The sequence below is a fragment of the Ammodytes marinus genome (assembly GCF_949987685.1).
Source record: "Ammodytes marinus genome assembly, chromosome: 5".
In the NCBI taxonomy this organism is placed as follows: Eukaryota; Metazoa; Chordata; class Actinopteri; order Uranoscopiformes; family Ammodytidae; genus Ammodytes; species Ammodytes marinus.
Genome location: NC_137234.1, coordinates 21,734,969 through 21,857,132, shown reverse-complemented (window position 1 = coordinate 21,857,132; position 122,164 = coordinate 21,734,969). Strand labels below are relative to the sequence as shown.

The following is a 122,164-nucleotide window of genomic DNA, read 5'->3' as shown; positions in this document are numbered from 1 at the left end:
AAGTGAATACATAAAAACGAATGTTCTCTTGGTGATCGTTAATGCGCATTTTGAGGGGGGTTGTGATGTGGGTGATAGTAAACAACTCATGTCCATTAAGAGCTTTAGCTCTGATGGGTCTAGCTAAAGGTTCTATGTTAAGATCCAGTCTTTTAGCTAATTCCCAGTCCATCAAGCTTTCATCAGCCCCTGAGTCTATAAGTGCCTTGAGTTCAGTGGTGGCGTGGTGTGTTACCTGCACTGTGGTGAGAATACGTGAAGGGGTGTCTGTAGTCTTGAATTCACTCACCATCGTGGTCCTTTTAGCCGGGCAGGTGGAGACGAGATGCCCGGGTTCACCGCAGTAAAAACAGCGACCCTCCTGTAGTCGCCTCTGTCTTTCCTCCGGTGATAGCCTGGCTCTCCCCAGCTGCATAGGCTCTTCCTCTCCTTCCTCTCCTTCTAGGCGAGGATAAGGAGGCTGTTCTGGTGGAGGTCGCCGGGTGGTCGACCAGCCAGGTGTCTGCATGCGTGATGGTCTCAAGGTGCGCTGCTGTCTGAGTTGACGAGCTCGGTTATCCGTCCGGATCGCGAGGGCGATGAGCGAGTCAAGGTCCGGGGGAAGATCCAGAGGAACCAGAAGATCCTGAATAGGAGCCGCCAATCCCTTTAAGAACACGTCGTATAGAGCCGTAGTATTCCAGCCAATCTCGGCCGACAATGTGCGAAATTGGATGGCATAGTCACACACAGAGTTGTTACCCTGTTTCAGTCCGCTCAGCTCCCGAGCCTTTTCCCGGTTGGTAGTTACTGGGTCGAAGATCTTTCGCAGCGCCGTCTCAAATCCGGTGAGTGATCTGCAAACAGGAGAATCTTGGGCCCACTCTGCTGAGGCCCAGGCTTTGGCTCTGCCGGCAAGGTGGGAAATCATGAAGGCAATCTTTGATCGGTCAGTGGAAAAAGCGTGGGGATTTAGCTCATAGTGTATGGAGCAGTCTATGAGGAAAGCTTTACATAAGCCCAGTTCACCAGAGAATCGTGTAGGTGAAGCCAACTTACATGTAGCTCCCATGATGGTCATAGTAGTAACGGGATTTACTGGTAGAGTGGCGGCCACTGCCGGAGGCGCGGGTGCTGTATCCGTCTGCACTAGATGATCGTGCAGGCCCTGGAGTTGAGAGGAAAGAAGCCCCATCTGGGAGGCCATGGCGGTCTGGAACTCCTCCTGACGAGAGAGTCGGGCTTCTTGGGTTCGCAGGGCATCAGTGAGTTGATCTATCCCTGCTGAGTCCATACTGGCTGAAGTGTAATGTCAGGCCAGGACCAAAAGAGGACTCAGATGCAAGGAAAAATGATATCAAACTCACTTTATTGAGTTCTAAATCTCTTCTTACAAGAAGTGTTTAAATAGACAGGCTAAAAAGTACTGTCTCTCTGAAAATCTGACTAAGAACAGAATTCAAGAATATCACAACAAGGGCTTAGGAGAATGAACAAACGAAACACTTCAGCACAGGACAAAGGGAAGACGCCGACTAAATACACATGAGGATAATGGGGAACAGGTGGAAACAATTAGGGATCAGGTGAGACAATCAGACCGGTGACACATGAGGAAGGGCAAGTGACCTGAAACGAGAGGAGAGTTAGATCTTCAAAATAAAACAGGAAGTAACGAGACCAAGAACCCAAGACGAGACAACCTCACCGCGGTGTGACAGAGGGATCCCTTACTTTGTCGACTCTCCCTGAGATTTCTTCAAATTTTGTAATCCCGGTAAAGGGTTTTTTACTGGGAGTTTCTTCTAAGCCGAGCTAAGGGTGTAAGGGCAGGGTGTCATATTGTATGGAATGTAAAGCCCACTGAGGCAAATGTCTATTTGTGATTTTGGGCTAAACAAATAAAACTGATTTGATTTGATTTGATTTAACTTCATGTCCAATTCCACCTGTAGAATTTTCATTTTCATGTCATACTTCCTTCAGATGTTGCATTTTCTGTTCTTGGAATTCTCAGGCTAACTTTCATGCAATGTCATCTTTTTTGTCCTTTGTTGAAAGGTTGTGGCAAGCTCTTCTTTAAAGCGAGATTCTGGTTTTTCTACAGAGTCTTATCAGTGCAGATATCATTATATATAATGTCAAAATTATAAATGAGAAAGATGTGAAGTACCGATAATCATGAAGATAACCTGAAGTTAGTGTATTGTTCTATTAGTAACATTTTCATTGGTATTGAATTTGTTGCAAATTGTGGCCCAACTATTTATTTGCTCAGTCCCAGCAGTATGGCTTTTAGATTCAATAACCTGATGGTTTCAAACTATTTTTTTAAGAGATTTTTTTCAAATTCATTAAAGTTTATTGAAGGGATTTTTTTAGCCTCTGCCATTGTTTTTTCTCACAAGCAATGGTGTTTCTGCTCCACTCCAGGTTTTTATGATCACCGTTGGACCAGCAGCATGTGCTCATGGGCAGGTGTTAACAATCAGGCTTACTTACCTTACTCCAGGACTTCATAGTCTAAGACTAACTAAGCCAAACTTAAGCCATATCCATGAAAATGACTTAAACGTCCCAGTTTAACTATTCCACATTAAGGCGTACTCCTGGCTTAATATAGGCCCTGTCTGTGAAACCGGCCCCTAATGTCTGTCTGTCAGACAAAAGTTCAGCTTTGTGTCCTGTTAGAAGAGACTGTGAGCCCAGCTGTAGAGATAAAGTCTCATCTCCCTATAGTTGCCATGGTTGTATTGTTCTTTGTTTGGCACAGACCCAAAGCATTGACATGCTTGGCGCCCAAGTCTGGTGTCCTTAGAGAATGCAGAGAGTGTGTTCTGAGGACAGACACGCTGATATGCAGTTGGATGCAGTAAGTGTCATAAAATATTATGTGCAGACGCAAGTCAGGAACTGTGAACTGGCATACACTGTGGTGACTGGTTCTTTATTCCAGAGGAGCCTCAACCATTTCGTAACAAAGATCTTGAATTCTTGTCTTCAGGTTTTTACCTTGTGCCTTTTTGTTTCTCTTAAGCCCAGTTCAGACCAAAGATTCGCCTTGCAACGAGACGCAACTGCTCGCAACGAGCTGGCCTGGACGTTCTAAAACTGGACCTTACGATTTGACATGTTGAATCTTCTGTGACTCCTTGCAACACGCTGCAACAAGCAGTTCACACTGCTGCGATTTCTCCACCGCAGCGTTCTAAAACCGTCTAGTCGCAAGCAGTTGCAAGGCGAATCTTTGGTCTGAACTGGGCTTTAGATAGAGTGAATTCTGTTAATCAACACATTTGATCAGCTTTAGGGAATGACACAGGAATAAACCAGATAGCATTTTCACCAATTGGTAAGTAAAGAGAATGAGGCAGACATCTGGAAACTAGATTCCCACCGTTCCCACCTGCCTCCTCACAAGCCCTAGCCACAAAGACCCCTCACCCTCTTCCCCACAGCTTCTTCTCTTTCAAAACCCTCAGGGGATCATGAAGTGCAGGCCAGGAGGTGGTTGGAGCTGCCAGTACACAGGGGAACTGTCGAAGGGCAAGTGGGAACAGGTGTTAAGATTGAAGGCAGGTGCTGGAAAAAGGGAAGTGGCCAAAAGTATTGAACCAACCATGACAAAAGTGTGCAGGAGAAATAAAAGGGAAGTCAGAGAGAATTATAATTGTGTTGGATGCTGCCAGAATATTTTAGGTATGCAAAAAGATAGATAGATAGATAGATAGATAGATAGATAGATAGATAGATAGATAGATAGATAGATACATACATACTTTATTGATCCCGAACACACACACACACACACACACACACACGCACGCACACACACACACACACACACACACACACACACACACACACACACACACACACACACACACACACACACACACACACACACACAAACACCCTTGAAATAAAAAACTAAGTGTAAAAGAGTAAGAAACATTTTTAATTAAACCTTGCAAAAATATAAATAAAAACTAAGCATGAAAATAATAAAATTTAACATTGAATTTAAATGTAAGTTCAAAAGAAAACAGCTTGAAGTAAACCTTGCAGAAACAGAAATGAAAAAATTAAATATTAAACAGAAAATAATTAAACCTTGTTAAAATAGGACAGTAAAGGGATGATTATTTTTATTTGAAAAACAGTTTTAGAAGTTAGACTTGATATCCAGCAGACGGCGCTAATGCAACGATTAGGATGCCAACCGCCATAAAACAACAGAGAAGAAGAAGAAGCAAGGAAATAGAATGCTTTCTATTGCGCATGTGCATAGATTGCTGTGACTTCATTCAAAGCATAAGAAGCGAATGACACATCAAAGGCACGGAATATGTCAGGTATTGATTGTTCTGAAATGGAGCATGTTTTTTTTTAAATTGGTATATATTCCAACAACAAATAAACACCTAATTCAAATTTCTTGGAGACTGAAGGACAGCTGATAGTAGAAAACATGTAAATGACCAGTTTTTATCGTAGCGAGATTGGTTAATAAGTTATCTTGTTTGAGGAGTTGTGAACAACTTGATTCCTAAAGTAAGTATGTCTCAATATAATTTTGACACCACTCTGTGTGATTCAAAGATAATAAAGGAATCACGCAAACTTGTATCAGAGGAGGCAGAAATACCCAAACCTAGGGGGCATCTACGAAGAGTTCCTGAGCTCATTAGCAACAGCAGAACCTATCGGGAGCAAAACTCTAAGCTCAAACCAGAAGTAAGGGCGCTTAAGTTGGAGTTCAAAGATGTTCATAAACTCCAGGAGCACAACTTTAAACTCAGATCAAAAGTTAAAGCGCTTCAGTGGGAGTTAAAAGATGTTCATAGGCTGCAGGATCACAACTCTAAACTCGAATCAAAAGTAAGGGCGCTTAAGTCGGAGTTAAAAGATGTTCCTATACTGCATGGGGAATGGAAGGAGTTCAGCTCCCAGGTGAAGGTTAAGATATCTGAGTTACAAAATCGTAAATCTGTGATACTGACCGATAAAACCACATCACAACAAGCACTTGAATTGCAGTTAACTGAAAAGTGTGCTGAGGTAACCAGGTTGCAGTTGTTGCTCGATTCACATGTAAGTAAACAAGCCGGTGAGGAAAATTATGTTTACAGAGGAAAGCTGATAGAGGAGAAAATGGGCTTGAGAAAGGAAAATGAAAATAAGGCTGCTGAGCTGGTCCTACTCGGATCTCTGAGAGAGGAACTTAGTGCTGAAAATCTAGGTCTGCAGGCAACAGTGAAAGATCTGCTGGAAACTGAAAAGATATTCAGTACCAACCTCACTGCTGAACAGGCCCAACTAAAACGTCTGACAGGGACAAAACAGGCGGAGGTTGATCAGCTGAGGGCATCGTTGCATATTCTTCAGGACAATGGGAAGATTCTGATTGAGAATAATGAGAAGTTCACTGCTGAAGTGGCACACCTTAAATCCATAAATGAGACAAAACAAACAGAAACTGAACAGTTTAGGGCAGCGTTTCAGAGTCTTCAGGACAAAGAGAAGAATCTGAATATGCAGAACGAGAATCTCACTGCTGAGGTTGCCCACCTGGAATCAAAAAATAAGACAGAACAAGCGGAAATTGAACAGTTGAGGGCAGCATTGTATAATTTAGAACATTGTGTAGAGGAGTCTCAACATGACCACAAAGAGAAGGTGGCTAAATATGAACAGCTTCAAAAGAAAATGCAGGCAGAAAACAAAAACCTGTTGGCAGCAGTGGAGGATCTGCAGGAACGTGAGATCTCTCTCAGCAAGCTCAATAAGACGATCAGCAATGAACTGGCCCTGCTTAAATCTCATTCAGAAAAAAAGCAGGCTGAAAATGAAAATCTGTTGGCAGAAATTCATGATCTGCAAGAAAATGACAAAATGATAACTGAGAGGAACAAGTCCCTCACCTGTAAGGTGGCATGCCTTGAATTGCTCAAGGACAGAACACAAGCAGAGATTGAAAGTCTGAAAGCAGCATTGCAGACTCATCAGGACAATGACAATATTCTGAAAGTGAAGAACGAGAACCTCACCACTGAGGTGGCCGACTTTGAGTCAATGAATGAGGCAAAACAAGAACAAACTAAACGGTTAAGGGCAGGAGTCTTTGATTTTAAACCTTGTGTGGAAGAATCTCAACATGATCACAAAGATGGACTGGTAGAGAAGGTTGATGAACTAGAACACCTGAAAAAGAAAATGGTGGATCTGCAGGAAAGCGATCTCTCTCTCAGCAAGCTCAATAAGACGATCAGCATTGAACTGGCCCTGCTTAAATCTCATGCAGAAAAAAAGCAGGCTGAGAATGAAAATAACTTTGCAAAAATTCATGATTTGCAAGAAAATGACAAAATTATAACTGAGAAGAACCAGTCCCTCACCTGTAAGGTGGCATGCCTTGAATTGCTCAAGGACAGAACACAAGCAGAGATTGAAAGTCTGAAAGCAGCATTGCAGACTCATCAGGACAATGACAATATTCTGAAAGAGAAGAACGAGAACCTCACCACTGAGGTGGCCAACTTTGAGTCAATGAATGAGGCAAAACAAGAACAAACTAAACGGTTAAGGGCAGGAGTCTTTGATTTTAAACCTTGTGTGGAAGAATCTCAACATGAACACAAAGATGGACTGGTAGAGAAGGTTGCTGAACTAGAACACCTGAAAAAGAAAATGGTGGATCTGCAGGAAAGCGATCTCTCTCTCAGCAAGCTCAATAAGACGATCAGCATTGAACTGGCCCTGCTTAAATCTCATGCAGAAAAAAAGCAGGCTGAAAATGAAAATAACTTGGCAAAAATTCATGATTTGCAAGAAAATGACAAAATTATAACTGAGAAGAACCAGTCCCTCACCTGTAAGGTGGCATGCCTTGAATTGCTCAAAGACAGAACACAAGCAGAGATTGAAAGTCTGAAAGCAGCATTGCAGACTCATCAGGACAATGACAATATTCTGAAAGAGAAGAACGACAACCTCACCACTGGGGTGTCCGACTTTGAGTCAATGAATGAGACAAAACAAGAACAAACTAAACGATTAAGGGCAGGAGTCTTTGATTTTAAACCTTGTGTGGAAGAATCTCAACATGAACACAAAGATGGACTGGCAGAGAAGGTTGCTGAACTAGAACACCTGAAAAAGAAAATGGTGGATCTGCAGGAAAGCGAACTCTCTCTCAGCAAGCTCAATAAGACGATCAGCATTGAACTGGCCCTGCTTAAATCTCATGCAGAAGAAAAGCAGGCAGAGATTGAAAATAACTGGGCAAAAATTCATGATTTGCAAGAAAATGACAAAATGATAACTGAGTATAACCAGTCCCTCACTGATGGGGTGGCATACCTTGAATTGCTAGTGGAGAAAAAGCAAGGAGAGATTGAAAGTCTGAGGGCAGCAGCATGTGATCTTCAATGTAAAATCAAAGAAGCTGAGAGAATCATTGCGGCTAAAGATGAGGTAATCCAGAATTTCTCCCATGTTGAATCTGTGATGGAGAAAAAACAGGCAGAGATTGAAAAGTTGAGGCTAGCACTGCATGAACTTCAGGAAAAAGAAGACTTTCTGAATAAGCAGAATACGAGCTTCATTGATGAACTGGCTCAACTTAAGTCTCTGACAGAGAAGAAAAATGAAGAAAATAAACACCTGAAGTCAGCTGCGCAAGATCTTCAGTGCCAAGTGGACAATGCTGAGCAAATCATCTGGAATTATGATGAGCTAATAACAAAGCAAGACAGGGAAATTGCTCATATGCAGGAACTGATAAAGGAGCTTAACATTCTTAAAACCAATTTGAAAGAATCAATTTACGATCTTAAAGACCAGCTGGAAATGAAACATGAGGATGAGATACTCGCTGGTGTTGAGAATTTCAAGGAAGAATATAGACATTTGGCTGATTATAAAGAACAAGATAAGACAACGCATGAGGAAGATAGAAATGAGAGCCTGCTGCAGACCACACCTGAGGAACATAGCAATGAGAGCTTCCTGGAGATGACTTTTGCGGAACATACAGAGGAGAGCCTCTTGGAGACGACCGCTGAGGAACATGGAGATGACAGCTTTCTGGAGATGACTTTTGAGGAACATAGCAATGAGAACCTCTGGGAGACAACACCTGATGAACATAGAGAGGAGAGCCTCCAGGAGAAGACTCGTGAGGAGCAGAGAGATGCTTCAGAACCTCAAGCTGTTGAGGTTGAGACAGGAAGTGTGTTGCATCGCCGTCTTACATGTCTAATAGGAGTTGCTTTGCCCTTTGGCCTTATCATACTTATTCTCATGGGAGTCCTTGCCAACACACTGATTACCAACTATAGTGCAGACACTAACTGCTGTCCGTCAGACTGTGCCTACAATCTGCTTGAGTCCTACTTCAACCTTCACCACACAGGCCCGACGCCCTTCTAAGGCAGGCAATTTCAACACTAGTTAATAAAATAATAAAAAATTAAGCAAAAGAAAATAATATTTGGAAGTGGTATGACATCTTTAAAGGTGCACTATGCAGTTGCAAGAGAGAGGGATCTGTACATTGGCAGCGATTGCAGTAAGTAAACTGTGACTATTGTGCTGTGAGTAAAGTAAGGTAGAGAACAGGAGTCTCAGAGCCTGAGGAAAGAATAAGTGGATTCACTAAGATGCACTGATGCTTGCTTCATTTAAGCACGACAGATCAAATTCTATAAACTTTTTTTTGTTTAGGTGTGAATACGTTTCTCTGATTTATGACAGAATGCAATTATTTTATTCAAAGGAATTTGACAGTTTTAAAGACAACAATCTAATATTATTAGATTAATATTAATATTATTTACCCTTGAATAAGAACCTGTTCAGGGCGTAGTACTTTACAAAGTTTCAGGAATTTACGGGGCTGGACCGCAGTTTTGAAGAATTCTGATTGGTTGAGTACTCGCAGCGTTTTATTATTTTATTTTATTTTACTCGCCTGTGGTAACAGATAAGAGCAGCCACACAGCGTGCGTCATCTCAATCCCCGTCTATGGTTGGCACCATGGCCAACACTTTAGTTAAGGAGTCTTTTCTTCTTTCTTTTTCTTTTATCGGACACACGCATTTTTCTGCTAAAATAGATTGAGAAATAATCTCATATGAACATCATACCAGCAACATATAGTTTAAAAAATTCTGACAAAACAAAACCTTCCACAAGTGTATATACGAGAATTTTATTTTTATATATAAAGAATTTTTGTCAAAACTCAACATTGAGTTAATGTATTATATGATGAGATTTTACTGCTTTTCTATACGTCATCATCCTGATTTGCATAACCTTCCTGGGACTTCAGACTTTAGACATTGCACTACATGAACCTTTTAATTCCTTGAAGAGGAGTTCCTGGAACCATACATTCTTGGTACTTTTGATGGAAAAGCAGCTCATGGGGTACTGTCAATAGAAAGATGAGATACACCAGACCCAACAATATGGACGAACTGAAGGCTGCTATCAAAGCAACCTGGGCTTTCATATTACCTCAGACAAGGCACACAGGCTGATCACCTCCATGCTGGCCGCATTAATGCAATCATTTGTGCAAAATGAGCCCCGACCAAGTAGTGAGTGCATAAACAAACATTATTTTGAGAAGGTTGACATATATGCATGTCTTATGTTATATTCTAATATTTTCGAGATGCTGGATTTTTTTTTGTGAGCTGTAAACTGTCATCAACAAAACTAGACTAAACTTTACCCCAGCTGTGGGGTAAACTGATCCACTTACTTTTTCCACTCTGAAACCATACCATAACAACACATATTGTAACATAACATAACATATGTAACATATTGTCCTGAAAGCTAGCCACACATTCCAGAACTAATGTCGGACTAGTAAAAGAATGATGGGGTTTGGTCAATTAAGCAAAGCAAATTTTCTAAACACTTGAAAGTAACTCTGAACAAAATCAAATATAACATATTATAATTCAAAAGGTTTTAATAAGATTCAAATGAAAGATAGAACCAGTTAGATTAGAACACAGTCTGGGGGTCAGAACACAGGACCCTTAGAGCCAGCTTGTGTCTGGGGGTCAAAGCATAGGAAAATCAGAACCAGCTTGAACAGCCTGGGACTCAGAACACAGGAGAAGATCCAACTGGATTATAACATCAGCCTGTCATACTCTACAACTAGGCCTACTCTACATTCCAGCCCTGAAGGTTACAGGGAAAGATGAGAAGGTGCTCTTTCCGTGTGGTTGCCCCAGGTCGTCTTCCTGGTGTATTTCCTTGGCATGATGGCTTTTCTACAATGTGTATGCCATTAAAATAAAACATGTCATGTAATATAAAATTACATTAAAATATGTTTAAGACTAAACTAAACGTATGCCTCATGGTGGGGGAAAGTGAGACAGTGGCTCACTTTCCCCCACAGCATTTGGCTCACTTTCCCCACCACTACAACTTGAGAAAAAACTACCTCTCTTAGCATTCCAGGCTAATCTTTAGCTAATATCATCACATGGTTTTTATATGTTGGTAGTTCATCAACACGTATGATAGAAGTTTTTCTACGTGAATACATTTGCTTTGGCACAACAGTTGATTAAGTTGACAGCAATACAATTTACTTTTACACGCAAAATACCTATTTTGGTGAAAAAAACATGCTTACCACAGCACCATGAGGTCCTCTCTTTCAGGGCCATGGGGAAATGAGAGGGGCTTGAAAACATATATCTCACATGACCACAAATGTTTTCCGTTGCCTAGATACAGGGGGTGGCTCACATTACCCGATGCCTCAGATTCCACCATTCTCCCCTATGTGAAGGTTTCTCTTGTGAATTAAATTACAGTAAAATATGAACTTTTCCATAATATTGTAATTGTTTTAAATGCACCTGTATATTATACAGATTATTTATATTCTTTAAAATTACACATTATTGTAACAATAGAGTAGTAATTTCAGTTAAATTATAGGGGAAAAAAAATGCAACACTGCCATCTTGTGGTGTAGCTGTGGCATGGGAAATGCACATATCTACAAGGATTTCAATGTGGTGGGTAAAACATTTAATTCTGGATGGCCTGGTAAAATGTTCATCATATTTCATATTTTACCGTGTAATGTACTTATGTTTGGTTTGATATGATATGATTTATGTGGATGGTTTAAACATAGACTATGATTTGTAAGCTTGAAAAAATATATTTGAGGGACCAAGTAAACTCGATATTATCAGAGGTAAACTAGCTTTGGTGTTGCACTTGTGTTGTGTTGGTGTGTTTAATAGCCTATATTAACTCATTGTGAATGCTTTCATGAGACTGGATATTTCCACTCGTCATTCCACTGGCATTCTGTGTTACAGGTTGTTGAATATGGAGATTACATGTAAGGTCAGATATTTTTTGTCAATGTGGCTCCAGGTGGACAGGTGGAAGTCCCCTTGATTATAATGATGGTTGTTTTACCTCTTTTATCCAATAAGATATTAAAAATCATTGACCAGCTCAAACCATCAACAGCAGGCCATGACGAAATTAGAGCTAGTCTTGAAAGAAACAACATCTTATATCACTAAGCCTCGTTTTAATTTCTTGTTCCCAGTGACCTAAAGATTGCAAACGTTATTTCTGTATTCAAATCAGATGATTCAAGTGCTTTTACCAATTATCGCCCTATATTCCCATGTTTTTCAAAGACTCTTGACAAACTTGTGTGGGTGCACAAGACTCCTCAAACATATTCATTTCGATAAAATCTATACTGCATTAGACTTTGGAATTTTTAAAAAGCATTTGACACTGTGGACCATGATATATTACTATCCAAGCTTTAAAGATATGGTCTACAAGGAAATTTTTACAACTAGTATAAGAGTTAAGTTGTCGACTGACAGCAATATGTCCATGTTGATAACTGTGTGTCTGACAGAGCTGTATTGTCTTGTGTCATGGTGTCTTTCTCAAAATGGTTTCAACCAAACAAACGGTCACTATATATATATATATATGCTTTTACATCAAAAGTATATATATACTGTATGTATATGTATAAATACAGTATATATACTGTATATAAAATATATTCTGGAAGGTAATAATTTTACATGAAGCCAAGGTCACTGTCGCAGGCAATTTAATTAATATAGTGACTTCCACTCGCTTCTTGTTGGTAATTGTTGACCAAAGATGTTTTTGGAAAGAACATACTGATTATGTGTTCAAAAAAATCTCTGTTGGAATGTTTTGGAAAATCGGTACATTTTTTAATATATTCTGCTTATTAACATTGTATTACAGTTATGGGCCAGTACCTATCCCACTTATTAATACAAACGTCATATAATTCAAAACAATTAGTTAGGATGGTCAAATTTAAAGCCCAGGGATCCATCCTTTCCTTTTTTCTCTAACTTAAAATACTAACTACCTACCTATAACATAAACATCCTGCATACATGTATTTTTATCTTCAAGGATAAATATTGGGGCCACATTCTACCAGACCATTTCCAACAATATTTTCATAGCAATGCAATTGCACACTCTAGCTATGTCAACTAAAGTAGGTCTATGAGACAAATAAGCCTGCTGCACGTTCCTCCTTCTTGTACCACCAGAGGGCAGCACTTTATAACGTTTTAAACATACTAGTTTCTCTTTAAACTTTGAAAATTGTAAACCTTGTATTTTTTACAGTCTATTCTAGTAGGCAGCTCATCCTCCTTACCTGTATGTGGAAGGAAACTAAAAGAAACCTGTGCTCGGTGGATAAATAGCCTAATTGATGGCAGTTATTGAAACAACTTTTATTCTTTTTCTGCTTTTTTAAATATAAATATTTTAAATATGTTGAGTGCTGAGGGATCATAAAACACTGCAAGCGCATGCAAAAGCCTCGTTTGAGAAGGAGCCGTCTTGCTCAGACCTGCTTGCTGAGCGCACAGCAAAAATGCTGCAAAAATGCTGTGCGCTCAGCAAGACGCGTGTCATAATTGCGCAGGTCTGAGCAAGACGGCTCCTATTGCCGTGACGTCGTCGCTGATCAAAGGAGCGGGTGACACATCAAAGGCACGGAAGCCGTTACGTTTAGATTTGTTCTGGAATGGAAGACTTTTTTTATTTAACAAACGGACTATAAGGATTTCTTGAATACATGTGGAAAGCGGTAAGGGAGAACAGCTAAATAACATTTTTTTTTATTATCTTAGCTCGATTGGTTGATACATTCTCCCATTTGAGGAGCTGTGAATAATTTATTTCCTAAAGTGGGCTAAGTATGTCTCAAGATCATTTTGACACCGCTCCATGCTGTTCAGAGATAGTAAAGGAATCACGCAGACTTTATGTATCGGAGGCAGATGTAGGCCTACCTGAGCCTAGGGGGCTTGTACAAAGAGATCATGAGCTGGAAATCAGCTGCAGAACAGGAGTGAGGAATCAGGAGCTCAACTCTGAACTCAAATCAGAAGTAAGTGTGCTAAACTTAGAGTTAAAAGATGTTAGTCAACTACAGGAGCACAATTCTGAACTACAATCAGAAGTAATGGGGCTTAAGTTGGAGTTAAAAGATGTTCATAAACTGCAGAAGCAAAACTCTAAACTCAAATCAAAAGTAAGGGCGCTTGAGTTGGAGTTAAAAGATGTTCATAAATTGCATGGCCAGGAGAAAGACTTGAGCTGCCAGTTGGAGGTAAAGATATTTGAGTTAGACAACGAGAATGCTCTGAACATTGCTGAAAAAACCAGACTACAGTTATCACACAACTCCGAAGTAAGAGCACTTGAGTTGCAAATAACAGATGGGAATGCTGAGGTAAAAAAGCTGCAGTTCTTGCTAGATTCACATGTAAATGCACATGAGTTGGAGTTAACAGATCTCAAGGCTGAGATTAACAGGCTACAGTTGTTAAGTGAAAACACAGACAGTAACAAAGATCTAGCTCGTGTCTCCAACCTTCTGTTAAAAGAGGAACATGTCAGGGAAAAAAATGACATTTACATAAGAAAGCTGGAAGAGGAGACGTTGGGTTTGAGAAAGGAATATGAGAGTATGACTGATGAACTTGTCCAGCTCGAATCTCTGAGAGACGAACTAAGCACTGGAAATGAAGATCTGCAGGCAACCGTGCAACATCTACTGGAAAGTGAGAAGATCCTCCATGACAACCTCACTGCTGAACAGGATCAACTAAAATCTCTGAGAGAGACAAAACAGGCAGAGGTTGAACAGTTGAGGGCAGCATTGCATAGTCATCAGGACAATGAGAAGATTCTGAAGGAGATGAGCGGGAATCTCACTGTTGAGGTTGCCCAGTTGAAGGCAGCAGTCAATGAGTATGAGCATTGTGTAGAGGAGGGTCAACATGATCAGAAAAATGTGCTGTTAGAAAAGAGGGTTGAACTTGAACACCAAGAAAAGGAAATGCATGCAGAGAAAAAAACCCTGTTGGCAGCAGTTCAGGATCTGCAGGAAAGCAAAATCTGTCTCAGCAAGCTCAATGAGACAATCAGCACTGAACTGGACTTGTTTAAATGTCATGCAGAAAAAAAGCAGGCTGAAATTGAACATTTGTCGGCAGAAATTCATGATCTGCAGGAAAATGGCAAAATGTTAACTGAGCAGAACAAGTCCCTCACTGGCCAAGTGGCATGCCTTGAATCATTGAAGGAGAAAAAACATGGAGAGATTGAAAGTCTGAGGGCAGTGTTACAGAGTCATCAGGAGGAAAACAAGAGGATTCTGAATGAGAATAATGAGAATCATACTGGTAAGGTGGCCCACCTTGAATCAATAAATGAGAAAAAACAATCAGAAATTGAACAGTTGAGGGCAGCAGTGTATGATTTTGAGAATTGTATAGATGAGTCTCAACATGACCACAGAGATGAGCTGTTAGAGAAGGTGGCTGAACATGAACAGCTAAAAAAGAAAATGGAGGAACTGCAGGAAAGCTCTCTCTCTCTCAACAAGCTCAATGAGAATATTAGCAGCAAACTTGAGACCATCAGCGCTGAACTGGCCCTGCTAAAATCTCATGTAGAAAAAAAGCAGACAGAGATAGAAAATCTGCATGCAGAAATTAATGATCTGCTAGAAAATGGCAAAATGATAACTGAAAAAAACCAGTTCCTCACTGATGAGGTGGCATGCCTCAAATCAATGAGTAAGTCAGCGTTGCAGAGTTATCAGGACAATGAGAAGATTCTGAATGAGAAGAACGAGAATCTCACTGCTGAGGTGGTCCACCTTGAATCAATTAACAAGACAAAACAAACAGAAAATGAACAACTGAGGGCAGCAGTGTATGATTTTGAGCATTCTGTAAAAGAGTCTCAACGTGACCACAAAGATGAGATGTTAGAGAAGGTGGCTGAACTTGAACACCTAAAAAAGAAAATGGAGGATCTGCAAGAAAGCAATCTTTCTCTCAGCCAGCTCAATGAGACGATCAGCGCTGAACTTGCCTTGCTTAAATGTCATGCAGAAAAAAAGCAGGCAGAGATTCAAAGTCTGTGGGCAACAGTTCCTGTTCTGGAAGAAAATAGCAAAATGATGACTGAAAAGAACCAGTCCCTCACTGATGAGGTGGCATGCCTTGAATCACCTGAGGAGAACAAGCAAGGAGAGATTGAAAGTCTAACAGCAGCATTGCAGAGTTATCAGGACAATGAAAAGATTCTGAATGAGAAGAATGAGAATCTAACTGCTGAGGTGGTCCACCTTGAATCAATTAACAAGACCAAACAAGCAGAAAATGAACAGCTGAGGGCAGTAGTGTATGATTTTGAGCATTCTGTAAAAGAGTCTCAACATGACCACAAAGATGAACTACTTGAGAAGGTGGCCGAACTTGAACACCTTAAAAAGAAAATGGAGGATCTTCAGGAAAGCGAGGTCTCTCTCAACAAGCTCAATGAGACAATCAGCACTGAACTTGCCTTGCTTGAATCTCATGCAGAAAAAAAGCAGGCAGAGATTATAAGTATGTCGGCAGAGATTCATGATCTTCAAGAAAATCGCAAAATGATAACTGAGAAGAACAAGTACCTCACTGATGAGGTGGCATGCCTTGGATCAATGAATGAGACAAAACAAGCAGAAAATGAACAGCTGAGGGCAGTAGTGTATGATTTTGAGCATTCTGTAAAAGAGTCTCAACATGACCACAAAGATGAGATGTTAGAGAAGGTGACTGAACTTGAACACCTAAAAAAGAAAATGGAGGATCTGCAAGAAAGCAATCTTTCTCTCAGCCAGCTCAATGAGACGATCAGCGCTGAACTTGCCTTGCTTGAATCTCATGCAGAACAAAAGCAGGCAGAGATTCAAAATCTGTGGGCAGAAATTCATGATCTGCAAGAAAATGGCAAAATGGTAACTGAAAAGAACCAGTCCCTCACTAATGAAGTGGCATGCCTTGAATCGCTTGAGGAGAAAAAGCAAGGAGAGATTGAAAGTCTGACAGCATTGTTGCAGAGTTATCAGGACAATGGGAAGATTCTGAATGAGAAAAATGTGAATCTTACTACTGAGGTGGCACACCTTGAATCAATAAATAAGACAAAACAATTAGAAATTGAACAGCTTAGAACATCAGTGTATGATTTTGAGCATCGTGTAGACGAGGCTCAACATGGCCACAAGGATGAGCTGTTAGATAAGGTGACTGAACTTGAACATCAAAAACAGAAAATGCAGGCAGAGAACAAAAACCTGTTGGCAGCAGTGAAGGATCTGCAGGAAGGTGAGATCTCTCTCATCAACCTCAATGAGAAAATCAGTGCTGAACTGGACTTGCTTAAATGTCATGCAGAAAAAAAGCAGGTAGAGATTCAAAGTCTGTGGGCAGAAGTTCCTGATCTGCAAGAAAATGTCAAAATGATGACTGAAAAGAACCAGTCCCTCACTGATGAGGTGGCATGCCTTGAATCAATTGAGGAGAAAAAGCAAGGAGATATTGAAAGTCTGACAGCAGCATTGCAGAGTTATCAGGACAATGAAAATATTCTGAATGAGAAGAACGAGAATCTCACTGCTGAGGTGGTCCACCTTGAATCAATTAACAAGACAAAACAGGCAGAAAATGAACAGCTGAGGGCAGTAGTGTATGATTTTGAGCATTCTGTAAAAGAGTCTCAACGTGACCACAAAGATGAGATGTTAGAGAAGGTGGCTGAACTTGAACACCTAAAAAAGAAAATGGAGGATCTGCAAGAAAGCAATCTTTCTCTCAGCCAGCTCAATGAGACGATCAGCACTGAACTTGCCTTGCTTGAATCTCATGCAGAACAAAAGCAGGCAGAGATTCAAAGTCTGTTGGGAGAAATTCATGATCTGCAAGAAAATGGTAAAATAGTAACTGAAAAGAACCAGTCCCTCACTAATGAGGTGGCATGCCTTGAATCACCTGAGGAGAAAAGGCAAGGAGATATTGAAAGTCTGACAGCAGCATTGCAGAGTTATCAGGACAATGAAAAGATTCTGAATGAGAAGAACGAGAATCTAACTGCTGAGGTGGCACACCTTGAATCAATAAATAAGACAAAACAATTAGAAATTGAACAGCTTAGAACATCAGTGTATGATTTTGAGCATCGTGTAGACGAGGCTCAACATGGCCACAAGGATGAGCTGTTAGATAAGGTGACTGAACTTGAACATCAAAAACAGAAAATGCAGGCAGAGAACAAAAACCTGTTGGCAGCAGTGAAGGATCTGCAGGAAGGTGAGATCTCTCTCATCAACCTCAATGAGAAAATCAGTGCTGAACTGGACTTGCTTAAATGTCATGCAGAAAAAAAGCAGGTAGAGATGCAAAGTCTGTGGGCAGAAGTTCCTGATCTGCAAGAAAATGTCAAAATGATGACTGAAAAGAACCAGTCCCTCACTGATGAGGTGGCATGCCTTGAATCAATTGAGGAGAAAAAGCAAGGAGATATTGAAAGTCTGACAGCAGCATTGCAGAGTTATCAGGACAATGAAAAGATTCTGAATGAGAAGAACGAGAATCTCACTGCTGAGGTGGTCCACCTTGAATCAATTAACAAGACAAAACAGGCAGAAAATGAACAGCTGAGGGCAGTAGTGTATGATTTTGAGCATTCTGTAAAAGAGTCTCAACGTGACCACAAAGATGAGATGTTAGAGAAGGTGGCTGAACTTGAACACCTAAAAAAGAAAATGGAGGATCTGCAAGAAAGCAATCTTTCTCTCAGCCAGCTCAATGAGACGATCAGCACTGAACTTGCTTTGCTTGAATCTCATGCAGAACAAAAGCAAGCAGAGATTCAAAGTCTGTTGGGAGAAATTCATGATCTGCAAGAAAATGGTAAAATGGTAACTGAAAAGAACCAGTCCCTCACTAATGAGGTGGCATGCCTTGAATCACCTGAGGAGAAAAGGCAAGGAGATATTGAAAGTCTGACAGCAGCATTGCAGAGTTATCAGGACAATGAAAAGATTCTGAATGAGAAGAACGAGAATCTCACTGCTGAGGTGGTCCACCTTGAATCAATTAACAAGACAAAACAAGCAGAAAATGAACAGCTGAGGGCAGTAGTGTATGATTTTGAGCATTCTGTAAAAGAGTCTCAACGTGACCACAAAGATGAGATGTTAGAGAAGGTGGCTGAACTTGAACACCTAAAAAAGAAAATGGAGGATCTGCAAGAAAGCAGTCTTTCTCTCAGCCAGCTCAATGAGACGATCAACGCTGAACTGACCTTGCCAGAATCTCATCCAGAAAAAAAGCAGGCAGAGATTCAAAGTCTGTGGGCAACAGTTCCTGTTCTGGAAGAAAATGGCAAAATGATGACTGAAAAGAACCAGTCCCTCACTGATGAGGTGGCATGCCTTGAATCACCTGAGGAGAACAAGCAAGGAGAGATTGAAAGTCTGAGAGCAGCATTGCAGAGTTATCAGGACAATGAAAAGATTCTGAATGAGAAGAACGAGAATCTCACTGCTGAGGTGGTCCACCTTGAATCAATTAACAAGACAAAACAAACAGAAAATGAACAGCTGAGGGCAGTAGTGTATGATTTTGAGCATTCTGTAAAAGAGTCTCAACGTGACCACAAAGATGAGATGTTAGAGAAGGTGGCTGAACTTGAACACCTAAAAAAGAAAATGGAGGATCTGCAAGAAAGCAATCTTTCTCTCAGCCAGCTCAATGAGACGATCAGCGCTGAACTTGCCTTGCTTAAATGTCATGAAGAAAAAAAGCAGGCAGAGATTCAAAGTCTGTGGGCAACAGTTCCTGTTCTGGAAGAAAATAGCAAAATGATGACTGAAAAGAACCAGTCCCTCACTGATGAGGTGGCATGCCTTGAATCACCTGAGGAGAACAAGCAAGGAGAGATTGAAAGTCTAACAGCAGCATTGCAGAGTTATCAGGACAATGAAAAGATTCTGAATGAGAAGAATGAGAATCTAACTGCTGAGGTGGTCCACCTTGAATCAATTAACAAGACCAAACAAGCAGAAAATGAACAGCTGAGGGCAGTAGTGTATGATTTTGAGCATTCTGTAAAAGAGTCTCAACATGACCACAAAGATGAACTACTTGAGAAGGTGGCCGAACTTGAACACCTTAAAAAGAAAATGGAGGATCTTCAGGAAAGCGAGGTCTCTCTCAACAAGCTCAATGAGACAATCAGCACTGAACTTGCCTTGCTTGAATCTCATGCAGAAAAAAAGCAGGCAGAGATTATAAGTATGTCGGCAGAGATTCATGATCTTCAAGAAAATCGCAAAATGATAACTGAGAAGAACAAGTACCTCACTGATGAGGTGGCATGCCTTGGATCAATGAATGAGACAAACCAAGCAGAAATTGAACAGCTCAGGGCAGCAGTTTATGGTTTTGAGCACCATGATAAGGAGTCTCAACAAGGCCACAACAATGAGCTGTTAGAGAAGGTGGCTGAACTTGAAAACCTAAAAACGAAAATGGAGGATCTGCAGAAAAGCTCTCTCTCTCTCAGCAAGCTCAATGAGATGATCAGTGCTGAACTGGCCCTGCTCGAATCTCATGCAGAAAAAAAGCAAGCCAAGATTGAAAATCTGCAGGCAGAAATTCATGAGCTGCAAGAAAATGCCAAAATGATATCTGAGAAGAACCAGTTCCTCACTGATGAGGTGGCATGCCTTGAATCGCTGAAGGAGAAAATACAAGGAGATATTAAAAGTCTGAGGGAAGTGTTGCAGAGTCATCAAGACAATGAACAAAGTCTGAATGAGAAGAACCAGTCCCTCACTGCTGAGGTGACCAACTTTGTATCAATTGTAAAGACAAAACAAGCAGAAATTGAACAGTTGAGGGCAGCGTTGCAGAGTCATCAAGACAATGACAAGATTTTGAATGAGAGGAACAAGTCCCTCACTGCTGAAGTGACCCACTTTGTATCAATTATTAAGACAAAACAAGTAGAAACTGAACAGTTGAAGGCAGCATTGGAGAGTCATCAAGACAATGACAAGATCCTGAATGAGAGGAACGAGAATCTCATAGCCGAGATGGCCCACTTTGAATCAATGAATAAGACAAAACAAGCAGAAATTGATCAGCTGAAGGCAGCAGTTTATGATTTTGACCAGTGTGTAGAGGAGTATCAACATGGCCACAAAGATGAGCTATTAGAGAGGGTGGCTGAACTTGAACACCAAAAAAATAGAATGCAGGCAGAAAATAAAAACCTGTTGGCAGACTGTCAGGATCTGCAGGAAAACGAGATCTCTCTCCGCAAGCTCAATGACACAATCAGAGCTGAACTGGCTATGTTCAAATCGCAAGCAGAAAAAGAGCAGACAGAGAAAGAAAACATGTGGGCAGAAATTCATGATTTGAAAGAAAATGACAAAACGATAACTGCGAAGAACCAGTCCCTTGCTGATGAGGTGGCCTACCTTGAATTGCTGAAGGACAACAATCAGGCAGCGATTGAAAGGCTGAGGCTAGAACTACGTGACTTTCAGGAAAAAGACGACTTTCTGAATAAGAAGAATAAGAGCTTCATCGATGAGCAGACTCGAGAAAAAGATAAACAAAATGAAGAAAATAAACACCTGAAGAAAGCTACGCAAGATCTTCAGTACCAATTGGACAAGGCTGAGCAACTAATTTGGAATAACAATGAGCTTATAACAAAGCTAGACGGGGACATTTATCAAAAGCAGGAACTGATAGAGGAGCTTTACATCGTCCAAACCAATTTTAAACAATCAATTTCTGATCTTAAAGACCAGCTGGAGATGAAACAGAAGAAGGAGATATTTGCTGGCGTTGAAAATTTCAGAGAAGAATGTAGAAATGTGGCTGAAAATACAGAACAAGATGAGACGACTCATCAGGAAAATAGAGAGGATAGCCTCCTGGAGACGACTCTTGATGAACATAGAGAGGAGAACCTCTTGGAGATGACTCTTGATGAACATAGAGAGGAGAGCCTCCTGGAGATGACATCCGAGGAGCAGAATGATGCTGTGGAACCTCAAGCTTTTGAGGTTGAGAACAGAGGTTTGTTGCGTCGCTCTTCAAAGGGTATTCTGAGAGTTGCTTTGAATGTTGGCCTTACCATAGTGGGTATACTAATTTCCATTGGTATCCTGGCCACCACACTGGCTACTAACTGTAGTGCAGACCCTAACGGCTGCCCGTCAGACTGTGTTTACCACCTGCTAGAGCCCTTCTGCCTCCGACGCACAGCTCATCGGCCCTTCTAAATCAAGGCAATTTTAACACTAGCTAATAATAATAAAGATTGAAGCAAATAAAAAAATATTGTTTGGAAGTGGTATTTAATCCTTAAAATAAGAAATAATGACAGGTACTTGAGTATCATAATATTGACAAAGTTGGCAAAAAAATACCAGTTAACACAATATTCAAGTTTTAGAAAGATATTGCTTGCAAGCAAGAGTCATCAACCACATTCACAAGGGGACTGCAGAAATAACTGGTCATAGTATTCAGGATAAATACACAAACATTATAGTGTCTACTTGTCTAGATATCTCAATCATAACATGCATACTGTAACGCAATCTTAGTCTAAATATCTGATATCTCAATCATAACAACCTTGCTTTGTCTTACACAAACAAAGGTCCGACCTTATTGACAATTAGATTACTTCTATATAGTTTCACAATGACATCTATGGCAATATTACAAATAAACTTGAAAGACACACACCAGGAAATGGTAAAACTACAGCGAAAGCTGCTAGTATGAAGTCAATATGACTTTCAACAGAGTATTCCTCTTTCATTTAAAGCAGAGAGACCTGAGAGAGATGCGCATCCCTTAAAAAATATGGGCGCGCCTCCTGAGGTGAAGTGGTGCGCCGCCTCCAACAGCTGTCAGCAGTGCGTCAGTGGTTGGATGTGTGGCTGCTGTACTGTAGTGTGGTAACATTGTCGCAGAGAAAAAAGGGCAAACGCAGATGCGTAGTACCCGCAGGATGTGTGTCCCAGAATATTTGTTTACGCGTGTGCCAACACCCACAAGTCTGTTACCGATAGATTAAAACACCTTTTAAGTGTCCGAAATTAACTCAGATAAAATCAGACCCAGAAGTCTCTGTAGTCGTGAAGGTATAGCAAAATCCATATCATGGCAAGACGTGGATGCAGAAGGAGTGATACAGGCTGGCAGTCAATGTCACAGGACCAGTGGAGGGGTATAAAGTAGGGTTGCTGAAATTTCCCGAAATGGCCCCTTTTCAAATCCCGGGATTTCAGAGCTCCTCACGGGATTTCCCGGGATTTCCCGTTGAAACCATTATTGCCCTTTAATACTACTTTAATGGGACTAAATCAATGCCAATAGATAAATAAATGCAGCAGAACAACGCTATATTACATCACGTTTTATTTCTACTTAAATAACGTGAAGAAAAGCCATTCAAATTAGGCAAAATATTTTCCAGAAGTTAAATAGGCCTATTGAAAACGGTGTTTTTATGAAGAAAATACGAAAAATGTTTCACAGAGGTTCAATATCAAAACATGGCCAAAAAACGGTGTTTGGCGAACAAATGTATTTCAAACAATCTATTTTTATTTCTATGAACGAAATCAGTTTAAATTGAATATTTTCCAAAGGATAGGCAAATAACAAAAAATGCACTACCGATTGCTCTTAACGTGTGAAATAAGACATGACAGAACTAACAGCCTATTCAAACTGACACGCTAAGCAAGATTACTTTCCAGCTTTCCTTTCTTTTATTTTCATGAAGTGTGACTTCAAGAAACACTGCTCAGCCTGTTTCTGAGCTTTGTCACGAACTGACCGCACACCGAGAACGCTCTTTCTTCCACGGACGTCGGCTGTATGGTGGAAAGTGCAGAGTAGAGCTGCTGCAGGTGTTTGGGTCGCTCTTGGTTGCCTCGAAGAGCGCAAACTCGTTTAAAATTATTTTGTGGAGGTCATTCCCATACCTCTGGTCTGGCTCGGGACATTGCATGCAGTCATTAGCCTCGTTCGACTTGGAGCCGTCTTGCTCAGACCTGCGCAACTATGAAGCCCGTCTTGCTGAGCGCACAACAAAAATGCTGTGCGCTCAGCAAGCCGAGCGTCATAATTGCGCAGGTCTGAGCAAGACGGCGACATCTCTAACGAGGCTAATGACTGCCTGCTGCAGATGTGCAGTAAGGCTCTGGGTCATCGTCTGCTCGATTGGCTCTGGCTGATACGCATATTCTTGGGTATCATCAGACTCTTCCTCGGACACAGCACTTTCAGTATTGTAGAGGCGCTGGTATTTCGTATGCCTGCCTGTCTAAATAATATTTAAAAATATATCCCCCCTCAAAAAAAACGAAAAAAACAAAACAAAACGGGAGGACGGGTCCCGCGGCCAATTTCCGGTACTCCCGGACTGACTCGTTTCACGGGAATCCCGAAATCCCGGGACCCGTCCAGCAACCCTAGTATAAAGAGACACTGTGGCTATGGTTGCTGGTACAGGAAGATGGGTTTTAATAAAGACAATAATGATTGGCTGATGAGCAGTGGGAATATGTAATGTCTTAGGCTGCGTTAACATCAAATCAAGCAGATGGTTAAGTTTCACTTAACATACCCTTTGTGTGTCGACAGTCGGCCCCTGGGGAGACGCTCCCATATTACTATGCTGTGATTGGCTTCTGCAGCGTGCCGAGGGCTGCGTTAATCCAAAAGTTGAGCAGGCTTCTACTTGTAAGTGGCTTTGTCTTTTTCGGGGAGTGCCACAGCCAAAACAGATTGGCCTCATTCAAATGAATGAGAAAACCAACCACACCGCCGGATTTGGAGAGAATGCAGCCTTATACTGTATTTGATTTCCAGAACCAAAGCCTTGTTCAAAAGAAGATAAGGGGAAACAATTTAGGCAAACATACAGGTGAAACTCGAAAAATTAGAATATCATGCAAAAGTTCATTTATTTCAGTACTTCAACTTAAAAGGTGAAAATAATATATTATATAGACTAATTACATAGTGAGATATCTCAAGCCTTTATTTGTTATACTTTTGATTATTATAGCTAACAGTTTATGAAAACCCCAAATTCAAAATCTCAGAAAATTTGAATATTACATGAAATCAATAAAGAAGGGATTTTGAATACAGAAATGTCGGCCCTCTATAAAGTATAATCATCCATGTACTCAGTACTTGGTTTGGGCCCCTTTTGAATGATTTCTTGCCTCAATTCCAATTAATTTTCCATGATATTCTAATAATACGAGTATCACCTGTATGTGGATAACATATATTAAACAGCCAATGTGGAATAAATTATAAAGAGGATTTTAATTCACCCATTTGTTAAATAACCAACTATTGTTATTATAAATGAATAATTAACATTGGATTCATTAGCATCCCAGCTCAGGATCAGACCTGATTGAATGCTGTTTTGCTCCCCTCTGCACCTGGCTCTGGGTATGGCCCAGACAGAGCTGACATTAGAGCCAGAGCTTGGCCTTTTTGTACTGGATTAATGTTCAGTTTTTGTTGAAACTGTTTGAGAGAGGTGTTGATTTAACTTTTTAATTTTAAATTTTAAATTTTGATTAGAATTTTATGAAGCACGTGTTAAAAAGAACTACAATTATACACTTTAGATACACACAGATACAAATCAAACCCAGAAAACCTCAACCCATGTTGTGTTCCCTATACAATTAGTCGACAATACATAACATGTAGAGATAATTAAAAAAAACATGTAGTCTTAGAAAAAGGGACAGGAGAAACGATGAATCAAAAGAGGAGAGAAAACAAAATGTGAAGAGAAAAGTGTCATAAAAATTACTTAATTAGGTGGGGCTATTGATATAGTAAACTATTTTTCACAGAATTTTTTAATGATAAAGGAGAAAGTTTCTGTTGGCTTTTCGGGTGGGATCATTGTGAAATTGATTGTAAGAGATAAAGAGATTGCAGAAAAATGGACGTGGTGTTTTGTTTAAGGATCCATGAACAAATTGAGCAACTTGAAGTTTGATAAATGTTTAGAATGCCAAGTTTGCTTAGTAGCACTTACCTTAACCAGCAATTATGGTTACTTCTAAGCCTGCATTTTGGTTGTTTTTTAAACTAAAATGTGTTATACATACAGCACAATATTTATTCACCAGGGGACCCAAAGTCCTAAGATAGTTTTAGTGCAACAAAACTGGCTGCACTGGGTATATGTCAGTATTATTAGGTGTATTGATTGCCTATGTCTCGCTGCAGAATGAAACATTGTACACTTCCTCTTTCCGAACACCAGATGGTAGGCATGTCTTACTTAGAAATAAAAAATATTAAGGGACAGTTTAACATACTTGGATTCCCATTTAGATATTATATTCAGAAAAAAACAAGTCCATAAACCACTTTACTTATTAAATTGCTGTGGTTTTGGCTAATTTTACAAAATTAGTCGAACAAAAAGAATACTGCCAAGATGATCATGTTCAGTTGAGACTGAGAGTTATATCTGAAAGTGTTTGTTTACACCTTTTCTAGCTTCTGTTTGCCATTGTAAGGGATGCATGTGTCTTTTTGCGACATTGCAATGTAATTTAAGTCAATACATTTGCATATCAGCTTGAAATAAAGTCATCATCAATATGCTGGGAGTGTTGCTGGTTGAATTTTATTATTTTGTTTATCTCAAAGACTAACACCGTTATTTAGAGGAACCTAAACATACATTTTACTTAAATCCAATTTTGAAGTAGTATCTGATTTAAATCCTGTGGAGTACCTACAAAAACCAGAAGGCCGTTCCATTAATGCGTGTCCACTGGGGGTTGAGTCCATAAACAGCTGCATACCAGCACCACACTAGGCAGTTGCTTTGCAACAGTCCATCGTTAAGACAGACTCAGACTTAGGGCTCAGGCAGGCCCATACCATCTGGACAAGTACATTTTATATAAAAATTTCAAATAAAAAAAAAATCCTGCATATTTGTTTATCCAGAAAGGAAAATCACTCTAAAAAAAGAAGAAAATACCTGTTGTGGTGGATTGTGAACTGTCGTGTTTGCTGGCGACAGAAATGCCTCGCTTTTCGCCGTAGAAGCTCCATGTAAAAAATGTTTTCACTCTAAAAAAAGAAGAAAAGAAAAATAGCAGGGAAATGCTTATCAGTTTCATCCATGAACAATACAGGTTTTTGGCAGCAGTTATGATTTATGTCACTCTCTAAATGCAGAACCTGTAAATAGCAGGTATGGAAAAGCAGTAGTGTAAACCAGGGACTTGATGGCTTTGTCATATGTTTACCTGCTCCCAGTTTACACCACAGCAGTCCAGCTACTCCTGTAACTCCTCATTGCAACTTGTCAACCTCATGCATATTTAATTGTTCGTCCACTGGGCTGCTACATGCTATCAGATGATAGGCTGGGGTTTGAGAACCAGCCACACCTGCCCCTCCTCACCAGGAATGGATCAGTCATGAGATGAAGAGGAGATGTAAGCGGTCCATTTAGTTCAGCTGCAGTCAAAAGGGGGCTCACAATGATTAGAGACTAAAACCTGGATTCTACACTTTAATTTGCTCTCGTCCTTATTCATCAGTTGTTTCTCAAGCTGGATCTTTTGGAGATGAGGCAAGTACCACAGACTCTGAATGCGTGGTGCTTAAAACATTGAGGAATACTTTGATATCTTCCTGCCTTCCACTTCTCCACGGACTTGCTGAGGTTACCCGTGGCACCACTGAGAGGGAGAGCCAATCTCCGGTGCCACAAACTCGAGAAGGATGATGAACAGCTTCTAGTAATTACATTATTATTATAATTTTTTTTACCTTCCTCAGAACAAAGTGTGATAGTGAGACATCAGGACACCATTTTGAGATAAAGAGTGATAGAAATAAAGACGCAGAGAACAATGCCTTTTGGTGGGTTAGCGGGTTCGAAGGAACAGGTGCCTAAGCCTGGGAAGGAAGAAGTGAAGAGCACAGTCGGGGACTCTCTAGGAAAACTGCAAAGGTGAGAGGGTTTGAAGGGAGAGTGGTGGGTATTAGACATAAAGACTGTATGTGTGCAGTGTGTTTGAACCATACTTAGCAGCTTTTTTAAATGTTGTATTGCATTGAATGAGTATTGAACTTATACCATGGTTTGTATTCACAGTGTAGATGCATTTTTAAAGTAACTGTATGCATTACCAAATTATAGATCTGAAACTTCTCCTGTCAGATGCATGCAGGATGGTCTGAAAGTGATCACATTATGCCCATCGTGTTCTCAGAGAGCCTAACAATAAATAATGATTTGATTCTTGTGCTTGCGATGCCAGTGATGTAATCACAGATTATAATTTAACACATTAATACATATTTCGTACCTGATACATATTTCAAATACATATGTATTTGGTTGATGGTGGAGACATATCAATGGAAGACTCGTCATTTTAAGAGATACAACTCTTAAGTAGGAAATTTCCTGTAAATGCATTTTGTGTGTGTGTCTTTAATGTGTATACACCTTTGTCATGTATAATAAGAACCCATTGACGTATAATACAAACAAATGGAATATGGGATTTTTTTCTCCTTTGTTCATTAATAGTGATATATGATCAAAGATAGATTTTCTTGACTAAGTTTTTTTTTGGGGATAATATTTTCCAATAATCCCAAATAGAGCAGGACAAACCAGATGTAACAACTGTAATTACACTTCTTTTATATTCTTCAAATACTGAGCTAATTTAAAGAGCTGATTTAAATGTTTATCAAACACTGATTGCAGTTTCTCTTTCTGGAGGAGAAATGGTGTAAACAGAAAATGAATAACAGGATCAGGGGGGACAAACAGTATCAGAGCTGGATCTTGGGTAATGGAACATATGTGGATAGTTATGTTTTACTTGTGTGTCTTGGCTTCACCTCCGGCCCAGTAAGACAGCAGACATACTCTTGTTATTATGCTAGTTTTGTTTCGTGTTAATACATTTAAACAAAAATTATAGGACATAAAAATGGGATAGGATGCATGCATGTGTGATTTTCAACCCAAAAAAACGTAAATGGGATACTGAAATAAAGAAAAGGAGTAAAGACAAATATTTTTCCTTCAAGTTGAACAGGTAAAAACTGACAAGTACGACTGACGAACACATGCTCCTGCACGCATGTTGTCTTTCCTTGGTATTTGCCTTTTAGGAAAATTGATGGTAGCAATGTAGAAGAGGACAACATTGAACTGACGGAAGATGGGCGCCCTGTGGCATATGAAAAGCATCCTGCCCCTCTGCTGGACTGCAGCTGTGGGGGTCTGCCCAAGCGATACATCATCGCCATCCTCAGCGGCCTGGGCTTCTGCATCTCATTTGGGATCCGTTGCAACCTTGGTGTGGCCATTGTGGAGATGGTGAACAACAACACCGTCTATATCAATGGGACTCCAGTGCTTCAGGTATCTGGATCGTTCAGACAAGATCCATGGGTTATTGACTTCTAGGACTTTGTACACTGTGTGTAATTTTTCTTTTGAGACCAACTCAACAGACTGAAGTCTGTTGAAAATGGGGGTGTTTCCATATTTTAAAGTGCCTCTTTCTTTTTTTCTCCTTTTCCAGAGAGCTCAGTTTAACTGGGACCCAGAGACAGTAGGGCTGATCCACGGGTCTTTCTTCTGGGGCTACATCGTTACTCAAATCCCAGGTGGTTTCATCTCCAACAAGCTGTTTGCCAACAGGTGACATGGTCTTCATTACTTAAAAAATGTCAGTCGCTCCACTGCAACACTGTTAATAGGGGTTTGGGTTTTGATTTCAAAAGCATTTAATGACGATGCCTTTGACCCTCTCTACGTGTCTTTAAGGGACATTTTTATTTTTACCTTTCTCTTGTGACATTCGTAAACGGATACATTTAAGGATTAATCATTAATGAAAATAAGTATTAGTTGCAGCCCTAAAGACACATTGCAGACACAACTGATGCTGCTGCTCATCGTTAGATGTTATATGAGAGGTGTGTGTGGGGATTCTGCTTTTTGGCGATATGTTACCATGAGTTGAGGATGAGGATGAGCTCTGTTAACGTATGTATAGAAAGGACTAAAAAGAGATAAAGGTTTGCGGGTGGGGGGTGTTTTCACAGGCTGTGTGGCTAAAGGGTTAAAGCTGTACGGTGAGGTGAGCGGTGCTGATTGAGCAGATAGCAGTCCTGTAATAAAAGCTTCACAGGAAAAGAGGACACGCCGCTGACAGAGTTAATAATGAAAGATCCTGCCTCTGATTTCTCTCTGAAACACCAGCCACTGGAATATTACAAGTGTCACTTAAACACTGTTTTGGAAAAAGAGAAGGAAAGGGGGAGGGGGGGGGGGCAGGAGAAAAGAGAAGGAAGTGGCACCGCGGTGATGAAGTAGAAACTTGTGGATTGAATGGGATGTCTTTATCTCAGTGCATGAAAGGCAGAGGCGTGAGATGTGTATGATTTATAAGGCTGGCTGAGATCCTTTGGCTGTGTGATATTTTATGATATAATTCCTGCCAGTATCAGACATCTACACCAGCTTTCAAACTCAGTGAGGTTTTTACCTGTTGCAGACAGATGAGACGAATATGGCATTTTAAGTCAAGGTTTTAATTTTCTAATTTTGTTTAGGAATAAATGAAAAGTGTGATGGGCCTAAAACGCTTTTTTTCTTCTTCTCTATAATCAATATAACATTATTTAGGTTTTTTAGGCTTTAAGACTGTAATATGAGTTATTCAGATGGACATTGATGTTATCACCTAAGCTTTCATCCACGCACACAATATGCTGAAATACCAGTGTTTCTGCAGGGTGTTTGGTGCTGCCATTTTCCTGACGTCCATGCTCAATATGTTCATCCCGTCAGCTGCAAGGGTGCACTACAGTTGTGTCATGTTTGTTCGAATCCTGCAGGGCTTAGTAGAGGTAAGAAAAAATAATGGTGGTAAAAACAATGACTGATATACGGCATTTAGGGAAAATACTTTTTTCTTTTCACTATCTTGCCAAGAGTGGCAGATCAACCCTCATCTCTGTACGATAAAAATGAACCTAACACCAGCAGTCATTAATGTTCAGTAATTTTGTATTCCATACAAAAACTCAAGTTATAAAACAACAAATGATGTTGTATATACAGTACAGTATATGCAGGACAATTACACAGCTAACGGCCTCTGTTCAATGACTTCATATGTATCGCACAAATATAAGAGAGGTATCAATCTTTTATTCAAGTGTAATTTCCCAAAATGTCGAATGCATGAATCAAAAGTTTTCAATCAGGTTTATCTTTGGTCTTTGACATCTTTCACCCCATGTCCATGCTAGGGTGTCACCTACCCTGCATGCCACGGGATGTGGTCCAAGTGGGCGCCCCCTCTTGAGCGGAGTCGACTGGCCACAACTTCGTTCTGTGGTGAGTGATGCCTCTGATTAGCCTTTTAAAATGCTCCAAACTTATCGCAACACCAAGATTCATCCATATAAGTCACACTGATAAGGCTGGCCAGTAAATGGACGTGAGGCAGCTTATTTTGATTTTCAGATTCATCCACCCTTGTCTCTACTGAAATTAAAATAACTGTGTTGCACTGTGTTGCACTTTATTCTGGTACCATGACAACCCGTGCATCAAAACCCACTTGACATTGTCTGCAAATGAACACAGCTCACCTGCATACTCTGAAAGGGCTTCTCCCGCTATTCACCTAAATGAAGTGTCACATTGCTACTGTCCCAAAGCACTCTCATGCCGTCCGTTCTATTCAGAATAACAGTGTTCATGAATCAGTCCAATAATAGGAAACACATTAAAACACCTTCTCTGTCTCAACCTTGCCAATGACACATTTTGTTCCAATTAGACTAATGTGTTTCTATGTCTTTGTATTTTTTAGGATGTTATACACTGTTGCTGTTTTGTGCAACATAAGCACTGTAACTAAGTAATTTCAAATTCGTCAGAAATAAAAATGTATGTTGTATATAAATCTTGTATGCTTAGCGTTATTTTAGTTACAGTAACTATCAGATCTGATCTTACTGCCGATACAATATTCACCTATAATATTCACCTTGACATTGAAATCTGAAAACAACTATTCACAGGATCTTATGCAGGAGCGGTGATCGCCATGCCTTTGGCTGGTGTGCTTGTTCAGTATGTCGGATGGTCTTCGGTCTTCTACATATACGGTAAGACTTGTCCAGCATAAAATCTCAACAAACACTTCCATTTCTTCTCGCTCCTAGAAAAAAACATGTAAAAGAGAAAAAATATATTAATTATTAAGATAAAAAAGAGTAATGAATTAAAATAACATTGAAAGACCCAAAAAATGCAAGTGCTTTTATACACTGACCTATAAATTCCCTCTTACCTCTGCAGTTTTATGGCTGCTGGAATAAAACCAAACTTACTTTTTTTCCAATTACGTACAATATGTGTGAGAAAGATACAAATCTTAAAAGCATTCCGGAGGGCTTTAAAGGAGTCAAAAGACATGTGTGGCCATACAGTATATTATTGTGTATGACTTGTTGGGGACATTTTGAGAAATGTGCTTATTTTCTTTCTTGCTGAGAGTTCTATAGGAAGATCCTGTTTAGGTCTGAAAAGTAAATATGTTGGTTAGCTTTGCTTAGCATAAATACTGGAAACAGAGGGAAAACAGAACATCGGCAAAAGTGTGCCATGCAACCAGTGGAGGTCAAGAAATAGCATGGCACATAACCCCAAATAAATCGACAACATATCCCTTGAATCTCTTGAACTTCATAGGTGCTCTTAGGATAATTTATTTACCTTTGGACAGAGACAAGCTAGCTGCTTCCCACGTTTTCAGTTTTTTATGTTAAGCTAAGCGAACTGGCTGCCAGCAGTAGTTTCATACAAAACGTACAAACATTAGTGTCTAATGAAATCTTCTCATGTAGCTCTCATCAAGAAAAGGAATATGAGTATTTCACAAAATGTCATATTATTTATTCTGTGCAAGGGATGTTATGTTTTGTCAATAACTATAAAACTGAGAATGACACATTACAATTGTTTCCAGAGCTGATCAATATTCCCAGGGATCAACGGGATAATATGCAACATAATTCAATCGGGATGCTATAGGAATTTATTGATGTGTTTAACACATCATTATTGTATCGTAAATATCAAGTCAGTGTTTTTAACTGTACAACTGTATTTTATCCTCAAAACCATATTCCACTTTCCGTTCCCATGGAATATGACATTAATTGAACGTCCCATTTGATGCTGTAGGCTACAAATCTGTGGAACATAGTATACATTCATAAAGTGAGCCATTAATGATGTTCATCAAACGTTGAGTCATAAAATACACTCAGTGTAAATTCAGTGACATGCAAAGTGGTTTTAATAATCCCTGACTGGTGCTCTCCTTGAAGTTGTAGCCTACTTTGTATGCTCAGCACAATACGTGTTATCTGAATTGCTTTAGGGTTTGATTAACACTGACATAAATTTCATACTTTGCCAACGTGTTTTAATAAAAATCTTCTCTGATTCTGCCATGATATAATCTCATGATTTATTGATGTAAATTAGCATTTTCCTGTCTGGGCACTGTGACTCATACCTTGTTCATTTCATTTTTATAATGAAAATTTCTCGTGGTCCAAAGGAGGTCGGAGCTTGTTTCAATTAGTCTGTGTTGACTGTTACAAAGCCTTCACTTCAAGTATGTGCAAAGGGATCCATTGACTTCTAATTGTTTTGTTTTTATTTTGATTATGAAAAGGTGTTTTTGGGATCATATGGTATGTCATGTGGCTCCTGCTGGCATATGGAAGTCCTGCTGAACATCCCACGATCACAGACGAGGAGAGGTCGTACATTGAGACCACCATCGGTGAAACAATACGCAAATTGAGTGTGAATGAGGTGCTTAAGCATATTATGCTTGCAGGTTCTGGACATCACAATTTTTTTTTATTTCGCTAAACTCCTTACACACATATACATTGAGTTTTATCTGCCCATAACAGAAATTCAAGACTCCGTGGCGTCGTTTCTTTACCTCCATGCCCGTATATGCCATCATCGTGGCCAACTTCTGCCGCAGCTGGACCTTTTACCTGCTCCTCATCAGCCAGCCGGCATATTTTGAAGAGGTCTTTGGATTCCCCATCAGCAAGGTTGGCCTTCAAAGCTTCACTATAGCTGTTGAACTAACGATGGAATTTTATCCATTAAGACAGACTCATAGAGAATCATGGATGGATTTAGGATGGATTTACATCCTTGGTACCTGAATGTATGATCTTCCAACAGGTGGGGATCCTGTCTGCCATCCCTCACCTGGTGATGACAATTGTAGTTCCTATTGGAGGACAGCTGGCTGACTACTTACGCAGTAACAAAATCATGTCTACCACCAATGTGAGAAAAATAATGAACTGTGGAGGTACGTAATGGTGAATGAGAAGCAACACATTTGGTCATCATATCTTGATATCCTGTTCCCTGGTTTCACTGTAATATATAGTTCGTAAGAGTGCCCTCAAATCATCCATTTCCTCGAAAACTAACTATCAATACAGATATAGGAAGATTAGGTCAGTGATTCTTGAGAACCGGGACAAAAGGCCGTCTTCCATAACTGCTGTTATGTTTAAAACTAAAAATATTCAAAATTGTAGATGTTATTAGGGATTAAAAATATAATGTCTGGAGTACAATTATCCCCTTAAATTTAATTGTATCATTATTATGTGAAATATATGACACTTGTTATCTTCTCACGACGTCCAAAACAGTGTGTCCTCAGAGAAGGTTTCAATCTTTCATAATTATGCAATACAACCTATTAAAAATGTACTTTAATGATTAAAAAGAGGTTTTTTCATCAAAATAAACACTAAATAATATCTCATATCAATAAACAGTTTTTCTACAACACATTCATGTTTTATAAGGATTCTAAGTGGTGGGACTGTAAGTCAACACCGTCAGACATTTCATTATGTAAAATGTAATAAAATCAGGCGAAATAAGGGGCAGCTGTCACTTTGAAGGACCTCTTGTCAAATTCTACCTCTGCATAGTACATTAGAATCAGACAGGCTCTGATAAGTGTTGTAGTTTTAGAATATTTTACAATCCGAATCTTGAAAGTCCTGTGTCACAACCATGTCAACACCGACTTACAATTTCTGAAGAAGTTATTTGAAATTTTTTTATTTTTTTATTTTCCTGAAGTAGTTCACACTAGCACCTAACATCAACAGAAAAACCAAATGGCTACTAGATAAATTCCATTTGTTATGTTTAAGAAACGTTAAATATGTCAACACCGTCAGACAGGAAATCTGACAGAATTGACATCTGACGGTGGTGATAGGCCAATGACGGTAAAAAAAAACAAAAGCTGGGAGGTTGTGTCAAAGCTTAGCTCAGTAGCTTAGTATATGTTGGATACATACATGTAATTTAATTTGCCGAAACATAGGGTTTGTATTTTTTCAACATTGCACCCTGTTTTGTCCCACTTCTCAAAAATCACTGAGATCTGATTCCCTTTGTCAGCTATGTCCTCCGCTGGACGTTTTTCTGTATATTCCAGGAACTGTTAAAAAAAAGCACTTGAAGTTGTTTTCAAAGCATTACAAACATGAGTCAGGACCTTACTGTACACTTCAATGTTTTTTTATGAGATAACCGCTCACATTCTCTGTTACTTTTCACAGGATTTGGTATGGAGGCTACTCTGCTGTTGGTGGTAGGATTCTCTCACACTCGAGGAGTCGCCATCTCTTTCCTGGTGCTGGCTGTAGGATTCAGTGGATTTGCCATCTCAGGTATGACCACATCACACCCCAAGTAACATTTGTGTGATCCCTGAAAATTAAGACCTCTGGTTCAACCATATACCTAACCTTAAACATGAGGGTTTTGTTTGAACCTTGACTCCCTTGAAGGCACTTAATTGGGCAGGATGTTACAGATACACTTCTTTTTTTGTGTACCTTTTTCTCTGCTTGCTCTGTTTTGAATTATGAAACACTTCTAAAAAACAGAATGCAGCACTACTTTTCCTTAGGGTGTGATGCAGAATATCGGCATGAGCCTGCAGAACCTTCCTAAAGGCTCTTCTGAATATTTTATAGACTATTGTTAAGGCAACCAAAACATCGAAACTTGCTTGTGGATCTAAACCATGTTCAAGTTTAGATAATGTATTTTGTATTTGTGTCACTCTTTAAGTATAATTTAATGTTTGTGTGTACTGTGTCTTAAGGTTTTAATGTAAATCATTTGGATATTGCTCCTCGCTATGCCAGCATCCTGATGGGCATTTCTAACGGGGTGGGAACACTGTCAGGTATGGTGTGTCCTTTGATCGTAGGAGCCCTGACTAAACACAAGGTATGACAAGTTAATTTGTTACACTGCTCTTATCTTGACTGTTACTGAAGTTTAATGCCTAAGTTCCAGCTTAAATATTCTTTTAAAACGCTTTTTTATTCAATGTAAAAAACGTATCATGTTTGGTTTTTGGCCAAACACCGAACGCCTTTGTGTAATTTTGCACCCATCGTTAATTATGAACAGCCTTGTCAAATGTATTATACACACTGCAGTTGTAGTTTGATACCATGAGTAACACCCTGCAGTTGTAGTTTGATACCATGAGTAAGTTATCCCAGCGGTGCATGATCAAAATGTCTTTAAGTCTCCTTTTGAAATGGAAATTCATTGACTCCCATCACCTCCCCACAGACTCGCCTGGAGTGGCAGAATGTCTTTGTAATTGCGTCCATGGTGCATTACACAGGAGTCATCTTCTACGCTATCTTTGCTTCGGGAGAGCAGCAGGACTGGGCCAACCCTGAGAGCACAAGCGAGGATAAATGCGGCATTATTGATGAGGACGAGCTGGCTGAAGAGTCTGAGCTCACCAGCGAGAACACGATAGCTCCCAAAAAGAGTTACGGAACCACAGAGAATCCATCTGGTCGAAAACAGGGCTGGAAAAAGAAAAGAGGGGTGACCATGCAAGAGGACGAGGAACATTTAGGGAACGGCGACCACCAGGACCGGTACCAGTGAATCGCTCTGTGGGGAAAAGGACTCCCCAAAACACTCAAAACTGGTCAATGCTGAAGGTTTGATTTCATACCTTTGGAAATCATCAGAAACATTGGACGAAGTGAAAGCGCCATCATATGTATATCAAGGTAGCCCGTTTTAATTTTTGGTCAGTACTCCAGTTAAACTGAGATGTACTATACGTCTCCAGAAAGAAAATCAAGTGGAAACACAACATTAAAAAAGTCTTAAGGCTGATATCAAGCATCATTTTTATTGGGACCGATTAAACAATAAAATAAAAACAATGGAGCAAAATAATACATGATATAATCAGTAATATAACATTTAATCTACACTGACATATATTGTAGACTAGTATGAATCGTGTAATGGAAACACAGACCAATATTCATCAAGTGTTTAAAGAACATTAGAAATACATATCAACTCCCAAACGGGGCTTTACTTTTTCTGCCACCCGTGTTGACTGAACTTTTAAGTAGCTTACAGGTACTTACCCTTTACCCTGTGAACAGTTTTTCAAAATGTTTTGTTTCAGCTATGCAATGTGAAAAGAGACGTGCTTCTGGAATGTAATAATGGGTTTGTTAACAGCAGACCACGGTGTTAATGTGATAAGCCTTATTGTTTTGTTTTTTTCTTCGCTTGTGTGTATTTGCTGTTGTATGATTGCATTCTGTCACCGCTTAGCCCACTTTCTATTCGGTTTGTTGCAATTCTCCCAGCTTCACTATTTGTAGTGCTCTAAGCTCGTAATGGGGCAAACTGGAGGATGAGTTTAGTTCTGATGTCACTCCTTGAAGCATTTAGTGTAACTCTTATTTACTATTCTAGTGTTTGACACATGGAGAGCCAGTTTGTGTCTAACAAATAATGTACTGTAATGTTTTGTTCAGTCATTAAAGAGTATTGGAAATGTTCACTCACTGTTTTATCACTACTGCTAAACACGAGGTAATTTATTATGTAAAGTAAATTATATTTTTTTGTTTGAGAGAACATTGGTTTGATTTGCACTTTATTTGAAAGAATTGGGGATGTACTGTAATTAACTGCATTGCTATTGTCTATTAAGATAAATACAATCAGAGTAGAGCTTTTAAGTTCTGAATTATTGAGTATATTGCATGAGGTTATTCAACATTTCATGTTACTTTATGTATTTAGAAAAAAAGTAGTATGAAAATACGATTATATGGATTAAAAATAATCATCATCAAATTGCAAAAAGGTTCTGTTAGTCTAATGGAAAACAATAGTCTACAGTTTTGCTATCTATCTATGCTAGTAGCTCTTAGAAGCAATACAAAGCAGTGCTTTGAGCTGAATTCTAACGCTATCTGTAACATGGCAGTATCAGGTATATGTCTTACCATGTTCACTATCTTAGTAAACTAAAAGTAGCATGATAACATTTTCTAGTTCGCATCTGATAGGTGAGGCTTATGGGAAAGTCTTTTGTTTAGCAGGTATTTGGTCAGAAACCAAAGTTTTGGACAAATTACAATTTTGACCTGATGGTTATGCTAAATGAAAAATGTAAGCATCTAAAGAAGTACGAAAATTCATCCTGAGATGAAAATGAATATTTGGATCAGAAAATACAGTATTTGTCATGAGCTTTCAATCAGAGCCAGAAATGCCAACCTATTGGAGGGTTAGAGGACAAGTCAGGATCTGGCATAACAGCCAAATGTTGGTGAGATATTTCTTTCTGGGTCAAAGTGGTCAACCAACATTAGAGCCGTGCTGCTAGTATGATGAAAAACAAGTATATCTTTTCAAAAGCTGAGAGGAAGTACAAGAACATTCTCGAGCTGTCTGACTCTATATTATAACAGTTTACATTCAGATTATTGACATAAAGCCTTCATAAAGACATACTGTGCCATTGTTATCTTCTGTTACTGCTTGACAAACAAGACCGTCCCTACTGATGCCTGTTTATGTTAGCAGGCTCAAATTTGTCATTTTTAAAGATGCTCTGTTTCCCATCATACTGTGGTAAACATCCTCTGTCTTATCTGTCTCTACATGCCTGCTTAATTTTCACCACCGAAGATAATTACTGTACAGGATATTCCTCACCAGTGTCAGACCCGCTTCAAAACTACTGCCACTGGAGGGAGGGAGTGCTTTTATTGTGAATTATTCACATATACATCTTTTTAACAGCTGTTATTGATGCTCTGTGAGCATTTGAAAAAGTCTCTATGTTCCATTTCACACATTTTTGGACTTTGTTGCTTGTCAACTCCTTGCGAATATGTGGGTTAAGGATTATAAAACTTTCTAGGATATGTTTCTGTTATTTAATGTGTACGACGTTACTCACAATGTATTACTCACAATGTAGTCTGTCTGTGACGGGGAAAAGAATGACAAAAGCCCATACCAACACTATCTGTTCTCGTCTTTATCATACCATATTATAGATATTTAAATTATGTTTGATAAAGCTCATCAATGTGCGTGAGAGCTTTGGCTACTGTAAATGTAACTTCTACTCACTCCCCAACGGCTCTCAAACACAAATCAGTTAGTCCACAAAGAGCCGGCAGTTAATGGCAAAGGTTCTGTTTATTTCCAAGAGACTGTCTGTTGACTCAGAAGGGCCTCTTTGGATGGAGCAACAACCCATCAATCATTAAACTATTGTTTTTTGGACAAATTAGTATTTATAAAAACAAGACAAATTTCATCTTAGAGGTATGCATAGACAACAGGAATGGGACGCAGACGTTTGCGAGTGCCAATTTTAACAAATCTGGTGTGGACTGGCACTGCACATTGCAGTGACGTGATAAAATGTCTCTATTCAGTTCAAGGACAAATAACAACTATTGCCAAAGTCTGATTTTAGAGGTTGGCCATGATAACCTCAAATTCTTCCTGCACTTTTGAAGAATTTATTTAAAAATTTCAGTGTAGTTTCGCTGTGGCAGTGAAAAGAAGTCAAAGACACTATGATACTCTGTTTTCATTCAAAGATAAAGAATATAATTAGTGTGATAGCAGCACCTCTCCCCGTATTGATTGTACTAATAATACCAGTTGTTTGCTAATGACTGGAGTTACGTTGCATGTGTGATGTTTGTTTGGGTGAGTGAGTGGGAGTTCTGGTTTTCATGAGGCAGCCTCAGTCTTGGTGAGATAAAGTTTTTTTGAGGGAGGGGGGATGACATGGACAGGGATGGACAGTTTAATTAATAACCACCATCCATTTCTCGCTGACCTCAACTGGTCACACATGATCTCGCTGGAGCCCCAGACACAAGCAGCTAAATGTTCATTAGCTGATATTGATTGAGCTGTTTCTCAAGACGTGGATACTGGAACGAGGCCGAAAAAGAGGAAAGTTAGCAGGCAGAAATTCAACATCAACTGACCAGGATAAGGTAAGAGCGGAAAGATCCAGCCTGAACATATTTCACCGCACTAGGGGACTTCTTATGAGTCCGGTGTGCCACTGTGTTTGAGGTATGTTTGGCAGTTGTGTGGGTTGTAAGAGTGGAATGGTTTCTGAGGCCTTGTGGGTAGCTTTCAGATCTCAGGGGAAATTACACTGAGTTAATTAGAAGAATTAAATTGTTAGATGAAGTCCATGAAAGTAATGTTTCACATGTGACCATGTTGTAGCCTTGACGCCAGAAAGGCAATGGACAGGTCACTATGAGCTGCATATGCTATCTAAGACTGACGGCTTGCATGCATTTAGTTTAATAAAATTACATTACAAGAGGCCACACTGATCTTGTGATACATCTTGTCAAGTGAGCCCTCACGACACAATGTGTACTTAAATATGTTAAAGCAAGGACATATAATATCAGTTCTGAAAGGAGGTAGAAAATAATGTACTCATTCTGACCTTCATACCCCACCTCCCAACAGGTGGCTACTAAACATCTTATCTTAGTGTGGGAGAGAAGACCTGTCGGGTGTGTTGAGGTAGAGACTCCTAGGCTGATGTAATTACCTTTTGGTGCAAATTCTTTTGAGAGTCTTGTAAACCTTTAATGGTTTCTGAGATATATTCTCCATGGTTTACAAATAATTTATTCTTCTTACAGAAAAAAACAAATGCTTACTTCTTCTCTGCTGCCAAGTCCAACCTGTGTTTTCTGAGTTGGTGCCCAACAACCGTCCTGAATGAATGAGTGGGTGGGCCCCGACATCAATGTGGTGGGACCACTTGAAATCCCACCCGGCGATGAATTCTCCATCTCAGATAGCTCCCACCTGTTTGGTAAGTCTGCTTGGCAGGAACCAGCAAACAGAAGAGTTTACAGCCACACAGTGGTGCTTCTAACTAAATGCTAGGGTCAGCATGCTAAAATCTTCACAATGACAACTTTAACATGCTAATGCTTAGAAGGTATAATGTTGCACGCTAATATTTGCGCATTAAAACACAGCAGAAGTTGACGATAGTTTGTCAGCTATGTGATCATAAACTAAAGTATTGAACCAAACGGCTGTTTCTTTTTCAGTTAAGGGATCACCAATGTTTTTACAATTGGTCCTAACATAATAATGGTTGTCTGAACCCAATTTCATGACAATCCATCCAATAACTGATCATTCAGTATAAGTTGTGGACTGACTGACCCAACAAACATTACCAGCATGCAGGCTACGTTTAGCGTGGCTCCGCCCGCCTACCTACTTCCGCTCAAATTTCATTTTCCCTTCAGTAGTCAGTCTGGGTCTGGGGTATATTCATGCGTTCCTGCTCGAACAGATTTCTACCGGTCCAATCAGCGAACAGAGGAAGTGGCTGAGAACGATGACGTTGAGGTTGTGTGCCAGTTTCAGTTGTAGTCACAGGAAGACAATGGATAAGGATACGAGAGAAGCTATTCAGTCTGTTGTGGCAACGCTGCCGAATATCGATAAATTAAAGCTGGAGCAAGAACAAGCTTTGCTGAGTTTTTTTGGTTGTCGGCCGGTCCCGGCCCAAGACATACGTCACGACCAAACGCTATGCAATTGATTATGGCAGATCCGGAGTGGCACTGGGCAGATCCAATCATTTTAAACCTCAACAGACACCCGCAGTGAGTGAACGTTTGTCAATTGAGCAGTTTCAGACCTTCTGTACAAATGAAATGAAGTACGATGGTCTGGTAGAACCAGGCTAGGCCACGTCTGCATTGTGGCTAAAAATAATGCAGGCAGCTGATCCGAAATCTGTTATTCTACATGGGCATGACGTTTCCACCTAAAGTGATCATCCTCCTAATCAACCTCTAGCTATTATAGGCTGACTGCAAAAGACACACCTCTGGATAGAGTGAGTTGATACCATTAGACCATTGGGCTGAAAAGGTTCAGCAACCAATGACAGATCTAGAAATGTGGAAAGTAACGGTACAAACCTACTCTAGCAAATCAGGTAATGCGTTTTAAAATTATTTGCGCACATGTTCCTGATCATTGAATGAACCAGTTCACGTCCATGTCTGGTATCTCACAAGCTCTCAAGAACAACTACCAAACAGTAGCAGTCAGCCAGTTCCATTGCCCAAATATGACTCCACACATAAGCCATGCTACTTGTAACGATGTAAAGAAATATGATTGTGTGGTTAATGAGTAGCTGTGGCAACCTTTGCTCCCTTTGGGATTCCTCAAGCAAGTGCCAAGTAATTCAGAGCTTGAGGTGCTGTACTCACATCTTTAAAGGAAAGTTCCCCATAAGCAGACATAAATGGAAGATGATTTCTTAGCTAGTGGCAAAGGAAGGACTGATCTACGAATGACTGCTGGATCATAGGTAAAGTCTTGGAATAGTTTGTGTGTTGGGTCACAGAGAGATGGCCATGGTCCAGACCAAATCTTCAAGAGGTCAGTGTTACTTATACTTTACAGATATTGCATTAGTGTTGACTCTGGCACTATGCCTTTACAACAGATTTGAACCCTGACAACCTTTCAATACGGTTGAGGAATTATTCTTGTAGACTACACATGGTACTTATAGCATGAATATGCCGCATTTGCTTTGTAAATCTGTAATGATGAAACAGCACTGTAACCCTGGTAAAATCCTCGTAAACCATTTCAAAACTTGTTTGGTTGGGCGTTACATGTCATTCTCAAAGACACATTGTGCTCTGTGCAAGCCTGTAGTTAATCATTTATGGGTTTATAGTATGTGTTGTGTGGATAGCAACTACTGCAGAGCCACTTTCTATTCTAACAAGCTGCTGCTGGGAAGTTTTGCCAGAACTGAGGGTTTGATGATAGAAGATATCGTTTTCACAGACTGTCAATCCCCCTGATACGAATATGTGATTTTGCAAAAAAACTAAAAAAAAACTTGACCAATGCATATTATTAAAGCTACACAAATAATGATTTTAGCAATGGTTTCAAAATGTTTACCTGTAATGATAAATATCAGCGGACTCTCTACCCCTCAGTTCTATGGAGCGTTTTAGCATCATTCAGCTCATGGCTTGGTATTCTGCCCTAAAGCTTAACTGTTTTGGTTGTTACAGCAGGCAGATGTTTTATCATCCTCCATGATTATTTGTCAGTGTTGTATTTACAGCATGTAACGATGCTCCCAAGTGGCTCAAAAAATATTTTGGCCGGTTAAGTATTGGTATCTATAACAGATTAGGTTATAGATACCAATGCTGCAGGTCACTGCAACAAACATGTAGTTTTGGGATAATTGGGAATAATTTCAAATGAACTTCCTTTGGTATATAACAGCTTTGACACTTTAGATCGGTCAAAGTTATATTATGCTAAGTTAACCTTCCTCCTGTGTTAACTTCCTGCTACCATCCATGGTGTTAGCGGGTCGGTTTCGACCCGTGTCAGAAATCAGCTGTAAAAAACACTAAAAACAATTATCTATCATTCTTTTTGTTTCTCATCTCTTGGTTACCTTGTTAGGCTTCCTTATCCATGAAAATATTGTTTTTAATATTTTTGGTGTAGGCGGCTGGGCCTTTTTTTTGTCAGTATGTGCCTCAATTTCAGTTTAAAAAATGGTAAAATGAACCTTAAGAGAATCATATATATAAATATTTGGTTGTTATGTTACCTGATTATTACTGAGGGGTATGAGAACACATTTCTTAACAAAATTCGTTTTATTTATTTTTTCATATTAATATTATTGACCTTTTTAACATCTATGGTGTTACCGGTCAATTACGACCCATAAATATTTATTTCAGAAAAGAGCAAAAAAACTTTTATTTCAGCATTATACAAACACACAATGAAAACCAGAACAAGTCACAACACAAAATATAGATTTGTAAGGTCAAATAAACAACAACCAATCAACAAATCAAACTAATCGAAATCAATTACTAGCTCCAAAACTAGTCAAAAGAAACAGAGTAAAAGTCTCTGTGTGCATATGTTTGGTTGTGTGTACAGATGTGTGACAAAAAGCAACACTTTTAGTGTTCTTTGCAGAGATATTTCTTGCAGGTAAAGCACAATCCGTTTATCTTTCTGTCCTTAGTGCTTCGGCAGACCTGACACCTCTTATTTTTAGAATCAGGTGGCCATTTTCACCAAAAACATGATCCAGAACTTGGCTCACTGTATATCTCCTCATTTTTGAATACTGCAAATAGGAGATGTGCACTCTGCAAGTCACTAACTCTATACTGAATTGACTTCACATGTCTGGATATGCCCTTCTGTTTGTTTTGCTTTTATGTAGGTATAAGGGCAAAGAAAGTCAAAATGAGAACCCCCCCAGAGCTCACATGATTGGGAGAGGAGCTGACTGTCATTGTGTTGGCTGACAGTGCACTTATGATTTCAGTTTTGGCTCTAGTTATTGTTTTTTACATCTTATTCTATAACCGGGTCGAAAACGACCCTAACACCACCAGTGTTATAATTTCCACCAGAGCATTTTATAATTAAGTGAAACATTTTTTATTTTTTTTATTTTGTTGAAATAGAGGTTCCTGACAAAGTCAAGAAATTTTGAAGCAATAAACAAAATGTAAGTGGTTCTTTTATGCATTTGAAAACCAAAACGGGTCGGTGGCGACCCTAACACGAGAGGAAGGTTAAGTCAACTTTAGTACGCCTGAAAGTTCGTCCTTGACCTTGCAGATGGCAGTCTAATCTCAACTCAAGGTTTACAAGCTTTTTTAAAAGCTTTCAGCCAAGTGTGATCTACCGCTGCAGATTGAGTCTGTTCAACTGACAAGGATGTAGCTTTGTCTGTCTTTATTTTGTTCAATGTTTATCTAATGACAACTCAAGCGATCTACTAACAAAGGCCAAAAGATGCAGTAGGTGCAGTTAGTGGACCTAGTTGTCCAACTTTCTTACAAGCTGTTTTTGAGCAGTTTTATAATTCCTCTTCTACTTCTCTCTCAGATATTCTTGCAGATCAAGGCAGTCCTCTCCTGCAGGATCAAGACATCTTACCCTTCACCAGCTATCCCAGCATGCAGTACCCGTCCATGGAGCCGACCATGCCCTCCACACCATACTACTCCAATCAGAACTACTACCCTCAGTACAATGGAGAAGAATGGTACTCACACACAGGGATATATGAACTGAGGAAAGGACCCATGGAGGTCAGCTATGATGCTGAGATGGAGGATGTGTCTGCTGTGGTGCCTGCCGTGTGCAAGAGGACCCGGCACATGTCGCAGGCCGGAAGGGTCAAAGGGGAGGAACTGTGTGTGGTGTGTGGAGACAAGGCCTCTGGATACCATTATAACGCTCTCACCTGTGAGGGATGCAAAGGTGAGAGAAGATGGGCTGTGGCGACACAAATACGCTGGATATAAATTCAGGACAGATACGTGATTTTTTTAAACTCCAACCATCACAGGGATGTTCATATGTACAGTCCAAAAAGCGAGGTAAAAGAGTATTTGATACATAAGCATTTTTAAATTGTAAATTATGCTGTATGTGCTTATTGGACTAAAGGTACAGTAAGTGGCAGTTCTTCACATTAGATATTGTTTTGTAAGGAACGTGCTATGGTGCTGCTCGCGATTCACTGTTTGTGTGCTGTTGGTAAAAACAGATCAAGTTTAGTCATACTTAACAACAATCGCTACTAAAAATAGTGATCAAAAGGATATACACTGTATGGACAAAAGTATTGGGCCACACCTCTTAATCACTGAAATCCGGTATTTCATTCAGTCCCATTGCCACATTTGAATACAATCAAGTAAATAGCAATTAGCCATGCAGTCTACCTTTACAAAAATGTGTGAAATAATGGGTTATTCTGAAGAGCTCACAGAATTTGAGCGTGGTACCGTAATAGGATGCCCCTATAACAAAAAGACAGTTTGTGAAATTTCTTCCCTCATAGATATTCCATGATGAACTGGAAGCGGTATTATTGCAAAGTGGAAGCGTTATAGGACCACAGCAATTTAGCGGGGTCGCTAAGCACTGAGGAGCATAGTGCGTAAAAGTCGTCAACGCTCTGCTGACTCAATGACTGAAGAGTTCCAAACCACCTCTAGCTTAAACATCAGCAATACTGTGCAGCGGGAGCTTCATGACATGGGTTTCCATGGCTGAGCAGCTGCATGCAAGCCTTACATCATCAAGCACAGTGCCAATTGCGGATGGGGTGGTGTCTGACAGTCTGTTGGGCTAGTCTGGGTTTGATGAAAGCCAGGAGAACGTTACCTGACTGACTGCATTGTACCAACTGTAAAGTTTGGTAGACGAGGGATAATGCTATGGGGTTGTTTTTCTGGGGTTGGCCCAGTCCCCTTAGAGATCCTGAGGTCTAGAGCAGGGGTGGCCAACCAGTCAGAGACAAAGAGCCACATTTTTTACTGTGTTACTGCAAAGAGCCACATCGTACACACGGGTACACACAGTGGCGATTCCAGGAAATTTTGACTGGGGGTGGCCAAGGTGGGCCACAGAGTTAGAGTGGGGTGGCCATCGCACACCTGAATGAATAGCATGTGATATGCTGTACAACCAATTCAAAGATGATTTATAATCCCAAATGCCCAAATCATGTTAGTATCCATTGTAATGTTTGTCAGAAAACTAAACCCCTGAAGGGGGGTCTGGGGGCATCCCCCCCAGAAGATTTTTTTGTGTTTTTAACATGTAATCTAAGCATTCTGGTGCATTCTGGCGAAGATAATAAAGGAAAAAGTCAATATTTATTTCAGCTCAGATGAATAGTAAAATTAGCAAGACAACATAACTTGCTAGCAGCCAGATGCCTAACAACTGGACAGAGGGACGGATGACCACTAGCTTTTGACCAAATATCTTGCTAAAAATATAAACCTTTATTTATGAAAGTCTGCCCTTGCTAAGAACATGTTACACTCGCTAACTACAAACTTTAATTTTTTTATTCAGATTTCAAAAATCTGCTGGGACACGTGCCTATACACGTGCATGGGTGGCACGCATGTCACAAGCACACTTATGCTGTTTTCAAGACCTTTGCTGACCAGAGACCAGTTCTAGTGGCCACAGTCCTACCATTAATTTAGTAATTTAAAATTGCAAACTGATCTCATATCAGTGGATTGGAGTGTTTGTGTGATGAACTTGGCAACTACCTATCAAAAAAAGTTAAGAAAGAAAAAATAATACATATCATCTCTGAACTAGGATACATATCAGGAAAAAAATTTAATTAAAAAAATAAAATGAAAATAAAAAATAACATTTGAACTGGGGGGGGGGGCACTGGAGTGGCCAGTAAGATTTCAGGGGGGGGGGGGGCGTTTTTATTTTCGCGGGGAGCTTGCACATGTATGCACAAGCATTATTTATTAAAAAAAAAAAAAAAAAAAAAAAAAACAGGGGGCCCCACACTAGGACTTGAAACGGGCCCCCAGATCGTTAAGGCCGCCCCTGTGATAATGACAGGACTGGACTAAAGACGACAGGGCAGTCATTTTCAACAATGAACATTGTGTGCACTGCCTCACACACAAACTCTCAGTTCAACCAAGTCCACAAACAAAAATATAACAATTTAAAATAGCGTTTTTCTCTTACTATGCATGTTGCTTTGTGGGACTTACTTTTAGCATGGAGAGAGCTGAAGTGGCGCTGAAGATTTGAAGCCTTGAAATGCGCAAATGACACCTGGCATATAAAGCAGAATGGCTTGGCATAACGTTCAACAAAAAATATGAACTCTCCCACTCTGTATCGGAGCGAACTTGACACAAATAGTTTACTCACGGAAAACCTCCCTCCAAGCTGAGCGGGCAGTTTTATGTTGCGTCCGCACCAAACGTTTGCGAACGTTATGTTGCGTCCTCAATTAAACATTTGCGAACAGGCATACACATAGGGCCTACACATTAATAAAATAAAAAATGAAATAATAGGCAACATGTAAAACGAACATAAGAGCCGCATGAAACGTTTGCGAACATGCACACACATAGGCCCACACAAAAAAAAGTATAAAAAAAAAAAAAAAAAAAAAAAAAAATTATTATCATAATTTGATATGAACTGAAGAGCCGCACGAAGCTGGGCAAAGAGCCGCATGCGGCTCGCGAGCCGCGGGTTGGCCACCCCTGGTCTAGAGGTATTTTCTCGAATTTTACATACTACTATTAATACCTATTTTAAATGTGCAAGAAGATCAATTATACCAAAGTGTTTTATATGAAAATGTTCAGAACACTTTGTTTTCTGAGGTCTGCTTATGTCCTAGACCATGGTGTATAAATAATGATCTTAAATGGTGAAAACCAAGAACCACATATAATGAGTCATGGGATGTATACTAATAAAAGAGGAAGCATCACAAAATATTTTTCAAACAAACCATTTAGTAAATATAAAAACAATAATAACAAACTACTTGCACACTATGTCTACTATTCTATGCACTATTTACAAGCTAAGTGGTAGCTGGGGAGCTTCTGGGGCTTGCTTCTCGCTGTGATTTCTAAGTCTGTAAGGGACGGACAGTATCACAAGAACATTCCCCGGAAACAGGGGAATTTCTTCAGCTTACCAAGAAATTTTGGACATTTCTATGCTTCCAGCTTTATGGGAACAGTTTGGGGAAGGCCCCTTTTCTGTTCCAGCATGACTGTGCCCCAGTGCACAAAGCATCAAAGCAAGGTCCAGAAAGGCATGGTTGGATGAGTTTGGTGTGGAAGAACTTGAATGCCCAGCACAGAGCCCTGACTTCGAACCCAATCAAACACCTTTAGGATGAACTAAAACAGAGATTGCGAGCCAGGCCCTCTTGTCCAACACCAGTGTCTGACCTCACAAATGCTCTGGACGAATAGGCAAGAAAGTGTTAATTAATTGTTCATATCGTGTACGAGGCAAGCGTAAATTTACAACGCTTCTCCTAGTACTTTTGACCTAGGTGTATCTATCTTGGGATGTGTCCTTGGGCTAGACCCACCATGCCTGGTGTGAATGTGTACTGACTGGTGTATGTTTGAGGTGGAGGTCGGAGAGGAGGAGTTTACCAGCAGCAGCATGACTGTGTGTGAATGAATAGAACCTGGATCCCTGTAAAGTTGAACAGATTAATACCTTGCTGAATATCACTTTTGTTGCATTGGCCTTCAACACAAGTTGAGACTTTGACACTCCTAACTTTTTTCATGTATCTTATATTTTATTTTGTATTGTATCTTGTACAGCACTTTGGTCAACTGATGTTGTTTTTAAATGGGCTATATAAATAATTTTGACTTTGACTTTTAGTAAAAAAGCCATAAACCTTGGTGACAGTGGAGTTGCAGCCTTCAGCAGCTCCTCCACGTGTTTTTATTATACCATAAATTTGCCAAGATTCCTGACAAACCACAGGGTGAATGGGTATAAGTGTAATTCCACACTTTGAGGTTGGACAATGCATGGAGTTCAGCAGCTGGGCTGTCCTGCTATTCGACTGAGAGTAGGCTAAGGTCTACGCGGTGCTGCTGCCAGATTGGGTTTCTTCTCAGCTTTCGGCAGGACAATGCCGAAGCAACCTGAGCTCCGTTACGCCAATGCATGTCATTCTGCTTAATGTTGTATGTCAGAATGCCTAATATCTGTTCCAAAGTTATTCTGTGGTGTGTGTGTGTGCTTGTGTGTGTGTGTGTGTGTGTGTGTGTGTGTGTGTGTGTGTGTGTGTGTGTGTGTGTGTGTGTGTGTGTGTGTGTGTGTGTGTGTGTGTGTGTGTCTTCGCCTGTCGCTGTCACTGTCTGGTGCATTAGTAGCTGGGTTCACAGGATTCTCTCTGTGACATTATTAGAACCAATTGGTAACCTTTGAATTTATTTTATATCAACTTTTCAATTAGAATTTATGGTTAAATAATACAAACTAAGCATTGGCAAAAAATATATAAAAATAGAAATACCACAATAAAAAAGACCTGAAGTTAAAGTGCAGAAGGCTTATCTGCAAAATGTTCTTTATGGTGAAAGGAGTCGCAATAATATAATATAATATATAATAATATAATATAACTAGTAGCTCCACAAAGCATTTAAGTGTCTATTTTTTATGTTTCATACTTACTTCAGCTGGAAATAAATATGAAACCTAATTGAAAAAAGAAACTCAAAACATAGTGGAGCATTTAGCGACAGCATTTAGCGGCAACATACCCTAATATTTCCCTCAGGAGTTTGTGGAAAGCGAAGATTAGCAAGGAGAATATTAGACTTACATTCACCACTTGGCCAGAAACATGACTCCAAATGAAGGATCATGTTGCTCTGTGTCTGCTGAATGTGTACACGGGCAACTGTTTGCTAACAAGTTCGCCCTTTCAAGGTAAAAGGTGATAATATGTCAGTGTTGTTTTCATTGCATTTTTGCTGCTGACCCAAGCTTTCAAAAATTAAAAATCTGTTTATGAAAATGTAAGTAATAAACTACTATAACTTCATATGTAGAATGGGCTCTTTCCGGTTCTTAATAATAATTTTAATTGATTATTTTTATCCTATTATTCCTGATACATTTTTGCGTAGCCATACTTATTATTGTTGTTGTTGGTTGAGTTGGAAAAAGTGTACACTCATGCATGGCTTTTTATTATTGCATTTCTAAGTTTTTATTGTATTGATAAGATGAATGTATAAAGGAATTTTGTGGACCAGTGGTATTAAGTAGAATAATATGTAAATAATTTAAAGTACATATATCTGTATTTTAACACAGATATATGTATTGATAGGTACCACCACTATAGTAATGCATGGCCCAAAAGAACATATTGTATGTAGTCAATATCTGAATCAGGGTACACATGTTGGATTAATATCAGCATTGTTGTGTTGTGTGCCTGGCTCATAATAATGCTTTGATTTGTCGACCATGTTCAGGTTTTTTCAGACGGAGCATAACAAAGAATGCTGTGTACAAATGCAAGAGTGGCGGAAACTGCGAAATGGACATGTACATGCGCAGGAAATGTCAGGAGTGTCGGCTAAGAAAGTGTAAGGAGATGGGCATGCTGGCTGAATGTGAGTATAATGGGAGACAACAGTTTATTTGGTACTTGAGCAATCAATTTATCAATTCAATGGGGATTGAAATAATTTGTGGACATATTTCTACTTACTTTTATGCATCAATTCAAACTGATTTGCGCCATCCATGTGCCCACGCTGTACTGTGTGCAAGTCAATAGAAGCTGCAAAGGTTGCCTTCTATCATTTTCCTCTCGCATTAGGCATGTTGGATTTTACTGGGGGATTGAATGTCACATATCACACAAAAGAAAGGTCCCCCTTTTGTTACAGGAATAGAAACAGTTAAACAGACACTTTATCCTCTTTTTAGGATGAAGTAACCCCTTCAAAGTGGCCAGAGGCTTTAAATGGAACTTGCTATGGAGTGTTGTTTGCCTTTAAAAGCTATCAGAGCACCATTTTTCTATATGTAGCACTTTGTAATTTCATAAGCTCAGCACACCCTGATGTGAAGGCTAAACTTGTAAATGTGAACATGTGCAGTACTTCTGCGGTCTCTGAAGGATTATTAGTAATTGGGACAAAGAGCTGTCAGTTGAAAAGAGCATGAGGACGAATCGGACTCCTGTTGCTCATTAATACTGCAGGCTGGCAGGCATTCACGACTCTACCTGCTGGCTCAATGAGAGCTCAATAAATAATGTGAATTTTTATGGAGTAGATTTCTGTCTTATATCTTTGACTAGTCCCCTCTCCTGGCCACTAAAGCAAAACAAGTTAAGAGGCACTGATAGATAACAAACACATAGTCAATTGAACAACACTGACAGCGAAAAACATATTTGATGTTGGAATATGGGTGGCAGAAGATTATTAAAGTAATTTAATATTAAACACAATTTTAATGGGATATTGTGATAAATGAAAGTCTCCACTTACAAATGCTGTTGAGAGGTATTTTAGACAGACAAACACACATAGTGAAGCCTTCATCACTGCTTGCAGGCCTGTTGACGGAGATCCAGTGTAAATCTAAAAGGCTGCGAAAGAACACCAAAGCCTCCCCGGGACAGTCGACCGGAGACGAGACAGAGGGGGCAGAAAACACAGAAAGCAAACAGGTCACCTCAACCACCAAACTGTCAAAGGTAGTCACATCCTCGGATCAGATGTATCGGTTTTTGTTCCGCCAAATGCACTGATTCATGTGACAAATACAGTAAACGTTCCACCGCTTCATGATTTGTTGTTGCGTTTTCTTTATTTTGCGTCCAGGAAAAGGTTGAAATCAGCAAAGAGCAGCAGGAACTCTTGAAAGTCATTGTAGATGCTTACAACAGGCATCAAATTCCTCAAGACGTGGCAAAAAAACTGGTATGTTACCCTCAATATCTCGACAGTGCACAATAAGGCTACACACAGACCATTCGACTGATACCTTTCCTAATTTCAGACACCAAAGTCCATAGATGAAACCTGAGTTCATGCAACTTGGTCCATCTCTTTCTCAGTTAAGCTGATCGTTGTCAATACTGGTTTCTCCTGTTGTTTCCCTTCCAGCTTCAAGATCAGTACAGCGCAGAGGAAAACTTCCTCCTGTTGACAGAAATGGCTACAAGTCAAGTTCAAGTTCTGGTGGAGTTTACAAAAAATATTCCAGGTATTGTTTCGTAGTTGGTAAATCTCCTAGAAAGTACCATATAGAGAATATAGCATATCAAACTTATACCATGATGTCAGTACAATACACAATCACAATTTGCCTCTTGCAGGCTTTCTCTCTCTGGATCGTGAGGATCAGATCGCTCTGCTGAAGGGTTCCGCTGTAGAAGCCATGTTTTTGCGCTCAGCTCAAGTTTTCAGCAGAAAGATGCCTAACGGACACACAGAGGTTCTGGAGGAGAGGATACGCAAGAGTGGTGAGTCACCATGAAGTGATATATCAAATATAAGGCAGCTGTCTTATACAAAATGCTGTGCTTTATGATACTCAGGTTTGTATAGCTCCATCAAAGCTCACAAGGTGTAATTTTTGTGGTTATTATAGATAAATTCTAAACTTTCATCACCCCAACACATTTCATTTCATAGTCTGGAACACTTTACACCTAATTCATGACCTTCAAGAGTCCTGGTCCTCTGCTACCGGTTGCAGCAAGACGCACATACGTTGGGACATTTGTTGTTCAGTCTGCCGCCGAGCAGCAAGGTCTAATCAATTCCTTCTTTAATAATTGATCCGACTGATCTGCGTGATCTCTGCCCGGGTGTTGGTTACACATGCACACACACACACCCTGGATGGATCCAGTTTCACTCAGTTTGGGCATGTGTGTGTGGACAGGTAAAGGAGAGCACTTGAAGCAAACACAGCTTTTTAGAGGCATTGAGGTGTGTTTATGGAAACAGACATGTGAGAATGCATAATGCGACCTCCCCGTTTTTTTCACATATTTTTTCCACATCAAATAGTTTCCAGCTTTAAAAAAAAAATCATTTATATGCATGTGGGTTGTCATTATGTCAGCCAGGTTGGACAGGAAGACAGACAGCTGCAGTTATGGCAGGAGTGCGTGTGAGTCACTGGGTCCCTCAGCGCAGCTCTGGCATGAATGGTGGGGATAAGATATATTCACACTAAAGGCCAGTCTGGGAGAGTTAGGGAGCAGAGCTGTCTGAGGAAACCATTGTTTCTTATCAAAACATCAAAAGCACTATTGTCCACTTCTCTCCCTCTGAGCCCCGCTGGCATTTCGCTTGATGATGCGTCTAGGGCAGACAGACACCCTCTGCAAGTTTGAAGAGGATTGAAAGTATATAGGAACTGTCCCCAGTGTGCCAGAGCAAACCAAATGCAAACAATTATATGGAGGGCAGTATGCAATAATCATCCTAATTCATTATTGGAGCATTACCTAAAGAAGGGTAGGGGTGAGGTCAGGGAAGTTTATATTTATGGCTAAGGGGCTCCCCAGACAGTTCCCTGTTTGGAGATAAATTAGGCTGAATCTCATCTCACTGCATTGCACCTACTGTATTTGTTTATGTATTGTATGCCCAGGAGTATGTATGATCAAAGGTGAGTTCAGTTTCAATCTTTGTGTGGAATAATGCACATTATTTCAACATGACTCCTTGTTTCAGTGACATATTAGTTTGCTGCATGCTCTTCCTCTCTGCTCTTTTCTTTATCCTTACCCTCCAAGTGTTAATTGTGGCATTTTCCCCGCATGACAGCCAGTTAAATCTGAACGCATTTGATTTTTAGCAAATGTGTAAAACAGTAATATTTTGTTAATGCAGATGTTGTTTATTTTTATTTTATTTTGTTGATCACATTAACTTTTAAATGTCATTGTTAACATGTAAACAACCGAAGAAAAAATATTTTCAGGTTTGTTGTCCAGCTGTGTTAATGTCATTTTGATTTCGGTTTGACATTTATAGGCTAGGAATTCGACCCTATTTGACCACCGGGGTCTACTGGGAATCAAGTGACCTATGTTTGAAGGAGAAGTGAAAATGGTCAGGAAATTAGTCCTACAGGCAAACATACCCTGTTTTTAAGACAAATAACACCAAAATACTCTATGTGGAGAACTACCAGTGCTGCTCTTCCTCTACGTAAGCTTGAGTTTATTATCTCTGCTGTGTAGGATCATACAGGTGAACAATTAAGCACTGTCGATCAATGTCCTGGCTCAAAGTACAGACTGACTGTTATGTAAGGAGAGCTCTTTCTATTTTTTTCTGCTCCTCTATCTGCAATGTTCTAAAAATGCATTTTACCAGATACAACTACAAGTATTCTTTGCTGTGTTCTGACTGAATTTTTTGTCCGTCCTTAACACAGCGTTTTCTCCATCACTTATAATTACTTCATCACATAAACACTTCATAGAATAACAACATCTCCTTACAGATACAGAGCACTGAATGATTATCATTTGACAAAGTCAGTTTTTACAGTGTTTTAGTTTTAATTGTAGTGTCAGAAAGATCTACGGTTGATAAACAAATACTTTGCTCAGCAAATTAAAAGGTGCATTTCATGGTCGATATAATGACAAAAGTTCACCTCATATGTTTTATCCATTGTGAATGTTATAACCACTTATCTATAATCTAGACTAGGACATTGTTGATGTTGCACATGTGCTAAACTTACTGTAAGTATTTAAACCAGGGCTTTAAAGACAGCTCCATCACTTATAACAGATTCTAGGTCTGTAGTCGGCTCTTCCTCATCGGAGAGTTTATATGGGGAGCTTGCTTTTGCCTATAAATATTTTTGGAATGAAAGCAGTATATATTTTCATATGCAGGTATATCCGAGGAATTCATCATACCCATGTTCAACTTTTACAAAAGCATCGGGGAGCTCCACATGGTGCAGGAGGAACAGGCTCTGCTCACAACCATCACCATCCTGACACCAGGTATAAGCCAACACCTTTCAAAGAGTATTTTGAAAAGACACTATGTAAAAGTGTTCAAACGGTTTCAAAATTCTAAAAAGAAAGGGCTAATGCTTAATCACAATTCCCTATTTTTTTCTCTCTCTCCAGATCGGCCTTACGTGAAGGACCAACAGGCGGTGGAGAGGCTTCAGGAATCCATGCTGGACATGCTGAGGAAGCTGTGTTGCCTGCAGCATCCACAGAAGCCGCAGTACTTTGCTCGTCTCCTAGGCCGCCTGACGGAGCTGAGGACGCTCAACCACTACCACGCCGAGATGCTCGCGTCATGGAGAGTCAACGACCATAAATTCACCCCGCTGCTCTGTGAGATCTGGGACGTGCAGTGACACAAAGAGAGTAGGAAAGGGAGTGGACATTTTGAAGTGTTGTTCCAACTACTAGTAGACAGTGCATATTTATATTGGATGATGTGATGATCCGCAATTAAATCCCTGCACAAACTGTTTGCCTGTGAATGGCCCGATCACTATGGATTGTAACGGTTTAGAGCATTGTTTGTGTTTATTCTGTTTGTGGATTTTATTTAGAGCTCACAACATCATCATGTCTTTGTGATTTGTACTTCTTTTTACATGTGCACATCTTGTAAAACACCTCGATGTCTTGACAGCTTGCCTTGTCAGACACAAGTGCAAGGACAGTGGTCATAAGAAGTGTACATTTTAGACTACATTGAGATGAATACAGTGATAATAAGTTCCTTTATTTTGTATTTGTCAAGCTCAGTTCTTGATTTAGTACTGTACTTGCTGTAAATAAGCAAATGTTGTATGTTCTCCTTCAATGGATAACAAGATTAACAATTGTTGATGTTGGGAAATTCTTAAACTTAATTTCTGCAGAATTAGCCAGCACAGAGGAAACTTATTGAAGATGTATAGATGTATCTCTCTCTCATAAATATTCTCTCATTGAGATTCAGCACATCTATGTTCTCATCTGTGTTAACAACAACATATACTAGAGATATATACCTTAACATCTGGACAGTTATGAACACATTTCAGTGAACTACACTGAAATATGTTTAAATCATTTGAAGTTATCAAAAAAAGTGTTTCCCCTTATGGTTTTACATTGGCTTACCTGTAACAAACAAACTAAATAATTGCTTTTTATGCAAACATTTGCATTTTAGTAAAGCATGCTTTCCATCTTTCTTCATTGCTTTTTTACAGTGATGCCTGGCATTTTGCTGTCTTTACTGTAGTTCTTTAAATTGTGGTATAGTTGTCCTAGCAATGGCACTGAAGAAGCAGTAGTAATAGCTGTAGTGAAGATCCATGTTTTCAATAACAAACATTCAACAGAAGACACGTTTGTACATTAGAGTAATAATGAAGTTACAGTAAACAAAGAATATTGCATTTCAGTGCAGACAACATTAACTTAACTGACAGTTGATAGACTTGTACTCAATTCAACATATGGTATCGTTAGCTTAGCACTGGACTCAGAAGAACAACACCTTTATAATTTGTTGAAGGGTAGGAATTTATTTGAGTTTTTTTATTTCCTGAAATGCACATAAAGGATCTGAGCTGATACAGATATATCCACAATATAAAAAAATCAGTAAGATGAATTTAAGCACTCACATGTTCATGATGTTTCTCTAAATCTACTTATACATTTTTACAGTAACTAAATGTTAATAAACTATACATCATTTACATTTTTTTACATTTAAAAAAAGGAAAAATCTGAATAGAGGAATTTTAAAAGTAATTGTATCTGTTAAAACATTACTTAATGAAGAGGTTTATTTATAACTGCTATAAGTCTAACAGCCAATTGCAAATCTATGACCAAAATGTACCATGTTGCACTCTGGTTAGAGTCCATAACTGCATCATGGCACCATCTTGTGGACTATTCTGGCGACAAATGCAATAGGCCTACCTATTACTATCTACTATTTACTTTAACGGACAGAAACAAAAAGCAGAGAAAACAAAGCAGTGCATGTACTTACACTACACTGACCACAGATTCAAGAAGTTTGTCTGCTCCATCCACATATAAAACTCCAGATTTTCTACAAACAACACAAGAAAGTGTTGTCTTTTTTTCTTCTTAAGACGGAGTTCTGTCCTCAGCAGTGGGAGGTGTGAGTGTTTCTGTGTCAGGGTAAACCAGGAAGCCAGAAAAGGTGGTGTACCTTCCCTGGTTGCTGTAGACGGCGTAGCGCTCATCCTGCTGACTGTAGAGCCACACACTGTCGCCGCGGCGCAAGGACAGCAGCAGGCTCTGACTCTGCATCTCCCGTCTCTTGGATGTGTCCTCATCGAACACCATGGCCTGCACCTCGCCTTTCCCGGTCATCAGCTTAACAGACACGGCCTTACGAGGGTGTTTCCCTACAGTGAAAGCGAAGAAGTAAGCCCCCGGGAAATGACAGCTGAACAGGCCCGAGGTTTTGTTGAAATGCCCCCCGATGTTGACATATTCCACATCGAAGGTCAGAGCTGACTTCTCCTGCTGCCTGCTGCTCTGACCGATGAACACGGATGTCCGTGCCACAGAGAAGGCAGACCGCGGCTGCTCTGAGGTTTGACCTTTGGCCCAGGGGTCGGCCGGAGGGGGGCAGTTTGAGTAGGACAGCTCCGATGGCAGCGATTGGGACAGGTGGTTGGTGACGTAGCTGGCTGAGGAGATATCAGGATAGACGAGGTAGCCAGAGAAGGTGATATAAGGGCCAGCATTGCTGTACAAAGCATACTGGGGACTCTTCTGTAAAAGCAGCCACACTGTGTCCATTTCCTTCAAACTGATCATTACACTCTGGCTTTCGACTTTCCGTCCTTTCTTGCGATAGTCGTCGTATGCTATTGCCTGCACCTCTTCTCCGTTCTTCACCAGAATCACAGAGAGCATTTTCTTGGGGAATTTCCCCACGGAGAAGGAGAAATAGTAAGCCCCCGGGATGCGGCAGCGGAAGTGACCGGTGTCCAGATTGAAATCCCCTCCGATGTTGACCATGAGCCTGTTGAATGTCAATGCCTTCTGCTTGACTCCCACTATGCTGTTGGTTTGTGTGGCAGAGAAGGCCGAGCGGAGACCTGCTGTCACAGCAGGTGGATGAAGGGCTGAAGCTGGTCTCCAGCAGGCAATCATGATGAGTATGCATGCCAGGTGGAAGTTTGTGCTCCACTGAGCTGAAACAGAGAAAGTCAAAGAAACACTTACAGACGCCCGACATAAATTACTGAAACAACAAGTCTGAGGGATAAATCTGAGTGGTGATTTAAGAAACATTTTGAGAAATACTTGTATTTCTTCCATTGAGTTAGAGTAGACCGATAAAAACTCTCATGTTTGTCTGTAAATGAAAAGTTTCAGTGAGCAGATATGAGATTATCTTAGCTCAAAGACTGGAAATGGTTAGCCTGGCTCCTCCCAAAAGTAACACATTTGCCTGCTTGCACCTCTAAACCCTCAAATTAACAATATATCTCTTTATTTAACTGTTAATATAGAAGTAAAATACACTTATTGCAGTTATTAGTATGATGACCACATAACACCTTTATAGAAATTAAGGAATTCCGGCTATGGCCTGTCGACATAGATTTTGCCGCTCAAATCAAGCTCTCTAATGTGGCTGATATTGTCTGTTCTCTCTGTGCACTGAGAGAAGGGACTAGATTAGTTGCTGGTTCATCTGTTCCTGTGTGTGCTGAACAATGGAACATTTTGGGGAGGGTTGGTGAGGTGGTGCGGGCAGAATGCGAAAAAAGACAAATTGCAAAGTGTTAATAATTATAGAATATTTTAACGATTATTGTAGCTTTTTACATATTTTTTCAGGACTTCTCTCAATTTATTTACATTCCTGAAATTCTGCCATATTGAATATTAATATCCATTTATATTCCAAACTACTAAATCATAAAATAATGTAATAATTTGGCATATACAAATATAATAGATCTAAAGAGCTTCATTGATCATGACTAAATAAGCAGAAACCTTGCACCTGTAAGGCAAAAAACGTGAGCAGAGATTATAGCCTTTGATATTTCACATTTCGCCTGTAATAATCACATTTTACCAAACACTAATTACGAATAATTAGTCCTAAAACTGGCAAAAGATACTCTCGCCTTCAGGTTAAAAAATAAAATCATTTCACAATAAGATAAAACATGTCAAAGCAATCTATGGTGACATACATTGTGTTCTTATTGAGCAGAACACATTTTTGTGTAGGAATAATGTGATAAAGCCTGAATGATGTGAACTAGATCAGGGATACTAAGATTACAATAATCTCTGTAGTAAAATCCTCCTGCAAAGACAAAACATATCATAAGTACATTTCCTATTCCATTTCTGTTTCTACACACATATTTGTGCACTGAATAATAACCATTACAGACATATAGAGAAACGGATTTCCGATTCCTCTCTAAACATATTGCAGAGATTGAAAATAAAGTTGACTAGACTTAACAATAACACAAACATCACACCTACCTGTTGGGCTATGTTGGGTCAGAAAATACATGCTGGACTTCTTCCTGTTCTTATTGAGCTTTTTAAAATAAGTTCTTGTTAGTACGCTACACTGCTAATGCCCATGGAACAGGCCTGACAGTCAAACGGACAATGCTTTAGACAGATATGTCTGGAGGAGGAGCTCTAAAAGCTGCCTCCAATCTATAGTTCCCATTCATTCTGCAGTGCAAAAAAGTAGTGAAAACAAAGTTGAATGCAGCTGTAGCCTACAACCATATTGGCTTGTGGAAGGGTTAAATCTAATTCCTGCTTTGTTTTGTCTGGAGTAGTGGTGGGACACCAAGTTTAGATAAAAAAGGGTGTGAAAACGCTTGCTTCTGGAAAATGGAAGACATGGCCAAATAATGCAATGAAAACGTTGACCAGACATGGACTACCGACGGGGTCACTAGAGACCACAAGCTAAAAATACCGGAAGAAAAATAGTACATTATGTGTCTTGTATAAACAATATGAGTTATGTAAATAATCGAATTTGAGATAATAAAAAATAAATAAATAAAAAATGTTTAGGAGAGATAAAGGTAATTTACTCAATGTGAAAAATGGAATGGAAGTGTTTTGTGGAAATATCAGTGTTTTTGAATTACTCTGCTGTCTGTCAACTTTTTTTAATTGAATGAGACCTCACCTGCTGTCCCTGATGGTGTGTGATAATTTAAATGATCAAATATGGCAAAGATAAACTCAATAAAGTGTTCTATTTATTAAAACTGCATAGGCGGAATTGACAGGGGTCAAAATGACGCCAATACCTTTTAGATCATTTGTATTTTTAAAGAGCAGAAATTAGAAGAAAATCAGAAAACAATAATACTGTATGTAGTAACAAGGAACACAATGATTGACAAAGTCTGACAAATTGGAACGATATAATACAATACTAGATATAATCAGATGTTTACCTCTGGGGTCAAAAAAGACCCCTGTCAGTAGGATGGGAGTTAATGTTGTGAAAGTCATGCTATGATATTTTCCTCATTTGTGTGAGTTTGCAATCTGTTCTAATGCTTTATTTGGTTCCAATTCATGCTTGGTGAATATTCAGGTAGTGCTTACAGTGTAGACTTGCAGGGCTAGAAGGCATGATGATCTGACATTTTTTTTAATGTAATAGGCCTATCTGTCCCAAACATCCATTTTTATCTATAAAATAATCCCCCAACCAGTAGGCTGGTTAATTGCCATTTATCGTTGTAATGTACATATACTGTTTCTATGGTTTTCTGTCTCTTCAAAAAAGCACTTAATCCATGCTAGCTATCCAGATTTGATTATCTTGAAAAGTGTGTATCCTATCTGGATCTGGGTGATCCAGTGCAATGTTGCTTTGAATAAAACAGCACAAAGTAAAATGGATTACCTGATCCATACCAAAAAAAATGGGATTTGTAAATCCAGATAAGATAACTCTGCTCCAGATTAAATTTTTTTAAGAAGTAGGCTAAACCCACATAAAATCCTTGCTCCATCAACTCCATCCAGTGTGATGACGCAGAGAACCCGGAAGACGTTTGTTCGCTGTCAAACCCTTACCCAGCGACAGAAAGGAGGCACTGATAGCTCAACCCCGCATTCAAGACAAGATGGCAGGAATGCCCCGCAGGATCATAAAGGTATTTGGTCATTTAAACGTTAAACACAGACATGTGTGCCCTTTTCAGTCGCGGCTAAAACTCTACACACAGTCTGAACTCCCCTGCCGGTTCGCCCGGTTAACGGGTTCTTGAGCTAACGTTAGCATCAGGGTGCTAATGTTAGTTTGATAAAGTAACTTCCGTTTCTTCCCCGTGCCCATGCACACCAACACACGGCGGGGTAAAAACCAAATGGCGGATTAATGCAGCGCATGCCAGGAGTTTTCTTCTTCTAAATATACCTTTCAATCCCAACAATGTTCTCAAGTTGCTTCTGGCGAGGCTAACTATGCTAACACGGCCACATATGCTAACCAGACTAACTGCGCGAACGTGGCTAGGTTGTTAGCTTTGTTTGTGTGTGAATGATAAAAACAGGAAACCGTAACAAGCTAAAGCTAGCCTGTTAGCCTGTACTGATTTTACAACAAAGCCCTACATTAATTCATTCAAATACTCCCAGTAATAGGCTCTATCTTTCATTGGCGCATGCATGAGGATATTTGCCTCTTTATTTTCATTTAGTTCTGTATTATCTTATTGACTATTAATGAGATAAACGTCTCTTTTTGGTCAAAGTAGGAATTACCTTATAAATTAGTGTGGATGAAACGTTTGATACTATGATCAGAAATCACTTATTGTGCAGCGAAGCCCCTTACGGAGGCAGCTCTCAGGTGATGTTAGCTGTTTCCCTTCAGTTCAATTCAGTTTGCTGGTGGTGAGGGAGTCACATCCCTTGGCTTTAACAACACGATGCAGTATTGTCACACCTGTCAGTCCCCTTTGTGTTCTTTGCAGCTCTCCCATGCAAATCCATTATTAATTAATTATTTACTCAAGTAATAATAAAAGTAGTACCTTTAGAAGAGAGCTGTATTTTATGTTGTGTTTTTTTTCAGATTTGAGAGGGCTCTGCTTACTTGGCATAGGGGGATATTTGGGAGTGTTGCTTTCACTGTATGACTGTCTGCAACACATACCCGAGTATTTCATTTAAATTTCTGTAAAACACAGAAAAAGCTGGCGTTTGTTCCGTTGGAACAGAATAACAGATGCACTTTCATTCAGCCTATTACTAAGTCTAATTTTTATACCTTTTATTTTGTAACCCCTGCTTAACGAGAAGCTAGTAGAAGCCAATAACTTTTTCTTTGGGAAACCCCACAGTGCCCACACTGATTTTGTGTATAGGCAAATAACAGTAATTCATTGTTTATTTTTTCTGTTATTAACAATATTTACTGTTTATAAACACAGCTTCTGATTGAACAGGAATAGTGCTTAGTGGTTGTGTTGACGTTTATTAACAAAGCTACAGGAACATGAATGTTGTCCATTACAGTGGTGCACAGGTGCATGAGTGAGCAGGCCACATAGTAGAGTTAGTGGGAAAAGGTGGGAGTGCTGGGAACTGTACTTAACGGGCCGAGCCCTTGAGCCCTCGGAGCGTGTGACTGGGGCTGGGAGCCCCTCTCCCGTCTGTGTTTTCTCTGCACGGTTTTGTCTGTGGGTTATCTGAAACATTTCAGGAATTTCACTCGCAGTTGCATTCAGGAAAATAACATCCAAAATCAAAGAGTGCTGAACTTTTTGTGATGCCATTTGTTTGTACATAGTTGGTTATGAATGCATACACATTAGGCTGCATTTCAAATAGGCACAAAATATAACTATATAAACAGTACTGCAGCTTGGAGAATGCAGAATGTAGTGAAGAGTTGAGGACACTGCAGTTTATATAATGACATGCATTGCAGTGAGCTGGAATGGAGTTTCCCTGTTAAAGGTGTCATTCATGCTGCCACATCCATATCACAAGAGATGTCAGACCCACCTTCCTCTGTCACAGTACACCTGCGTCTCTGTAGGCTGCTTGGCTGTCACTATGAGTTGGTAAAAGCCTTACTGCAGTGGCTGATGGGAATGAAAGTAATGGTCTCCTGTGGTGCGGTCGCTGAGTCAGTGTTACCTCTAAAATACAGTTACACACTGCACAGAGAGAGAGAGTTCCAAATTCACAGCAGTGAGCCACTATCACCCTCCCCTTTGTGCTGAAGGGTAAAAGTCAAGCAGACTACAATACAGTCCTCCTCTTGCCTGTCATCTCTGTGGTTAAAATCACTCAATACTTTGAGCTCAGGTGTGGCCTAATATAATGATTATCTATAATAAACGGGCATTACCAGCATGTAATTAAAATTCTTAAGAGTTCCTCCAAATGAGTGTTTTTTTCTATTTGCTTCAACACTGTGTACTGTGGTTTCCACCTGTGCTTTAACTGTAATGCTTGATGCAGGTGTATACATCACAGCTTAATTTGCAGTTGTCATGAGAGGAGCATAAAATAACCAACCAGATTCCAAATGATGATATCATACATGTAATTTATATCTTGATAGTATATTTTCAATTGCTATTTTTCCCCCCGCCAGAATTACCTTAAAGCCACTACAGGTAACATGGCACGTTGGCGTCCCCTTTGGACAAAAGCGGTAGTATTTTTACAACACCAGCTGTCGTGAAGCTGTTTTCTAGCTCGTGCCAGGCGTGCAAGATTCAAATGATCAGGAAGCAATATAGTGCATGTCCGTGTGTTGAAAGTGTGAGGGCACCGGACTCTTTTCGGCTCCGTGAGAGTGGTTAGTGACACAGCATCAACTAATGCCAGTCAGTGCTACACACACCTGATTGCAATGAGTTGATGCAGTGTCACCTCTCACAGAGCTGAAAGAGTCTGTGTCCTCACACAAAGCAAATGAACGAGAGACGGCAGTTAGTATGGATCACGATGAGGTAATGTGTTTTATGTTGTTGTAAATAATGACTATTTCAGATGAATAATGGTCATCTGATGATGCTGTTGAGGCAAAGTAAACTTTGATTTAGTAGGCTACCGCTCATTCATTTAGGAGTCTAGTTCGCTCCCGTGAAATTGTGTATACGTTGCTTGGCAACGCCCTCCCGCCCGTCTGTCTCTCCCTTTTTAGCTTTTCTTCATTGCATTTTCTTTTTTTTCTTTGATGGTTCAGCCCCGTTATCAGTCATTATGACGACAAACAACTGTCTCAAACAAGGCTCCCGCTCCCCTTCCCTCACCTGGAGGGATAGGCTTCTCAAATCGCGTTGTTGCGTCACACTGAAATCTGCGACCAATACGGATATGTGACCATAGAGCATGCATGCGTGAACCGAAAATCGGACTGGGTGTGCGACCAGACCAAATGCAGTAATAAACACTATATAAAAACTTATTTCTTTGCACTGATGGTCTCGTTTGCTGTTAAAGGTAATTTATGATTATGTGAGGAAACATGAGGCTGTTTAAAATATATTTAAATGTTACTCGGAGCTGCTTAAGTGAAAAAAAATTAGTAGCTATCAAAAGAACAGTCCACTAATTTCAGTTGTCACAATGTTCTTGGACAATCTCAGAAACTTAGAAGTAAATGGCTTTAAAAAAAAGCAAAGAAAAAAAGTCTAGTATTTATCACATAAAAGTATACTTGGTGAGCATTTTGCAGTGCCATGTGAGAACACTGTGTCTTAACATGGTGGTACCAACATGTGTCTAATTTCTTTAATTGTCTTTATCTCTAATAGGAAACTCACCGTTTGCTTTCGGAGCCTGTCCCAGGCATCAAGGCAGAGCCAGATGAAAGCAATGCCCGCTACTTTCACGTGGTCATCGCTGGACCTCAAGACTCACCTTTCGAGGGCGGCACGTTTAAACTCGAACTGTTTTTACCAGAGGAATATCCCATGGCAGCTCCCAAAGTACGCTTCATGACCAAAATTTATCATCCCAACGTAGACAAGTTGGGAAGAATATGTCTAGACATTTTGAAAGGTAAGTCAATACTGTTTAATGTCACAGTTTGTAATGCAACTTAGTCAGATCAGATGTGTGTGGGACACATTGGGCTTTGCCTTAAAGGACATGTTTTCACACAACAGAAATGTTGCTTAACTTTGGATTTAAAGCCTCTTGAAACCCTGCCTAAGTTAATTGTTTTTATAGAACGTACGGGCGAGGAGAACTGCCGTGATTGGTGCAAAATACTTACTGTGTCGTATGAACCAGAGCATAGCCCACCTCAGTCATCTAAACCGAATTTCTGTAAAGTTTGTCAAACTTTATTGATAATTTCTTGAATTTGGATTGATAAATATGCATAACTCTTTTCAGATGCTTCCTATCATGCACCGAACTCCCCAAATTACATACGTTGAAGGATATTGTGGATTTGGTTTAACGGGGCTTTAACAGCCCCTTTCTATCTCTTCTGTCTTTGGCCTGTTGTGCAGGACTTGTTACTGAAGGAAAGCCTGTATGTATTCCGTCTTGTCATGTTTAGCCTGTGAAAGAAGTGAGGGATTTGCCAGTTTCAAAAGATGAAAAGATCAAAGGCCCCTAACTGGATTTGTGTGCCACTACTACTGCATATCACCAGTGGCCTTGCAGCGTAAATTAGATGCATATGCAAGTGCTGCTTAATTTCCCTTTTTTTTAAAACTCTATTATCCCTCTAATGCTTCTTGGGTCTCTATTTTATTCTCATTTATTCTTTTGTTTGCCTTTTTTTTTCTCCAGATAAATGGTCGCCAGCTCTGCAGATTCGTACAGTGCTGCTTTCAATCCAGGCATTACTCAGTGCACCCAACCCTGATGATCCCCTAGCAAACGATGTTGCTGAGAAGTGGAAGTCCAGTGAAGCTGAAGCCATAGAAACAGGTGAGAGCTAATACCTGGCTTAGGTTCAACGAATGAAATTTATTTCAATTTCCATCTTTCTCCTCTGTCATTTGCATCAAAAAAACATCCAGACTTAATGCATGTATAGGCACAAAACACAAAAAAACATGGTTGGATTGACTTTGCAAACCTACTTTGGATTTATTTTACTTTGCGCGCCTTCACGCCTGCCTTCTTTGGTTCACTTGAAATTTAAATCTGGTGAGTTTCCACCTTTGCAGCGGTCAGTTTGAACAGGTGAGCGATCGTACCTGGGTAAACACCAAAAGAGGGCCTAAAAAAGCGAACTGATACCTTGCTGAAGAGGTGGTCTCGGTATGCTTTGAAATGATCTCTGGTGCGGTCCGTTTGTGGTGATAACATCATGGGACTTGATCCGACCCAACTGCTGGAAACTCTTTTTTACTAAACGAGCTCCCGCTGTGGGTTATGGGATGATGAAGACGATCCACTTCCTACTGTTTCTCTTCTGTAGTTTTGGTTTGTTTCACCTTTCATCAACTGGTTCGGATAGGTGCGAAAGAGAATGTAGCATTATTGCATCTGTTGCAAAACAAGGAAGTGAACTAGAAGCGGACCATTACGTGTGAAACCGCCCTTAGTTCCTTTGCATGTGCATCTTAAAGTTTGGTTCTTTATTACTTTTCTCAACTAAATTGAATACAACTATTTATACTGTATCTTTGCTGTATACTGTATATAGCTGTCAAAGGTTTCAATAATGAGGTTTTCATCAAAGTTTTTCCTTCTTTTCTATTTTAACTTCACAGCCAAGTCATGGACCAGGCTCTATGCTGGGAGCAAGAACGAAGTGTAGAGCAGCACGAGTGGAGATCCAAGCGGAAGTCAAGTGTGAACACACTAGTCATGTTCTGCCAAGACCTCTTCCAACTTCATTTGCATTTAAAGGACACAGTCTTAAATATATATCTATATATATATATATAATACAATAAACATGAATATATTGTAAAAGAAAAAAACAACAACAACTGACAATTGGTGATATAAATGCACACTAGAAATGAAATGACTTGTCGTTGTTCTTACTCACTACTGTTGAAATGCATGGACAGAGGTTTTAGATCTACTCACCTGGCTTTCTTTGTCCATTGACTTTTGGCGGCTTTTGTCAACTGCTGCTTTAACAAGCACGTTTAGGAAGTCCTGTAGTTTTGGGGGGTTTGGGAGCAGTGGAAAGGGGTTTGGGAGGAGACACTGGCTAGATGTGTCAATGTTGTAAACCTTTTGCATTTCTTTTTAACTTTATTTTTCTTGCAACACTGTTTGTTTATTAAAATCAGCTTACTACTACTAGCCCACTTTATTAAGACACTCACCTGGAGGAGGACCACAAACAATCGTAGCAAACCAGACTGAGCTGCCACTGTCACATTAACTTGTTGGGCCACTCTCAGTGTAACCTGTAAGCGTGAGAATCGTGGGGAAGAGTATTTTGTGGACCTTTTTCTTAGTTTTAGCACATATGCTTTATTCTTTTATTCTTTTACATGTCTATCTTTCTTGCTTTTGCTGTTGTATACTAACTACTCTGCTCCCCTCCCCCCTATATGTAATCAAAGTCTAATGCTACAAAACTCCAGCAGTTTACTTCTTCAATGGCATTTATTTCACAAAGCAGTGGGTTTCATTTGAGCTGTCAGTAGTTTGGTGACGTGGGTCATGGGTGGGGGGCGGGACCGGGTGTTTAGGGACTGATCTGGGAAAGGAGATGCTGGGTCGTTACAGGATAACACTCCCAAACATCATTGAAGGCCTTGTCTTTCAAATGTCGGGATCGATCTTTGGCTGAAAAGTCTGAATTCAATTCACTGTTTGTAAATTCATTATTTCTATTATTCTGGGAAGGAAAACGTTTTCTTGCTCTCGGAATGCTATGAAACAGTCCACCTGCATACTTTTATGTTCTTTAAATAAAATCTGTTGATTAATAAATAGTGCTGTTGATGTATGTTTTTTCATTTTGATTTACTTTGTAAGCTTTTTGCATTTTACGATGTAATGTTGTGGTGTGAATCATTACAAAAAGTACTTGCAGATAAGTAGATCTAAAGAAAAACCAGACAGTGGGGTGCAAGGGAGTAACAATCCAGTATTTTATAAGAGAAATAATACTGTTAGTATTATTACTGGGAAACTATGGTGTGCCGTACTATTAAATGAAACTGAGCAGTTGACAAATGACAACCTGCTATACCTATTGAGTAATTATGGAATAATGAATTTTACAATTGTGATGAGCTACACAAATGTATTATACTAATGGATGAAGCAAAATAAAAACAAAATGCTTTGCCCTTTTCTCATGGCAGTTGTGACCATCATTTCTTGCAGGTTTGACTTTGACAGGCGAGCTATACCATCACTTCTGCAATTTGTCAGTGCTTCCTGTGATGATGTTGATTGCTGTCAGTGAAAATAGATTCAATTCAATCTGTGGCAACATTTTACACGGGATTAAATGTTTGTAATGTAATTACACAACTACAACATAGTTTATAGTAGCTTGAATTACAATACATACTATCATATAGGCTACCATGTTGACTCAAACCATCAGGACATTGATAACAGCTCCTTAATGCGAAGATACCAAATTATACTTTTGTTAACTTAAATCTAACTAATGAATGCTGTTCTCTTCATGATAGCCGCCTAAAACCTTCATGCATAGTTTACAGAATAGATAAGATCTGTGTGTGTGTGTGTGTGTGTCTTCTCCAGCTACATGTGATCTGGTTCAGATACATTAAGCTAAATGTTCAAAGGGGCCTTCAGAGTTGTCCTATTGGCCTGGAAAATGCCCCTTATTTGAGCAATTATCTTTGCAGAGAATGGTATGATTCTCGACTTTTCCCAAACCATTTAATCCTCATGTGAACCTGCTTTTGATGTGTGTCAGTTATCTGTGATAATTACACATTTTTTGTAAGTTCTGCCTGATACCAGATATGTGTATTGGTTTTGAAAACAGTGAAGAATTCTACAATGAAGAATACACTCACAACTAAACAGGCACTTTAAAACACCTCTAACACCACCTGTGGAAAGTCCACATCCACCAGAGGGATATGTCCTGAGCCTTGTAACGTTTATTTTTATAGAATTAGCCAATATCACAGGCTTTCTACCTTATCTTTTTATTCTATTTGATTTGTACTGCCTAATCATGCTGCAGCACACAACCAGTGTGTTGTATATTTGGCCTTAACTCAGCAGAATGTAGCCTAATCTTGAGCATCCAAATGCAACTGGTAAAGATGGGTTTTAGCCTATCGTAGACTACTTTAATTTCGATCCAATTGTTTTCTCCTCAAACGTGACAGTATGCCTACAGTGTAGACCTAATGTCAGATAATACTTAATAATAATTGTATATAGGCTACTAGTACTATCTAGGGATAATAGGCTACATGAAGGTTGGCTAATGCAAATGTGCTGCAAGGGCAGGGGTATGGTAGTTTTATTTATATTCATTTAGGCCTATAGGCTATCTGTTTTTTTATCTGCTCTTTTTTCCAAATCCATTTTTAAATTATTTATTAAATTAAGTTAAATTAAATTAAATTATTATATAATATTAAATTTCTATATGCGTCATACAGGTAATAGGCTATAAGGTGTGAGGGGAAATGGGAACTGGAGGATTGGTAATGTTAATAGTGTAGTATTTCTGTTATTGGGATGGATATGTTTATTGGTCAACTGAAATTAAAAAGATTAAGATAATAATTTAAGAAATTAATCTCAACAAACTGGTTTGAAACTGACTGCTGTGTCAGTAGACTATTTCATACGAGAGTGCTTGCATTTAGGCCTAGGACGCCTGAAGAGTTCTACAACGGGCACGTGAAAGGAAGCAGCATCAGCTAATTCTGATGATTAGGCAGGCCTTCTAGGCAACCGCGCTGAAAATTGGAGCTGCCAGGCTGTGCCAGCTTGTATGTGAACACCTGATCCATGTCTGGCTTATTTGTCTGGTCGTTAATGATGACCGCGGAGCTCTGCTACGCTGGAGCTGACAGGCAGTTTGTTGCGCAGCTCTCAGGTCAGCTGTTCTCTCTCTGCCTGTCGACCACAGATATGAGCAAAGCATGTTGAATCATGCGTGTTGACAGCGGCATTAAACCACCATGGTAGATATAGGCCTACAATATACGACCAGGCGCAGTCTGACTTTACCCAGGAATGAATGAACCGAGTTTACAGTTGTAACTTTGACTGTTTGAAATTGGGAAGATCTCGTGGGGACCACCGCTCCTGCTGCTCCCCCTCCACTCTCTTGGACAGCCAGAGGATCTTTCCTTTAGCCTCTGGCTGAATCCATATCTTCGCTTTTTCCAAAGACTTTTCAACGATTGGTAAGATAAATGATGAAGTTTAAGCCCAACCAGATCAGGACTTACGACGGTGAAGGGTTCAAGAGAAGAGCGGCGTGTTTGTGTTTTAAAAACGAAAAAGAGGACGAGGTAAGATATGTGTGTAGTGGAAATTGTTGTTGTTGTGGTCGTCAGCAGGCTTTAACTACTGTTGTCTCTTGTCTGGCTGACTTGTACAGTGGGCTACACTGATTTATCAATGTAGGCTACAGCATGTGTCATGCACATTTAGCAGGAGTTTAATTTAGCCTAGTTTGTGTGTGTGTGTGTGTGTGTGTGTGTTTGTGTGTGTGTGCTTTCATTGTGTTGGGCAGGGGATAACATAACTTGGCTGAGGGACCAACTACTTCCCCTGTTAAGCAACAACAGGGGGTCTTACAATCTGGCACCTACTACAACCAGCACAAAGCAGGAAACCCTTGTTTTCATTTCATGTCCAGATAACTCATAATTCATTAAGACAAATTACTGTATTCACAGACACTGTGCTGGCTCAGGTAGGCTATCTCCCCCTAAATGCAATGCACCTCATACATGAATATCATGTCATTATAAACTCTAGACTCCGTGGGTGGTGTTGGTTTTCTAACTGTGCAGTGTCAAAATCCACATCAACACATGTCACTGATTCCAAACCCTTTGCTGCCCAACTCAGGCACTGTGCTACATTTCTCTCAATATGCATGTGTGTGTGTTTGTGTGTGTTTCTTTGGAGTGCTGCAACATTTGCCCAGTTAATTAATATTTAGTCTGGATTTATTTATGCTTCATAAAGCAAAATTAGCATAGACAGGACCTGTTCCACACCCATTCAAAAATGCGTACCTTAATCAATTGACTTAAGTTAACATGGTAGAAGTTACTGGGGGGTGGTGACTATCTGTCATAGTTCACAAAAAGTGTCTGCAAAGTGACCCATCCCTGTGTGTGTGTGTGTGTGTGTGTGTGTGGGGGGGGGGGGGGGGGAGGGGTGTAGGGGGCTGCCTGGGAGGTAGAGTGTGTGTGCTAAACACCAAGTGACCTGACAGCTGCAATTTATAGACACAAGGTGCAGGCTCTTGCTGTCCCTTGACATATTTGCTTTCCTTCTCCGCATGCTGCCACCCTCTCCTCCACATCACTCTCTCTCAGCCAAATTCAAAATTTGCTTTATTGGCATGAAAGTAAAAAAAAAAGCAATATTGCCAAAGCAAAGCATCAAATAAATCCAAACATTCAAACAATACACAATATGTGCCAAAATAAAACAATATACAATATGAACCATATATACATCTGTATGAATATTTAATAGTGTGTGTGTGTGTGTGAGTGTGTGTCTCTCTCTCTCTCTCTCTGGTTGGTCAGTGAGAGTGCTGACTCATTGTTGATTGATTTGGAGGATGAAGTAGACCTAGTCTCTCATCGCATGCCTCACTCGCTTCGATTGCATACGTGTCACTTGCCATCCGCTCCTTATAGTTTACTGCCACTTCCTCAACATGTCAGGTGAAGTGCAGGAGGACAGAAACAGGTCTGCAGAAAGTATTAGACAGGATGACTTCACAGTAGTTGCTCTCCATTTTTACCTTTCAATACAAGGGATATTATTGTAATAATAAATATTATTATTAGGTTAGGCAGTCTGGTACACAACATTTCACTTTCCAAGGTCATGATCAAATTTGTGATTTTGGATGTTGCAAATCAGTATCACAACATCAAAGAGAGATCTCAAAGCGTGTCACTATGGCAAATTTTTTGCAGTATACTTCAGACAAAATCCTTTCACATGAAACAAGAACCTCAGCAAGTCATTTTGATAGTTGATTGTTACGAAAACATGTTTTAAAGTGGCCAGAGAGTATATCATCAGTTCGTCACAGTACGTTTTGCTGAAAGTCTAACACACATCCTTTGTGACAGCCACACCAAGAAATAGAAGTTATGCTAAAAGCTTCACGAAGTGATAAGCAGTGGCAATGCTGTGCTGCAATGCTCTTCACCTCTCTGTACTCTAGCTGAGGTGTGCGGAGCCTTTTTAAGGTCATAAACCTTTGTTAAACCCTTTTTGTTTTCATAAAGAAAGGCAACTGCTGATTCAGTGTTATTTGAGTGCCAACGTGTTTCACGTGGAGTTTTGTGGGGAAATTGCGCAAGCATGTGTGTGTTGTGAGCATTGGTGTCAGTGAGACACTGTTTATGGGGCAGAGATTCAAATGATTCTCACCAGTGTTCTCTTTCCCTGCAGCTATTATTGTGCCATCCCTTCATTGGTCATCATGCAGCAAACTCTATTCACATTAATGTGACTTATGCTCTGCATTTTTTTATATTGGCTAAACATTTCCAATTATAATATATAGGCTATGATATAATGTGAACCATGCACTAAATAAATGTTTTCTTTACTAAAAATGGTCCTATGAAGAGTGACAAATTGAGCCAGTGAGGTAAATATCTAACTGCAGGCTTTAGAGAGTAAGTGGCTGAGAACACTGACTATGATATAACATGACAGCCAATCCCTGCATATACTTATTATGACAGAGATCATTACACTTCACTCACATGCGTTTATCTAAAGGACCCGAAACTGTAAACAGATGAACAGGTGCTCTTTGTGAGTGCACGTTGTAGTTTTATAGTCTGTAAGTTCATGATGAGGTTGACGTAGCAGTGAGACATTCTTGTGGGCTTTATCTTTATCTGCTTACAGCATAGTTAGCGTACAATTCGGGGTCACACAGCATGACGTTTCACTAATAAATCAGTAAATCCTATGCAACTGATACCAACTTTGACGCCGGCGAAGATGTTGTCATTAGTAAAAGCATGGCAGATTTGTGAAACGCACCATAAGGTCTCAGCTGGAATGCGGACAGAGCTCGACGTTGGGGTTGACCCTTTGCTAGAGCATATAATGCAGATGTATTGTATTAGATGCTGGTTTATTAGCAATGTTTGTTGACAAAGCCAGCTGTTAGAGGATCATCCAATGCCAGTTAGTGTACTTGCCGCATTCATGCCCAGCAGAATTCAGAAAGCGTTCACATGTGAACTTAATGTGTGTCAGTCTGATGCCAAATAGGGTTTAAGGTCAAGTGACTGGATTTCCAGAGGGGCACAGGGCTCAAAAAAGACCAAACTGCATATGTCGGAGGTCAGTTAAACATAGTGTGTGGCTTTAGTTGGATTATTTATTTTAGATTGCACTATTGACTTATTTCCAATGTTTTATTGCTGCTCAAGTTTCGAATGTTTCATTACTGCCCGTTCTTTAAAAAAGGAATTATGTGTGTTGATCATTTGCAAATAATGTCTGAAATGGGTACTGCAGTGTTGTTCATAGTACGTTCTATTATATTTTAAAGTTGATCTAAAATATGAGGTATTCGTTTGGAGTGTTGCTGTAACTGTATCCCCGTTATCTGTCTGGTGGGAAAAGTGATATGTTTTATGTAGATAAATGAAATCCAATGTTAATTCATACCCACAGTTACATGGGCTGTATTTATTTGTCTATAGTGTATCTGTGAAAGATTGAATAATCACACCTGTGTTACTCTCATTAACTTATTAATAAAATGTGGTCAGACAGTGTGAAATGCTCAGCAGCCAATACACACTTCTCACATTGAATGATTAAATAAAATGAATGATATGCAAGATGTTATGAACAGCACCACACACTCAATCAACCTCCACCAGACACCTGTAGTGGTGAGGAACTCTAAACATGGGCATGCCGTTGGCTTGTTTTTTGGCATCCCGCACTCCGCAGCGGATACCTGACGAAGGCCTTTCTCATTGGAAGGTGCTACTGGTGAGCAGCAGTCGGCATCCAGACCAATGGATCGTACCAGGAGGGGGGATGGAGCCCGAAGAGGAACCATGTGGGGCCGCTGTCAGGGAAGTTTACGAAGAGGTGAGCTCAAGAAAACGCGCATGTACAGAGTCATGCATCATCATGTAACCGTTATTCTCCATTTTGTGGTTGGCACTACATTTTGGAAGCAAACCATCAAATGTCCTTGTTTAAGTACAGATTGCATCCACTTTGCCAAAGCATGCTGTATCTATTTAAATGGTTTTCTACCTCCAAGGGAGCAACTGTTTTCAGTTTGTGGTGCTACAAAATGAAAATCAACTTTCAATGACTTGGAAATTGCTGGAGATTGCTAAATTGGCTAGTTTAAAAAAAGAGGTCAAAGTTATAATACTGTTGCACATTATTGCAGGTGAAAGTAGGACCTCATTGTTGGTGAGCTCAACTGGTTGTGAGAGAGTCAGCTGATCATCAGTGTTGCTTTCACAAGCTATGTTGTCGTAAAATTAAAATTAAATATAAACTCTAAGTAAACTAGGACATGTTGGAATTTGAAGTGAAATTGAAGGCATCATCAAGAGAGGTTTTTAAAGCCCAGACTCAGTCCTGCATTGGTAGTTTGTAGTTCTGTGGTTTATTGACGGGGGGTAGTTAGTTGTGAAGCCATTATTCCAAATTCCTTGATATTAGATAGCATGTTTTTTCCACTAGTTGGCTCTTTGTCATAATGACTAGTCCGACACCTGTTTGTACTAGTTGTGCATTTTGCCCTTAGAGTTGAACAAAACCTATTTCTTACCATGTAGGCACCCTAGTAACATATGAGTCTTTTCACCTGGAGGGGCACTTCCATGATATGTTTTTGCCCTAAGATCACATCAGAGGGGCATTTCAGGTGCCCCTCTCAGGGCCCTTCACTAACTTATTCCTCAAGCATTCTGCACAACACCTGTTAACAACAATGGCACTCCATACATGTGACTCCTCACCTCAGGGTGTAATTTATCAATATGGAGTGATGTCAATATACAGGTATGTCAGCCAGCTGAAGAGTTTTAACCATCCAGTATATCACAAGAAAAAAAGAAAGAGGTCTGCAAATTGAACAGTTTTGTACCTACTATTTATCTTGCGACCTCATTCATTTTGGAACATATTGTAGGGTACATGTGAGTTGATCTCTTCTGAAAAACTGTTTCATGGCAGAAATGGATCTTGACTGGTGGACTGTACTGTTAATTAAGCCCATCTGACATCCTGTCACTCAGACTAGGTCTACCTGGTTGTCCCTGCCATACTGTCTCACAGGCACGTGGCAATGCTAGGACCATACCAAGCGGTTTCCTGTCCTTGGTGAGACAAATGTCCAACTGAGAATATGCAAACACGTTACAACTGAGATGAGCTGTTTCTAATACCAGGTCGGGCGTTCTCGCTGTGTAACCGATGTATGAAAATAACGCAGTCTTATTTTTATTCTTTCAGCTTAGTGAGATGAACCTATCACCCCCTTTTTGAACTTAAGTGATGCAAATCTACTTAATAAGTAGCTATCAAATATGAATTAATTGAATGACCCATGACTAGTTTGCTTCCTGTGTGTGCAGGCCGGTGTGAAGGGGAAGCTTGGCAGGCTACTCGGGATTTTTGAGGTAAGTTTGTCACCCTGGTATGGTAAATGGTAATACATTTCAACTTGCCATATACTATATTCCAAAGCGCTGTTTTAAATCCTGTATCAACAGAGCTTAAAGTTACTGTGTTCATGATGTGTCTATAAAAAACAGTATTTTTTCCCAGCTTATGCCATCTTTACTGTATAAAGCTTTGCATCTAGCGATTTAAAGGAGTGTGTTCATCTAAAACTTTGCAGCACAATCAAGACCAAAAGCACAGGACGTACGTCTACATTCTAGTAGTGACGGAGACACTGGAAGACTGGGAAGACTCCGTCAACATTGGTATGCCTCTACGTTGAGTCTCTCTTTCTCATTACACATAGTTTTTCATAAATTACACTGCCGGTATTTACCCACATACAGAACAAGCCTTTTGCAACAAACATGTCTGAAACTAAATTGAGTTTAATAAGGTACTGATGCATCAGACCCATGTATTTTGGTTTTTAATGGGTCAAGACAACCTTTTTTTATATTTTGGTTCTCCTAGTCACATGAGACTCGGCACTCACAAACTGTTTTCTCTATTTACTAAGTAAAGTAATCAACCTACTGCATAGCGGTAAATTAAGGTGCCATGCGGGGATTAAGTGTACACAAAGAACATTTCTGTTTACTGCTCCAGTAAGTGCTCCTGCTCCTTGAGTGATCAGTATACTATAAATAAACTTATATGGCTTTAGGGCAAATAAAAACAATTCTGTGTAAATATCACTAAACATATCATAATACTTCCGTGCACAATAATAACGGCGTAAGATACATAAGATATCATGACTGTAAACTGTAGGCAACTCAAATAACAGGTCAAAAAAATGATTAGAAGAAGTTAGTCAATTAATTGATTATTATACCAACAATAGAACATACATCTGCCACTATTTGGATCATGCTATTTCAAGAAAAACTTCCTAAGGATTTTGGACCATTTGGTATCCGATAAAGTCACTGTTGGCAGTTGCTACCCTAAAATGTTTATTCTTTTTCTCCTCATTGCTCATCTTTAACCATAACCAGTGGTGTTAAGAGCACCTGAAAACCAGACTTGAGTAAGAGTAGACATACCTTACTAGAAACTCCATTTCAAGTTACAGCACTGACCATATCTGTAAAATGTTCAATGTTGCCAACTTGCCCATTATGTGGATTATGTGTATATATAGGTGTGTGTGATTAGTGTTAGTTTCTGTTATTTTGAATCTGGGGGCTTAGTTACTGAAAACGGGAACTATTTTGTGGTTGTGATAATTTACTCCCTTCACCCACATAAATAGAGTGCAGGCTGTTCACAAGGGGGAGGAATGTTTGCTGTGCCATGTTGTTTTCCAGTTATCATCACTCCGCCCCCCCCCCCCCTCCCTTACTTGTCCTCTCCTGCCCTGTGTGAGAGCTCGGTCTAGATCACAATGCTGAAAAGGCCAGCGGTGATGTACTTCAGGATGTCAACATAAAGCCTCACACCAACCCCCTGATAACCACAGGCTGTTTGGGACTGAGCGGGAGGAGATGATGGGCTTGAGTATTAATACCTCCCAGCTGACGATTTACTGGACAGAACCCTTTTTGTAGAATGTTTGGTGACATGAGGTGCTTCATAAATACTGACTGACGTAGGTCAGGAATCTTTGTTTCCACTATAACTTCAGTGCTGCAGCATGTGCTGAACGATCTATTCTTGAGCATGTTGTATCCTATTGTGGTTTGTAATTTAAGGTTGTTTAGTCTGTTGAGCAATGTACCTCACCACTCGGTCAGTGATATTAGTAAAACTGCAAGAAGCATTAGAGAAGAATGTCATGGAGCACAGTGCCGTGGCAGTTTATTTATATACCTGTTTCATTGAAATTACTCTTAATCATAAGAGATTGCAGCCTTAAGCTGAGCTTTAACAGTTTAAAGGAAAAAAAGGAAAACTCCCCAAATAGAAATATTCTATTGCCATTGAGAAAAGTGAAAGACCCAAAAAAGCTGGAGGACAAACAAGAAGAACTCGCAAACAATCGCAAATTTAAACAACAAACGAAAAAAAATCCTTGATTGTTTCAAAGAAAACTAAACCACAAATTGAGGGGCAAACAAGTCAACTTCAGACTTACCGTCTAGTAAGGTTGTTCAAATTTGTCTGTGAAAAGCTAACATGATTTGACAACAAGAAATTGTATTTCTTATTTCTTGCTCATCTTATCTAAGTTGAGCTTTAACACCAAAGCTCATTAAAAAAACTGTACAGATAATTGTTTGAAGATTCAATATGCTTGAATACAAAATGCAAAAGAGCCTCTGAAAACCCTTTGTCCCCCATCTTCCCAACGCTGTTTCCATGGTTGTGGATAAAGTGTCACAGCACCAAACCTCTACCTTTCCATGTGCTAACAACTTTCCCCTGTCCTCTCTGGAACATTCTTCCACAGGAAGGAAGAGGAAGTGGTTCAAAGTCGAAGAAGCCATCCGGGTGTTACAGAGCCACAAGCCTGTCCATGCAGAGTACCTACACAGGCTAACAAACACCTGTAATCCCACCACCTACAGTCCTATGTGCAGCCCGACTAACGGCAACCCTCCCAGCTCCCATGTGATGCACAGCAACACGCCTCACTGTGTCGTTTGCTCCTCGCAGGGCTCCAATCTGGTCAACAGATAGGTGTGTCACCAGCAGTGAGCAGGCCTCTTAAGAGGAAACCAGAATGAACATATCGACTCAAAAGGACTTCTGAATCCATTGCATCACTAACACAGCCTCTTAATTTGTACAGTATGGACTTCCTTGAAGTTGATTTGAAACCGATTTCTAGTGGGTGTGCGTGACGAGTGCCAAATTTGTTTTCCAAGAATATTTAAAATTGTATATGTATATATTTTTCAACAACCATCGTAAGCTACTAGGGTGAATGTGAAGCGTTCAGCTTTAGATGGTTTTCCTCAGTGTGCCCTCTTAATCTTACACGCCGAATGTTTGGGTTGGTTTCCTGGAGGCCAGTTCTGGGAAGTGTTTGGCTTTTAGAGGAAGTCATATCCCTACAATGACTCAGTGTGAATAATGCTCGTTTCTAAGGCGTTTTGAAGAGGAGTTGCGAAATGCAATTTGAATTTTCATTACAGTTCTGTTTTTTTTCTGAATTGCTACAACATTTTTTGGAATAAAACTAAAGTGACTTTCCTGTGGCTCAGGTCTTGTGAAGTATATTTTGCCTAAAGAGGGCTGAGGGCAAAGTCTGTTGTGTGTAAACAACAGCGCTCCTCCTTTAATAACCACCTTAAAGTAGACACAGTATCAACTCTTTAAAACGTATAACTTGTAACAGTGTAACAAGATTAGGTGATTACTCCAAATCAGCCACAAAACTGATATGAAGACTTCCTCCTCCCTATTTAATGTTGTTTGGCTTACTGTAAAATTGTACAAATTGCAGTAGGATTTTGGCACGATAGCCTTAATAAATGTCCGCTTTTGTAAAGTGGAACATAGCTGCAGTTGACATAATCAAAACTTTCAAATGTGCCAAAAAGACAGCTATCAGCTCTAAATACACATAGATTGCATCTGAAACTGTTCTTATTAAAAGTATCTGACTCTAAGTGACTTTACAACAGTAAATTGTGTTTTCTAGTAACTGTGTACCAAACAGAAATCACTGGAAGCAGCACAATCTGCCTATATACTGCATCTCATATTTCTGAGTTTGTCAGGATGTTGAAAAAAAACTGTAATTGTTGTAAGTTTAAAATAAATGTACAGTAGGCCTTTATAGTATGGAATGACTGAATTCATTATTTATTCATGTTTCATAGGGAAATATCCCCTTTCCCATCATTAACACGAAACTTTAAAAATAATTCAATGTCACTGTGTAGAGAAGACTTTTTGGTCAGCAACACAGAAAGTGAGCCAATTAATCCGATAAATTATTTGTTGAACATTGGCTCTTTTAGATAACTGGAATATGCTGCTGTGCACCATCATGTTATATGTAAATTCTCAAAATAAAATAACTTTATTGATAATCTCCATTGCTGTAGTTTTTGTTCTTCTTTTTTTAGCAGTGTGGCAGTACAGGACACCCCTATTTATAATCTTGAATGCAGTCAGACATCCCCTGCGTTCCAAATCACATACTCTTTCTTTTTACAACACTATATAAGCTACTTTTGTAGCCTACAGAAGAGTTTTAGGGCCACCGGAGAGACAAAATCAGACGAGGAAGATTTGTTTTCATTGTGTCGAAATGTCAAGAATAAAGACGAATAGGCTAGCCTACTCCAAAATGCTATTGGAGTTAGTGTGGCATCTATGTATTTTCAGCATACTACAATTGCGTGCATGTATTCGTACATCCTAAATCTTTTTTTTTTTGCATACTAAATAGGATGGAAGTATGGGTTTTGGAACGCAGGGTGTATGTGTGTGTCTTGCTTAACCAACCTCTCCATGACCCGCCCATCCGCCGCTGCTGCCTGAGCTCGGTCAGGTGTTCGTGATACAGCGACGTAAACTTTACCTTTGGAAAACAACAAACTGATTGGATTCTGTGTCCGGACAAAAGCAACCGAGGCCATGCTCAGACGGATACTTCAAATGGTAAGAGTCTGATGCAACAAAGTCAACCTGGTCGCTTTCGTGCGTTCCAAACGACTCGTTTTCCTCTGGAGGCACAGGCCTACCCTAGTCTGTTTTCACGCCGGGACGCGCGTTTTACAGCACAGCGTGTTGTGGGTGGGTGGGGTTTGTTTTTAGCCAAGCATAGTTCTCGATTGAACATAAACCCCGCCACATCGCAGGTATAATATCAAGCAACCCTTGTACAGCTAGCTATAAAATGCTAAGTCTGCTCGGTTGATTGACGCTACTGTTGACAAATGTAGCAAGCTAACGTAGTACCTGTGTACATAAAGCAGTGGCAAACGAATAAGCTAAAATGTCCGTATTGTCAGGGATGGTCGAATAAGGCCAATGCTAGCTAGCTAACGCGATTGGTCTCTGTCTAATTGTATGTTTATGTTTTCTGTCTTATGGTTAGCTAGCTGTGTTATAGCGGTCGGTTAATTCATCGTCCACTCATCACATGCTAATGATGACGTTAGCCTCAGATTGACTGTGTCAGCTGTCTGACTTCAACATAGAATACAAGTGCGTCTTGGCTAACCTTATCGTAGTGTACACATGGTGACTAATTTGGTTAATGGTTGTTGGAAACTTGGGATAGATTACCAGCATGTCAGAAAATGTACAAGTGTATTACTACCATGTAGTCTAGCTTACTAGCTAGCTTCTGCAGAGAACTACATTTACCACAGGGCATTGTGGATGACTGCAACATTGTGTACATCTCTGAAATCTCAGCCTTGTAACTAGGGAAGTCCTCAAACATGATTCATTTTGTAAGGGACTGTCTGACTGGGGTTTTATTGCAAACCTTTAACAAGTCAAACGAAATCGAGATATTTTATTATTAATAATTACCTTTTCCATTAGCCTACATCTTTGCATAAACCTACACCAACCTGTAGAGACACAAAGGCAGTAGACCTACACGGATAGCCTATATTTAGGGGTATATAAACAATATGATAAAAGTGGCTCCTGTCCTCAATACACACCTGCTGTCATCCATGTAGTTAGGCAATCGTGGGTTGTTCCGATTCCACTGTATGTCTGGCACATATTGAAGATATTGACAATAACTTTATTTAAAAATGTTTACTTAATCTGTATTTGTAATATGTATTTCAAGTAACGTTGACGGGTGTCAAGGAACTTATACAGACATACAGTGCCTTTTGAAAGTTTGTGAACCCCTTGAGCCTTTTGGAATTTTATTTATTTTAACCATTATTAATTATTTTTTATCATTACCAGTATTTTTTTACATGAAATAAATAACAGATATTTATTCATCAATTCAAAAAAATTATTTTCCAGAAATCAATTGTTAAAACGGATAAAACAAATTATTTGACAACTGTTGTATGTGCAAAAGTTTGTGAACCCTGAGCTGCATTGAGCAGGTAAACACAATCAGATGGGCCAAATTGAGTGATGAAATGGACCAATGTAGTGAGAGATCTTAAGGGAAGAAATTGGGCGGAACTAGATAAAACAGAGATCAGACCAGGTCCGTTTAGGCCCACCAAAGTGGGACATGCTAAAAGGGAAAACAATCTAAGAGGATCTCAGGAATAAAGTTGTGATGCTGCACATGTGTCTGGGGGCAGCTATAAATTCATATAAAAAATGTTGAGCTCCATCGGTCCACCGTGAGGCAAATCATCTACAAATGGAGAGCTTTAAGAGTGACTGAACATCTGCCTAGAAGTACACTTCCGTCAAAAATATCCACACGCGCCACAAGAAAAGTGATTTTTCAGTTCAAAGCCAACCCAAACATTACATCTTGTGATTTGCAGACCTCTCTTGCAGCATTTGGGAAAGATGTGCATGGTTCCACAATAAGAAGAAAACTCAGTCAACATGGCTTTCAAGGGAAGGTTGCTGAAGAAGCCTCTGCTTTCAAAAAAGAACAAAACTGCTTGTCACAACTTTGCCAGAGAGTTTTTTTTTACCTGGAGATACCTGAAGTCTTATTTTGTGGACAGATCAGTCCAAAATTTAACTGTTTGGTCATAACCAAAACCGCCATGTTTGGGCAAAAACGCAACTCTGCCTACCACCAAGAGAACCTTCTCCCAAGTGAAGAATGGTGGTGGCAAATGGTCTGCAAATCTCCAGATGTAATGTTTGGGTTGGCTTTTACCTGAAAAATCACCTTTCTTGTGGCGCTAGAGGATATTTTTGAAGGAAGTCCACTTCTAGGCAGATGTGTTAAGTCACTCTTAAAGCTCTCCATTTGTAGATGATTTGCCTCAAGGTGGACCGATGGAGCTCACACTTTTTTATATGAATTTAATTTATAGCTGTCCCCAGACAAATGTGCAACATCAAAACTCTATTCATGAGATCCTCTGAGATTTTTTCCCCTTTTAGCATGTCTGACCTGTATGGGTTCAGTTTGGTGGGCCTAAACTGACCTGGTTTTATCTTTGTTTTATCTGGTGCCACCCAATTTCTTCCCTAAAGATCTCTCATTACATTGGTCTATTTCATCAATCAATTTGGCCCATCTGATTGTGTTTATCTTGCTCGATTTAAGCAATGCAGCTCAGGGTTCACAAACTTTTGCACATACAACAGTTGTCAAATAATTTGTTTTATCTGTTTTAACAATTGATTTCTGGAAAAGAAAAAAATTAAATTGATAAACATCTGTTATTTATTTCATATAAAAAATACTGGTATTGATAAAAATGAATTAATGGTTAGAATAAATACAATTCCAAAAGGCTCAAGGGGTTCACAAACTTTTAAAAGGCACTGTATGTCTGTATAAGTTCCTTGACACCCGTCAACGTTGGGGTGAGTTGCCCTAATGTGGGACACTGCCTAATGTGGGCCTGAAGGCTCTAATCACTACCAAAGGTGCCAATGTATTTTTCTCTTGTATAGTGTTAGTAAAGCTAGGTAGTTATCCTCACTGCTATGCAAAGTTGTAAACTAATTAAACCTGGAAAAAGTACAATCTGTGTGAAGCCTTAATGCTCCTTTTGTTGAACAGTAACCACTGCGCGCTGAACTATGGATAGTGTTTTTTAATGTAGAGAGAGCCGTGTCCCTGGCATATAGAAGCTACACACGTTTATTTTGCTAGAAAAACCGGCAGAGAACAAATCTTTCCCCAGACAAAGTGGCGGGTGGTCTCAATAACTTACTAATCGCTTAGACTAAATTGGCGAGTGTTATATTTGAGCCCTGCACGACACTCTCCGCTGATCACAGTGATGGTGCCGCGGAGACACCTTGCATGTTATGTTGTCTTCTAACTTTATAACTCGCGTGTGCGTATTTTGACAGCAAATGTTATAGAGTACGCATCAGTTACGCATACGTGAAGTGGAGCCGTGACATCAGCGTTACCAGGGAAAATGGTTTCGGTGTTTACAAGAAACCAAAACCGTTGTGTTTTCCAAAAAACCCTCCCTGGGAGTTGATCTCAAAAACTTGCGGTTTCATGCCTGCGTTTGCTGTTTTCATGTAACTTATATAGTGCATCCGCGAAAATATTTTCGCGTATGCACCGTTTCGTGTTGTCGTATAAACAGCCCCTAAAAGAGGGCACAGACAGACACTGTCTCACTTAACCTCATAGCATTTGTCTCACTTTACCCCGCCGCCACAATTTGAGAAAAAACTACCTCTCTTCGCAAGTCAGGATTATCTTCAGCTAGCGTCATCACATAGTTTTATATGTTGGAAGTTCATCAACATGTATGATAGAAGTTTTTCTACCTGAATCAATTTGCTTTGGCACAACAGTTGATAAAGTTGACAAGCAAAACAATTTACTTTAACATGCAAAAAACAATATTTTTGTGAAAAACATGCTTACAACAGCATATTGAGGTCCTCTCCTTCATGGCCAAGAGGAAATGAGAGGGTCTTGAAAACATAATTCTCACATGACCAAAAATGTGTTCCATTACCTACCTAGATACAGGGGGTGTCTCATATTACCCGATGTCTCACATTCCCCCTTTCTCCCCTAAAAGTATTCACCCTACCATTTCCTCATTGATCCTAACAGGCATTTGAGCAAAATATGTGTTCAGAAGGTTTTAATTCATTTAGACTAATGCGGTCTAATTTATCATCTCTTCAGACTCCTGGGAAGGGGGGCTCCCAGAATGCAGAGTCAGAGCCGCCCAGCACAGATCTGAACCACGATCAGACGTCTGAGGTAACGTGGACGCTTGGTTTATCTTAATTGACAGCTTGTATCTTTTTTCTACTCTGAGTTGAGCTGCAGAATTGAAGCTGTCTGACAAGCTGTTATTGCTTCTAATTATAGTGTGTTTCTGTTTTCAGGGCTTCATCTGTCCTCAGTGCATGAAGTCTCACAACTCTGCAGAGGAGCTGTTCAAGCACTATGACCTGTTCCATGATACTGGAGACCTGCCAGCTCATGTGGCCCCAACTCGGTGAGAAACGAATGTGACAAAGAGTCTGCTTGACGGACTTTTACTTTGTGTATTTTTGTGAACACATTTCTTCTTCCGTTTAGGGAAGACCTTACAATGCTTCGACAAGAGGTTCAGGACCTGCATGCATCACTCAAGGTATTGTAGAGTTTCTGAACAGAATAAAGGTGTGTGTAAATGAATGGTTGATAAATCCAAAGACTTGATTGTGTGTCTCTTTTCACCTGATCAGGAAGAGAAATGGTTCTCTGGAGAACTCAAGAAGGAGTTGGACAAAGTCCAAGGACACCTGAAGCAAGTAATTCCTTCAAGATATTTAATTAGTATTATTTAAAAATGCTTTTTTGCTAAATCCTAGACTGCTCTATCAAACACGATGGCAATGCTCACTCTTACTGTACATTTTTCTCTCTTCTTATTGATTCCACAGAATGATGGACAGACAGACTCAGAGGACTCAGGTAGGAGACATTATATTTAATAAAGCAATGAAAAAGATACAAAACATCAATCATTAATGTGTGGCGCTCTTCCCTCAGTCCTTGAAAAGAAGTTGAATGAAGCGGAGACAGAGAAGTTCAATATCAAGCAGATGAAAGACCTGTATGAGCAGAAGGCTGCTCAGCTGTCAACAGAGATAGTAGGTTAGTGTGGGGCCAGGAAACTGAAAGGCCTCTGTCTGTCTTTCCGTAACATCTAACAACAACGTGAAGCTCAATCCATCCTTTGGGTTTTTATCTTGTGCTTTTAAGTTGTTGTTCATTCTTACAACATTTGGGTGTGTTGCTCGAAGGCATTTAAAGCAATGATATTTTCTTCCAATCATTAAATCTGGGTTAATTGGACTTCTTTTAAATTGTTGAATCTGACAGACTTAAAGTCCCGCTATGATGAGGAGAAGAGCTTAAGAGAGGCTGCTGACCAAAGGCTGGCCGAGCTGACAGAAAAGCTACAGAAAGAGAAGCAGGAGAACGACGGACTGCAAACAGAACTGGTACGACACACAAGTTAACTCCTCACTTGGCCTGAGATAACTTTGTACTTTGACCTTTCTTGCATGAATAGCACCATGAAATCTGTTTGGCTCTCAGCGGGTGGAAAAATGTAATCAGATCTTACCCAGACGATCCCTTCACTGTTCGCTATAGAATTCATATTAAAAGAGCTAAAGCGGACTTCTAAATTAGTTTTGTCGCTGCACATGTATTCCATCCGTCTTTCAATGTGTTTTTAATAGTTGTATTAAAGAGGCTTTTTACAAATATAGGCTTGTTGCTTGAGTGGCAGGAGGCATCTGTTGATTTCACCTCTACGACACTTTGATAAACCAGCCTTGGATTAAGCGGAGTGCAAGAAGGAACAGCACCACATTGTTTCAGTTGCTCAAATACATTTTAATTTTGTGATGTGCATCACTGGAGACACTTCAGCTTTTAAGGATATCTAGTCTTAAGTTATGCCCCCCCCCTCCCCCAGACATTCATGACTTAACACAGTGCCTTTGCTCTGCCCCCTAGCTGCAGCGGCCGGGAGTGGAGGATGTGGAGGTGCTGCAGAAGGAGCTGGTGCAGGTCCAGACCTTGATGGACAGTATGACACGTGAAAGAGAGGACGAGTCTGAACGCCTCAAAGTCCACTACGAGAAGCTGCAGGCTGATTACACTACCTCAGAGGTGAGGGATTCCAACTGTTAACAAATTAATGAAGATTATATATGTATGAATATATTAGTACATAAATGAGTTCTTATCTGAACCCCCTTTCCATTTGTCCAATCTTTCCTATGACCATCCACCGCACCTTTTGGCAGAAATCAGCTCCTACAATCTTATTTCAAAAAAAGTTCTAAAATATCAATAAAATAGTTAAGATGCACTGTAGACCGTTCATTACATATGGCTTTGTACTTAATTCTCTTAAATTAATATCTGATCTATCCAAGAAGGAGAAAAGAAGTAAGAGGGATCTGTCAGGAAAAAGACAAAAGTTTTCATATTTTTACACAATAGAACACATTACATGGCACGGTTAACATGCCATTTCTACATCCAGCAGCTTTTAGCTGTGTGTTGCAGATGTTTCTGTTGTATTGTGACTTACCAATGTATGTGTCTCTCTTTCCCTCCTTTTCTTCTTCTGTTCCTCACATACTGTAACCCTCTCCAACACTCACTGTTTTCTTCAAGATTCGTAAACTAGAGGTAAAACATGTTGTTTCAAGTTGCCCCCCGGAATTTGCTTTCATCTTTTTGTGTTGGAAAAGTTTTTCAGAAATTCTTTTTCTTTCCTCAAAGTGTTTTTGTGCGACTGAATACTGTTTGGTGCTAATCCATGTTTTTTTAGTTTTTTTTTTTTAGGTTTTTCCTTTTTCTATCCATCCTTCACAGTGATATTTCAGTTATATGAGTTCTTTTTCTAACTTTGTTCAGTGTTTCACTATGGGAATCGCCTCGGCGTGACCCTACTACGGAAGCTCCAATTATACCACGTCTGTCCTTGACAGACAGGTCGGACCGTGCCACGGGGCCCCGCCCCCTGCACTTATACAGTCGACCATCCCTCCTCACATCATTCTCGCTTTCTTCCCGTGAGAAAGCTACTCAAGCTCCCTCAGCTCATCTAGGCTAGCTTTAACTGTTAAACAGTTCACAGACGTGCCGTCAAGGATTCCGTCGCCGAACGCGGTTACAGGCTTTTAACCTGGATCGGCTGAGTAAGTACTTCGTAAGAAGTTATCTGTTTGCTACACTGTATTCTCCGGACAGTGTCCGCGTAAAGGCGAGCTGCTACTCCGGCTACACCGTATTTGTTTACTGGTGTCGCTGGTTACGGTGTTATTTAAATTTTACGGCTAACGTGTCAAGACGAGCCTACTGCGGCACAGTTAGCACTAGCTTGTTAACTGAGCCAAAACACCCAGAGTTTAGCTAACGCATCAGGGCGAGCAAACTCTGTCTATACGTTGTTAGCATCGGGCTAAACCCCGTTTACTAGCACCATAATTTACCGACAGGCTACGCATCACGGTGCGCCTATTTCGGCTAAAGTTTTAAACTTTTCTCTTCTCTTTCCAGTCGCTATGTCCTCGTCCACCACCCCCGCCAAAGGGTTGGAGCCGAAGGTCAACGAGGCTGTATCACGCCTGTGCCCCGCGTCATGCGGGGCGTCCATATCAGGCAGGGACCCTCACCCAATGTGCATAGCTTGTATGGGCATTAAACATGCTCAAACTTCGCTAGCTGACCCGCATTCATACACTCACTGTGCATCAATGCCAGAGAAAATACTGGAAAGGAGGCTAAGGGTGACAGTGGCTAACAACCAGGACCCCTCCTTGGCAGTTACCACTGCTAAAGCCTCAACGAGCACCCATCAGTCCCAAGCCACAGCTAGCTGGGCAGACATGATGGAGGCAGCATCCCCGCTCGTGCCTCCGCTATTCGAGGAGCTCCTCGAGGCGGGACCGGGTGCTGAGGACGCAGAGGGCGATGCCAACTCTGACCTCCTCAACATGGATGAAATGGAGGAAGAGGAGGACGATTCCACTTTTCCTGCCCAACTGTCCAGACCCCCTAGTGCCTCTGACACTGTGCCACCAATGGACAGTAACTTGTATGAGGTTTGCAAACGGGCTGCAGCAAAATTGTGCATTCAATGGCCTGCAACCCCAGATGCTGAAGGGGAAGAGAGAGACCTGTATGACGGCAAAAGGCTCCCACCAGCCCAACCACCGTCTAAGCAGCTCCTGCCAGCAGTTCCCATCTGCATGAAGGAAATTAGCCGCTACTGGTCCAGCCCATTTAAGAGCAAGCTTCCAACCAAGGGCTGCTCTAAGCTGGAGATCCACGGGATGGGTGAGCTGGGGTTGGCCGAACCCCCAGCCGTTGAGCCTTCAGTGGTGTACCACCTCCACCCAAACCGGCGCTCTCTCTCTGCTTCTTCGGGCATCTCTCTGCCTGATAAGATGGACCGCCTCACTGCATCCACTTACCAAAGGATGTATAAGTATGCAGCACAGTCAGTATGCTCACTCAATGCCATGACACTGCTGTCTGCCTATCAAGCTGAAATACTTGAGCAAATGGGTCGCCAGCTGGACTCTGGGTCACCTAACCCTGTCCTCTGGGATGAAATTTGCATTGTAAATGATCTCGTCCTGCGCTCCTCACAGGGCGCAGTTCAGGGCTGTGGCCGAGTTATGGGACTTGCAGTCTCAGGTGAGAGAGCGTTATGGCTCAATCTCTCCGGACTGGCTGACGCACAGAAAGCTGAGGTCATGGATGCAGCATATGACCCAACCAAGGGTCTGTTTGGTCCAGCTCTGGAGAAGATGAGAGAGACCAGCACTCTCAGAAAACAAGAAGGAGAAGCCTTCGGTCTCTGCCTTCCCAGAAAACAGGCTCCCCGCCCGCCCCAACCAGCGAGGTCAGGCTTTGCTACCTCCGCAACAGCGGCAAAGGGAAAACAAGGGGGAAGCAGGCCTCAGAGAGCCTACAAACCAGCCCACACAGCTGGCCCACAGACCAACCAACAGCCTAGGTCAGAGAACCCAAGGCCATGGGGCAAACACTCCTTCGCTGCTGCGGCAGCCAGGAACCGCTCTCCCCACCCCGGGGACGGGAAGAAGAAGCGTGCAACCTAACGCTCCCAGCTTCTCCCCCTCCCCTCCCATGAAGAAAATAAAACTGGTGGGGGCAGAGAAAAGCCCCAAGTTTCATGGTTCAGGGACCTGGATAGGTTCAAGTTTTCCAGATACCTTTTCTCAGTCTCTCCCGCCTCACGTTCAGAGCGAGGTGAGACAGGGGCAACAAGTAACACAGTGTCACTGGGATGACAGGCTGGGGGCCGTGTCATCCCGAGTTACCATGACAACGGATGCGTCCCTGTCAGGGTGGGGTGCGACAATGTTGGGCAGAGCAGTGAATGGCACCTGGAGCCACAATCTGGCTCAGGCTCACATAAACCTCCTGGAGCTGTGGGCAGTGTTTTTTGCTCTAAAACACTTCCTACATTTTATCCAGGGCCGCTATGTCTTAGTAAAAACGGACAATACCACTGTAGTGGCATACATCAACCGACAGGGCGGCACTCGCTCACTGAAACTACACAAGTTAGCTCGAGGCTCTTGTCCCTTCGAGCAACACATGTAGTGGGCATTTTGAACAGAGGAGCAGATCTTCTGTCCAGAGGAAACTCCCTTTACGGGGAATGGACTCTGAATCCACAGGTTGTGAGACAAATTTGGCACTGGCCCATCCGTGGCCAAACGTGCTGCTATATGCATTCCCCCCTCTCAGCCTAATCTCAGAACAGAGTCTGTCGCTAATCCTAATAGCATCGCGGTGGCCATCCAAACTTTGGGTGGCAGAAATAATACAACTCCTGGCGGGCGAGCCATGGCCTCTTCCCCTGCGCAGGGATCTTCTCTCCCAAGTATGCGGGGAGATTTACCATCCGCACCCAGACCGCATAGCGCTCTGGGCTTGGCCCGTGAGAGGTGGAACTTGAATGCTGCGGGCCTACCTGCACAAGTCGTTGATTATTCAGAATGCAAGGGCCCTTTCCACTCGCCAGCTTTACAGTGGCGGGTTTTTGAGGACTGGTGTGACTCGAGGCACGCCATTCCATATCAGTGTTCCGTGGTGGACCTACTGTGTTTCTTACAGGAATTGTTGGAAAAGGGTAAGGCCTTTTCCACGATTAAAGTATACCTAGCTGCCATCTCAGCTTGTCATGTTGGCTTTGGGGATAAGTCTGCAGGGCAGCATCCCTTAGTTTGTCGCTTCATGAAGGGGTGCGACGCAAGCTCCCAGTTTCCAGGCCCCTAGTCCCTTTGTGGGATTTATCAGTGGTGCTAGACGCCCTGTCTCATCACCCATTTGAGCCGTTGGAGGCGGTGGGGATGAAGTTTGTGTCCCTGAAAGCGGCACTGCTCTTAGCTTTAACCACAGCTAAGCGTGTGAGCGATTTACAGGCATTGTTTAGCCGTCCTTCCTGCTTGCAGTCTGCTCCGGGGGCCTCCAAGGTCTGCCTACGGCCCAATCCAGCACAAGCAGTGCTGGAGACAGTCACACCAGGTTCCATGTGATATTACTGCCTGGCGGAATTTGCATGGCTTCGGGAGACATATGCAATACGGGAGTGGTCTATATCTCCCATAGTGAAACACTGAACGAAGTTAGAAAAATAACTTTGGGTTATTTAACGTAATCCCTGGTTCTTTGATAACAGAGTGAGGTGTTTCACCAACACATCGCTCCTTGCGTTTACACGGAAAGAAACCGTTATAGAATGATGTGAGGAGGGATGGTCGACTGTATAAGTGCAGGGGGCGGGGCCCCGTGGCACGGTCCGACCTGTCTGTCAAGGACAGACGTGGTGTAATTGGAGCTTCCGTAGTAGGGTCACGCCGAGGCGATTCCCATAGTGAAACACCTCACTCTGTTATCAAAGAACCAGGGATTACGTTAAGTAACCCAAAGTTATGTCATGTATGGTTAACAAAATAAATACAACATGTCTGTCTATCGTATTGCAGAAGACCATAACCCAACTGAAAGAAGAGCTGGGAAAGGGTCCACAGGAAGCAGCCATCTACACACAACAGATCCACCAGCTGCAGAGCAATCTGAATAATTTGCAGCAGCAAAGCCAGGTAACACACACACACACACACACCACAGCCAAACATCTACAGTTATTATAGTCGTGACACTTTTGTCATTCTGAGCAGATAACTGTAGGCACAGACATGTCTGCGGCACATTATACAGGGTAACATTGTGTAGGATTTTACTTAAGTAATGTTAACAATTGCCAACTGAGCACGACATCTTTGTTTCTGTAAACCTTCCTCTGTTGCTTGGCATCAGGCCCTTTCACAATGCCCTGCTGTCAACAGCCTTCTTTGGCATCCCAGACATGTTGATAAAAAAAAATTACATGCAGCCCTATAATTAAACCAGCAGGGAGGTGGATCTCTGCCCGATCCATCACTCGGGGTGAAATACAATCACAGGTAACTGGGGAATGGCGGCACAGAGATTAAATCCTCCCACATTCGGCACATCAATGCTCTCCTGCCCAAGTAGGCTTTACCAGGCAAGAGCCGGATCTCTAGTTTAATTCCCCTGTCCGGCGCTGCTGCTCGTAACAGGACACTCTGAGACCTGATAGAGAGAGATACCCATCTCATAAAAATAGAGACAAAGGTGTCGGAGCAGACAGTGAGAAACAGAGGATTAGGGCTAGGGACAGAGGACAGTGGAACAACAGCAGGGGTTTTCATTGGTCAACTCCAGGATCAGAGATGAGAGTTGGGACAATGACACAAGGGAAGGACAATCAACAAGGCCATGAGAAGGACGGCCAAGAAGAAGAAAAGAGGAGGAGGAAAAACAGACAAATCAGAAAGAGTTTAGACAGGGTTGTTATTTTGGCCAGTTGCGGCAGTGGTCTTCAAGGGTTTGATTGAATGTCTGAAGTCCAGGTGCCATGTCACAATCCCCAGTTAGCAGCACGCTCCACTATTAACAACATTTTGTTCTTTACCACCCTGTTGCCAAGTCTTCAGCCAGCACGGCCGTTACACAGACCACTCCACTGTCCTATGTTGTAAACCTTTCCCTAGAGAGGAGATGTCACACTTTACTATCGACAGCCAACTGTTCCACCTCGTAGCTCATACCACGGGTAACGTGGGTGTTTGTGCCCTCGCTGCAGCTCCTTATCACATAACTGTTTTTAATTGAGAAAAGACAAAAAGGTGAAGGCCAAAGTCTGGGTTACATAGGGCCAGTTTCACAGACATGGATTAAGCCTAGTCCTGGGTTAAATGGAATTTTGAATGGAGATTGTCCATTGAAAGTACAATTTAGTCAAGGACTTGGCTTAATCCATGTCTGTGAAACTGGCCCTTAATGATTTAAACAATCCCGGATTAAACCTTTTTAAACACTATCAATCCTTTTTCATAACACCCTGCTAATAATTGTCAGTAAGCCGCCCTTTTACTGGCTATTGTTTAGTTTTTCACGTATCTGCCCCCTTGCGTCCAAACCCACCCAGGGACATCTTTCAACCCCCTAACTCATAAACTTCTTTGGCAACCAATGCTTGTCATCTCCTCTCCTCACAGAGCCTATCTGAAAAGCTTGCACGTAAGGAGAAAGAGTACGAGGAACTGCAGGAGTGTCTGGGAGCTGAGAAGGTTGCCAAGAAGGGGGTTGAAGAGAGGCTGAGGGAGAGGGAGATGGAGGTCCAAGAGCTTCAGGCCCGGGCCACAGGGGCAGAGGCCTCCCTGCAGAAGGCCCAGACGCAGCTGGGAGACAGGGCCGAGGAGGTGGCCAAGCTCAAGAGTGACATGGTGGAGCTGGAGGTGAAGCATGCCGAGGTGAAGGTGGAGAGGAAACAGTTGGAACAGCAAAGGGAAGAAAAAGAGAGCCATGGTGCTCAGCAGCAGACTGAGATCAGTCAGGTGAGTAGAGCGGATGACGGTCACACACTGCACTACAACTGCATGCAGGATGAAAATCCATTAACAATTAAGAATGTTATTATGAAAATATAAAGATGACAAATGAACAAAAAACTTTAAATCTAACGGTAAGGTATTTGCTCACCACAAGCCTTCAGAGCAGCTTCACTGCATCTTGTAAGAGCAAATTGGATTTGATGATTGTCTAACACTTTTCCCCAAAATCTCCCATCTATGTATATTTGGGTTTAGGTCTTGTGACTGAGGGTCATAGCATTGGGGAATCTGGGATTGTTAAGGTTTAGTTTATGAAACATTGACCACAACATGATTCATGTCACATGGTACTCATGGATCACCTGACAAAAAAATATACCCATTAGCCAAAGTGGCAGAGGCTCATGCCAACCAGTTTTTTTGCATTAAATCAGCCTGGAATAAAGCATAAGAAAAGGATATGCAATTTATATAATTGACAAAAAAAGAAACCACTAATCAATACACATAATGTAATGCTGTAATTTGTGAAAATCCAAATTCAAAGAGAGCTTTCCAGGAGTTCACTTCCCTCATATACTGTATCTACTTTTATTTCCTTCTGTTAACTTAATCATCTCTCTGTGCACCTGTTAGCTGCACGCCAAGCTGCTGGAGGCTGAGCGTCAGCTGGGTGAGGTGCAAGGCCGCCTGAAAGAACAGAGGCAGCTGTCTGGGGAGAAACTCAAAGACCGCGAGCAGCAAGCAGCCGACCTGCAGCTCAAACTGTCCCGGGCAGAAGAACAGGTAAGGCATGACATGGAACCTTTTAGAGTCTCTACAGGGAAACTTAATTAATGTGAAAGAACGGAGCATCTGTGTATAAATGCATATGATGTTTAAGTGTGCATTGTATGATATGATTGTATGCTGTAAGATAAGATATAATACAATGAACAATGCATTTATGTTTACAGTAAGGTAACAACCCAATGGAGGAAAATAAATGGAAGTGCCTCTGTTTTTTCTGTCTTTTTAGATGAAGGAGAGTGTGGGTAAGAATACAGACCTGCAGCACCAGCTGGAAAAGGCCAAGCAGCAGCACCAGGAGCTACAGGCACTGCAGCTCAACACCAATGGCAAACTGCGCGAGGCACAGGTACTGTTCACAAGAAAAACCCTCTGATACCATTACTGTAAGACCATGAGGCCAAGAGAGGCTGTGGCTGAGACTTCCTACGTTAAGGAGTGGAAAATGATGTGAATAACGCCCTACAAAGTTTTTGATCTACAATTGTTCAGGCCAGTCAGCAGATTTTGAACTTAAATTATGTGTCACTGTAACTAATTAAAAGTGGTCACTACGTGACAATGTTGCCCTTTGTTTAGCTATAAGTAGAACATTTCAGTAATTGGATTATTATATAAATGTTTGTGTGTGTTTATGTGTGTGTGTGTGTGCATAAGCTCAATGAGACTATTTCATTTTACACTACAACATAAAACCCCAAACATGGAATAAATAGACGTGTCCGGCTAAATGGCCTCAATGCAACATTTCTTGCGATGTTGTCTTGCCTCCATGCTGTAGAGTGACCTGGAACAGGTGCTGCGTCAGATTGGAGATAAGGACCAGAAGATTGTGAACCTGGAGGCTCTTCTGCAGAAGGGCAAGGACATGGTGACTCAGCTGGAGGCTGAGAGAGACGACCTGTGTGCCAAGATCCAGGCTGGGGAGGGAGAGACGGCTGTGCTCAACCAGCTCAAAGAGAAGAACCATGCACTACAAGAACAGGTGGGTACACACACTCTTAAGGTCCACTTTAATGTTGCAATCTTTTCTCTGTAGTACAAAAAACTGAGATGAATGTATTTTCACAACTACAACTTGCAGCATAGATACAAAAAAAAAAATTGCATCACATACAAAATTGACAGTTTTATTTAACAATTATGCCGGGAGACTATTGGACATTTTTGAGCTAATTTATTGTAAATGTGTGGTCCTTAAGGTTTCACAGTTGACGGACAAGCTGAAGAACCAATCGGAGAGCAACAAGCAAGCTCAGGATAACCTACATAAGCAGGTCCAAGAGCAAAAGACCCTGGTGCGCTCAGCCCAGGACCGAGCCCACACCCTGGAGACCTCGGTCAACGAACTCACCACTCAGTCTGCAGATAGCAAGGAGAAAGTAGCCCAGCTGGACGCTCAGGTAAGCCTCTCTACAAGCATGCCTATGTCATTTATTATAGATAACATAACGAGGGGTCATTGATTTTGTTCCCTACTGAGTATTCATAGACTTCTGTGAATGTGCTTGGACTGACCAAAAACAGTGTTATGTCCTACATATTGTATTTTTTATGTTAGGAGAATAACAGTTTCTTTGGGTTTGTTTCTCTTCAGCTGAAGGCAAAGACAGAGATGTTGCTCTCTGCAGAAGCAGCCAAGGCTGCGCAGAAGGCAAACCTGGAGAACAGCCTGGAGACCGCTCAGCATGCATTGCAGGACAAGCAGCAGGTGAACATCCTTCGCTGGGCCGCCGATGATTTAAATGTGGCTAATAAACAGTGTCCTTTGTAATGTACCACATCTCGGATATATATGTTTTGTTTACATCCTTTGGCGTCCTCCACTCTCCTCTCATTTCCCCCTGTCATCCTTCTCTCACCCACCGTCGTGTGAAGGAGCTGAATAAGGTTCAGAAGAATGTGGAGGAGCAAGTCCAAAGGCTGAAGGAGAGACAGGAGCAGTGCACTCAGCTGGAAACAAGCCTAAAGGAATGCAAAGACAAACTAATGGCATCAGAGCAGCGCATAGAGCAGCTGGAGGGTCTCAATAAGGTCTGTGTTGAGTCTTTAGAATAAAATCGAATAGAAACGGTTATTGTCATTATACAATGTATAACGAGATTAAAATGAGCTTCTCCTTAAGGTGAATAAAAAATAACAGACATTAACAACATTCATACCAATTAATGATCTATTTACTGTTATTACCTGAAATTGGTCCATAAGACAGTGAAATCTAAACCTTAATGTTTCATTTCTCTGGTGCCCTAAGAACACATGCATCTTGTTTTTTTACTTGTTTTTTTTTAACAAATTAATCTGGTTTTGTAATCTGACAGAAATCCGAGTCACAGGTAGGGGAGTTGCAGGCCACACAGGAGCAGGTGCAGAAGGAAGTGCAGAAGTTGCAGAAAGAGGGGTCGGAGGTTAAACGGAAAGCCAAGGAGCTTCAGCGCTCGCTGGAAGCGGAGAAAGCAGGGTAAGATAAACTGGTGCATTGGTTTTATTTGAATGTGATTTATAAATGCATGCAAGTGCAGCTGTAACCCTATTTTCGCGATGGTACAACCAAATGCTATCATTTTCTACTGCATTTGAATGAATTACTCCTAATACAGCATCAATGGCTTTCCAATGTTAAGGGCTACAACTCTACAAGAGGAATTAAAGACAAAAGCAGCTGCTCTCAGTGACATTCAGCAGCAGCTGGAGCGCAGTGAGCAAGAGAAAGCTGCTCTGAAGGTCAACCTGGACAAGGCCACCCAGGAGGGAAAGACTAAGCACGCAGAGCTGGACAGGAAAGCTCAGAGTCTGGCAGTAGATCTACACAAATCCCAACAGGAGAAGGAGGCTCAAAAGAAGGAGCTGGCCTCCAAGCAGGAGAGCCTAGGGAAGGCTAACAAGGCCCTTAAAGAGAGCCAGAGTCAGCTGGACACAGAGAGGAAGAACCACAAGACAGCCATGGAGGAGAAGGTCGGTTCAGTAAGATGCGGCCAAAAACCAAACCAGTTTTGAGCATTCCAACATTATTTCCCCATTTTTCAACTTTAGGAAATGTGTCCTGCTATGAAGAGTCACAAATATCCACCTAATGACAACACCAGGACATTAATCAACGACATTAATCTGTCTTTATTCTCAGGAAAAGTCAAATGAAAAGGCCAGACAGGAGCTTCTTAAGAGTAATGAAGCCGCCAACAAGTCAATGAAAGAATCTAAAGAGCAGCTGGAGCAGATGAGAGAGGTAGGCTTCTGTCACAGAAAGGGGGAAGATAGAGCATTCTTGTTTTGAATGTAACACCTAGAGACCTTGTTGTGTGTCCACACATGTCAGGCAGAGAAAAAGCTGAAAGCGCAGCTGACCACATTGGAGCAGCAGCACTCGAAGACTCAGGAGGCCCTTAAGGAAAAAGAGAATCAGTCGGAGAAGCTGCGGACACAACTCAAGACGGCACAGGGGTCCTTTGAAGAGGAGATGAAGAAACTGAAGGGTCAAGTGGCAGAGTTACACAAAGTTAATGACAAGAAGGCAAGTAGCATTTTTTACAGACTGTTGACAACTGTCATCGTCGTCATCAAAGTGCTCTATAAATAAGTTTATCATCATACTTAAGCATATATCTCCACACTTCCTTTGTGAGGATGGATATTAACAGTTTTTTTTCCCACATGCTTGTTGTGAAGTTATTTTTATAATGGAAATGTTAAGACCCTAAAGGATGTATTTGTAAGTTTATGAATATGTGTATCTGACCCTTTATCTCTAGGCAGAAGAGGAGTGTAAGCTGAGGGAGCAGGTGTCAGGCCTGGACCAGGAGCTTTCGTCTGAGAAGAGTCGGACCACGGAGCTGCAGAAAGCCTTGGAGCAAAGCCAAGGAGGTTTCAATAAGCTGCAGTCTGACTTCTACGGCAAAGAGTCTGAGGTCTCTGCCATGCGTCAAGACCTGAAGGTATAGTGACAAAACGAACACACACTCCTCTGAGCAGTTCCCATTGTCCCACTTTTTTTTTAAATACTTAATTTTTGAATTTTTCACGAACACACAACTGAAAAAAGTTAACACACAAACAAGAGACAAAACAAAATAAACAACTAATATGGCGTTCTCTACTTTAAAGGTTTCTAAGGCGTTGTTTAAATTAAAGGTAAATGTTAAGCAAAAAATAAAGGTCACTGCAGCGCTACTATATGGTCGAAGAAAGGCTGCCATATCTGTAAACATTTTCCTACTTTTCCTGAAATCTCTTAACGGATTTTCTCCATATATAGAGAGTGCTAGAGAACTCCCTGCACCACATAACGAAGCAGGGGGCTATCTCCTAATTCCAGACCTTAAGAATATTTTTTTTAGCGATAACCATCCCATACTGGATCGACAAAGCTTTGTGTGGCCATAGACATCTGAATAACAACGAAACACGTTTGACCATAAATTGTGGAGGTCTGGGATCAGAACCAAAACATATGAGCCAGGGTTCCATCAGAGTGTTTGCACCTAATGCTAAGGGGTGAGGAGGAGGGTTAGAATGAATGTCATTTGACATGCGAATAGTGGAGCCGATGTACAACCTTATCATAGTCCCACGTTTTAAATGATTATTTTGATCCTTTCCTCTGACTGCAGGCATCAGAGGAGAAGCTTCACTTGGCTCAGGAGGAGTTGTCTGCTAACAGGAGCCATCAGGCGGGTCTAGAGTCTCAGATCCAGGAGCTGCAGACGGGCCGGGCCTCGTTAGAGCAGGCGCTGGCACAACGCGACCAGGACCTCCAGAAGCATGAAAACACCCTACAGGTCTTACACAAGCAACAGGTCAGACACATAGGATTAACACACATAGACATAAAACACACGTAGTTACTTGATGTATTTGAGTTCATACGTATATTATCATGTGAACTTATTCAGGGTCAAGCAAAGGAGGAACTGGAGAAGGAACGGACACAATTGGAGGAGCTGAACAAAGCCAAGGGGGTCCTGGAAAAGAATAACACCAAGATGTCCTCTGAATTAAAGGCTCTAATGGAGAAGAGCGAAAAGGTTAGACACACTATTCATTGGATGCAACAACTAACCATGTCCCGTCTTTGATTTTAAAAGGGGAAACACAGGCTGGAATATACTGCAGAGGAATAAGTGTCAGAGCCTGGGCCAGTGATTGCGTCGTTCTATGTCCCATTGTGGCCGACACAACCCATTTCCCATGCATGTGTCTTATGTAAACAGCTTTAACTCATAGTCATAAGGGCCACATTCTTCAAAGTTTTACCTTGGCGTGCTTGAATAGACAATTTGACGTGAGCCTGTTTTTTTTTTTCTTCTTTTTTTTTTCCTGTCAGATTTCCAAAGCCGACTATTACGTCCTAAGCTCAAACGTGCACAAGCCTTTTCAAGTCTTAACCCCATCTCATCTCTCATTATGAGATATGAATTACTGCTTCTTTAGTCTGAGACACTGTCAGTGCCTTTGAACGAGCAAACACAACGTTTCCTTACAGGAGCTGGGTGAGTTGCGGGAAGCCAAACAGCTGTTGATCCAGCAGAAACTGGAGCTGCAGGCTCAGGTGGAGGCATCACAGAGTATTGTGGAGCAGGAGAAGAAAGAGCACCAGGCCACCAAGGACAGCAGGAGTCAGAGAGAGGAGCAGCTCTGTGCCCAAACCAAGGATGTCCAGGATAAGTTGGTAGGCTCACCTGCAAAGTATTTTAAAGCCCCTGTAAACACAAACAAAAAAAACTCCTTTAACCCATTGATGACGGCTGCTGCGCGATGCCACATTGGCTCTCCTGCCTGATGCTGCGTCGCGCAGCATTATTACTTTATCTAATTTTCATGGCATTCCCAGCATAGAATGCACTGTCATTGGTTCAAATACACATGAGGTGGGTTTTGTTGATTTTTTGAAGACCACGTGACCACCCAAAAGTTGTGTGGTTTGCCGAAAATCATGTCAATAAAAAAAAATAAAAATAAAACAAAATAATAAAAAAATACGCCAGCTATGTCGGCGACAGAACAGTTAGTGGCGTTTGGTGCGCAGAATCAAGGTCTACTATAGACTACTGACGAAAATCACACAACACATTGCATCTATTTATTAACAATATTTAATAATTTTCTAATTCATCTAATTTTGACGATTTTTAGAAATATTTGTAGGTTTGCAAGCGCTAAGGGAGCATGTTTAAATAAAACATGTGAACCTTAACTTTTAAATGTATTTTATTTCATGTTTCTATGTGCTACACAGGCTTAGATATTAAGGTTTTGGTAGACTTGACAATTCGTACTATTTTTTCAGAAAACCCTCAGGCATTAAGGACATGCATCCTAGATTGCCATAGTCATCAATGGGTTAAACTCATGTCATTTAGGGAGTTAGTTGCATGATGGTAAGCATCTGAAAAAAGTAAATCATCACAAATGTAGAGTTAGGATTAACAGGACAGCTGGGCCAAGGGAAGACTGAGGGAAGAAACCTCTTTCATTATGTTACAATAGCAATTTTATAATGATAGATAAACCATAAACTTCTCGAATGACACTGTAAGTATTTTGAACCAATCACGGCAGTTCCCTGCCCGAATGTTTTATGAAAACACTGACTGATGGCATGGAGACCATTTGATAATGCCATGCCCACACATTCCAATGATCTTGACAGTATTTTTTTTATTAGACTAAGTTTTATAATATTTATGGACATTTATTTTCCGATTTTTTGTAAAAGGGTATGAAGACACCCAACTTTGATATGATATATTGATTTACTTTAACTATTTTAGACCATGTTTCCAGAGGCTTTAAAAAAAGTATTTAAATGTAGCATATTAAATGTCATTATCTCCTTCCTTCTGATCCCTTCAAATGATGACACAATTGACGTTTCTGTCTCAAAGTTGTCAGAGAAGCGAGCCAGAGAAGAGCAGGTGAAGCGGGTGGAGGAGGCGGAGGCTAAGATGGGCGTGCAGGTGACGGCTCTGAATGAGAACGTGGCCACGCTGAAGAGAGAGTGTCAGGGCAGCCAGCGCAGGGTCGGGGAGCTGGAGAAGCAGACTGACGAGCTGAGGGGAGAGATCGCAGTGCTGGAGGCCACCGTCCAGAACAACCAAGATGAGAGACGGGCGCTTCTGGAAAGGTGAGTTGATGTTTATCTCCATTTTTTTTTTTTTTCTTCTTCTTCTTCTTCTTTTTTAAAAACATCTCAACCGGCAAGTAATGAATGTTTTGTTACATATAAATGCATAAAATAAAAATAAACTTTTAAAGGTGTTTGCATGTTCATGAGCAAGCGTGTTGAAGTGAGGAATGGCTTTCTTTATTCAAAGGTGGAGACTTGAGTCAGCTGCTTAAATGGTAATTGAAAAGTTAAGTTGGTTACCAACAGTCAGACTTTAGCTGCACGAACTGGAGGAGGCACATTTAGATGATCCAAACCATGTGCATTTAGTGCAGGCATTTTCCAATGTTGAGATTTTTAAAGAATCATTTTTTCCATTGTAACTATATCCCCTGAAAAGAAGCAAATGCCCGCACAGTTTGAATTAAGTGTTAATACATTGATTAACATTGTCCTCTTTGTTATAAGACTGAAGACCGAGACTAAAATATATCTTTGAGATAGGGCAATCCAATCAGTTGCCCTGAGCTGAGCTGCTGAACGTTGCTTCTGGGTTTGTCTTCAAACTCATATTAGGCCTATTAAAGGCAGTTCCATGTGCCACTGCAGCACATTATCGCAGAGGGAAAAGGAAAACGTAGAATTGTTAAGTAAGAAAACAACCATCGGGACTGGAAGGCTGACTACATGAATAAACAGACAATGATTTGCATGCAGTATATGCATAAGGTGAGGCTGCATTTTAATTTGAGTGTATGTTTCTCTCGCTGACATGGGTTCAGGGAAAATAAACTGGTTTGAGCAACTATTAAAAAAAACCTAGCTCTGCATCGAATAGTTGTTAGTTGTCAGAGTGATGGAGAAGTCTACCTAATATGCGTTTAGTTTGGGTATAAATACAGTTTTTCCCATCCCCCTTATCCCAGCTATTAATACGACCATTGATGAGTACCAATAGAAACATGCATTAACATAGCACCGGTAATTGTGTGCTAGTGCTCCGTGGATGCATGAAGGAATGAAAGTGCAAAGTGATTTGCCTTAAACATGAGGCAGATACAGCTGTGAACAGCAGAATTCCATGAAAGCACAGAGATCTGCTATATGAAACAGTTAATTAGGAGATGGGTTGCAGTTCCTCTAAACACGTGTGCATCGATGGCATTAATTAAAAAAACCTGTGATGTGACCCACGAAGAAAGTGGTGGTGGGAGTCGCTGATTAACAAGTACACATATATCAGCAGTGCCTCTGTGGTTGTGTTTCAGGTGTGTGAAAGGTGAAGGGGAGATAGAGAAACTGCAGGCCAAGGTGGTGGAGCTCAGGAGGAAGCTGGACGACACCACAGCCGCAATGCAGGAGCTTGGCCGAGAGAACCAGTCGCTCCAGGTCAGCTTTAAAAACTCTGGGACGTCTTCGAGTCAAAGAGTGGAATAGATAATCAACATAAACACTAAACCTCATTCATATTTGTCAGTGATTGTACAGAAGTTGCTGCAATGCATTACAATACAATTCAATATTTAACTCCCGCTGTGGGTTCTTTCAGATCAAGCAGTCACAGAGTCTGACTAGGAAGTGGGCTGAGGATCATGAAGTGCAGAACTGCATGTCCTGTGGGAAGGGCTTTTCCGTCACTGTCAGGAAGGTAAGAATGGAGCTGTCTTTAGGATGAATGCTTTACAGGCAACAGGATTCCAATGTATTGGACTACTTGATAACATGCACCTTCTCTTTCCTCCTCCCCCTCTGTGAATATCCAGCACCACTGCAGACACTGCGGGAACATTTACTGCAACGAGTGTTCATCGAGGAACGCCCTCACGCCGTCCTCCAAAAAGCCAGTACGGGTGTGTGAGACCTGCTACGAGGATCTCGCTAGCTAATCACCTTCTCTCATCCCTTAACTTCCCCCTTCACGTCCCCTTTCCCCCTTCCCCTCCCTACTGCAACAGGCAGAAGAAGGTGTGTCTTTGTCATATTTGATGTGCACTATAATGGACAGACCCAGTGCAAAGACTCCCGCCTGCATGGGACTTGTGGCTCTGGTGCAGAGGTGGAAAATTAGAAGGGATCTAATTAAGAAACGCCAGAGCCTTGTGATGGGAATTCCGGTGGGATTGGTTTGGGATAGTCTGTATCTGTTTTTGTGCCTTTACTTCTCCTGTGGACTGCCAGAGAGCAGAGACAGTGAGAACTGAAATCCATCCATCTCTTTTAAGTTCCAATTCACATCTCCAACGTTGTTTTGGCATCATTAGCAATTGCAAAGGTGGTCGCTTTTTATGTTGTGTATAATGTTTGGCAACCGCCGTGAGGAGGTGAGTGTGACAGTGCACAAGTGACTGGGGATGTAAATGTTCAAATAGTGATCACTGCTGCCCTACAAAGGTAAATGCAGGTAACTATTTTGTCAAACCTATTTTCTGTGTATAAATACAACAGTTTGATCCAACTACAGAATCAATTCAGATTGTTTTAATTGCGAGAAAGATAAACTCAAGTACTGAGTAAAAACAAAAAAATTTGTTGGAGTTTTGGTATGCAATTTTTTATTTTGGTTTTGTTTTGTCGAGGAACCTATTTTAAATTTGTATTCAGGAAATCAATTTGTGCTTTAACTTTAAGTTTTGATGTTTCATTGTAAGATAAGTTAGAGATTTTAAATGTATTCATTATGTGTTTCATAAATTCCCATGGGTAAAAAGTGCTAGATACTTTCTGTGCTGCACAGCAAAATGTAAGGTACCCACAGCTTGAGATTTTAGGCTCAAATGTAATTTTTTTTTCATTCTAAATTTTTAATTGCAAAAAGGAATAAAGTGCCCTCAAAACAGGACTGAAGATCAGACCTGACATTAAATCGGTTCCAGCAGGTTTTCCTTTGTGCGGTAGTGTGTTTGCAGATGTGTTGAAATTAGTGTTTTCAGCCTCATTTCATGACCAAAGAATGTCTGCAGAAGAAATGCAGCCGAGATAAAGAACCCCGAGTTTGTTTCATATTTCAGTATTTTTCTAAGCGTCTCTTTAATTTTTCGATCACTTGTATCTTGAACACAGCAGAAATGACGACCTGAAAGTTTTTTTTTTAATGTACAGTCAGTTATCTTTGCTGTGCCACAGTACTTTTTCTGCAGTTTGGGCAACGTTGTGGTGCATTCTACAGACTGGTAATGCAGTCACTGATGGTGCCTGCATTATTATGTTGAAGTTTTTTTTCCAGCTTCTGGTCCCCATTCAACAGCACTAAATACTGCTGGATTTGTGCGTGTGTGCTCTGCTTTGAAGCAATAACTGTGTTTGTGTGTGATGTTGCTGTGTGTGTCTTTAGTGTTTAGGCCTGCTGTGATGCACTGTACGAATGTTGGCTGCTCAGAACCTCAGTATCTCTCTGGCATGTTGCCGCTGTTTTCAGGTGCAGTACTTACTGACTGTTCATGAAACCAACCTGTAAGCAGCTGAGGACACTTTAAAAGTTAAATTCCTTCTTTGTATTAATTTATAATTCTTGACAGATATCGGAAAGATCTTTTTGTGCAATTGTCTAAAGACTGGAGCAGGGGAAAACTGTATGTCAGGTGACAATGCAGACTGTTCTGGCATTTTGCAACATGCGGCTTGTTTCAGACTTTAGCTTACAAAAATGAACTCTTTACGCTTGTATGCTAATCCACCTCTATAACAAGCTCTCAAGAAAACCTGTCTCCTTTTTCTTTTGTTTTTCATTGGTTTTGTTATGTCTACCTCAGATTGGCAAAGGTAAAGCACTATTTCTCAACCTTAGATGTCACCAATATGGTGTCATTGCCTGCTTTTGATCAAGGATGTGTGATTTATCTATCAACCTGTAAAGTCCCCTAAAACCTAGAGAGATGATTTGCACCTTATTGTATTCTGGGCTCGTCCGTATGAGAACTCAGCCACAAACATAGGACCATCAACTTAATACAGGCTTCTGCATTTCTAGCCCAGATGTATTTAACTGCTCATTAATACTAAGGCTGTCATGATCATCTTTGTAAATCTTTGTAATGAAAGAGAATATATAACACTTGTAGATGTAGAAAATTGACAACTGTGGAAATGTGTGTGGACTCATCAGTGACTAATTGTACACACCGAATTGTGGCTTTTGCTTCGTGTTACTCCGTTATCATGCATGGTTGGCCTGTGGCTCATACGTTTTCTCCATATTTAGAGGCATCATGTTTTGATGGTTGTGCCTTAGGCCAACTTCATGCACGTCACTGCTCACTGTTGCAGCGGCATGCACCACGTATTACTATCACTGTCAGGGCGACCTCGGTTCTCCTGAAGGGACGAGAAATTCTGTAAATCATGCTCACATGCACCTGTTGATTTTCTAATTTATCGTCATGAGAAACCTAAATAAAAACTACAATATGTTTCTATTTTCTTGTGTTTTGGTTGTTTGTAGACAAGTAGTACTCTGAACCATTGAACATTTCCTGTCAACACATATTATTTAAAGTAGATATTCATCAATAAGTACCTCCCTGGAGTACATTTAATTTTAAGATTGTAAATCATGCAAGACTTTAATTTGAGATAATGGAAAAAAACGGAGCAAATTAATCTCACCCTGAAGTCTATTGAGTATATTTCTGGGGCTTTTGATCACACAATATTCCATGTTTGTTTGCCCATGTAGTTTGCCCAGTTATACTATAAATCACTTTTGTCTATACAGACTTTTTTGAAGTCCTTTAAATGTCACTGAATTTAAGTGCATGAAATGTGCGTTCTTAAAAAGGACAAAACACTCAAACAACTTTTACTAAATAATCAAGTATTTATTGTATACTACTGCAGCAGCTGCCTTAAAAGGCAAACATTTATTTTATAAAACAATCCTAGTGCTAATACAGATATTTACAAGACAGTGAAGTGCACATTGACTGTAGGGAGATGGCTTCTAGTACTTTGATGGTTCATATCTGTGAAGACTCCAGCCACAGTGAGGAGACTCGCGGCTGCTGAGAGTCCAGCTTCAGCAGTGCTGTCACAGCGCCCTCTATCTTTGACATCCACACTTTCTGGAAGAAATCAAACATGAAGAAAGAGAAATATCAAGTAAACACTCCAGCAGTTAAAATCTTACAAAAAAATAATTTACTCATTTGTATGATGTTTATTTAGAATGTATAACGTTTGAGTCTCAATCTAAGCCGATGAAATGCATGAACATTTTAAACAAAAATCCATTTTCATAAAGAAAACCCCTATCAGGTTTCCAATCATATTCTGTCAGTAAGCATCACGCCTATGAGGTAAATCAACCAGAAATTGACATCAATAAGCAAGAAGGTCAAGTTCAAAGCACAAAGGTGTGACCAACAACTAGTATGTCCAAATTGTATGCATGTTGCATGCAAAGTACATACTTTTTAAGGGCAGCTGAAGTTAAAAGTGTATACAAAGAAAATATATGAGATTTAGAACGAAGGGTGTATATGCCTTTTGAAACTCGAAACATTCATAGTTGAAGTGAACTACCTTGGCAGATTCCGATGGAGCTTGCAGGATGAATGCACCGATACACTGCTGGTAGCGGTTCTGGTGCATGATTATGAAAGAATGGGGCAGCCCCGATGCTACAAAGGAAGCACACCATTACATCATCATATAATACAAAGAGATTGATCAAAACCCAGCCGGACATTCTGTTGTGTGCTCTCAACATCCTGTATCTACTCACTGATACCGCATAAATAAAACCAATAATCCCAATGAACTCAACAGGAAATAAAATGGTGTCATTACTTGAGGCATTGAGCTGATCAATGCTCCTGAGCTGGAGTCGGTCTAGAGAGACGGGCTGGTCCAGAACGGTGAAGGTACATCCCTCCTTCAGCAGCTGGTCCAGCTCCAGGTTCTGTGGCAGCCTCAGAGGATTCTGATCTGGACCCACTGACCGCTGCACAGGGACACAGGACGCAGAAGGTACTTAAAGGTGGCGTCAGCCATTTTGGAGAAAGCTCATTGTCAAAATCACTTTTGCGTTCAAATCAGTGAATATCTCCTCACGATCCACTACCTGTTTGTACTAGGTGTGCACTGAAAGAAAAATCGTGTGGTGTTAAAACACAGTTATGTTAATGAAGGGGGCCCACCATAGCTAGCAACATGCCAAGCCTAGGCTGTGTATTAAGACTGGATTTCTTTCAGTGTGTACACATAGCAGAACGTGGGAAGCTAACTGATTTTGACGACGTGCATCTCCAGAATCCTAATACCTTTAATACTGAACATCTAGGGTGGTCTTCACCAAGACAACAGACTGACGTACCTTCTTGTTTCTCTTTATCTTTGTGATCAGCAGGAATTCGTCAAACAGGAAAAGATAGACATCTACCAGCTTTGTGTTCTCTGGTAATGATCCAAGGAGAGACGGTGTAAGATTTGGCAGAAATCGAAGCACTAAGCACGTAAAGTTAGGCAGGCTCTACCTACCTGTGAGCACCACTTTGCCTTCGTGCAGCAGACTTCTGTGAGAGATGAGATTCTCCAGAGTGACCGCCTTTAAGAGATGTTTCAGACTCTGAAAGACAAACCGTCGGGCAGGTATGAGGAAACTTTGACCTTTTGACAGGAAAGTGAATGATACTGAAGTTAATAACATGCTGCACTGTTTGGTAAGAATAGTGCCATATAGTGTTGTTAGTAATCTGATCTCACGTCCACATGAATGATCGTATCTGCTTATCTGCACGCTAAAGGTATCGGAGGAGGAAGTGTTGTTGGTGCATATCTGTGACTTTAACACATTGCTCTGTCAGCAAAGCTCTTAGACACAAACACACAGAGAAATATTACTATGTACTGTATACACAAACACAAGTAGACAGACCTCAGGGACGAAGGCACGCTTGTCTCTCTCCCATACAGGCAGCCACACTAGGGCATCTCTCAACTGTTTCACCTTCTGGTAGTTATCCAGCCATTTCACCTTTCCCTCCAAATCACCTGGAAACAGAGGCATTATTTCAATCAAGACGCATAAGAACTGACAAAAACGTCTTTGTTTAAGAATCAAATAGTCAATTACTCTTATACTTACTCTCTTCTAATTATCACATTAAACACCTTTTGTTCTAAATTCCAGATAAATTATTCCTTACAGCATGGCTACAACAAGGCTACTAAAGCGCTATTATGTTGTGTTTTCCTGTATAGTGATGGTTGCCTATACACACGGGTGTGACCGTATCGGGACAGACTAGAGCACATTAAGCTATTACAGTAAATATCCCCCCCACACCCTGAGGACATTGGCCTTCACATCTCAACAGTGCTTACAGCATTCCTCGTCATCAGTGCAGTTTTGCCACACCTTTTTAATGGTTATGGGAAAGTGCGTTGTTAAAGATTTGCAAGCCCAAGGTGTTTGCTTTTGGATTGTTATTTGTCAATACTACATAATGACATTGTGGTGCAATGCTGCAGCACATTTCCCACATCCTGTAAATCTAGTTACAGAGTAAACAAGAGGAGGCATGCAATAAAGAATCAACGGTCAGGGCTCCAAGACATGTAGCCTGTTAGCTCTGGAAGACACAAGCTATTCTGATTGTGTTGATGGAGATGACCTCACCTACATCTGCTTAACATGAATCATGTATCTTAATACGTTTGTTAACAAACACTGGACTGAACACTTGAGTCATGATCAGCTGACATCATAACTAAGCACTAAAATGAAACGCCTGCTCAATCAGTGAGAGAGTGCTGACATGCTCATGTGGTGAAGACCATCACTGTTTTATGGGAATAAGTGCATACTTTACTTTGTAGTGATGCATTTATCTAAAAAAAGGGGGAGTACTTCATGGTTGTGTATTCTGCTTACATATAGATGTGTCCACTTGCTCCGCTATAACCTGCAGAGCTTTGGTCTCGTCCTCCATCCGGCTTCTCTTCGCAATATTCCGCAAAAGCAGGGGGTATCGAGTTAGCCTCTGCAACGGCGCCACCAACAGGTCACGCAGTTGCAGCCTCCGGCAATGTTCATTCCTCTCACACCACTGGTGAGAAAGAGAGGACATGGTGAGAGGGGAGGAGAGGAGGGCTCTTGGTAGGAAAAGGAAGAGGTCAGAGGGGTTTGGTAGAACAGAGGGGTAATGGGGAGGGGGGTGTGCTGGTGAAAAGCCTGTGAAGAGATCTAAGACCTAAACACAATAAAAGCCCTAACAAATACATAAGCATGATGACAGGGAATGTTACACAAGGGACACATGGTCACATTCCTCTCTCTGTGGCAGGCCCGGCTGACACTGAACTGGTTGTTTGCTCTTGTGTTCTCTCTTACACACACCCCGATGTTATGGTACATGATGTCCTTGTCAACCGCTCTCACTCTCACACAATTGAGCTGCCCTCACTGAATTCCCTCCCGTACCTTGGCGTAAGATCCAAAGTCCTCTCTGGGCTTCAGGCTGTCCAGATAAAGCAGGGCCGTGGAGTAGTTGAGACAGTACTTCTGCAGGCAGTGACATATGCTCTCCTGGAAGGCCTGCCAACAGATAGGAGGACTGTCATACAAACATCAGCATACAGACTGCTGTGCCCATGTGATTTCTTATGAGTTATATTTATTCTGAAATGGCTCCTGCAGTGAGAGATGAGACTAACAAAGACTAGCATCAGATAATGGTATGCACTTTCAAAAAAATAAATTGTCAATAGAGGAAATATACTGTAGGTATTGTGCAATGAACATGCCCTTTAATTAACAGTTAACCCCACCCTTTATAGTGAAGCTTGCTTACTGATCTGTAGTCAGTATGCGAACAAAAGCACATTAAGTCATGCGGATACATATAGTAATGTATATAATCTATAATTCTAATGATTATAATCTTTGATTATTAGATATGTATTGTAACAGACACTGAAGAGATCCAACAGCTTTTATTCAGACTGTGATGGAAAATAGATTTGTTTTTGTTGAAAAGAATTACATCAACATTTTGTGCACACATATGCAACATACTGTGTATTCAGAACAGTTTGTCCGTGTGAAATGAATCCTTTTTCTCCAATGTCTTATCAGTTTTACAATCATAGGAATAACTGAGTGTAGCCTGAAGTCAGAGTGTGTGTTTAGTGTGTGTCCACGTGAGAGTGGGACTTGCCTTGCTCAGCAGCTCCAGCAGGGTGGGCCCGCCACCCTCAGTAATCTCCAACGTGTCCTTGATGACACGGAGGAGGTTGTTGAGGAAACCAAAGCTCACCTGCAGCAGAAAACACAGTGTCAAGTTTCTCTGCACAGCCTTGCAACACTCTCATACCACAGTCACTTTCAGTTTGTTAACAGTAGAAACATTTTCATAAAGAAGGCCTGTGTGGAGAACAGACAGCTTCCACCTAACGTGTGACACTAAGAGAAGTATGATCAGTTTTTGTTTTTTTTCAATTCATGCCTTTCTTCAATTTTTCCTAAATTACTTCATTAATTCAACATAACGACTGTATTCCTTCGAAATATTAGTTATAATAAACAATCCCAAACAAAATGACCAATATAAATAAATGGTTCCCTGTGAATAACACAGTCCTCCAATGTTGAAGTTCACTGTAGTGTAGTGTAACTGTGAGAAGACTGTAGCAAGATGGCTCATACACAGTCAATTAAAGGGGAATTATTAATTCCCCACAAATCATTTTGCCATGTCTGAGATCTACTGTAACACACAAATAATAAATGAATAGATAGATTCATCCACTCAGTTTTTTTATTGGGTCTGAACAGTAAGAACACTATACAGATCAAATAGTAAGTTATTTTTTTTTTTCATAATCATTCCATTTTATTCTCACTTTGTGGCAGACTGCTTTCTTGTGTTATCTGTCTTATATTGTTTGCCTCTCACTCATCGTTATTTCAAAACGAGGCCTATTTCTGCTTAAATAAAAGTTAAATGAATAAATCATTCATTATTTTATTGAGAGCACTTTTTGAAGAGTTGGAAATAGTTTGTATTTTCTGTCTTTGACCTTTTGTTGCTGCACAACAAACAGTGTTATTGTAGTGCTAGAAAGGCTGCCGTTATTTGAAATGATTTACATAATACACCTACAAACTAGCAGTCCTCATGCTATTCATTTGCATGTTGTCTCACCAGGCAAAGCTCATTGAGGTTTGCAAAAAGCCTCCAGGAGTCGACATTAGTCAGGCAGTTCCTCATCTGCAGGTTTGTAAGCGTAGACGAAAACACCTGAAAGCAACAAAAGGAGTCAGACAGAGAGAATAAGCTCAGGCTATCTGTGGTGCTAGTATTACATTTCTAATCCACTGCTGTAAAGAATGGAAATCCCAAAGAGACTTTAACATGAAACCTCACAGAGAGGAATTTGGTGACAGGAGGAAAAGCACAAAGCCGCAGGTGTTGGGTTGCATTTGGGTTCGGCCTGTTTATTTGAGTGCCCGTGTGTACGAGAGTGTTTGTGCGTGTGCATTATCAGGCTCTGTGCGGACAGTCACCTCTTTGAGAACCATGAGCTGATCCAGGAAGTAAACACACTCGCTGGTGAAGAGTTCCCAGATGGCCCCCTGTCTCTTGAAGCCCTGAGGGTCAGAGGCGTCGCTCACCTGGGAAGACTGGTCCTGCAGGAACTCCGCCAGAGAGAAGTCCTGCCCCGCGGAAAAAACAAGTCATCAAGAAAAGCATTGAGAAAAACAGGGAATTTAAACATTTATTTACACCTCAGGAATTGTGTTTGCATACACACTGTACATTGTGTCACTGTGAATTTCCTACCACCATCCTGAAGTGTCACGCCAGTGTGTGTTTATAATCGTGTGCACAGCGCGACCTGACTGGTTACTGCCGCCTAGAAATTCTGGTTCTTGCGCAACTTGTCACTTTTAAACATTGCAGGAGCATTTCCAATATCTGCCTGAGTCACTAGTTAAACAATGCGATCTATTTGACTTGGAAATCTGAATATCTTAGTTGTTCAAATGCAGACTTTGCTTGGATTAGGAGTCATTGTGGAACAGACGTGGGGATTTACATAACAAACAGTTTGTATGCTTAAAGCTTTTGCTGCTGACAGTGTTCATTTCTCACCTTATACCTCTGAAGGTCAGAGTTTCTCCAGTCTTCAATCTGTGATGTTGAGAGATATTTTTCAATATCTGCCGCAGTGCATGTTTGTGACTTCCCTTTGGTCTGAAAGGTGAAGATAAGACACACAGTTACATGAGGCAGAAGTGGTAAAAGGAGTATTATTTATAGACGTGGTGATCAAGGAAAGGGAAGTGTTCTTTAGGTTTGGGGTTGCTGTTCAAATATCTCTACATATGACAGTGTTCCAAGCTCCAGTTTGCATTTTGTGTGTACCAATTACACAAATGGCGTGGACCAAAAGAAATAAGAGGAAGTTCATTAATCTGATTTGAGAAGTGGGTCAGAGAACAATGTCCAAAGCAAGTGGCCACTGATAAAACAAAGCACATTTGAACAGACCGTGAGCAAACCATTGGCACCAGCTCAACACGACAACAACGAACAGACAAAAAACACACCTACCGTGCTACGCCTTGAAAAAGGCCACTTTGACTTCTTAGTATCTGTAAATATAAAATTAACATAAAATGCTGATTAGAGACAAAAGAACAGCCAGGAATGTGTTATGGTAGCAGATGGGATTAGAATCAAACAAGCAACACTGTGTGTTGGGATAAAAACTGTGCAAGTATTAAGGACTTGACGGAAAGTGCAAATTATTTTTTGCAAATATGAGAGATGACATAACATACAAAGTAGCATGCAAATACTGTTTGTGTGGCCTTTTTATCTTTGACATGGCCTGTGGTTTTGTAACACAGACAGAGACAATGGTAATGTGTGTCCTGAAGCAACAGGACATGTTGAATAACTGCAAGCTGTTAACACCTTACAACCCCAAGCAGAAAACAGTGTGTTAGTGCTTGTTCCTTATCAGCATCTTAAAGTATTTAATTTGATTCAAATATGGGTGAGTAGCATGTTGCCTTTTGCAGAGTAAACAAAGGTTGTTATAAAATGAAGAAAATGTTGATATAATGAACACAGTTAAGGTATTGTAGGAATAAATACAGAAAGTAGGCTTGCCAAGATTAAAATTCTACAGATTTAATTCAAGTGTGAAAGCTCGTTACAGAAGACTAACTGACTTCATAGGTGTAAAGGGTCAAGAAAGACTGAATAGTTTAACAAGTAGATCATAACCAATGAATAACAAAAGGCCACTATTTATGGCATATACCCTAATTTTGGAGTGTGTGAACAACTTAAATGCTCGTAATGTTTTTGTTTTGCCATAAAAATGAGCCAGGGCCGGTTACAGCCCCGCAAGATAGCTCAAAAAGCTGATTTGCAGACTGATACTCTGCACTTCAACTGTGTGAGTTGTAGCGTGGTAAAACTGTACATGGCCAAACTACGCATCCCCGAACCCTTATAACCCCGAATTATAGCAGTGAAAAAATATATGCATACCATAATGTAAAATATATACAGATATGTGGCAAAAAAAAAATCTGATCACCCCTTCTGCAACAGTTCCCCGCTGAATTCGGCTACAGCGACGTCTACCCAAAACTCCTTGAAGTGACTGCACTGATCGCCATGTCCATACGGTAAAAGACTAACTATGCCTCATACAACTACATACAACCCCCAGGGTTCAACATAACTTTTTTTCCCTACTGGCCCGCCGGGTCAGTGTACATTTTCACTGGCCCTGCACACTTTTTTTCTTCTTCATAATTTAGTGTGAATAATTATAATACCTGTATTAGAAAAATAACCAAATCTAAAGGGAATATCTAATACTCTAACAGTATAGATATTCCCTTTAGATTTGTTTATTTTTCTTTTAGTTAATGATATGAAATATTGATATTGCTCATACACATAATATAAAACCAGGCAAACATATTGAATTTGAAGCCTACAACTGAAAGTATGTGGAAGGAGTCGGCCAGTATTTTAAAGTCCAGAAGTTTGATGATTGTTTTTATTCTTGAATTTGGGCAGTTTAATGAATGGTTCACCTGCAGAAATCATGTTCAAACATAAAAAAAAGAGAGATGAAGGTCTGATCAGTCGTTGTGGTGTGGTAGGTAGTGTTTACTACTTTCTCTATGCATTAGGGATGTGAATGTGTCAAACCAATGACCGGTTTTCCACTTGCGCTCAAGTTGACGTTAAAAATAGAAATCCGAAAATCAGAAGGTTATGACGTTTTTTTTTTTATATGGGAGATTTCACCGTGAATGCGAGTTCACGTCTGGTCGTGAGCGCGCTGCAGGAGCGTCACTTCTACATGAAGTGTCAGCTTCACATAAGAGTCAGAGTGTGGGACAATTTTTTCAAACAATTGATAAAAAACAATGCAGTGCAAAATATGCAGCATAATGTTAAACGCTCGTCTAAGGCTACGATGTTAAATCACCTTAGAAACACACAATGCCTTCGTCCGAGCAAAGCAGCGTTTCACCGTGAGATCTCGCCAGTGAGTGAGCCGCCGCGCAGAAGAACTGCGTGGTTTGTGGCTAAAATAATAACCAGGGATATTCTCCCCGTTAGCGATTTCACTGGGAACGACTTCCGCGATCTGATTGTAGATCATGAAAACACAGAGCCATGCCGGCAGACAAACTGCGCGACTATAGGAACTGTCCAGTGAGCCGAGTCCCTCCGTTCGTTTCTGTCTACAACCGACACAATCACCGGAGACGCATTCACAGCGTTTAAATAAAGCCTCTCATTTGTATTACCATTTGGGGCTTTGATGCAAATACTGTAACATTACGGCGGCAGCTAAAGGAAAAGCGCAGTTATCACTTCATTTTCCGCACCTCAACCTCTGCTGTGGGAAGAAAAAAAGGGGGCAACGTAAGTCGATTGATTTGTCGACTCGCGGACGGTAGGCAACTCTGCCAACGGAGCGAGAGTGCGCCCGCTTGTTGCTCCGCCTGTCAAAACGCCCACGCATCGTTTGTCCACTGGCCTAAAATATATTTTATATAATGTTTATTATATTGATAAACACTGCTTTCATTACAACTCTCAACGCGCATTTCAATGAACCATGATGTAGTCTACAAAATGATGTGTTATTGGCCGTTACTGGCCCGGGCGGGCCAGTGACTGGCCAATCAACTTACCCTGCATATGATTTTACTGGCCCCGGGCCAGCGGGCCATAGGTTATGTCGAATCCTGACCCCACTTTAAAAAAATACTGAACTATCCCTGGCCTGGGGTGATTTGACATGTTGAACGCATCACTTAAAAACATGGGTTGGACCACTGATCCCTCTGCTGGGACTGACAGGGTTACATCCATCATATGGTTCACAAGGTAGGAAATGATACCATTAAAAGATGATATGTGATATGATATGGGATCTTACCAGAGAAGTTTGAGCCGTTTAATATGTCAGCCACTCCATTGGATACAAAAAGATCTCCTGGTGAAACATCCAATCCTGGCAGACTGACCACCACAGAGCTGCGTCTCCTTTCCTGAAGCCTGAGGGAATAGCAAATGGGTAAATGTCTTCTGATGGTTTTTTTTCTCACTTTTGTTGGCCAACAAATAATGCTTGACATTAAATTAATAAACAAAAACAAGCCCAAAAATGGACATCTGAGATTCACTGTTGCCTTGGTTCTTGCTACAAGAACCATTATTGTGCTATTGTATATGTGATACGATACAAAGAGAATAGACTTAGTGCAAGCCACAGGAAATAACAGAATTCCTTTTGTCATCGTACATGGTTGAAATACCATTGAAATTCCATGTACAGTGCGCAGCAAATTGGAGATTAATATGGGAGGCAGAAATGATATAAAGGATGAGTATTATGTGTCAGGCTTTATGCGAGGATAGCTGCTGACTAATGGATCACCAGATTTGAGTGAGCTGTCAGACAGTGTGTGCTGGTCCTAATCCTCTTTGTCTACCATTCATAGTTAGTGACCGAGGCATGGCTTTGGTTGGAAAAACACAAGCCTGCCTTATAGCCTCGGGCACAGCTCAAACAGCCACTGTTCACAAGTGTTTTCACTTATCCCTCTGCTGTAATACTTACAGGGATTATGGCTGAAAGTACAAATTGAAATCTATGGGTTAGAATTATAACCCAAAGACCTAAGAAAATAGATTTAATTCAAATATGCAACGTGGGTAAAGGTGATAATAAGTATGCAGACTGAATATTTTTAAAGGGCACGGCCATTTTCATTTGGTTGAAAGAATAAAACAAATTTGTGAAGGTGGTAAAACTTGATCTGTGACTCCCAACAGTCACAATCCACACTGTGCCAATGCTATCGACAGCCTTCTAGTCTTTTAAACAGGGCTGGGTTTCAGTCAGCAGAAAATAACGCTGCACTGCAACCAGACAGGCTGGTTTTGCCAAAAGGTAAGGTTCACTTACATTGATCGATGACCTGTGTAAACAAACATGCTGCGTTTTCACTCCTAAATATTTCAGGGTCTTTCTGCTCTAAAAAAACAACAGCCTGGATATCAGAGGTATCAGGGCAGATCAACACACTATCTGTCTGACAAAGGTTATAATCAGACCAGATTACATATCAGGGCCTTTGTCCCTGTTTATGATAAGATACAATAAACTGTAGCAGAAGTACAAGCAAGAGGAACAATGCAAGTGCTACCAGCAGCTGCTCCGCTATTGTATTCAAATCTGCTTTGTTTGACTGAATGATCCTTTATATACTTTCTTCCTATTACAGATTATGACATTACCCTCACACAGTAGCTGCATTTCTGCTGCTGTGCTTGCACCGTTGCTGCAAGGCCAATTTATACACTAGGAGGGTAAGTTAATCTACAGCTGAACACGGGTAAACTGCCAACTTTTTTTTCTTCTTCCAGGACACTTTTGTTGAACTCTGAAAGCACAAACTGCACAATGCTCTCAAAGGCAGGGCCCGATTTCTTCCTTGTAAACTGATCCCCCCCCTCCAGATCACCGTATAGGCCCTGAAGTGCTGAATCAACAGTAAAACAGACTGGCGTGAGCAGGCAGCACCTGAGCGCTATAGAGGATATAGTACATGGCTAATGGCACAGTAAAAGAAAGGCTCCTCTGAAGCAGGTCAGTGCTTGCTTGCGGTCCATTCCGCAGCGTGCTCCTCACAATGATGTCCTGATGCTTTGTGGCCGCTCAGAAAGCTCCCTCTGTGTCAGGCCTCTCCCAACAACACCGAGAGCAAAACATTGTGTTTTGTTCCCGTGCAACAAGAGAAATAATGATGCCCAAAAAACAAATGGGGCCCAACTGTTGGCTCGCAGGGACCGGTCAGTGTAAGAGGCGCAGTGCCAGGGTGTAATTACAGGGACAATAGCTGCCTAATTATCCAGTGAGGGGAAGAGCTCGGCGGCCCATTAGGAGGGGTGTGGGTGGCAGTATGAGAAAACAGCCTTAATGAGGGTTTGTCTAGCCCATACATAACCATGGGACTCTCACAACTTTGCCCTCCAAGCTTAGTTTTTCCACGAAACAAAAGACATGGATGACAATGAATGCACAATGGGGCTTCTTAAAACCAAACGTCCAATCATCCGCAATCACGGACATGGCACTAGTGATGCTGTATTGACACGTTATGGATCTAATTTGTATGTTGGTGAAATGAATTGACAAAGATCTATTGGAAACTGAAGCAGCAGCGTTTGACTAAGGAAATTAGAGACCAGATGAATGCGAAGGGCCAAAGCAAACATGTGCTTTTGGGGCACACACGGACAACATGCAAAACAGTCCACCATGGTGCACTTACCTATCATGGCCATGCTCTTTCTCCTGAAAAAAAAAGAATGCTACATTAGCGAACTTGAAACTTTAAAAATTGTAAGCAAAACATTCACTTATACATCACTGCTAGCTGAAAAAATACATTACAGTATATGCAATAAACAGTCAGCTGTTATTTTTACACTATTGACCTGCCATTTTTAGGCACTGTCTTACTGTACACTCAGCGGAAGATAGAGGGTGCAAAGACCTCCTGCTGCTTACCACACCACTAGATCACTTTCAAACACATTCAAACTTGAATCAAGTGTTTTAAGTGGGCGCTTGGACCTCAAAAGCCTCTGATATCGGAGGAGAATGTCGGCACTCTATTGAGAATGTGCTTCGGTTGAATGCAGCGAGCTGATGAATAGATCTCCCCATTATCTTTTCCCATCGCTCACTGACCCCTCCATTATTGGGTGACTGCTGACTGCGGTGAATAGGGGCCCTCGGAGAGCACTTCCCAGGGCTCTGCGGGCACTGGGCTTGGTCAGAGCTGTCAGTGCATGTAACTGCTGATTCATTTGCTGTCAAAAGCTTGCATTGTGAGCGACCACCGCAGGAGGCACGGCAAACCGAGGGGAGCGAAAGGTTTCCGCAAGGAAGGAATGTGTGTTACCATTTCATTTATAGATTATAACACACAGCACGCCTGGTGGTGGTGGTGGTGCTGGTGGAAGATTTTGCAAAAATTATTAGGGGATTAAAGGCCTACTTCACCGGTTGGAATATGAAGGTGTATTGAACTCTGAGATCCTATTTAGTATAAATGTGCAAAAAAAAAATGAAATCGGATCATTTTAGCCTGAGAAAAGGCAGAAAGAGTGTTTTATGGTCTCACTGTCTAACCCTACAGTTTCCTTCTTGTGACATCACAGTAAGGGTTAGGATTAATAGGACAGCTGGGCCAAGGGAAGACTGAGGGAAGAAAAACCTCATTCATTATATTATAATAGTTATTTTATAATGATAGAACGCTGGTTCCGTATGGGTGAAGTATTCCTTTAAATAATCTGCGGGATTTTAGGTGCAGACATGCTTCATTTAAAATAAGCTCACCTGTATGTAGCTATCAGCAATACCATTATCTTTAACATGAGAAGGGATAGCACTGAGACTTTCTGGTCTCTTGGAATGGATGCCATTGTTGTCCAGAGTCTTTGATCTATGTGATCTGGTTCTCTGTCGGCCACAGGATGAAACAGGCTGATGCTCGTTGTGACAGATCTCTCCACCACCAGAGAGGGGGTTAGCTGCCAGAGGAGACTGGACCCTGTGTACTGGGGACACAGGGCTGGTGGGGGACGGCTCCTCCTGAGTGCTGCCCATCCTGACTGCATCCCAGTGATCACTGAGGGGACGTCTGGTGCTCCTCATCCTCCTCAGGGTGGGGGACGTGGAGATGCGTCCGGGCGCCTGCCGGTCAAACTGGAATAGAGGCGCTACCAAGCCGTCTGTGTCCACCAGGGACGAATGCCTCAACTTGGAGTGTGTCCGTGTCAGATCTATGTGCATAATGACTGGGCTGCTGGTCTGACACTCCTTGTGCTCAAAAGTCCCCGAGTCCGTTTGTGTCTGTGCGTTGGCCACTCCGGTGCTGACCACTTCATTTTCGCCCCACTCGATGTAACTCCAGTCCAGCTTCTTGTCAATGTCCTGGTCTTTGTCCTGTAGAATAACGTGCTTCAGCGTCGTAGACATTATAACCTCAAAGGCATTGTAGTGCTGCAGGGAAGATCAGAAAAGGTGTGAGATCCAATGGTCTGGTCGCTTTTGCCTCCAGTGAGTTAAGGTCAGATGACAATCCTGTTGCACTCCAGTGCTGTTCACACCATTCACCTCTCAGGCTTCTGGGGGGAAAAAAGTAGAACATGTGTCAATACCCCACAAGCAAAAATAAAGCAGACTGAGCACAACCTTAGCCCCTAATCCTATGAAAGGGGATTTTGAACTAGACTGAAAATGGTCAGTTGGCAGCATTAAAAAGATTAAGCAAGAGTGTGCGTAACAGTGCGATATTCGATATAACATCTGTTTGGAAGGCAAACCAAAAGGAAGAACAATCATGTCACAGCAAGCACACATATTACAGTGTACAGTAAAAAAGCGTAGTTTGTCAACGTAAGCCTAAACAATGTGGAGTGACAGACAAAGAAGCAAAGGAAACCATGCACCTTAGTCTGTCGTCTGGTCCAGTGTTTACTTATTTCTTATTTTCGTTTTATTTTAAACAACCGTCTCCCGTTTCCCCAACACAGAAGGTTATGTTAACTGTTTATTCAACGCCGCGCGAGCAGTTCAGTTGGCAAATGCACGAGGCAACCAAGGTAAGAGAAGAAACAATGTAGGCTATCCGAGAGTTCTCGGCGGCAAAATACTGCGCCGAATAACACCACCTGTCAGAGCAAAAACCGCACGTACCTGGTAGGTAAGTCATTAAAATGTAACATGTCTGGTTTACTTACATCTATCGGTGCGGTGCCTCGCGACGACTCGAACGAATCGGTGTGGAAGTGAAGGGTGACTGACCGGGGTTGGTGTGGGGGAGAGTGTCCTGCTGGTGTCGGAGCAGACTTGACCCGAAGCTCGAGAAGTTAATAAAGCCTACGGCCGACGGTGTTTAATTTTGAGTCAAAACACAAGAGCGAGTACAGAACAGGTCCGTGTGGCAAGGAGAGAGGGAGGGAGTCGAGCGTCTCAGTGTCCCACTCCCGAGCAAGTCGAAAGGTGCGACTGGCTGCACTGCCTACATGGGAACATCAGTACAAGCTCTCTCTCTCTCTCTCTCTCTCTCTCTCTCTCTCTCTCTCTCTCTCTCTCTCTCTCTCTCTCTCTCTCTCTCTCACTCTCTCTCACACACACTCTCACACACACACACACACACACACACACACACACACACACACACACACACACACACACGCGGGAACTATAGCCTACCTACTTCAATAAAAAAAAACATTTATTGTAGACTGTTCTCGACAGCGGCGTCAGAGGACGAGGAAGGAAACAAAACACTATCATGCTGTCTGGATAGGGAAATAAAGAGATGTTGTATAACTATTCTTACGTTATATTATAATGATATTCTTTACATTTTAAAACTGTGCGTGGTCTTTCTGATATTTTTTTATATATATAATCATTGGTTCTCACCACTAATACATGTTTTACACAATCATGTATGGTACTGTATATTCTCTTTATTATTGTTTGTCTGCAACTGTTTGCCTTCCTTTCATTATAGTACACTTAATATTGATACAATTGTAGGCCTATTTAAGAAGAGGTAGCCTACCATAACCAATTAGGTGCCAAAGTGTAAACATGTCGTAAAGTAAAAGTCCTGCAAGTAGCCTCGAGCAGCTAAATTAACAAGTCAAAACAAAAGCATAGGTCAAAAGTAAAAGTAACTAGCCTATCATGCTGAATCACCCCTTCCACAGTGCCATTAACTGCATTAGCATATAACATAACATGACATTATCCAAATTACCCTTCTGACATGTAGAGATATAACATAGCATAACATATGTCAAATTTCTACTTATGTACTTTGATTACCTCATGCTTAATGTCGTATTTTAATAATTATTGTAGCCTACTTCATGCTTTGGCAGTACCATGTAAAATGTTTTATTTGAATGACTTTAATGACTTT

The 122,164-nt window shown here is 40.8% G+C and overlaps 7 protein-coding genes across 7 annotated transcripts; 5 read left to right on the top strand and 2 right to left on the bottom strand.

Moving 5' to 3' along the window:
* Window positions 1–27,377: 27,377 nt before the first annotated feature.
* slc17a8 (solute carrier family 17 member 8) lies at window positions 27,378–36,571 on the top strand (the record flags this gene model as incomplete). Its single annotated transcript, XM_080028086.1, has 12 exons — window positions 27,378–27,478; window positions 28,660–28,912; window positions 29,076–29,194; window positions 30,294–30,408; window positions 30,814–30,901; window positions 31,594–31,680; window positions 33,261–33,403; window positions 33,508–33,657; window positions 33,794–33,926; window positions 35,209–35,319; window positions 35,760–35,887; window positions 36,242–36,571. The coding sequence occupies 12 exons, from the start codon at window positions 27,378–27,380 to the stop codon at window positions 36,569–36,571; spliced, it is 1,758 nt and encodes a 585-aa protein (XP_079884212.1).
* A 4,155-nt stretch (window positions 36,572–40,726) lies between these two features.
* On the top strand, window positions 40,727–55,792 carry nr1h4 (nuclear receptor subfamily 1, group H, member 4; the record flags this gene model as incomplete). Its single annotated transcript, XM_080028145.1, has 10 exons — window positions 40,727–40,823; window positions 42,392–42,424; window positions 44,948–45,325; window positions 50,896–51,036; window positions 51,991–52,133; window positions 52,261–52,359; window positions 52,546–52,645; window positions 52,758–52,904; window positions 55,311–55,424; window positions 55,554–55,792. 10 exons carry the CDS (start codon window positions 40,727–40,729, stop codon window positions 55,790–55,792), a joined length of 1,491 nt encoding a protein of 496 aa, XP_079884271.1.
* Window positions 55,793–57,542: 1,750 nt separating this feature from the next.
* On the bottom strand, window positions 57,543–58,583 carry c1qtnf13 (C1q and TNF related 13; the record flags this gene model as incomplete). The annotated part of the gene is made up of 1 exon (XM_080027675.1): window positions 57,543–58,583. One exon carries the CDS (start codon window positions 58,581–58,583, stop codon window positions 57,543–57,545), a length of 1,041 nt encoding a protein of 346 aa, XP_079883801.1.
* Window positions 58,584–61,483: 2,900 nt separating this feature from the next.
* Window positions 61,484–68,346, top strand: ube2na (ubiquitin-conjugating enzyme E2Na). The gene is made up of 4 exons (XM_080027920.1): window positions 61,484–61,603; window positions 65,228–65,474; window positions 66,219–66,359; window positions 67,151–68,346. Exons 1-4 carry the CDS (start codon window positions 61,574–61,576, stop codon window positions 67,195–67,197), a joined length of 465 nt encoding a protein of 154 aa, XP_079884046.1. The 5' UTR covers window positions 61,484–61,573; the 3' UTR covers window positions 67,198–68,346.
* A 2,339-nt stretch (window positions 68,347–70,685) lies between these two features.
* nudt4a (nudix (nucleoside diphosphate linked moiety X)-type motif 4a) lies at window positions 70,686–78,908 on the top strand (the record flags this gene model as incomplete). Its single annotated transcript, XM_080028234.1, has 5 exons — window positions 70,686–70,870; window positions 74,577–74,687; window positions 76,196–76,240; window positions 76,462–76,549; window positions 78,679–78,908. Exons 1-5 carry the CDS (start codon window positions 70,772–70,774, stop codon window positions 78,906–78,908), a joined length of 573 nt encoding a protein of 190 aa, XP_079884360.1. The 5' UTR covers window positions 70,686–70,771.
* Window positions 78,909–80,713: 1,805 nt separating this feature from the next.
* Window positions 80,714–106,070, top strand: eea1 (early endosome antigen 1). The gene is made up of 29 exons (XM_080028671.1): window positions 80,714–80,843; window positions 84,976–85,053; window positions 85,182–85,294; window positions 85,378–85,432; window positions 85,527–85,592; window positions 85,725–85,755; window positions 85,834–85,938; window positions 86,167–86,288; window positions 86,812–86,967; window positions 91,833–91,949; window positions 93,432–93,770; window positions 94,404–94,553; window positions 94,786–94,905; window positions 95,338–95,541; window positions 95,759–95,959; window positions 96,154–96,267; window positions 96,435–96,590; window positions 96,878–97,017; window positions 97,181–97,511; window positions 97,681–97,782; window positions 97,873–98,071; window positions 98,310–98,488; window positions 99,164–99,349; window positions 99,446–99,577; window positions 100,036–100,221; window positions 101,438–101,676; window positions 102,927–103,047; window positions 103,208–103,306; window positions 103,422–106,070. Exons 1-29 carry the CDS (start codon window positions 80,820–80,822, stop codon window positions 103,542–103,544), a joined length of 4,188 nt encoding a protein of 1,395 aa, XP_079884797.1. The 5' UTR covers window positions 80,714–80,819; the 3' UTR covers window positions 103,545–106,070.
* A 381-nt stretch (window positions 106,071–106,451) lies between these two features.
* On the bottom strand, window positions 106,452–121,217 carry plekhg7 (pleckstrin homology domain containing, family G (with RhoGef domain) member 7). Its single transcript, XM_080028593.1, has 17 exons — window positions 120,969–121,217; window positions 119,563–120,353; window positions 118,487–118,509; window positions 116,086–116,204; window positions 113,214–113,254; window positions 112,752–112,853; window positions 112,163–112,312; window positions 111,801–111,896; window positions 110,814–110,912; window positions 110,078–110,191; window positions 109,529–109,703; window positions 108,530–108,645; window positions 108,133–108,220; window positions 107,969–108,048; window positions 107,443–107,596; window positions 107,176–107,273; window positions 106,452–106,715 (listed from the first exon to the last, which is right to left on the bottom strand). Exons 2-17 carry the CDS (start codon window positions 120,202–120,204, stop codon window positions 106,611–106,613), a joined length of 2,202 nt encoding a protein of 733 aa, XP_079884719.1. The 5' UTR covers window positions 120,205–120,353; window positions 120,969–121,217; the 3' UTR covers window positions 106,452–106,610.
* Window positions 121,218–122,164: the final 947 nt, after the last annotated feature.

Bases quoted from the DNA above. Each gene is read 5' to 3' on its own strand.
- eea1 (XM_080028671.1), top strand. From the start codon at position 80,820: ATGCTCAGACGGATACTTCAAATG. The intron at 86,289-86,811 runs GTACGACACACA...TCTGCCCCCTAG, and splicing joins ACGGACTGCAAACAGAACTG to CTGCAGCGGCCGGGAGTGGA. The intron at 97,018-97,180 runs GTAAGATAAACT...TCCAATGTTAAG, and splicing joins CTGGAAGCGGAGAAAGCAGG to GGCTACAACTCTACAAGAGG.
- plekhg7 (XM_080028593.1), bottom strand. From the start codon at position 120,204: ATGTCTACGACGCTGAAGCACGTTATTCTACAGGACAAAGACCAGGAC. The intron at 111,897-112,162 runs GTGACTGTCCGC...TGTTGCTTTCAG, and splicing joins AGCTCATGGTTCTCAAAGAG to GTGTTTTCGTCTACGCTTAC. The intron at 107,274-107,442 runs GTAATGACACCA...CTTCCTTTGTAG, and splicing joins TGATCAGCTCAATGCCTCAA to CATCGGGGCTGCCCCATTCT.
- ube2na (XM_080027920.1), top strand. From the start codon at position 61,574: ATGGCAGGAATGCCCCGCAGGATCATAAAG. The intron at 61,604-65,227 runs GTATTTGGTCAT...TATCTCTAATAG, and splicing joins TGCCCCGCAGGATCATAAAG to GAAACTCACCGTTTGCTTTC. The intron at 65,475-66,218 runs GTAAGTCAATAC...TTTTTTCTCCAG, and splicing joins ATGTCTAGACATTTTGAAAG to ATAAATGGTCGCCAGCTCTG.